The sequence below is a fragment of the Vipera ursinii genome (genome assembly GCF_947247035.1).
Source record: "Vipera ursinii genome assembly, chromosome: 1".
Taxonomy (NCBI): domain Eukaryota; kingdom Metazoa; phylum Chordata; class Lepidosauria; order Squamata; family Viperidae; genus Vipera; species Vipera ursinii.
The window spans coordinates 109,589,905-109,734,083 of record NC_139512.1 but is presented as its reverse complement, the minus strand read 5'-3'; the positions used below and the strand labels follow the sequence as shown (position 1 = coordinate 109,734,083).

The window sequence follows — 144,179 nt, the reverse complement described above, 5'->3', positions numbered from 1 at the left end:
GGGCATGTGTCGAGAAAAGAAAGTATAAATGCCTAGTTTGAAACTTGCTCAGCGCGCTCTTTGAACCCAATCCAACTTGGGAAGGGTCTAAGAGGCCGCGTTTGCAAACGCTTTCTTTCTTCATTTTCTTTATTATTTTCAATTTTCTTTTCAATAAATCTTTGTTTTTGTTAACCAGACTTGTCTTTGAGTTGTGAGTATCAGATTTTGGGCTTTTAAATCTCACGTTGAAGAACCATGAAAGCATTCCCAGTTTTCTTAATAGTCCCAGGTGTCCTTCCCCCAAGCAGAAAACCAATTCTATAGACATGCAAATCAGGAAAGTTGGAGCTGGAAGCTGAGGAAGGAAAGACCTAAAATCTACATAGTCCAGCCCCAGGAAGGCAGGATATGACCTTTGGACATGATAGGATTGACCCACAACCATCAATAATACCAGAAAGGCACACCCAGACTCAGGTCAGAATACGTGACACAGGAAATACAAAGCCTGAAACAGGAAATAACTCCAAACAAAGACTCCAGGGGGTATAAAAACGTACTCCCTACATGTGCTCAGTGCTTTTTCTGCTGGAACCATCTTTCTGTCTGGCTTTTCCTTGCAATAAATTGTAACCTTCTTCCTAAAGCAGTCGCCATGTTGTTTATCCCCGGCTTGGATGGAACCTTGATGAAGACTTTTCTTCCTACAGTAGTATATGGAGATCCGGTTTGGTCTAGTCTAGTGCTTAAGGTACCACGCTAGAAACCAGGAGAGTGTGAATTCTAATCCAGCCTTTAGCAAAAAAGCTGGCTGGATGATTTTGGGCCAGTCACTTTCCCTCAGTTCAGCCCAGGGTTGTTGTTGTGGGAAAAACAGAAGAAAGAACAAATATTAGGTTTATTTATTTTATTTATTTATTTAGTTATATTTATATACCGCCCTATTCCCTGAGGACTCAGGGCGGTTTACAGGGAATTAAAAATCCAAAATACAAAAATTAAGAACAAATTAAAAAGTATTAAATTAACCCTGTAGTCAGTTAAAAAACCCCAAATTAAAAACTCTTCCTCAGTCTGGGCCCGAGAGCTGAAAAAGCCAGGTCTTCAGGCCCCGGCGGAATGATCGGAGGTCGGGGGCAGTCCTCAGCTCCACTGGCAGCTGGTTCCAGAGGGCAGGCGCCCCCACTGAGAAGGCCCTATCCCTGGGTGTCACCCGCCGGCAATCTCTCACCGGCGGAACCCTGAGCAGACCCTCCCTGTGGGAGCGCACTGGGCGAAGGGCGCTTGATGCCGGCAGCAAGTGTTCCCTCAAATATCCCGGACCCAGGCCATGTAGGGCTTTATAGGTGATAACCAGCACCTTGAATTTCACCCGGAGGGCAACCGGAAGCCAATGCAGCTCGCGGAGTAGAGGTGTTACATGGGAGTATCGGGAGACCCCCATCACAACTCGCGCGGCCGCATTCTGCACCAGTTGAAGCCTCCGAGTGGTCTTCAAGGGCAGCCCCATGTAGAGAGCGTTACAGTAGTCCAAACGGGAGGTCACAAGCGCATGAGTGACTGTGCGTAGGGCGTCCCGGTCCAGATAGGGACGCAACTGGCGCACCAGGCGAACCTGTGCAAAAGCCCCCCTGGTCACGGCTCCTATGTGATCTTCAAAATTGAGCCGTGAATCCAGGAGGACGCCCAAGTTGCGAGCCCTATCAACGGGGGGTAACACCTCACCCCCCATCATTAGAGGTGGAATAACATGGTTAACCTGCTACCGGCTTCAACTCCCCTCCGCCCTGTGCGTTCCCACAGAGAGGGCCTCCTCAGGGTGCCTCCGGTCAGGGAATGCCGACTGGCGGCCCCCAGGGGGAGAGCCTTCTCTGTGGGTGGCCCGGCTTTGTGGAACCAACTGCCGGTGGAGCTCCGGACGGCATCGGACCTCCGAACTTTCCGTCGTGGTCTTAAGACCCATTTGTTTGAATTGGCCGGTCTGGCCTGATGGGGAGCTGGGTTTTAAATTGTCATTTTAGATTGTATTATTGTTTTTTAATTGGGCACTGATTTAATCTTTGTTTTAACTTTTGTATAGTATTGTATTTTTATTTATATGCCCTGTGAACCGCCCTGAGTCCCCAGGGAGAAGGGCGGTATATAAATTAAATAAAACATAAACATAAACATAAACCCGGGACGCCGATACGCACAGCCACTCGGTCTTGGCGGGATTGAGACGAAGCCTGTTTCTCCCCATCCAGACCTGAACCGCCTCCAGGCACCGGGACATCACGGAGAGGGCATCACTGGGTTGGTTCGGGGTGGAAAGAAAAAGTTGGGTATCATCAGCATACTGGTGATACCCCACCCCAAAACCACGAATGATCTCGCCCAGCGGCTTCATGTAGATGTTGAACAGGAGAGGTGAGAGAACCGACCCCTGAGGAACTCCACAAATGAGAGACCTCGGGGCAGATCTCTGCCCTCCTGTCAACACCGACTGCGAGCGGCCCCGGAGGTAGGAGGAGAACCACCGTAAAACGGTGCCTCCCACTCCCAACCCCCTGAGACGCCGCAGCAGGATACCATGGTCGATGGTATCAAAAGCCGCTGAGAGATCTAATAGGACCAGGACAGAGGAGCAACCCCTGTCCCTAGCCCTCCAGAGATCATTCACCAGCGCGACCAATGCCGTCTCCGTGCTGTATCCGGGCCTGAAGCCCGATTGGTACGGGTCCAGATAATCAGTCTCCTCCAGGAACAGAGGGAGCTGATGCGCCACCACACTCTCAACAACCTTCGCCAGAAAGCGAAGGTTGGAGACTGGACGATAGTTGTTTAAAACAGCCGGGTCCAAAGCAGGCTTCTTGAGAAGGGGCCTCACCACCGCCTCCTTCAAGGCGGCAGGGAAGACACCCTCCTTCAAAGAAGCAGTTATTACTGCATGGAACCAGCCTCGTGTTCCCTCCCGAGCCGCATAAGCTAGCCAGGAGGGGCACGGATCCAACAAACAGGTGGTGGTGCTCAGTCTCCCCATGATCCTGTCCACATCATCAGGGGAAACAGGATCGAACTCAGTCCAGATAACATGCTCAAGACCGCCTGATTCCTCCACGTCGGACTCTGCCCAGTCAGAGTCCAAGCCGGTCCGGATCAGAGCGATTTTGTCCGCCAGATGGTGACTAAACTCCTCGGCTCGTCCCTGCAAGGGATCCTCTCTCACCTCCTGGTTAAGGAGGGAGCGAGTCACCCTAAACAGGGCGGCCGGGCGATTATCTGCGGACGCGACAAGGGCGGCAAAGTAGTTAGACTTCGCCGTCCTTATCGCCGCAAGATAAGACCTTATAAAGGTTCTTAACTGCAATCGGTCGGATTCGGACCGGCTGGATCTCCAACCGCTCTCTAGACCTCGTCTCCGACGCTTCATCTCCCGGAGCTCCACAGAGAACCATGGGGCCCAACGGGATCTGCGCCGAGTCAGAGGTCGCATGGGTACAACGCAGTCGAGTGCCCTGGTGGCAGCCGTTTCCCAGGCCTCCACCAGAGCATCGACTGGGCTGTGGGTAAGGGTGATAGGTATCGGCCCAAGCGCCCTCTGGAACCGGTCCGGGTCCATTAGGCGCCTGGGGCGGAACCACCTGGTCGGTTCCGCCGCCCAGCGGCGGGGGATGGCATGACGGAAAACCAGCCTCAGGAGGTGATGATCTGACCATGACAGAGGGGTGATGGACGGAGAACCCCCTCCCAGATCATCCAACCACTGTCCAGACAGGAACACCAGGTCGAGAGTATGATCCCCCTCGTGAGTAGGGCCCTCAATAACCTGGGTCAGGCCCATGGCTGTCATGGAAGCCATGAACTCCCGAGCTGACTCCGACGACCCCCCCAGTGATGGCAGGTTGAAGTCACCCAGGACTATAAGCCTGGGGAACTCCACCGCCAACCCTGAGAGGGTGTCGAGCAGCTCAGGCAGGGCTGTTGCCACACAGCTGGGCGCCAGGTATGTGAGCAACAAGCCCAACTGAACCCGAGGACCACATCTCAAGAGAAGGGATTCACTCCCGGCCATCTGGACAATGGTGGCCTCCCGGGGGCACAAAGTCTCCCGAATAACCACTGCCACCCCACCACCCCTGCCCTGAGCCCGTGGCTGGTGCAGCACCCGGAAACCCGGCGGGCATAACTCGGTGAGAGGCACCCCTCCCTCCGAGCCCAGCCAAGTTTCCGTGATGCACGCTAGATCCGCACGTTCCTCCTCGATCAGATCACGGATGAGGGGAGCTTTGTTAACTACGGATCTAGCGTTAAAGTAGACCAACCTGAGCTCAGGGGCCTGATCACCCTCATCCCCGGGTAAGAGGGTGCTAACCGGAGGGTCGGAGCGCGCCACCGCTCGGAGATAGCGGGGGCGCGATCCCAGATGTTGATATGGCCCTCCGCACAAACACCTGCTGCCATACCCTATCGCCGTGGGAATTCGATGCCCCACCCCCACACTCCCAGCGCCAGCCGCCACCTCTCCCGACCCCGTCCCGTCGGGACCTCTAACAGGTCCAGACTGAGTGCCGGTTACAAATTTCCTCCCTACCCCCCCATCCCTCCCCCTCCCTAACCTCTTAAAATAACCTCCCTAACCTCTTAAAATAAGTTTGTTGCCTTTATTCACAAACATAATAAAGGAGTGGTGGTGGTAGAGAGAGACTGCAAAAGATCACTGGTTGCTGCTGTTTCATCTAGACCTTCGCTCCTTCCGCCGCGACCTGAAGACTTGGCTATTTGAACTTGCTGGCCTGGACTGAGGGACGGATTTTAGATCTTAAATTTTAAAAATTTTAAATTTTAGAATGTGTTTTATTGTTTAGGGCTATTGGTTTAATTTCATTTTAATTTTGTATATTATGTGTTGTTTATAGTGTTTAATTGCCCTGTACAACACCCCAAGTCCCTTGGGAGAGGGGCGGTATATAAATCCAAATAATAAATAAATAAATAAATAAAAGTTCTATTTTACAGGGTCCTTTGCCTGATCTACTCCCCCCTCCCCCAAATTTCCCTCTATACAATCTATCTCTCCAGAAGTGCTTTTCTCTGCAACTGTTAGGCCCCCAAACCAAGAAAGACACATGGTGATTGTTCCAAGCTGGGTTCTTTATTGTACTGCACCTATAAATAGAAGTCTGCCAAACCGAAGTACATCATTATCTGCATCAACCATATGCTCTGAGACCTATTAGGGAGGGGCTGGCTTCACCCTCTTTCTCTCACACAAAGTATTTCGGACTACTACATTCCAAAAACATCAACACAGCACTTCCCTCAAAAATGCTAGCCATGAGTTAAGCAGCTCAGTTTTGTGACCTTAATTCATTCATTAGACTCTAGACTAGTTCCTGTTGCTTCTTGAAAAAGACTAGACCTTAATCAGTTTCGCACTGAAGGCTTTTGTTGTTAGGCCCATGAAACTTGGTTGTAAATGCACACACTGGTTGGAAAACGATTTAAAAAAAATTCTGTCATAATAGCGAATGCCATTAACCGAGGTAGTCATAAACAAGGAGTGGCTGTAATGTACAAATATTTGAATGTACATTTCTATCTTATCTTTCCAACAAGTCATGACAAGTAGGCGTCTGACTTTTGCTGCTGATTTCCATTTTATATTTCAACTTACGGCTAGTTTTAAGACCTATTTTCTTTATTTTCAGAAAAAGGCTTTCTCTTTCTGAAAAAGATTGAGGCTGTTACCAATATGAACCCCAAACTGACCATAGTTAAACAATTTTTTGCAAGTCGCCTTCCTATTGGTCAAAGAGGTTTACTAGGCCTTCTCACTGATTATTTCTATAGCTGTACAGCAGCCTGTTTCTGGTTAATATTTATATTTTTGCTACAGGCCTGGCGAACTAGCAAGCTATTAGGCTGGATTTCCAGATAATTCATGGCCATATTATTTCAGTTTAGGATGACACACAATACAGACTCTTCTGTGGAAAAATTACCGAACTCATCCTGTGGTATGAGTTAAGAACTAATCTAAATCTAACGGAAAGGCAAGGCACAACTGCTGAAATTTGGGGGGAAAGCAGAAAATTCACGCTTTGTCCTCTGGATGGCTTTGAAATCATGTCATCTTTCAGGAAGCAATTTCCTCTTCCCTTGTTTTCTCCCGCCCATACTAAATATATTGCTGGAAGGATTAGATACTGCCTTCATTAGCATTGCCCTTCTCTGACTAGAAGAAATATTTTCATGAATCACAATGTTTTGTTATTTGTCATCTGCGATGGCTATTAAGGAGCAGCATGCACAATTCTTAAGAGGCACAGATTGTCTGGTGTCTCTAACAATGAAACCATATCTCAATAAATACATATTATTTGGTAGCCCTTTTTTATTTTTTATTCAAAATCTGCCTTCTCTTTGCTGCTGTATCAACCAATCACAAAACAGCCTTACAAATTTAAAAAAGTATTTTTAGACTGGATCAAATCAAACAAAAAACAAAATAAATAAAAATACTAAAATACATAATAAAAGCAGAATTACAGCTCCTTTCATTAAATTATGAAATAATCACTGTATTAATTAATGAAGCATCTATACAAGATAGGAAGAAATTAGCCAGGAGGAAATATTACATATTTATTAGGTCCACTTTAGTAAAAATAAGGACTGGGTGAAATCCAACATTTATACAAGCAGCAGACAAGTATGCTCCATAAATACTTTGCAACTCCTAGCAATGCCTTATATTGTATTGAATCACATTATCCTAGCATATTATTCTAACAGCTCCATTATATTCCCTTGATCCTCCTAGCTTCTTTAGGCTTACAAGGCATGGTACATTTTGCTGAGCTTCAGGGAGGCAGAAGAACTGCATAAGCTCCTGCATCCTCCAGACAATTCAGACAATTTCTCCTTCTTGCTACCATCTGGCAAGGAATACATTCCAATGCTCCATAAGTCCCCCCAATGCTTTTTGACAGAGACAGGAGGAGCTGGGATATGTTCTGGGCATTAAAGTCCAAAATTTAACTTTGGCCTTTATGCAGAACATGCCATTGTGATGTTCAACAACAATTTTTGCATTGTTTATTTTGCTTAAGCTAATATTACTAGTGATTATATCCATATACTGTATTCTGTACACTTTCATGAAAGAAATGCTCACTACAACATGGTTAAACCTTGCTAAGCAACCACAATTGGACTGACAACTCCATCACTAAGCACAGCCATTGCTAAATGGAAAATTACATGACCACGACAGGCTTACATTACTTCCCATTCGATCGTTAAGTGAGACATCACATGATTGTGACTTTTGATTTTACTTCCAGATTCTCCATTAAGTCTGTTTGCCACAAGCCAGTTATGAAGCAGGCAAATGGCAATCATATGACTGCAGGACATTGTAACAGTCGTAAATATGAGGATTGATCACAAAACTGTTTGTTTTAACTTCAAACAGTTGCTAAATGAAATAGCCGGTAAGCGAAGACTACCTGTATTTCACATACTGTTCGGAAGAATAAAATGTTTCATTGATTCTTATTTGGTGATGCAGTTCATGCTTGGCACCCAAAAAATTCCAAATTCAACTCCAGATAAAGCTAGGAGAACCCCTCTCCAAAACTGCAGAAATTGCCACCAGTTATAGTCACTCTTAAGCTAAATGCCCAAAGATTGATGCTGCAGAAAAGACACATTTTTTATATCTGCCTTGTAGCTGTTGCCTTTATACTCTCTCCTCTTTTTCCCTAAAGAACACACAAATAGGTTCACATAGTACAAGGAGTCCTTTGGTTGACATCCAATGTAAGGGCAAACCCTAGATATGAATGGGCTGCCTATTTGGCAAATAGTGTTCTTCTTCCAGCCAATGAAGTGAAGATGTGCATTAATGCAAGCTGTTTTCAGTGGTTCCTGAAAGCATTGCTCAAGCACTTTGTCAGCTTGTAGAAGAACAACATCTGCCATTTTGATAACAGGCAGTCCACTTGTAAGTATGAGTTTCAGCTTAAATACAAATTTGGATCAAAGACAATAGGGTACAGAACTCATTCTCAACCCGGGACCACACTGTATACTAAATAAGCAGTTTGGTTTCATAAAGCCAGCTCTGAAGTTTGAAAACCATGGCTTATGATTTAGCATGTCATGCCAGCCTAGCTAGTGTAGTGCAGATCAACCTGTGATCCACGGAAGCTGAGGGTGTCCACAATGTCATCACAGGGGGTCCGTGAGGGCTTGAAGAAATGGCTTAAATCTTGAGTTAAGTCTTGAGGGTCCATGGCCACAAGAGGTATTTAAAGGGAGTCCATGGTGAAGGAAAGATTGAGAATCACGGCTGAAGATTATTCAGTAAGCCATGGTTAAATCAAGCATAGATTAGCATGTAGTGGAGTGGAAATTCAACTCAAGAATGTGATACACTAAGACTGATGATACTTTCAAGATCTCTAAGGAACCAAGTGTAACATCCTGCTTCTGTCACATAGCATCTTTAAACACTGCGCCTTCAGCTGGTCAAGAGAAGTTGACCAGCTTCTTGGAGAGTAACAATCATTTTCAACTCAAGCAATTTGAGATTGCCTAGCAATACTATTTATGTAGAAACAGTAAGATTCAGCACGAATGCTAATTACATTCCAGTCTCTGCTTGAAATGTCTACCCTTAACTGATGCCCCCAAGACCTCTCATTATGATTGCCATTATGGGTTGGATCAGATGAGTGATATGATCCAGCTGGGAAACTCACTAAAAATTAAGTGCCATCTCTCTTTGAGCAGTGTTTAGGTCCTCCAAGCAAAGAGATGAAGGTCTTCCAGCTTCATGTGCTTTGACAGAATTTTCAAAACTAGGCACATAGGCTGTATCAATAATACATTCCTGTCATTGAATATTTTATTAATTTGACTTCTGCTGCTTGCTGTTCCCATTTCAAGGCTGCCGGGTTGTTTCTAATTAAAATTTTATGTCATGAGAGAAAACTGCTCACTTCAGGGGAGAGTTTGCTATTCTTCCTCTCAACAACTAAAGCAAAAGGGGGCACTTCTGGCCACTGAAAATGGCTCCTAAGGACTGGATGGAAAATGAAGAGGACAATTGGGGCAAGGCAGGTTTTTTACAAGATTCTGAACTTTCAGTTACTACCACCTACCGGTACCCAGTTTTCAGCCAACATAACATACAGACATAAAATTTGCTTTCCTTGCTGCTGATCATTGTTTTGCTTCTATAATCTCAGTTCTAGCTAGGTGTGCAAGATGGAAATCCTGATTTTGGGTGCATAGGGTGTGTTAAACAATGTCAGTACTTAAACTCTCTGGCTTTGACACCTTCCCCTTTTTGAATGTCCCCAGCCAGGAAGAAACCATCTGCCAAGCACAGCGCTGGTGTAGTTAGCAGAAGGTTTGGACAGATGGCTAGATTTAACCATCGGCCCAAACTTGTACCTGCAAGCCAACTGATTAGCAGGCTTCCCCAGGTGTGGAATTTTGAAAGAACACTAAATCTGTGAGGTTTAAGCCATGTCGATGATATCAGCAACTGGCAGGTATTCCCAAATATGGGGTTCTGAGGCAGGGGAGTATCTGGTAAAGCAGGAGAGGTCTAATCTGACTCAACCAAGAAATATTACTGACAAATACAGTGTCCTTCCTCTGGCAACAGATCCCCCTCATCCTGTTGCCTTCCATGCGTCCTCAAAACCTCTTCTGGAGAGTTTGGAAGTCCATCAAGTAATGCTAGAGGATCCAAAGGAAGGGGGAGTCTGAATCTATTGCTTTCCTTTCTCCTTGCCAAGGGGAAGCATTCTTAGCTCTTTCTGATGAGAATTAAACTAGATTCCCTAATGTGCAAGTACTCCATACTAAGAAAAATCAGTTTTTTAAACGGTTATCAAATGGCTCTTATTAAAGGCCATTCCTCCCCAGTTTGCTTTTTAGCTTCTAAAAATGCCTTTTGCAATTCAACGTTATCCCGAGGAACCCATTTATTGTGCAGCCATTTTCGAGTGTCTTTTCCAAGACCCGCATGCTTATATACTTACGTTTTAGGAAATGCCACTGGATGTGGTTCAAGAACACGAGCTCACTGCCATAGCTTTTTTTTTGCAGCAATCAAACCCTTAGTGCTACACAACACTGCTATTAGGATTTAATGAGCTCAGTATTTTTAATAGTAGCCCTTTAACTGTAATGCAAAAGAACAACGCTATTTTAGATAGTTGCTATCATAAGATGAAATTCTACATTATAGTTTAGGAAATCAGGTCCTGGGGATCAATTTTATAATTTTAATTTAAAAAGGGCAGATTATAGAAATGTCTAAAGAATCTATACTGTAAAAAAAGCAAACTAATAAAATCAGACATTTTCTCCAGACAATTAAAAATAATATGGGGAGAAGAGAGATAGGTTGTATTGCGTCTTCTCAGTGTTGGGGATTTCAATCCCATCTATCCCAATCAGCACAGATAATGACAGTGATAAGTACACTCTAAAACACATGTGGGAAACTAAGTTATCTATGCTCGAGAGCATGAATGGCTTCGATTCACTTTTATGAAATCACAAAAAGTGTCATGGAAGATATCACAAAATTTAATGAAAAAAGGAAGCTGGAATAAAAAGGAAAATGAAAGTACTTAGACAAGGGATTGTAGAAATGGAAGAAAAGGATTATTCATTCCAATAAACAGTGTAAAATCTAATCAGTAGACCAACAAATTGGATTAAGATTGAAGTGAAAAAAAGGCAGCATGAGAAATTAATATATCACTGTACGAAATAAATGAAAACTGAACGGAACAATTTGATTTATGAAGTACAAATACATAGTTTCGTGACAGAGGTCAGCAGAAATATTTTAAAAATGGGTTGTCTGAAACCCAATACAAAATTTCCAGAATTTGAAGAACTATCCGAGCTACTAAGTAATAATTTTGAACCACTTCTTACCACACCCAGCCAGGTGGCAGAATTTAGCCAACGCACTGATGATGTTACCAAATTTGGGTAATGAAACATCTGCAAGAAAACAATCAAGCTCAGGCAGGAACACCAAAGATTCCCTCATTTCAACCCTGTGCTACAAATATTGTCCTTTATTGGAATTTAGTCAATCTTGACTGGTCTCAAGAAGCCATATAGAATTGGACCTGCTTAATTAGTACACTTGGCTGGAATACGTTCAGAAATACCAGAACTATAAACTGCATTAGGAAATTCAACAAACATCTTAGAAGAAGGCAACAGCAAGTCTGCATTGATTACACCCCAAAATGTCTATTAAAACACTAAGAGGCAAGCCAGGTTTGAGAGAGTTTTTACTGTTTATCCTGTCTGCATTTGCTTATATATGCATATGCACACCCACACACAAACACATACCCACACAAAGAAGGAGTTCAGACAAGACACTATTCACCAATTAAATAAAAACTTGGCTTTAGTGAAGCCCTTACTCTAGTGTTAGAATTCCACAAGCAGTAATATTTGAGTAGGAATGGGGCTATAAAAATGAGGTGACTACTACTGGCATTGCTTCTTTACTGGTGATGTAAGTTAAACATACAAATGATGATTCATTACCAAATTCCCATCCCCCCCAGCTTAACAACACAGGATTTTAACCAACTTTGGAATCTCAGCAAATGCACAGGTGTGTAAAAAAGCCAAGTTACAAGAATTCTGCTACTCTAGGGCCAAAGGAATAGCAACAATATCCCCAGCAATTTAATTCTGTAGCTTATTCATGCACCATCAAGTTTATGTTTTAGCAGCTCACAGAACAAAATATGTTCCCCCTTAATTATGGCTTCATAGAAAACATCTGTATATGAGATATGGGAAGATCATTTGTAGTATTTAAGAAGAAAGTGATAACTTACCAAAATTGTTTATTTGTGATGAAGTAATTTCCTTATATGAAATTTCTTTTCCTTGATCTATTTTTTCTTTTCTGCACTTTATTTTTTATATTTTTCCCCTTTTATTAGGTTTTATCTTTATAATTGTAATGTTTAATAAAATGACCATAAAAATCTATGTACCTAGAGGAAAAAGTGATACTATGTTTCCCTGGAAAACAGAATCTAGGCAGTTCCTGGTAATAGAATGAAGCAATGTAAAATTGGGTTTGCTCATGCTGAGATGAAAGGCAAAATGGAAGACACCCTGGACTCAGTAGATCAGAGGTGGAAAAAACAAAGGCAATCTTCACTCAACATGATGGAGGTGGGCAAATTCTATTGTTCAAGAAATGGCCTGTTTCATTCTGAACACCAGGAATTATTGCTGGCTCAAAGATTAACTTTCCCCTTAAATAATGGAATTGGCAGAGTTTGAAGAAAGAAAGCAATATTTTAGAGCTCTCCCTAACAAAATATTTTACATAGTGCTAATGCTAAGCCACTTTTTTGTTTAACCATAGTTTACAGAATAAAACATAATTAACTGGTTTTACATAATAAAGCATCCAAGGTATTTTACAAACCATAATGTTTGCATTCATGTACCACATTAAGCAACAAGCAAATTATCATTTGGTTTACTATGATGTGTCAAACTAGTTGTTGCACAACAGATTTATTATACAGCACATTGTATAAGGAACTATGTTTCACTATTCTTTTGCTGCAGCATTTTAATGTAAATAGCGTCCTGGGAAAAGTTATTCAAATAAAGTTATGAGAGCATTCAATCACTACGACTGGCTATCTTGTTGCTCTCAGGTGTAACCTGACTTCTCCAAAAAGACAGCTAAGTTTAAATGCAGAATCACATACTGGCCAGGAATGTATTTTTCACTAAGCTGGTCCCTTGGAGAGGGGGAAGCTGGTAAATTCTAGACTGTGGATGAGAGAGGTAGAAAAGAAAAAAAACAACAACCTAGGTTTGGTTCTTGCAACAAAGGCCTCACTATGACAGGGCAGTTTACATCTACTAGGCCCCAGAATCCTTTTCAGCCAATCTGCTTGGAGGGTACTCTATATACTCATGTGGTTTTAGCAGCATTAGCCAATCTTGGTGGATCTGGATCAGAAGATTCTGGTTGTTTCTAGATGACTGAATGCTCTCTCCTGGTGGAATTTCCTGCCAACTAGTTTTAAGAAGCATTACATAAGGCTGTGCTTACATTTTTATGTAAAGAACATGTGCCCTTCTGGTGCTCTCGGCCCAAAATGCTATTTATAGACTCCTGGAATCATGCTGGTATACTTACAGACTCCAGAATACATTAGAAACCAGAATATTTCATTCATCTTTGCTTCATCCTCCAACTGCCTTCTCCAGAAAAATAAAGGGAAGGAAAACAAGAGCATCTTAGTGAAAAAGACATTTGAAATTGAACATCCTTCAATGCAGATTCTTTTCAGAGTGAAAGCATCTTCCTCTCTGCTTCTCAGATTGCATAATTTTGTTTTTCAGTTTTGCCTAAAGAGCTTACAGTTCAATCCTGAAAGCATTTGCTGTGGGCTTGACTCCTGTTACCAGAGTTTTCACATTTACAACACAAAGTTATTGATTACCTCAGTTCTTAACATGCTGATAATCACACAATAGATTAGTAAGCATTTACCACTGATATTACTATTGCCACATTGAGGTCCTGAAGGAAAAATACAACATAAATCTAACAAATAAGTATTGCTGCTCAGTACAGATATAAGCAAGAGGTTTGGAAACATCCCTCTTAAAATTATGAAATTTAAAAACTTTTATAGGAAGTCATTTAACTTTTTTGAGCATAGGTACGTGAGATTCAGGATAGGAATTAAAAGATATTTGACATTAAAGTATTGTGTCAATGTTGTCTATTATTATTATTATTATTATTATTATTATTATTATTATTATTATTATTATTATTATGTTTGTTTTAAATCAATGTTCAATATCCAGAGCTGCAATTATGGAATTTGTAGCTATATAAATCAATATAAGAAATATATCAAGGACTGACTTTGCTTAGTGTTCTAGAATCTAGATCAGTCAAAGCTGATTGGCAAATATAAAACTGGAGGCCCCACTAAATTGAGGATTATGATCCACTATAACTCACAAAAACACTATTTTCTATTAAAATGTACATAAATAGGTTGAAAAATATTTGAGTTAGTGTAAGGTACATTTTGTGCACCTGCTTTTTACAATCAGACTTTCTATAGGATAGACTTTCTATAGCCTGAAAATCATCAATTGCTTTTCGAGCTCTTCAGATACGTATCGGAATGTCCACAAACAAGCCGGCATGGCTTTTAACTAGATTCTTATTTAACCAAAGATACCAGATAAACTATTACTTGTTTAGAATAATCTGTATTTCCATCTGCACACTCCTTTCTTTTCTCAGTATTAACATTTTCAACATCACCTTCCTGAATGTCCCAGGATTGTGAATAAATAAACTGTGAGAAAATAAAATAAAAACATTTTAATAATGAATCATTACAGTCTGTTCCATTGACAACTTTGGAAGACAATTATGTTGGGAACTTAGCTAAACTGGACATTCCGGGTTAGCTGTGTCATTAATGGATGCTTAGGTGTTCTCTCCTCTCTCTCTCTCTCTCTCTGAATTTGTCTGAATATGGTCTAATTAACAAACGCCAATTGTATAATTTATGAATTATAATTTATGAATCTTCTCCCCAGTATATGTTGCCATTTTAGTAAGTTATGCTTTTTTTTTCTTCCATTCAATTGTGCCCAATTCTCAGAGACTACCCAGACAATTCCCTGAAGTTTTTCCTAGGGCTGAGAGAAATGACTGGCCAAGTTTACCCAGCTGGCTTTTTGCCCAACGGGAGAGTCGAACCCATGGCCTCCAGTTTCTAACCTGGTGCCTTAACCTCTACACCAATTAGCTTTCTAAATCATGCTGTTTCCACTTAAATTCCATTACATCTGTTGCAGTTCATGTGAGGCAAATTAGCCTATCCTCAACTGGCCTATATCAGATGTCAACCAGCCTATAGCTTTTCTGGATGTCATCCTTCAGCTACTTTTCTATTCTGATTCATTTATGTTTCCAGCAAAACTAGTTCAGAATAAAGCCCTTTTCCCTGGGTTAAAGAGCAGCTGAAAAATGAGGTCCAGGGAAAGGAAGATTTTTCCAAGTATTGGCTGAAACCGACCACAAGCCATTCCTCTTAAAATTCTGGTATAAAATAGAAGATGTGTGAAAATAAACCATTTTCCGGTGTGTAAAATTATATGGAAAAAGGAGCAATAACTAAAAATTACATGTCTGAGCAGACACATTTTATGGCAGATGACATTGAAAGGAAGAAAAATTAAACAGCAAACGTAAAGCTACATTTCTGCATACTTTTGAAGTGTTTAATGATTTAAAACTGCATTGTTGTTTTCATCAAAATTTGAGGATGGATTCCACACTGTAGCTTCAATAGCATCAGGCAAAATAGCATTTGCCCCAAAATGAAGGAACAACATTCATTCTAGGATGAAGATAAATTTAAGAAGGAGCAGGACTCCACAAATATCTCCCATACAAAAAAGGTAATTGAGATTAATGCTCCAAAGATTACAATCTCCTTACCTGTTTGAAGAATACATTTCTCTAATATGCTCATTACGGTGTACCATGAATAAAACCTCCTTTATGGAAGTTTTCAAGAACACAATGTCTGTCTGATTGGATGAGATGCTGTTTGTACGTGCATGTTTAAGGGAGGGGATGTTCAATTCCTTAGTTGTTTTATAATCTTTCTAGGCAGATTTAGATCTCATCACATAACCATTTCACTGGAAGAACATGAGCCATTCCAAATAAATCCAGACCTTTTCTAGTCTAAAGTTCCTTGGAAAAAAACAGCCTGCTTAAAATGATAACAAATGCATTTCATTCTGAGTCTTTCCAATACACTCGGTGGGAAAAAGCATTCTGAGTGCCAAGTCTATTTTTTTGCAGTAGCCATGGCTGTACAAGCTGTTAAAAGGTGGACATTCAACTCTTTAAGAGAAACCTTTCTCTTTATTGCATTCAGGTTGGAAGGGCAGTCATCAGGCTCCAAGACGTAGCTGCTTCTAGAGGGAAGGTGAGTTACAGAAGAAGACACAGTGATGTCCGAGAAGCAGGTTAGCCGCTGTCACACGCACAGTGGGGACATAGCAGCACAATGTGCGTTAGTCAGTGGCTCACCTGCTTCTGGAGAATTAACCAAACAGGCATCAGCTTCTAGGGTACCAATGACAGGCAATCATCCCATCTCACCCCACCTCACCCTCTATTTGAGCACCTGAAATAAAAACATGTATCAGCAGGATCACACTGTCCCTATTAACTGCTTGTCTGCATTATTTCAGATATTCAGACCTGATCCTAAATGATCTCAAGGCAGTTTCCTTTTCAGTCTCCTTGTCCTTTCCAAGTCGTATAACACAATCGCAAAACAGCAGAACTTTCTGCCACAGCCTTACGTTCTCCTATGCCTTCCAGATCTGCAATTCTCCCTCCCTATTGCTCAGATAATATAGCCATTGGATTTGAGTTGGGGAGCATGGAACTGTAGACTAACATAACAGGAGAGCAGAAGAGCGCTTTATATGTATCCTCAGCTCTGTAAAATGCAAACCCACTCTTTAAATATATATTTAAGGGACCTTCCTCTCCATCACCACTCATAGCCAAGGCAAAATTGCTTGGGAAAATACTGTATCTACATTACCCCAAGTGTTTCAGAGAGGCAAGAAATGCTATTGGGGGGGGGGCAACCCGTTGCTATAAGTCCCGTCTCCCTCTGGAGAACAATTCACCCACTTGTCAGAGTAGCAACAAAATTCCCATTGATTTTAGCAGAATGAATCGGATCTTTGGTCCTGCAGAGATTTCCTTCGGGTATACAGCACCATACTCCATCCACGGGATTTGTCCTACATTATAAGCCAACTCTTGTTTATCACTTTCAAACCCGCAGTTCAACAAGTCGTTTTGCAACATCCTCCAGGAGCAAAAAAAAAAAAAAGCTTCTGTTTCCTTCTCTAAGCGATCCTTACTTCAGAGGGGTTTTCAAGGCAGACCGGATAAACTTTTCCAGCGATTAAGGCCAACTTGCTGGTTCCTGGTCAAAAAGCATCACTCACGATTTGCACTTTTCAGGACGCCGCGGGCAACGCGCTAAAAATAAAAAAAAAGCAAATCACCCAACCGAAAAGTCCAAGAGGCGGCGAGCGCTCTTTTTTTTTTTTACCTTGCCCGGGTGAAGCCAGGTCTGTCAGTGACCTCGCTCGAACCCACCGACTCCGCGTCCTCGGCGAAATGTCCGGAGATGTCACTCGAGCCAAGTTCCGACGACCACCACCACCACCACCCCCGCGCGCGCGCCTTTTGGAGGAGTTGCCCGCACGCAACTCCCTCGTCCGAGCGACCCCGCTTCAGAAAGAACGGACTTTCCTCTAATTGCGCCCATTCGCCAGTCGAGACGCGGCCGGATATCCCGACGTTCGCTCTCCACGGAGTTCTCCGAAGTACCTGAACTTTGCAAAGCGCTTGCCGGGAGCTGACCGGTCCGGCTTCGGCGCTCTCCTTCCACAGCGCCAGCTTCCGGGACTCTAGCCCGCAGGGACCATTTTCCGTTTCCAGCTGGCGAGGAAGAAGGCGGTGGCGACCTCTTCTTCTCTCTGCGCTCCCTAAGCCAGTCAGCCCAGCCCGGCGCGGCGCGGCGCGGCTCAGACCAACCCATGCCTCGACCCACTGCAGCCGTGCAACCTGCTTTCCCTTTGGCTCCTCCACCCCGCCCTAACTTCATGCAAATCGAGCCGGTGACGTGACGCTCCCATCGCCCAATGGGAGCTGCGCCCGGCTACCCGGCAGTCGCGGCCCTCCGAGGGGCTGGCCAATCTACGGGATCCTCTCCGTGCCGGGGGGCCAGGCAACTCCCTCCGTCCCTTCCCCTACGAGTTACAGCGCGGGGTGCGGCGCGTTCGTTTCTGCACGTCCTTACTTTAGGGAGGAACCAACTGTACTTGCCCGAGCTTCAGACCCGCGCTCCCGCCTCCCTTTCCCCCGTTAATGGTTGCCGCTAGCCAACCTCCTTTTTCGTTGGGGACGGGTTTTCACGCCAGGGTGAGTCTCGGGACTCTGTGCGTTGCTTTTTGAGGCGCGTGCTTCGGCTCGCCGCCGCCTCTCCCCTTTCGGGGCGGGAGGATAGTCAATGGTACAGCCCGGCTTGGGCTTTGCCATGAGGACAGTGTCAGTGTGCACGTAGCAAGCGCAGAAGCGGCAGAAGGACGGGTCCCAAGCGACGCGCGGGGCCGACGGGGCGGGCGCGGGCGCGCCCCTGGATGTTCCCCGGACGGCCGCCGAGGCAGCTGCTGTTTGCAGCTGGCGCGCGCTGTCCTCAAAAGGCTCTTTGAGCTCCGGCGCCGAACCTTCCTTGGCCCCGTTCTAAGGAGGAAAGGGGGAGAAGGAAAAGGAATCCCGCCCCGCTCTTTTTTACCTCATTTGCTTTTTTTCTTTTTTTGTTAAGGCTGCGCGCGCGCGCGCGTGTGTGCGTGCAAAAAGCTCCAGGGACCTGGTTATCTTTAGTACTGGAACAGGACATTCAGGACGCTGCAAATCTTGCATGCTGCCTGGGATGGTGCGCTTCCTGGGCACCCCACCTGAGTCTCCTACTTTACACGTTGGCGAGCCTTGTAGCTTCCAGACAAATTCTTAGCTGGCCTTTGTAAACAAATAACACTTATATCATCAGAGAAGATCCAGTTAGGACTACTGAAAAAAAAAGCCCACCGAACAAATCCTTCTGGAACTCTTTTACTTCCCTTTGTTACAAAGATTTCCAAAAGGGTGTAAAAAGATGGATATAAATATACGTCAGAGCATGACTTTGGTGAGAAATCCATTATAATGGTGGTTTAATCTACCATAAGAAAGGCCGAGCGCCAAAGAATTGAGGCCTTTGAGCTATGGTGCTGGAGAAGACTCCTGTGGAGTCCCTTGGACTGCAAGGCGATCAAACCGGTCAGTCCTAGAGGAGATCAACCCTGACTGCTCTTTAGAAGGCCAGATCCTGAAGCTAAAACTCAAAATACTTTGGCCACCTAATGAGAAGGAAGGACTCACTGGAGAAGAGCCTAATGCTGGGAAAGATTGAGGGCAAGAGAAGAAGGGGACGACAGAGAATGAGGTGGCTGGATGGAGTCACTGAAGCAGTAGGCCTAGATGGACTCCAGAAGATGGTAGAGGACAGGAAGGCCTGGAGGAACATTGTCCATAGGGTCGCGATGGGTCGGACACGACTTCGCAGCTAACAACAACAAAAATCTACGAAACCATTCTTAAGTTTATTATATTCCGGGATTTATCCTGTGGCATACTGCACAGTTGTCTATGCAAATTAACTTAAGCATACTTGTGCACATTTATATAACTTCTAGACTATGTGTCTCTTGGTTCACCACATGAAATCAACGATCCTCACATATGAACAAAAATGACAATGGACCATGTGTTCTAGTGGTCCTTCAAATTATTTGTATAATTTGTCATTTTATAATGCAGTTTTCAGAATGGGAACACTGCACTACCATTGTGCTGCTTGCTCATGCAGAAATAACACACAGTATTTAAATAAACATACAAATAAATAAATGTAAAATCTTTAGGAGGAATAATGCATCCAGCACTTCTGTTTTGGCCCTGCTCTTAAGGAAGAGCTTGCTGCATTTTTTTTACTTCAACCCACCTAGGTTGGGTCTGCCACCTTGACAACTTTAAGACTTGTGGACTTCAGCTCCCAGAATTGCTCAGCCAGCTATTCTGGGAGTTGAAGTCCACAATTCTTAAAGTTGTTAAGGTGGCAGACCCCTGACCTAGGTGCTGCCTTCCTATGGGCCTATTGCATGCAGAAACCTTTATTGACTTGTCCCTTTCCTTCATTGCTGGATGATAACAAAAGGCATGCTGGGCCTGTCTGTCCTTGCAGTTCACATTAGCATAGGAATGTTCTGGCAACACCAGTATTCCTTACTGAACACAGGACATTGGTTTATCTCATTCAACAGCCTTACACAGATTCTTAATATTCAGGAAAATAACTGGTTCTTCCTGCTTTGTTCGACATTAAACATAGGGTTTAAACTTTATAGTGCTTCTGTGCACCTTTAGAGAGGTATGATCATGTAACCAGGCCATCCTTGGTCAGACTGGTGCATTTCCTGAAAGCAGTCTAGCTTAGTTTAGCAAAATCAGGTCTGCACCTTACCAGCAAATCAATACAGGAAGGGCTGAAGTATGCTAAAATTCCTAGTGAAGAAAGGCTCCAACTCACTAATCTTGCAAAAAAGGTCACTGTAAGTACTCAAGACACTATATAGTAGATTCAACAGGAAAATAGGCAGAAAATTGTGTCTTTCATATAAATACTACAATAAACCACAAGTACATGGGGATCTCTCTCTGACATACTTCATGAGCTGGGCTAAATCGGGTAGGCAACCATAGCTTATAAGATACATGAATGTTGCCAACTCCATATTGGCAGTCCCTATAATATTTCAAATAGCCTAAATCCAGGCCAAAATATCCATGGTACACCTCTGCTGGGCTAGCATCCATTTTGTTTTATTTTTTATGTATTTTATCCCACTTATAAAAAAATCAAGATAGCAAACATATCTAATACTCCTTCCTCCTCCTACTTTTCCCCACAACAAGAAACCTGTGAGGTGTGTTGGGCTTAGAATGATTGGCCCAAAATCACACAGCCAGCTTTCATGCCTATGGTGGGATTAGAACTCATGGCCTCCTAGTTTCTAGTCTGGTGCTTTAACCATTAGACCAGTCTAGTCTGTTTTACTTAAATATTTTATATTACATATTCAATATTACTACTATTCAGTTTTCCCACCTTCCCCCAAAATGGGAGGAAAATTTAGCTTTGCTTCCTCTGGGATATCATTGTTATGACCTGCATGGCCTTTAAAGACTTTTTAAATATGTATACATGTTGATTTCTCCCTCTCCTGACAAAGCTTGCCCTTGAAGGAGCCCGCATGCATGAACAAAAATTCAACTGCTTTTCTCTTTAATATCTGTGGATAAAATCCTATGAGAACAGGATTTGTTTGCAATTTGGTATTCTCTGAATTTCAATCAGATCCAATGTTGAGATCCCTTTTAAAACTCAATAGATTAAACTTTATTTGTCTTCATGTGACTCACTAAAACTTTACAGCCAGGCAATAAAACAGAGCACTTCATGATGGTGTTTACGTGGAAAATGTGTCTGTAGTTCTAATTACCCCAGTGTTTAGCTGTGCGTGACATACAGAGAAGAGGACACTGGAGTTTGGAGTAGATTCAAATCCATTCTGTGAAGACAAAGGGAGTGATCATCCAGGTCAAAGTCAGAGATTACAGATATCACAGTCAAGAAATTATCATGATTCCCACTATAAGAAATGTGACACTTGTTCTATAGAATAGATTATTTTAGTCCATAAAAAAACTTCACATTATTAAATAAATTAAGCAAGTTATTTAGAAAGTGTTTCCATCGTTGACTTTTTAGGAAACAAATATTTTGTGACTTTGGAGGATCCCTATGGAAAAATGATCCAAAGGTATATGAGCTTTTTCTTAGACAGCTGAACTACCTCTTTCCTACCTACGTTGTAAAGTTAGAGAATACTTAACTTCCTCACTTCCCCCCCCCCAAAAAAGTGGAAAAGACATTGACATGATGAAGATACATGGAGAAGCTGAGGTAGGATTTCCCCCCCCCTCCAATTTCACTTTTTGGGGTTGATTAAAAGTTTAAAAAAACCAAGTGTAACAACTTTTTAAGAGTTGCTAATTCTTAATCCATCTAATTATTCATTATCCATTAAACATCAGCAGAAAATAATTCTACAGTTGTTTAAAGGTTTTGGGAGATTCAGTGGACCCTAAAAAAGAGAGTTGGGGACCACAAGGGGCAATTATCCTGGAGCTTGAGCAATGCTTTCTCTTTTTAATAATAATGTTTTCCTGGCAATGTAGCTCTCAGCTTTCTATATTTTGGGGGAATTAAATACTATAATCCTTTATTCTAGAGAATGCATTTGTCCAAACCAGAAATGTACGTGCTATACTGATGTGCATGTCCATTTTTAGAGATTCACCAAGGCCTATGAGTAATATTTTATATTGCTGAGAATGACATTAGCTATTAACAGTTGTTGCCTTGCCTTTCATGTACCTTACTAGTACAATTTACTATAAATTATTTAAAGCATCGGGAAAACAGTAAGCTAAAAACTATATCTGCTAACTAGTACAATATTCTATCTAAAAAAAACAAAAACAAATCCTCAATATGACACCAAAGTTGCCTATTTTTTAAGATTGTAGATATGTCTGGGATTTTGAAAAGTTTTATTCAAATGAGTTGCTAAGGGAGGTGTGTGGTCAATCCCAAAATATTGAGCACAGCCTAGTCTGGGCTATCAGTCAGTCCTCTGACTTTTAGTTCATTTTCGGGGTTCCCTTCAAAGTATTTGTATTACCTTTGCATTTCTGCTAACTGTATGGAAGTGTTTGCCATTGTCTTATTGTGAATATTTCCAATTTAGTTTCAGCCCTGGGATATCTTGGTGGTCTCCTATCAAAGATTAATCATACCCAACTTTGCATGGTTAGTGAGGTAGCTGTTGCTATTATGTCGTGGGCTCTGATGAGCAGGAACGAGAACACACAGATGAGCACAGACAAACTCATACTTTATTTAAGCAGAAACTGTACTGAGAGATTGGAGTCACCCTGCTTCAATATATAGCCAGGCCCTATGGTATTAACCAATCGGATTGAAGCTATACTTGCCGCCCAAAGTTGACCGATGGCAGGACCCGAGACATCCTGTCTTGGTTGCTGGAGTGTGGTGATATTCCAAAAGCCCAGTACATAACAGTTGCTATCTGCAGTGACTCTGCCATTTTTAAGAAAAGGTGCAACAGAGAACATTTCAGCCAAGGTGCCCCTTCTATGGAATGGTCTCCCTGGGAGGTTTGCTTAGCATTTCTGGATCAAAAACAGGGAGGGATGATAACGTAGACTTCTCAAGCTCTAGGCTGATTCTGCAAATCACAGGGCCTTCTTTTCCTGCATTTTACAATGAACTGTTGTGTTTTGCAGCAAGAAAAACAATGATCTCCTTTTTTAAAAAATCTTGGAGTGCTTACAAATGACATCTGTGTAGCCATTTTTTCCATAGTGTTTTGTTTTCTCCTGAACACCCAATATGTCTGTTTCCTCACTCTTCTTGCTTCAGCTCACTCTTGAAGATGTCAGAAAGGGATAGCTGACATGCGCAAGTACACCATGCTTAGCTGTATTTAGTATCATTGGGGAAATGCACTCTCTTTTTGTAATGATTTTGACAGGGAAGCATTCTCAGAAGCACGATTTGTGCTGTCTGTAGAAAGGAAAGGTTGCTCTATACATGTTCAAATTTTCTTGTATTCTTTTTTTTCACCCATACCGTCTTAACTAGGTTTTCTGACAAACAACTCTGTCCAATGCTATTCAGATAATCTGATTTTGTACGTAGAAGGCCCTAGGTTCAGTTCCAGGTAGTGCTGAAAATCTTGATAAGATGATGGAATTATTATATTGCAGATTTATCAGATTATTTATTTTTTATTTATCAGATTATATTGCAGATTCTACTATGAAGCTGGAACCTATGTTTGAACCAGCTGAACTAATGAATTGCTGAGAATGTTTACACCGAATTAGATTCTAATCTGGACCACAGAAGTTACAATTGCTCTGGTTCCTATAAATCCATAGGATAAAAACTTTATCAGAATATTTCTTTCAATAAAAAGGGTAATTGCTGGGGCGTGTTGGCCTCTCCTTTGAAAAACAAACGTGAGGATGGCACACCTAATTTATTCACAGTGTTGCTTTAGGTACCAAAACATAATCCTTTTCTTTCTCTTTCTCTTTCCCTCTCCCAATTACTGTTTAATCTTATAGGCTGGGCAGCTATTACAAAGGACTGGGATGAAGCATTCCAATAACAATATCAGAGAAAATGTATCATAATACATTTTAATAATAACTTTATTATGCTCCAATCCTCCATATTGAAAGAGTTGTCTTTCTTTTAATTAAGCCATTTTCTTTCCCAGTCTTTTATTAATTCTTAAAAGATTGTGTTGTAGAAGTAAAATACAAATCTAATAAAGAAAAAAAGAGAAGTAAAGAGAAAAGAAAGAAAAAAGATAGTAAAGTGCAAAGGAAAAAAACCCCAAATAAGATCTCCAGCCTTTTCAACAGATATTAACAAACCCATCATCTCCCCTTCCTCATAACTATTCCAGAAATCCAATCTTTTCCCCCAAATCTGAGGACTTCTAAATACCCTGGACTGCAATATATCCTTTTCTAGGCAAGGTTTTTTTTAGACTTTTTCACTATTGCCTCATTCCCAGTGCTGGGAGAAAGTGACTGGCCTAAGGTTATCCAGCTGGCTTTATGTCTAAGGAGGACTAGAATCTCCCAATCACTTTCCCTCAGTCCTGGGAAGGAAGCAATGGCAAACTACATTGGAAAAACCTTGCCCAGAAAAGTGCAGGGATTTGTTCTATGAAATGGACATGACTGAATAGAAGAACGAACACACACACACACCTCAAGGCAAATAGCAGCTTGGATAAATAATTAGGAAACCGTGGTGTGAAGGACAAAGTCTCTTTCATATCTAGCATTGCAATTCCTGCCTGATTTAGAGGGAACAGCTAAAGCAGCTCTTATCTTTGAGGGTGGGTGAAGGAGAGACAGTTCTGAGGAATAGTGATTGCTTTATTTATTTTTTATCTGGGAGGGCACTAATATCAACTGATACACAGCAAATGGGAAGCTTATCCTTCCCTGCTTGCAGAAGTGCTTGATTCCCACTTCAGACACATTCATCAATTGGCAATCCTACATTTAGGATATCCTCAATCTTTCAGTTAAGCATCCTTTCCCTATAAGACCCAGAATAACCCTAAATTATTTATCAATTTTTCTGGCAATGGTAGGCCACCAGCTTGATACGGAGCAGGTTATTAATGGCTTGAAGACTGCCGTTTTGTTCAGAGTCAAATGTAGCATAATCCCATTTCTTGGGGAACTATTTGATCAGCTGAACAATCATTACCACAAAAGTCACACTGTACAATAAGTGGATACTGTATACTTGGATTTCTGAGCCATTCTTTCTAAAAGCTCAGAAAGATAAACCACTACAAAACAAGTGGTGAGTTTCGCTTCTCCTTTTCTCAGGGTGCTTTAAAAAGGAGAAATCCAGAGAGAGAAATATTGTGCCTTCTCACAAAAGAGGAACCTACGATTAGAACTGCAGTATAACTTCTAGCTGAAAATAAGCCTGTCTGATTGGAAGTAAATATATGTATAACTGTGCTGTAAAATGACTGGCAGGAAAGATGAGGAAGGGTTATAAAATTATGCAGGTTAGGATGAAAGGCAGCAAGCTTTTCCTCATAATTATAAAACCCTACCTTGGCTGGAAAGAAAGCATTTCCTCTTAACACGCAAGTAAATGAATGGGTTTCACTGCCAGCATGTGCGCGGAGGGCTGCCTGGTTTTATGGTCTGAGCCATAAAACCGGATCAAGCCAAATTGATGTACTGTACTCTTGGCAGCATCCGATAGCAGCTTGATTCATCTATACTCTTCTAGAACCGTGGTTTATTCAACAAAGTGCCACTAAGCGACGTAACCTTTCCCCCTTTGGACCGCGTTCTTTCCATCTCCAAACGCGTTTCTATCTCGCTGAGCTATTTTGGAGCTTTACACCCGGGTAGGTTCCTGTTTGCGTTAGCGACGTAATCCTTATAATCCCGAACGCCCTAGCGAGAGAATAACCCTGGCGTGCAGCCCTGTCCCCCGGTTCCGCGGGGTTTAACACGCACGGCTCGCTCTTGTCAGACTGCAGCGTGTTGGGTCACGGGAGGGGTAATGCAGAGACCTCTTGTGGTGGAATGCTTGCTCGTTTCTTCTTTTGGAGGAAAACGTTCAGACGTTCGCAGGACCGGACGAGAGGGAGCCCTTAAACTAAGAGAAGATCCAGTGGCATCTTACAAGGCAACTTTATTTGACTCAGTGCTACTAATTAGCTAGTAATGTTAATTAAGACTTAACTGTTGTGTTTTAGCTTTTAGCAGAACAAATAGTCCCTCACTTAACTGCTTCAAAGAATCCCAAGAAACTCCATACTCTTGTCTTGAGCTCAGCGCGTTTGGACTGAGTTGTCTTCCCTTTTCCAGTTAACCCATCTAGATACGCGCCTGTCTAAACCATCATGCAATTTGCTTGCTTTTGACTGAGTTTGCTGTGTGAACTCGACTATTAGTTTATTAATCGTGCTTTGTAAGAACTGGGTTCATACAAGCCGATATAAGAGCGTACGGTAGTGCATTTAAACCAGCTAATTGTATTTTATTTCATAAACCATGGTTAAATCATAGGCTATGCAAGATGATATATGAATCTTAATATTCATTTGAAAATCGGGACGTTTTAACTTTCTATCCAAATCATTAACAGGATTTTATTTTCTTGTAACTTATAAGAGGGGTTTTCGACCTTTCTATCTTTGCGGGGAAAATTGTGTTGCTCAAATTAAATGATCTGTAAGCATCACACTGATTTATTTCTTGAACATGTATGCACAAGAGCGGGCTGTCCGAAGGACCAGAACCTGTGTTCGCCTTTGCAGCTGGACCAAAATAAAACGCTCCGAACAACGTGCAAAGTCCACAGAAAAGAAATCGCGCTTCCTTTTAGACTGAACACAGCTATCCCTATCAGAAGGTAAAAAAAAAGCTGGATGCCTCCAGTTAAAAAGATCGCTGAAGACCTGCTTGACAGCAGCTGCCGATTACAGTAAAAAGTTAATAAACCAGAGAAGGTCGAGAATAAAGCAACTCGGTAAACGCCACGGCAGCGATCCTATGGGTGCGTGCTCTATAGCCAACTTCACGCTGAGATCGTATCCTGAACATCTGCGGCGGGACCAGATTGGAAAGCGCAGCTTTAACGCGAATCTATCTTCCTTCGGAATTGGTGCAGCCGGAACAATGATCCACGCCAGCGAAAACCTCGGGCGAGCGCTATGCTTTAAATAACAGGGGTCTTCAAACTTGGCCCTTTTATGACTTGTGGACTTCAACTCCCAGAATTCCTCAGCCAGCCATGCTGGCTGAGGAATTCTGGGAGTTGAAGTCCACAAGTCATAAAAGGGCCAAGTTTGAAGACCCCCCTGCTTTAAAACGCTCTTCTCCACCCCCGAAAGGAATGGAAGACTCCTATGCTGTCTCTCCCTCGCCTCTGGCGGATTAAGTAATGTTATCCGGAAGAGATTCCATCCTCTTCCGGGTCGGTGCTGCATTGGAGGCGTTCTTGGCCTTCCAGGAGGCCCAGATCCCCGTCGTTTCGGTTCCTTCCGGGATCTTGGTTTACAAACGGTACCAACGGTAACGGACGCCCCTGCCCGCTCTCCGTCCGCTTGGCGACATTATTCCGCGGGCTCGCCTCCTGGCAGGTGAGTGGAAGTTAGCCGTCCGGGTAGTGTTGAATTAGTGCCCCCCATCCCACCCCCGGATGCGATCCTCCCGCTGCCCAGGATGGAAAGCGGCCAGGCAGCTCGAAATTAAAAGAGGCCGGAAGGTCCCTTATGTACAGAGGCGCTTTCGATCGAGTCCTCTCTACAACCGGCGAGGATCCTGTGGCGTTGCAGTCTGCGGCTGCTGGCACAGGAAGAAGCTGCTGATCGGGGGGTATCTGCGGGGTCCTGCGAGAACATCCCTTTCCGTGTTGTTGCATTGCATTGGCTACCCGTGTTTCTGAGCCTGGTTGTAGCCTGGAGCTCGGGCGAAAGGCCCCTTTCTCTCCGCGGTTTCCTCTTGGGCAGGGGTAGGAAACCTCGGCTCTTTTATGACTCGTGGACTTCAACTCCCAGAATTCCTGAGCCAGCTATGCTGGCTCAGGAATTCTGGGAGTTGAAGTCCACGAGTCATAAAAGAGCCGAGGTTGCCTACCCCTGCTCTTGGGCCATGTTTTCGTCTTGCACTCCGTTGACGTGGCCGCGACGCTTGGGCTCTGCGTGGTTTTCGCTCGGCTACTCAGGCGGCGGGACTCTGTTTTAAAAAAAGACCGAGCTGAAACGAGGGAGCGAATTGCTTTGCTCTTTAAGTCGAGCTTCAAGCGTGCGCGCTTAACTGTTTATCTTCGTAAATCTCCAAGGCCGCTTACAAAGATGGTAGAGAAAAGAAGTAGCAGGCGGTTAGTAAAAAACGCCTTGGAGAATGCCAGATGTCTCCGTTTGGGACAGGGAAAGTATGTTACTGGGAAGGGCGGTGTGACTGGGAAGGCCTTGAAGCTGATCTATTCTTGGAAAAGCCTTTGGCAGGGACAATTGCTTGAGGGTTTCTGAGGGTGATTGGAAAGCCTAGGCCAGGGGTAGGCAACTGTGGCTCTTTTATGACTCGTGGACTTCAACTCCCAGAATTCCTGAGCCAGCCATGCTGGCTCAGGAATTCTGGGAGCTGAAGTCCACGAGTCATAAAAGAGCCAAGGTTGCCTACCCCTGGCCTAGGCAAAGCTCCTGGGGGAAAAAGATGTCCCTTGAATGGTCTCAAGCCATCCAGGGCTTTAAATGATTAGCACCAACACAGAGAACAGAGGAAATGTTTCTGTTCTATATACCAAACTGATTTAGTATAATTACATATGCATCTGGACTGAAATTCTTTGAAGATTTAAATAGGAAGATTTCTGTTTGTGTATGTCAGGACAAAACCAGAAATGACGTTAAGGCTTCCAGTGAAGCAGGAAGCAAGTATGTCAGAGGACGATGTTAAAATTCTATTTAATCAACAAGGATGCATCAATTTTAAAATATTGCATAGTCTAAATACAAAAACACATAGTATATAGTTATCTGAAAGTATATTGTGAGTAAATTCTTGTGTGTGTGTGTGTATACACTCATATAATCCCCATTATGTTCAATAGGACTGCCAGATAAGTGAGAACACAGAGATAAGCAACAAATATCCCCTGATTAATACAGGTTTAGGTGAATTGATTGCAGGATGCTGTTTCTTAGCATACACTTTATTAATTTTTAACTGTCTTGCACATACCATATACAAAAATTTTAATCACTTGAAGTTTCAGGTGATTAAAATCTTTCCAGCATTCTAATATTGTATTTGCATGCATATCTTTTCCAACAATGTTTCATTAAACTGATTCCTGCATAATGTAAGAATCTAATCTAATATGGACAAATGAATGTATGCTTTTCAAATCAGTAGTTAGAAACTACTATGTGTGTATGTATTATATATATGTGTGCGTGTGTATTTTTTTCAACAAAGTTGGTAAAGTCATGCAAAACCTGTTGTGTATTAAAACTGAGAAGAAAGGATCAATTTTAAATTTTTGTTCAACATATTTTTTAAAATTTGGCTATTATAACTTGGAGATGTAGCTGTAGAACTGAAACAGAAAATCTTATTGTTGGATTCATACGCCTCTTCGCTATATTTTGAACTAAAATCCATAAAATTGTTAACATGACTCTGATAATTCTGTTGTTAAAGACACTTATATAATCTTAGTCTGTTATGCATATCCATAGGATACAGGTTGGACTAGAAGAACTATGCCTGATGTATATAATTGGAATGCTTGAAGTCTGTTCTTTGTTGATTTTGAACTTTTTCAATAGAATATGTGTCTGGTCCATGGACCTCAAATGTGAGAAGGGACCCAGATCCTGGCTGTATGAAATACTTTCCTCAGTAGCTATGCATTTTAATTTTAGTTTTTATAGCTATAAATGTTGTTAAATAAATTAGAAATAAAGAAAAATATTGTGTATAACATTTGCTGGATTTATATTCTGCCTTTCATTTAAGGTAACAGGCATACCAATCATTCTTCATATTTTTCTTCACAAGTGTCCAGAGGCAGCAAATGAGCTTCTGAGGATGGACTAAAGCAGACATCTCAAACTCGCGACGTCATGTGACGTCGCGCAACGTATCGAGACGGTTTTGCCATTGCCGGCAATGGGGTGGGTGCGGGTTCCGGATGATGCGTCCAGCCCGCGGGCCAGCAGTTTGACACCCCTGGACTAAAGTAATGGACCCTAACCTTTGCGAATTGGCAGCCCGGCTGTGGCGTGGGAGAGGGGAACCGGACCGTGTAAGTGGTAGGCTGGTGCGTGCGTGTCCATGCTGGTCCACTACATGCTGGTTGAATTGCATGTGCGCGCACCAGCCCACCACTCATGCAGCCTGGTTTTGAATAGGCCACCGCCTGGTAATGGGCTGTGGCCCAGAGGTTGGGAACCTCTGGACTAGCGTATGGGTCTCCCTGGCTTCAGTTCAGCACCCTAACCATTGCCCTACCGTGTCATTTGATTTAGTCAAATTTTCTTGTGTAGTTTACATTGTATAGCCTTAACTTTTTTCTCTTCATAAATATGTATGTTGGAATATAGTACATTATAGTCATCTCCAAAGAGAAGTTACTATGTCCCTTTTTAAAAAGTTAGAGCATTAGGCCGGCTCTTCATAGGTAGAAAGGAAAATACATATTTTGTATATTCAGAGACATTCTTACCATGTTTAGAAAGTATTGCAGAAATATATTCTGATCAAATGTTTGTATATATTGAAATTAAAATTCATAGGGTCAAAGAAAATGTATTTAGGGGTTTTGGTATTTTCCATTTTACAAATAATTTCTTTCTGCTTGTAGGAAGCCAGTTCCAAATGCCCCGCAATGGATGAAGACAGCCAGGATGAACTCATAAACAAGAATGCTGCAGTAGGCAAAGTTAAAAGAACAAATGCGCTGCTCTTTAGCGATGCAGGTAAATGAAATTAGTCAGTCGGCATTCCAACTTTCTGGTCTTTAATAAGCTAGTATGTATAATAACATATCTCCTAGTGGTTTTGATAATTCCTTGGCTCCATAGTTGTAAACATTCAAACATAGACGTGGTTTTAACTCCTATTCAGTTTAATGTTTGAGTGGCATTAAGAAACTAGGAATTCCTATAGGAAAAAACCCCCTGAGATTCTGAGACTGTTTTTTTGCTTTTTTTTTGTTTTTACATTAGGATGAGGCGCCTGATACTCTTGCTTTAGTTTTCAAAGCCCTTTGTTAAGTGATCAATTCAGACCTATGGCGAGAGCAAGCTTTCTCTCTTCTGGTATCCTGCTAGGTGAGAGAAAGTTGTAGTTCTGCTCATGCTTAACTGGTTCCATCCACCCATATCTTTGAACTTGCTTGTGGACATCATTTAGTTTACCCACAAAGGAATGCAGCAATCAAAGAAAAAGGGTTCTTCTCCATTTCTTTATATCAGACTGACATTTTCTGGGACCGTGGAAAGTTTTTTATATGGGGTCTTGTAAATGTTTAAGAGTACAAGGAGTAATTTACACTATGAAATTCATACTGTAGGACTCCTGCCTGTTCCTTTACTCTAGACCAGGGGTGTCAAACTCGCAACGTGGCGTGGCGGGACGTATGGTGACTTTTTTTCCATTCCCGGCAATGGGGAGAGCACGGTTTTGGCATGGTGCATCTAGCCCGCTGGCCGCCAGTTTGACACCCCTGCTCTAGACCATAGCAGTTTTATGGATTAAGTATTTAATGTTTTGGCATGAATGCATTCTTTGTCAAGCTGGAGCCAGGGGAATTTAGCGTGGCTTCTTTGCATTGGCAAAGAGATGCATTTCTGCATTAATCTAATAATACCTTGGAAATTTATCAAAAGTGGTACGCGTTACACTTAGTTCAATTGTAACTTGTTTCAGCTCAAAATCTCCGAATGAATGCATGAATTCAGTACAGACCTTAATTTTGTAGCTTATGTGACTGCTTGGATCAGAAAAATGTCTCGGTTGAAGTTTCTGAGTCATTTAGGGTCGTTTTTAACTTTTAAAGAAAGGATTAAAAAAAACACCTTGTAGTGGTACGTGATGACTGCAAAGTTTATGTGGCAAGTGTTCAGATTGCTAATGATTAACATATCAAGCATGCTGGCTCCTTTCCCTTCCCAGAAAGTGAGTTGTCCCTTTGAGTCTCCATAAGCTGAATCTTTAAAACTGAGAAATTACATTTGATGGCTAGCCACTATGGATAGTAATGATCCCACTCCGTGGGGAAAAAAATATTCCCAGAAACAGAAATATAAGGTTCTGGGTAAGTAGAAACTGGTAGGTTAATTGACAAAATGGGACAGACCAATTCACTCAATCTTAAAAATGATAACCTGTTCTGCTCCCTTGTTCTATCTCAACAAGTCCAAGATTGGAATGTATAATCTAATATCATGTGAGTGGTGGGATGCTCACGATTGTGCGCAATTCCAGACCATAGCCAGAAATTATGATATACATCCAATAATTTTTAGCGCCCTCCTAACTTGGCATCCCACCTCCAAACCAGAAGAAATGATCTTACTTGTCCATCTTAAAAGTGGTATAATTACTGGAAGGGTCTTGATTCTCCCAGAAATGCTGAAACAAAACCCTAATTGGTGGGCTACTGTTTTGACCCTCTCTGTTCACTAACATTAACATCTTTCTGCAGATCGCCAGAGAATGGACACATTCTTTTACTTTTGTCTGTTCAATCATGACCAGTTCTCAGAGACTACCTGGATAAATCCCTGTAGTACTTGGCAAGGTTTTCACAAAGGATTTGCCATTGCCTCCTTCCTAGGGCTGAAAGTGACTGGCCCAAGGTCACCCAGCTGGCTTTGTGCCAAAGGCATGTTTAGAACTCACAGTCTTTCCCTTTCTAGCCTCGTGCCTTAACCATTACACCAAACTGTCTCTTGATAGATTAATTATAATAGCATACAAAAAGGACAACAAAACCAATCTAACCACCATCCTGTCAGCTTACTATGTATGATTAGCAAATTATATCCTAAGTATCTTTTTTATAAGCTTGCTGATTTACTGGTCAAAAAAAAGAATCTTAGCAGTTGCAGCAAGTCAGTTCTGGATAAAGTTTTTCTATTGCAGATCAATGTGTTTCTCTGCACCACATCTCTGCAAAGTGTATTAACCTTCCTGGAGGGGCTCTCTATGTTACTTTCATTGATCTGAAAGAGGCATTTTTTCCATTCCCTTGCGAACGGTTGTGGCACAAATAGCAGCCTCCTCCATTGACCAGTGTCTCCTGCAACCAATTATGATCTTCCATGAATGGACTACAGTGCAGGTCCAGTACTCAAAAGGAGAACAGACCAACCCTATTCCAACTTCTGAGGGAGTAAACAAGGATGTATCCTGGCCCCTCTATTATTTAATTTATGCATTATTGATTTTGTTCCAGCCCTTACTTAAAATCAAACTTGACCCCTCTTCTCTGACCAGTAAACCAATCTCCATTCTGCTGTATGCCTATGCTGCTGCAACCTTGTCTGTTTCCCAAGTAAGGCTGCTGCAACATAGCCTCATAGCACCCTGCTGCAATCTGAAATGCTAGCAATCAACCGTGTGAAAACTAAGGTCCTTGTATTCACCAAGCTATCTGAAAGATCAATAATGATCAACCTGAGTAGATCAAAGCTTTCAAATGTCTTGCCATCTGTTTCCGGTCATTTTCCCAGGAAGCTTCCCTCTTCAAGCTTTTTTTCCACGATCCCAATCAGCACTAATGCAATCCTTCGATACTCGGCCCACAAGGGTAACAACTATGTGCCTGAAGCAATTACCCTTTTTGAACTCAGAGTGCTAAGTGTTTTGTTATATGGCGCACAGTGTTGCATTTACAAGGGCCTTAGAAGAGCTGTACATTCTTAATTTCTGAGACCCTTACTTCAGATTCTCCATTTGGTTGCTAACACCCTTCTCCAAGTAGAATTCAGTCAAAGCTTGATTACAACTCTGCTTGTTGAAGGATTGGCATAAAAAAAATTGAGAAGGAGAATCAACTTGTTCAGATAGGTCTGTGAGACAGATACCAGTCTTCTTGGAAAAAACACGTAATGGATACCCCTGCTAATTGTCTGCATGCATGCCAGGCTTGGATGAAATCTGGAGGAAGCTCAAATGGAGAATTTTAACTTACAAAGCTTTAGAATAAAGATTTCTAATCTTTGCTACATTGAACCCATGCACATCCCATTCCTCAATACTTGCATCTTTTATTAGTCCCATCTCATCGGAGAGCCTTCACATTGTCATGTTTTGGATATTCTCAATATTGCAGGTGCAATGATTTTTCTTACAAAGAACATTCGTGTATCTGATCAAAAATAGAGACAGTAGTACACGTCCTTCTGAAATGTCTTATTTACTACTTTACATTCTAATTGATAATATATTTCCTCAATTTTCTCTACTCTGTTTTTCAAAAGAAAGCAGTGATGGAAATAGCGGAGACTCTGATGAGACAGGAAGTGAGGAGGAAGGTGATACTGAGGAAGATGGAGATGAAGAGAATGAAGAAAGTGAAGTTGAAGATCTAGAAGGTGATTATAACAAGTCTTTCATTAATATTAACTAAAGAAGGTTTACGTTCAATAAATGAGCTATTTTTAAAGCTACTTTAGGTGAGAGGTGTTGCTAACTTGCCTAATTTGCATCAAACCACTATAATAATTGAACTAAAGAGAAGCGCATTGCTCTTATAATTGTTTTGGTTGCTTGCTAGCCATTCATAGTATTTCAGGCTGCCATCCACGCATGGAATACACATGCACGCACACGCGCGCGCACAACACACAAAAAAATAGAGAGATGTCTTTGTCACATACAATGAGAGTTTGATATCTTGGCCCTCATCTTTGTTACTGGCAGTCAGGATTTGGGGGAAGATATAAATGCTATTCCAGATTCAATTATACTTGATTTGTGCATATCTTGCTAGTAAGTCTTGGTCACCCATGACAATGGAAATAGCTAACAAATCCGTATCCAGGATTACACAGATAGTTTTCAACTATTGGATAAGCTACTCTCTCACGTTCCCAGATAAAACAATTTTCCAGCGTTCCAGAACAGGTTTGGGATACGTGTATATGAGAGTATTGTCTTTTGTTTCTTTCCTAAGATACCGAAGAGGAAGAGGCCGAAGACGACATGGAAATGACTTCAGAGCAACCAGCATATTCTATTCAAACAAAGCCTCAATTTAATGGAGGAATTAATTCTTCTTCTGATGAGGATGCCGAAAACTGCCCAATATGTCTCAATACATTCAGAGATCAGGCAGTTGGAACACCTGAGAATTGTGCCCATTATTTCTGCTTGGATTGTATAGTTGAATGGTCTAAAGTAAGAAATCATTTAATTGATAAAATTATGCTAGAGAGCTGATCCTATTTTGTGAGCATTGTGACTGTTTCATAATGTATGCTTTTACAGGTCATATTTGATTGACAGCAAATAATTATTAAAGATCTAAACTTCCCCCAGAAAGCTAATATGTATATATGTGAACCTAGTTATTTTAATTATTGTTCTTTTTCAGTTCTTACAATGAATAATTGCCGTCTGCTCTTAAAATAGTTTAGTGTAGCAGTCCCCAACCCTTGCGGCTTGGCAGCTGAGCGGGGGGGGGGGGGAAAGGGGAACCAGGCTGTGCAAGTGGCGGGCTGGCACACATGTGCTCATGCGCAGCTCAACTTGCGCAAGCAGCGGGCTGGTGTGCATGGGCATATAGCTTGACTTGTGCAAGTTGAGCTACACATGCATGTGTTTGAGCTCTGCCTGCCGCTCACACAAGTCGATCTGTGTGTGGGTGCTGCCCCACCACTTGCGCAAATTGAGCTAAGCATGCATGTGCACCGGCCCACTACTCACGTGGCCTGTTTGCAAACAGGTCACAGCCTGGTAGTGGGCCAGGGGTTGGGTACCCCTGGTTTACTACTTAGAATTGAGAAATATAAAGCCAAGGCTTGTAGCAATGAAACAAATGTTGACAATGTGTATAAAATTATTTCAGTTCAGACTTATTAAGCTATGAAAATAGAGAGTATCAGGGTTTTAAGACAGGTCCTCAGCTACAATCAGTAAGAACTTAACCTGTTGAACAACTATGAATGTTTAATTTCTTTAAAAATGGAGATGCTTTTGAAACTAGTAAACTCTCTTTTCCTCCCTCCCCCCCCCCTTTTTTTTTTTGCAGAATGCCAACTCTTGTCCAGTGGATCGGATCATTTTTAAATCTATTTGTGTTCGTGTGCGTTTTGATGGAGAAATTTTGAAGAAAGTAGGTATTTCGTTTTCTTAAAAATAGCAAAAATCAGAGTATGTATGTATTGCAAAACATAATCAGTGCTTTTCATATCTGCTTTATGTGTAATCAACTCATAGTTCACTGTGCTTTTTCTGGATTTAATCTTTCTGAAAATAATACAGTTTTTGAATGCATGATTTTCTAGTTTTATGAACTATTTTTCCCCATTTGCATGTGCTATTCACATGAACATCTGCAAGGGTTTTTGTGAATAGAGGGTATTATGCATGCACATTTTGCACATGCTTTCTCATGCTTTCATTGCTCTTGCTTTCTCATGGGAGAAAATTGTTCTAGTGAAGAACATTGTGGCTTGTACTGCAGCAGAAATATCAATAAAGCATTATTAATCAGATGGGAAAGGAGATAATGCTAAATCACGCTGCATAAAAGGTAATAGTGAAAGAGATTTGCACTTAACTATGAATTTAACAGATGAATTGGTATGTACTGCTATATTATTGTAGTGATAGCAGTTTAGTGTTGTTTGCAACTAGCCACGAACCTATGCATTCTTGAGCATAGTTCCTGTTAAATAAAATGGCTTTGCCTCAGAGTAAAGTTTAATGGGGTTTTTTTTCTGAGGTGAAAATGTTCTTTTGAAATATACATGAAGTTCTTACAGTATTGATTTTGAAATTCTTTTGAAATATATATACAATAAATATCTTACTGCTCCTTGTTTAATTTACTTCCATTTACCCATTCATGAAATAGAAAACAAACAAGTAAGATTATGTAGGAAGAACACAGAAGTAAAATTTGGAAACTCTGACATTTAAACTGAAAATGTTTTAGGTTGAATTTTTTTAATGTTTCCCTTTGGGAACTCTTGAAGAAAAAATCCATATAAAATGGAATGAGAGTAACTTTATAATGTGGTGATACCACTCCTTAAATCTGACATCATGATGAAAGAACACAGAAAAAAGCTCATGCTTGGACAGAATTAAGCATAGATGAGTTGTGGCTACAGGAGGTGTACTTGGTTTGCTACAAACAATGCAAAATTTCTTTAAATGTTTTCTTTAGATTCCTGTTGAGAATACAAAATCTCAGGAAGATGGTCTGGAGGAAGATCCCACCTTTTGTGAAGTATGTGGTCGAAGTGACAGAGAAGATCGCTTGCTTCTTTGTGATGGATGTGATGCAGGGTAAAGAGTCCTTGCCTTTAAAAATCATTCTTGATTGTTACATTTGTCAAATGCTTCTTGAGATAGGATACCATTGAAGGGTGTTAGTTTGTTTTTAATATAGACAATATCGCATTTTTGCTGACATACCTGACCATAGGTCTCCTTTAGATTTTTCCAATCAATCCTAATTTGTATGTTTGAAGAGTGACAAGGATACTTTGCTATATCACAAAGTAACTGGAAACCTTGCAGCAGAAATGTAATTGCTTTCAGGTGAATCTGGTTATAAGCTTCACACTTGAATTGTGACTTCTGATCACCCAGCACTTTTGTGCTTAACTTGCATACAATTATACTTTTTCTATTAGATCTTTTGACAAAGATGGGTTGCTCATAGATGGACAGGGCGAGGCCACAGAGTAAGACAAGCTTTCTTGTCTTACTCTGCAGTTACAGGTTGTGAATATCTAAAGAGGTCCCCTTCTACAGAGAATTTCAAAATATATTTTATCTTTCTCCTTAGCACGCCCCTAGTTAACAGGCCTTATAAATGTGTTACAATTTAAATAAATGATAATTTTAATTGGAAGATACACTTTTACCGGTTTCTAGATTTTTTTTTTGGTATTTTGTTAGCTCTTGAATATTTTGTTAATTCCATATCAATGAATGTCTCGATGTGGTTAGAATAGGAAATTGTGCGTGCACATCACTCTCTGTGTGAAGGATTAGTCTGCATAATAGGCAAAAGGGCAGGGTGTTCTCTTCTACTTTTACAATCTTGTAAGAATCCCTTTTGTAATGTATGGCAGTGAAAGTTGGACCATAAGAAAGGCTGAGCGCCAAAGAATTGAGGCCTTTGCACTATGGTGCTGGAGAAGACTCCTGCGAGTCCCTTGACTGCAAGGTGATCAAACCGGTCAGTCCTAGAGGAGATCAACCCTGACTGCTCTTTAGAAGACCAGATCCTGAAGCTGAAACTCAAATACTTTGGCCACCTAATGAGAAGGAAGGACTCACTGGAGAAGAGCCTAATGCTGGGAAAGATTGAGGGCAATAGAAGAAGGGGACGACAGAGAATGAGGTGGCTGATGGAGTCACTGACGCAGTAGGCGTGAGCTTAAATGGACTCCAGCAGATGGTAGAGGACAGGAAGGCCTGGAGGAACGTTGTCCATAGGGTCGCGATGGGTCGGATATGACTTCGCAGCTAACAACAACAACAAAGAATCCCTTGTGTTACTCTTTCTTTAGTTACCACATGGAATGCCTTAATCCGCCTTTAAGCGAGGTACCTGTAGATGAATGGTTCTGTCCACCATGTGCACCTGCAAATGCTACACCTGCTGAGGCTGGCAAGTATTTCCTTTATAACATATTTTTAGTGTGAATGACAGAAAATAGGACTTTTTTTACCATTACAAAACACTGTAATTTAATTTAAACATTACTGTAATTTTACAGAGGCATAGTTGCATGAAGAATCACGTGAAAAGATTTATCCTATCTAGTACCATTACTGTGGCAGCAAAATTCAGTAATCTTATGTTGTTGCTTGGACAAGCACGTTTTGTGAATGTTTGACTGTATTGCAACATAAATTGTTAATCTAAATACCTATATAGCAACTCATTTGTGAACTATGTAACTCTTGGTCTCTTGAAAGGTGCTCAAGTGATGGTTGAAATGTAGCTGAAAACTGACACAGATCTTCTTTTAAGAAACAGATCAGGTGAGCGAAGAGGAGGTTGCTTCACTCATTGCTGATGTAATCCCTACCACCAGTCGACTGCGCCCCAGTGCCCGAACACGGGCTATTGCTAGAACACGCCAAAGTGAGCGTGTGCGGGCAACGGTGAACCGAAATAGGATAACAACTGCGCAGAGAATTCAGGTATTGTTTAATCTGAGGGACTTCAGACAGCTTTCCAGTTAATGACCAAGTGTACACAGCGTAGCACTCTGTCCATATTAAAGGAATGGGATGCATACTCGCAGTCATTTATGGTATGTAAATCAAAAGTGTGAAGATTTCTGGTAACTGTTCTTTGGTCTTAATGAATTAAGTACAAGTTTAATAAAAAAATAATACAGTGTTGGTGTTCAGTACTCATCTGGTTCTGTAGATTTATATAGCAAATCATTCCACTGATTTTTTCCACCTTTCTGTCCTTATATTCTAAAGTACTTTCAGAATGGGATAGATTTCATAAGAATCTTCAAGCTCCTAGGCCTGCTATAAATTTGCAGGACTAAGGTCACTTTACTTTGTGTCACAGCAGACATTCAATATATAAATATATTTCTAAATATATAATTTCATTTAAATGTGTGTAGGCAGATACAGATCCTCAACAAGAAGTTGTAATTGAGCTTGTTGTGCTGATCATTCTGCAGGTCACCACATAATTATGCCTGATTTTACGACCTTTTTTATGTTAAATGAATCTGTTGTCTGCAGCATTTTTTTTCTGTAAGCCAGGAGTGAACACCAGTTACCAGCAAAAAACACCATAAATTGTGGTCTCACGACTGCAGAATAATACAAACAGCTGTAAATGTGAATAGTTGTAAATTGAGAAGTATATCTCTCCCCTCCCCCCCCTCTCTAAATGCATGCAGTACTACATAAGTGCAGAGCTGCTTTACTTCTAAAATTAATGATGCAGTCAAACCCACAATATTTTAAAATGACCTATTGACAAAAATACATCAAAGGTAACTTTGGTTAAATTGTAGAAAGAGATTGTTTGTCTTGGGCTTATATCTTGTTCCTGCAGATAAATGCAGAAGGTCAAGATAGATAGTCTTCACACAAGCATAATCACTGTGTGGACATTACGTTCACTTGTGTTTCCTCATGGAATGATGGGATACATTGATTTATTTGCTTTACCAAGAATTTATGGTAGAGACAAATTTATGGCTTCCTGGACTGAAGGACTGAGTAATTGAGAGGGAAACAGCTGCTGGTACGAAAGAGATGACATAATTTGGGAGAAAAGTTAGAGGGGAAAGGCTTTCTCTCACATCTTTTCAAGTAAGATTTATGAGTTTAGCATTAGTTAGCTTCAACCAGTAATCATAAACATTTATCTTGATTTTAGCATGTACCAAGCTACCTTATGTCTTCCTTTCTTGATGAAACAATTGAGGCAGTTGCAGCGGGTCTGAGTACAGCTGTCTATCAGAGACCATTAACTCCTCGGACCACAACCAGAAAAAAACGAAAAGGAGGTAATTCAATCACAACGATGGACTTTAGTCACATTTTCTAGGGAAGCTTGTCATGGAGGAACGTGCCTGACTTGTCCATCCATCATGCCAGTACAGTTCTGATTGAACTCAGATCTCTTTGCCCTTAAACTCAAATGCCCTCCCGGTAGACTTCATTATTTATGTAATGTTTTCATTCTACAATGTGTTTCCCCGGTGTAAGTTCAAAAACTTCCATTTAATAATGCAGATGTGAACAAACAGGAGACAAAAAGGAACATTCTCATAAAACGTTCTTTTTTGGGGGGAAATAGCAAATGGCTTAAGGCTGGCAGAATAGGTAGAAAAATGTTCTTCCAAAATTTTACAGCTGAAAAATGCATGTGAGCAACAGACTTTCCGTTAAATTGATGACTGTAGCTCTCAGAAAAGAATAAAGCAGTTCCTGTATACAGAAGCTTTTGATAAGCATACATATATGGCCGTAGACCTCATGAAATCTGTGCATCCCTATATTAATGCATAGGATTGCCTTTGATGAGAAAAATCATTCAATTAGAGATTAATGTAGGTCGCAGATGTATAAGGAGCGTGGAACTTGCGCTGCTTGGCAGATATGTGAAATGTGGCATGAGCTAATATTTTGCATTATGCAGTCAGTAAAATTGGTCAATTCACTCAGATGATCAATATCTCAAACCCCCTAATAGTTTTGGGCAAATAGTTTTGGGAATGTTAAGAACAGGTCCTGGGTCAGCAGGGATGCTATAGAGATGTGGCTGTTTACAAAGCACGTGTCTTATTAGAACACTGTGTAACTGATGAGGGTAATAGTCCCTACCATTCCCTCTAGCTCCAACTTATATTTCTCTCCTCTCTGAGGAAATTGGCACATTTTTAAGCTAAAAAGCGCACAGCAGTCACCTCCCATTTTTCTTTTCTAAAAGAGACTGTGAAGCATTCCTGAAAATAAAACCAAATGCTGGAGTTGAGTTCTTTGTTTTGCATCATAATTTAACTGGTGGATAAAGAAGAGAGCCATGGGAGGCGGGGTGAGGTGGGGCTGGGGACCTTGACGTTTTCTCGTTCATGCAAATATCGCAGAAAATCTATCTTAAAATTGCCGACTAGGATGGTGCAAAGTAATAAGAGCGCCAACAAAGCACAATCTCTTTACTGTAATTTCCGTTTATCCTACATTAAAGCGTAAGGCTATTTAAATTTAAGTTGGCATCTAGTTGTTGTGTATTATTTTAAGCATGGAGGTACACCAGGCATCTCCTATTTGTGGTTACTTAATTCTAAAATCTTTGTATTTTGCTTAATGCAGGCAGGAGAAGAAAAGCCGCCAGTAAAAAATATCGAACAAAATCATCTGCTGGGAAAAAAGGCACTGGAACGTGGATTAAAAGACGCAAGCATCGGACAAAGAGGAGAAAGGGGAAAAAAACCCAGGTATTTTCCCATGCTCTTTTCAGGAGTGCAGAAATATAATCGGCTAATCAAGTGGCATGTTTTATTGGATTTTTTTTTCAATTCCATGATAATTTTTAGAGGATGTTGGTGGCTTCTATTGTGTATTTTCTGTTTTGCCTCTTAAAGTCAACTGGACATTTTTAGCTTAGTTCACTTGCTATCCTATCCAGATGAAGGCCGAGGTGACAGCTCGTTCTCGTATAGCAAAAACTCTTCATCTTGGCAAGCCTATCCACGGTACTTCATTCCCTTCCATTTGCAAGCCGATAGAACCATCGCTTGGGCTTATGAGAGCTGATATTGGAGCTGCCTCCCTCTCTGTCTTTGGGGATCCCTTTGAACTAGATCCGTACAACAGGTAAGCATAAGATAACCGGGAAGAAGAGAATGTTTAAAGAAACCAGAAACCATCTCTCTTTAAAGAACAATCAAGGTTGCCCAAATTCTAGCATGACATCTGAGTGTAGCAGTAGCAATAGCACTTAGACTTATATACCACTTCACAGTGCTTTACAGCCTTCCCTAAGCAGTTTACGGAGTCGGCATATTGCCCCCAACAATCTGGGTCCTCATTTTACCGACCTCGGGAGGGTAGAAGGCTGAGTCAACCTTGAGCCATTCAGAATCAAACTGCTGGAGTGAGCAGCGAGTTTCCCTGAAGTACAGGTAATCCCCCGGGTACAAATGTTCATTTAGCGAGTTTTCATAAAAATGCATTTATTCAGAAAGGGTACTTAAATTAGAAATTCAAAACTGTGACCAAAAAAGAGGCCTCTGTAACCATGTGACTTGGATTCAGTCACTGCTGCAGTGGCGGCCATTTTTAACTTTGTGACTTGTATGGGCCGTTACGAGCCGGCAGGGGTTTTTTTGTTTTTGATCCCTGGTCACATGGCCAAATAAGAACCGGCGATTTTTGTAGCCAAGGCCAGTTTTTTGTTTTGTTTTTCGGTGCTGGTGGAGGATCTGCTGCTGCCTGGACTGGAGTGATTGAATTGCTTCTGTAGTTTTTGTTGTTGTTGTTGTTACTCTCTAGTGCTTGCAAACTGTTTGTTCGAACTGCTCTGCTTTTTAAATACTGTACTTTGCAAACTATTGTGTTTGTAGCTACAGTACTTTGCAAAAATAAAGTTTGTTTGCATTTGCCTTGAAACTGCTTGTAGAAATGCTAGCCAGGATCTACACAAAGCATTCTATAACTTTGTGTTTTCTTGCTTTTATTTTGGAGATTAGTGTATATTACTGTAGTTTGTAGGTTTTACATTTAAATTGCTTCCAAAAGTTGTGGGTGCCTTATTACTGAAAGTTTTTAAGAAGAGACTGGATAGGCATTTATCAGAAATACTCTGTTGTGAGAGAGCAGTAGGTTAGATGACCTCAAGGTCCCTTCCATCTTTGTTACTGTTGCAAGCCGAGAGCTCTGCAAATCCCTCCCCCATCTCCCTCTGAGTTCCTGGCTGGAGACTCTTAAGCTAATTAGTGGCAAGTGGTTTTTTTAAAAAAAGCAACTGCACCCCTCCCCCCCTGGGCAGCTGAAGACGCTTGAGCTGACTTGCAGCAGGTTTTTTTTAAAAAAAAAATTGTGACTGCAATGACAGCAAGCCCTGCTTGGAGGCAATTTAGTTCCTGAGCTGGCTGCACCGGAAACAGCTGATGGGTGGCCGGTGGGAAAGCCTCTCAGTTCAGTTAACATGGTAATGATCAATTAACAAATTGGAGGAAATAGTAAGTCAGTTCTTTGTTCATTTAACAACCCATTTGATTCAATTAATGAATTTGATTTTAAAAAATTGTAAAATTGGGTCTGACTGTGGAACCAATAATAATAATAATAATAATAATAATAATAATAATAATAATAATAATAATAATAATAATAATAATAATAGGCACAGCTGAACTGTGATTGGACATTTTTCAGTGATTGTTTGAGTTTTTCTCTCTTTTAGCAATGAAGAGCTTCCTGTCGCTAATTCAGCCTCACCGGTGAGCACCAAAAGAAGAGTTCTTTCCCAGTCGGCACTTAGATCGCATCGCCCTGTTGCTAGGCCAGTGGCTGTTGGGCTCCCAGGGTAAGACTAGTCAGAGAAGATGCTTTCTTGTATAAAGTACTCGCTTGAGCTTTCTGACAAAGTTTTCTTCTGCCTGGGGATCTCTTACGGTTTCTCTGCATGCCATGTCGAAAAGCTGCCCTTCCCTCCAGTGTTAGTAATATAAACAGAACATGTACCTTGACAGTCTTGATGGTTAATGGTCTTTGGATAAGATATGGATGATTTCTTTCCATTTTTCTTCTGCTGAAAAAAACACACAGTATAAAGAAAGAATTGACACACCTAGCTAATATTACAAAAGGAACATTTACACTGAATTCTGCATCAAGGAGAAAGTAATGAAGAAGTAGTGCAATACTAATATCTCTCACAGTTGCATACATTGTGCTTCTTGATAGCAGCTTGTGTTCCAGGATAAAAGCCTGTTTGACATAAAGACTTTAGGATCCCGTTGTAAACTTTTCTCTTCATAAGATCTTCAGTTAAAAAACACATACTTCAAAGAATATTGGGAAAAGCCAGTGTGATGTAATGATTGAAGTGTTGAGTAAGAGAAAGGAAACCCAGGATCTAGTCCACCCTCAGTTACAGAAGCTCATTGGGTAACTTTGGGCCAGTCATTCTCCTTCAGTCTTAACTGATCACACAAATCGTGTTGTGTTGGGGGGAAAAATAGGAGAAAGCACTATACATGCCTGAATGAAAGATGGGACACAATGTGAATGAAAAATACGTGTAGTAAACTCAGAATATTTAATTAAAAGTATTTTTTAAAATACTGAAAATAAAAAATATTTAATTAAAAAGTGAATTTCCTGACAGAGTAGCCAAAGTTGATCTTTTTGACTTTATTTTGTACATGCATGCATGGCTTTAGAATTAGTTGAGAAATGCTGTTTCACAATTCTGTCTTTTTTAAAAAAAAAGCTTAACATGTCTGCACTAAAATTGAATTTAACAAAATGAAAATATTCAGTGTGTGCCTTGGTGATCATTGTCAATGTTAATGTATGGTTAATGTTTAGATACATATATACATATATACTAACTTCATACTAGTTGATTCTGTTTTTGTGGGAATATGAAAACATTTAATAGTTTTTTCAATATATGGAAGGTATGGTAGTTGAAATAAATGTAGTTTAAGAAATGGTATTCTTCTATAGAAAATCTTATACGTACACAAAACAATACAAAACAATTGATGGCCAGAGGGAGACAATTCTGTTTGCAGCTTGGGGAATGTGTCCTAAAAATGCAGGAGATATTTTTCTGTTGTACATAAAAAAGTACAGTGTGTACTTCTGGAGGACATTGTCATCACTTTGATGGAGAAAGCTGAGGAAGGCAAAGGCAAAGTCCTATTCCTTTTTTTGATACACAGTTCTGACTTTTTTTTGATGTGTGGGAGTGGGAAGGAGGTATGGGGATGGAAGAAATGTTACAAACCAGATTTATAGACCACAGAAAGTAGATTTCTGTTTTAGAGGAATCAACTCAGCCAGAAGGTAGCTTTGTGTGATGCGTGAATCTTGTTTATAAGCCATTGTTTTTGACTCCGTATACTGGGGAAACAAAGCATGGGTTGTTTAACAAACCATCTTCAAGCAACCCATTGCTAGTATATATGTCTCTTTCTCTCAGTTCTACTTTAAATTGAATTTAAACTGCATTCCACTATAAGTATTTTTGGTTCTTAATTTATAATAGAAAATGTAAAAGAAATGTTTTTGTTCTTGTGTAAGCATACTTCTCCTGCATGCAGGTAGTCCTCAACCTACAACCATAATTGACCCCAAAATTTCCATTGTGAAGCAAGGCACTTGTTAAGTGAGTTTTGCCCCACTCTGTGATCTTTCTTGCCACTGTTGTTAAATGAATCACTGCAGTTATTAGTTAGTGACATGGTTGTTAAGTCAGAAAGTCGCAAAAGCTGATCACATGACTGCAGAAACTGCAACTGTCATAAATACATGCCAGTTGCCAAGGGTCTGAATTTTGATCACATGACCCTGGGGATGCTTCAAAGGTTGTGTTAAAAACAGCCATAAGTCACTTTTTCCAGTGCTGTTGTAACTTTGTATGCTCACTAAATGAACGGTTGTACGTCTATGGCTACCTATATTTATTAACATTTCCCTTTTTTTTAATGTTTGCTTATTTAGGCCAGGGTTAGATACCAGCATGGTATAAGAAATGCAAAAGTTAAGCAATCTGTAATATAAAACAGTAGCACTGCCAGTCACGAGCTCCTGAGTTATCTAATAGATCTTTAGAGTAACTGCTTCTAAGTGATGAGTTTGTAGGATGCAACTTATTTGTTGTTGTTAGCTGCGAAGTCGTGTCCGACCCATCGCGACCCTATGGACAACGTTCCTCCAGGCCTTCCTGTCCTCTGCCATCTTCTGGAGTCCATTTAAGCTCACGCCTACTGCTTCAGTGACTCCATCCAGCCACTTCATTCTCTGTCGTCCCCTTCTTCTATTGCCCTCAATCTTTCCCAGCATTAGGCTCTTCTCCAGAGAGTCCTTCCTTCTCATTTGGTGGCCAAAGTATTTGAGTTTTAGCTTCAGGATCTGGCCTTCTAAAGAGCAGTCAGGGTTGATCTCCTCTAGGACTGACTGGTTTGATCGCCTTGCAGTCCAAGGAACTCGCAGGAGTCTTCTCCAGCACCATAGTGCAAAGGCTTCAATTCTTTGGCGCTCAGCCTTTCTTATGGTCCAACTTTCACTGCCATACATTGCAACTGGGAAGACCATAGCCTTGACTATACGCACTTTTGTTGACAGGGTGATGTCTCTGCTTTTTAGTGTGCTGTCTAGATTTGCCATGACTTTCCTCCCAAGGAGCAAGCGTCTTTTAATTTCTTGAACTTATTTATTTACTTATTTACTTCATTTTAAATAGTGACCATGTTCCTTTAACAGGCATATGAGAAGGAATGTTGGCTCTGGGGTGTTCTTTTGCAGTTGGAGACTAAGTCAGGGATTGGGGATTTGGCCAAACAGGACGATTACTTAGGGGTATGAAGGGAAAGGGCAAAAGGGGGGCTACTTTAAGTTTTGGAGGAATGAGTGAGACAGTTTTATATCACCGGCCAAAAAATGTTATTTATTTATTAGATCTGGTACCAACTATGTCTTTGGTTCTTCTTAGAAAAAGAGAAAACAGGTCCCTGCTTTAAAAGAGCTTACAACTGACTTACAGGGAGATAAAAGTCACGGGCTAATCAGAGGAAGTACCTGATCATTTTTTAAATGTGAAATGTATCAATATCGTCTTAAAGTTAATTTATGAATTGCTTAAACGTAGCTACAGTGGAGATTGATTGTGTCAAATCAATTGTAGAAAACTGGATTTTAAGGAAGAATGTGAGAATATAGCAGTAAGAGAAGTGGCATCGTAGATCTTGAAGGCTCAAAGCGAAGAATTCAGACTCTGGATCTTTTCTACCCTACATGAAATCTTTCACTTTTGGTTAGGAAGATAAAAGTGGGAGTTGTAAGTCATCCAGCAATGCCAGAATTTGTGGTTCCAAGCCATTCTTGGAAGTTTTTTTCAATGTAATTACGTTTGTGTCCAAAATCCAAGCCAGCATGGTTGCAGTTGAAGACGCCACATTGGCAAGGGCTGCTCTCTGCCAACCAGCTTTGAAGAGAGAGTTTGGATATTACGATGATATTTATGGGAACTCCGATAGAAGCAAACTAGATCTAATGAGAAGCAATCATGCTTACTATTCTTTCCTGTCCACAGTCAATATGGGAGTCAGTGAAGTCAGTTTTCCATATCAGGAATATTTAGAAGACATATTTGAGGAAGAGCTTTGTGATACGTGATATGTGGCTCTTTTTTCCTTCAACACTTCAGGAAAAGTAGTTAATTTACAGTTCTTCAGTGATGCTGAATATGCCATTTTTTCTTTTTAAAAAAATTACTTGGTATTATTTATTGTACCTGGTCTTCTTTTCAGTCTCCTCTTCCCCCCCACCCCATATTACTATCCTAAGAAACAAGTAGTAGAAGGTGAGAAAGAGAAAGAATCCTAAAGTTTTGACTAGTAAATTAGTCAAGAAATAGAAATAGTTCCCATGTTTAGGATTTGAAGAGGGTCATTTGGCTGGATTCCTGCTCCTCTCCCCAAGAATTATAAAATAAAAAGAAGTTTATGTCCTGTGGATCCATGCCTGTAAAATACTATTACTATTAATAAATGTGCTTTAAAGTTTAGGGAGCTTTCTGCTTCCTTTTTATTAGGAGCCATCCTGTAAGCCGAGTACACTGAGATGTCTCCTCTAGAGCCAGAGGGCCAAAGCTCACTGAGATTTAGAGGAGAATCTACTAAAGAGCAGGAATGCAGCCAAATGTTAACCTCCAAGGAAGGCAAGTTGAAGGTGAGTTTCTGCAGGTAAGGTGAAACCAAAATGGCACCAGTAGGAATGCCATAATGACATTCCAACATGGGAGCAATTCATTGGCTTTTGTTTTGTTTTTCAAAATATGTGTTGAACTTTAGCAGAACATATGTTTTTTTCCGGTTTACATATAAATTTGTAAGCTGTCCTTCAGAATTAAGTTCTTGGATGCAGGGTATTTTTTTTTTTAAAAAAATAGAAATACAGGTAGTGACCTCAGTTAGCGACCACAGTTGAAACTAGTAGCCCTTGCTAAGCACCATGGTGGCTAAGCAAAACATCACGTGACCATGATGGACTCATGAACTCACTTCCATTGGGGTTGTTAAGCAAATCGCATGCGGTTGTTAAGCAAGACAACACACAACAATGACTTGCAATCTTGCTTTCTCCATTCACTTTGCTTGTTGCCACCCCAGTTGCTAAGCACACACATGGTGATCACATGACTGCGGACACTACAGTGGTCATAAATGCGTACCTACAAAGCACTCAAATGCCAACCATGTGACCTCTGGAATGCTGTGATGGCCATAAATGCAAAGATTGGTCATAAAATTACATTTTCAGTGCTGTTGATAGCTTTGAGTGGTTGCTAAACGTGGTCAGTAAGCAAGACCTACCTGGATAGTTTTAGATGTCACTTGTTCAAAGTGATTGCCTATCTAGCATCAACTCGTGATGTATTTACACAGTTGTCTTTCATTATTCCTGCATTTTCAAGAAATAGTCATGGTGACAAAATGGCAAGATAATTTAAAGCAATGGATTGCATGTAGCAAAAGCCTCCCTTGGCTGGGAAAGATGCCTTCAATTACAAGGAAGCTTTCGATCTGGTGCAGTTTTGCTGTTTGCCGAATAGGAGTCAAGCTCTCAGGTTTCTCCATTCATCTTACTGAGATGATCCCACCAGGTTAACACAAATTTCCTATATTTTCCTAAAACTGCTCAGTCAAAATAGTACTCAAATAACCCTATCAAATAGCAGCTTTTAATTATATACTAAAAAAGACAAGCTACCATAGGCAGGGCAAATTAATTGGGCAGGGCTTACCATAATGTAGGTGGTACCGCAAAAAAAAAATCTTGTATGCTCTGAGTTCATTTTATTTCTAGCAAAGAATACAAAGCTGGGCCTCTGTGTATGATCTTAAGGCTCAGAAACATTTGTATAGGTAGAGGAGGATTTAATGTGCTCCATTGTAGATTTTTAGGATCACTTGTTAATCAAAATGGGGGGGGGTTATAAAATGGAAGATATATACCATATTTCATTTGCCAATTCCAAGCAAATACTCATTTTGAAAGAAAGAAAAAGCTTCAGCCATTCTAAGATTTGTTTCTCCTTTGTTTTTTCTTCCTTTCCACATATTGCTATTTAGCAATTTCTTTTCCACTTCTTTCTCTTCATGCGGAATTGTCTTAGATTGTATTATGCTACGTTATAATTTAAAAGCCCATTTTGCAATTTTTTTTTTTTTAAAAACCGAATTGTTATATCTGACACTTATACTAAATTCTTAAATTTGCAGCACAACTCATTTAATTCAATGAGATTAAAGAATTGTGGCTTTTCCTTTTTACGTTTGGTTGTTTCTAACCATTGTACTTATTTGGACATATAATTCACTAGCTAAAGCCCAAATGCATGGACCAAATGCATGCACCTCTCACTGAAAAAAAACCCCATTATAAGTGATAGTTTAGCTTCAGGAGGAAAGATAATACAGGTGGTCCTTGACCACAATTGAGCCAACATTTCTGTTGCTAAGCAAGACATTTGTTAAGTGAGTTTTGCCCATTTGACAACCTTTCTTGCCACAGTTGTTAAATGAATTGCTGCAGTTGTTAAGTTAGCCATACAGTTGTCAACTGAATCTGGCTTCCTCCATTGACTTTGCTTGTCGGAAGGTCACAAAAGGTGATCACACGACCCCAGGACACTGCAACCATCATAAATATGAGTCGATTGTCAAACATCTGAATTTTAATCTTGTGACCATGGGAATGCTACAACGGTCGTAAGTGTGGGGGGAAAAAACCAATCATAACTCACTTTTTTCAGTACAGTTGTAACTTCGAACAGTCACTAAACGAACTGTCGTAAGTTGACTACCTGTTCAAAATCTGGAGCAAGGAAGGCCCACTTTTGCATCTTCATATAACATGCTAATCTCAGACTCTTAATTAAAATGATGATGATGATGATGATGATGCCTTACTAGGAACTGCTTCCATCCTGCGACGATATCTGTAATACCATCAAACATCCACATCTGCCTATCCCAGGTCCTTGGTAAGGACTCGATAGGTAGACAAAAATGCCAAATCCAGTCTGAACACCTGGCTGACTGTGCGATGATCAATAATAATAATAATAAAAACAAAAGTTGGAAGCGACCTTGGAGGTCATCTAGTCCAACCCCCTGCACAGGCAGGAAACCCAGTAGCAATTTGAAGGTGGGTTGTTACAGAGCCTTTTCTGCATTTTCCACCAGCTGCACTGTCAGTTTGTCTTCAAGGTCAGCCCTACGTAACATTATTATTATTATTATTATTATTAATTTTATTTGTATACCGCCCTTCTCCCGAAGGACTCAGGGCGGTGAACAGGGCAATACATATTAAAAAAACAAGATACAAAAATTAAAAATGATTAGACAAAATGCCCACGAATAAGTTAAAACACATTAAAAAGTAGGTTAAAACAGATTAGTAAAACCCAACCCCATCCCATCAGGCCAGGCCAGCTTGTTCGAAAAGGTAGGTTTTGAGATCGCGCCGGAAGGAGCGGAGGTCAGGCGCCATCCGGAGCTCGACCGGAAGATGGTTCCATAAATCCGGCGCGCCCACAGAGAACGCCCTCCCCCTGGGGGCCACCAGTCGACATGCATTGCAGCAGGCTTAACAGTGAACCTAGTAGAAGATAAGAGTACTTTAACTAGGCCGTTATTGCCTAGAAAAGATTGCACTTCATGGGCCAATTGCGGAAATGCGTTCCAGAGAGCTGAGGCCAGTTGGGTTCTGATCAAAAGGGAAGAGAACTCCGGCCTGCTCTGGGCTTCCCTCTTCCGAATCAGGGCTACCCTGTTCAGAGTCTGAGGTCTCCCCCAGTCCCCAGAAACACGTGTTGCTCATCTTCAGCCCTTGCAGGGTTTTCGTTTTCTTGGCCTTCTGCCAGTCCGTAGCTAAACTTGCATGGAATTATGTGTTACAATATTGCATTTTTCCCAACTCTTTCCTTTCTGCGGTCTCTAGGAAGAAAAAACCCTGTACCTGACCTTTTATTTCCTTATCTTAATTGTTTTATTTCATTTTTTTGCGCTGCCTTTTTTTTTGAAAGAACGGGCAGCAGTAATTTAAAATAAGTGTTGCCTGTGTAAAACCATGTCATTGTGCTGAGTTCGTGGACTAAACTTCTGAACTTCTAAGAAAAGCTAATGTCCTAAGCTGATGCATTTGGCGTACTTCTGTGCAACGCAAAACTCTCTGATTTATAGGAGGGGTGTTCCTGCCTTGATACCTGAGGCAGAAGCTGAGCCAGCCCCCGTGCCCGACTTGTTGGGGAGCATCCTGACTGGACAGAGCCTCCTTATGATGAGTGGTTCTGATGTGGTTATTAACAGAGATGGATCCTTAACAGCAAAGAAAACAGGTCAGTCTAAAGATTTGAACAGCAATTGTTTTCATTTCAGTTTTATCTTACTTATTTTGATTCATACAGCCAGGCATTTCAAAAATGTGGTTCTAGGTGGGGTTAACAAAATGTACATAGCAGCCAAGGGCAAAACAAAACCATGCAATCAAAACAAGTAGAAAACTGACACTCTCTCTCTCTCACACACACACACACACATGCACACACACACACACACACACACACACAGAGAGAGAGAGAGAGAGAGAGAGAGAGAGTGCCCCCAGGCTTGAGCAGAGAACCAAACCTTCAAGGCTTTGTGGAACGCCAAAAACAGTCAGGGCCATTCTGCTCTCCAGAGGGATGATATTCCAGAGGGCATAGGCCATGAAAAGGCTTTTCTTCCTGGGTGCTGGAACTGATGGGACCTGAAGCATGTGCCCCTCCTGCTGGACCTGATATGGATGGGTGGAAATATCCAAGGGAGAGATGGTTCTGCAGATAGCCTTCCCTCAAGCCATGAAGGGTTTCAAAGATGACACCAACATCTTGAATTGCACCTGGAAGCATATTAGTAGCCAATGCAGCTCTTCGAGCAGAGGTGTCACCTGTCCCATTCTGTACCATGAGTGATTGAACAGAGTCTCCTGGTCCAGGAAAGGGTACAAGAGACATACGACCAAGAGCTCTTGAAGCAAGAGCTTTGAGTCTAGAAAGATCCCCAGATTGCACAGTGAGTTTTTTCTGAAGCAGCACAATCCTATTCAACTGAAATGTGCCCAGAACTGGGGCGAGGGGGGGGGGTTCAAATACCCTGAGCCATTTGGTCTCACTTGGACTGAGTATTGCCAATAGAAGGCATAGGTGGACTGAATCTAAATCTGTATGGGTGTTTGGGGTTTTTTTTGCTTAGAATCGGGGTTTTTTTTGCTTAGAATCTAAGTATTCTAATTTTAGTAAAATTTGGTCAAAAACTAAGATAATTGCTACCTTTACATCCTGCTAACATTAAAATCTTGGGTTGGAAGCACCTAGAGAATAGTGTTTATGCTTATTTGCTTCAAAAGTGGAACTCAATATTTATTTATTTATTTATTATTGGGACTTATATGCCGCCCTATCTCCCGAAGGACTCAGGGCGGCTAACAACAATAACATACAACAATACAGAAGTTAAAATAAAAATTAAATTAATGGCCCTTGTAGAATAAATTAAAATTAAAATAAATTAAAATTAGAGTTAAAAAATTAAAAACATAATTAAAATGCCTGTCAGTCCAGGTCAGCCAGGTGGAAAAGGAGTGTTTTGAGGCCGTGGCGAAAGGACCGGAGATCTGGGGCCATCCGAAGCTCAGGGGGGAGCTGGTTCCACAGGGCTGGCGCTCCCACAGAGAAGGCCCTCCCCCTGGGGGTCGCCAGCCGACATTGTCTAGCCGACGGTACCCCGAGGAGGCCTTCTCTGTGTGAGCGCACTGGGCAATGGGAAGTCGTTCCCGGCAGCAGATGGTCCTGCAAGTATCCCGGGCCTAAGCCATGTAGGGCTTTAAAGGTAAGTACCAGCACCTTAATACAGTATATCTAGATTTTGCAAAAGGAGACAACTTTTAAATCTGGAAGCAATACAAATAGATGTTTTGAATTACAGTGAAATTGTTTTGAAATAGCTTATATAATAAGACTACTTTTAGAAAAAGAGTATTGATTGGAGCATGAGCAGATAACGTATTGCTGTGTTAAAAGCCACTAAGGTTGAATGTAGCATTTCAATATGTGGTTATTAAGTTTGATTATATTATGTGGAATTGGTTAAAAAAAGCATTTGAGAAAACATTTTCCCATTAATCAAAAATAATGCAACATGTTCCTCTTTGTCATAGATCTCAAATTTTACAAGAAGAGAGATTATTTTTAATTTGAAATGGTCATATATTGTTTAATACTTAATGTACTGGTGACTTCTTTAAATAGTCCATAGTTTTTTTCCCCTTTTTTATTCTGTTTTTTTTAATTTTTGTTTGTAGTTCTTGGGCATTCTGTAGTTGGTCAGAGTTTTTATATTTTCATCTAACATAAAAATACTTGCAATAAAATAATTTTGTAAAAACATTTCAGTGGTAGTTTGTTTCATAAGCATAATAGCTGCTCAAAATGATTTTATTTCATTTTAACATTGTATAATGTTTTTTGTATTAGTATCAGCACATGACTGAAAATTCATTTTTCTCTAATTGTTTTCAGTCCCATTACTGCGTGGCAGTTCAAAAGCAGAGGAAGTTTTGGAGGACAATTCCCAATCAAGGACGCCAATTTTGGAGACCTTAATTACAAACTCTGGCCCTGATCCTTCCAACTCTAAAACTCCCATCTCAAAGTCTGGCTCGTCATCTCCATTGCCACCAAGCGTGACAAACAGAACAGCGACTCCTCTACATGGTACAATTGGAAGGGTGCCAATTCGATTTGATTACTCCATGACTCCAAGATCCGTTCAGACTCATAATTTAGCCAGTCTGAATAGAATTGGGAGCAAACCAGGTGACTCATCCAGATTTAACGGAGGCTCTAAACTAACGATGGCCCCTCTTTCTGCACCTCCTAAATTTAACAACAACTCCAGCTCCACTTCAAAAGCAATTTATGGAAAAGAGCCTTTGAAAACTTCTCCTAAAAGACCTGATATCTCTGAACTTCCAAGGATACCAAAGATTAAGAGGGAAACAAACAGTGGACATCTGGGACTACAATCTGCCAGTGACCAAAATAATAACATTCCCAGCTCTTGTATAACACAGTTGACTGGCAAAGGAAACCCAAGCCAGCCAATCAAAAGCAACAGAATGGAAACCAGCAAGTCGCAAGCTACTCGGCAACAAACACGTGGAACAGGAGTCTCTTCTGCAAATGCTGTGGCTCATGGCAGTTCCTCGCTTTCTTCAGCAAGAGGGAAAGTTGGAAGCTCCTCCTTTGAGAGCTTTAAAATCAACATCCCTGGAAATGTGGGTCATTCAAACAGACTGTCTAATCCCGGATTTTGCAATACCTTTCGACCAGTGGACAACAAAGTGCAACAGAAAGAGAATCCTTCACCCCTTTTTTCCCTGAAAAAAGCGAAACCCGTCAAAAGTGAAATATACGATCCTTTTGATCCCACGGGCTCTGATTCAAGTTCAACACACAGTAGCCCTGAAAGGTTACCCCTCACTAATATTACCAGAACAATATCCATAGCAAGTTCAAAAGTTCAGACCTTCCAAACCGTGCGCCGCATTACTCCCTACCCGCTGGAAAATATCTTTGAATCTGAGGTTGACTCCTTGGAGGCACCATCAGGTAACGCAGAGTCTCATGATGATATGGTCATAAAAGAGAGATTTGTGGAACAGGTTTCTGATGGAGAACAAGATAAAGTTGATGATAAGGAAGACTCAAGTACACCCTGTACCTCAGCTGTTAAGCAAGTTACTGATGCAGAGCAGATAAGTGACAATGATGAAGATAGCCCTGGGGTAGTTTTTGAACATGATCGGGATACAGTTAGGGTAAAACAGGAATTAGCTAGCCCCTCAGTAGGAAAACAGCAACAAAACATTAAAAGTGAACAATCAAGAAAGCGATCTTTTTCAAGATCCCCATCGAATTCCAGTTCTCAGAGTCAGAGAGAAGTTAAAATTAAAAAGATAGATATGACAGAAGGCAAACACACTAAATCAAGATCTAGATCAAGGACACATTCAAGGGACAGAAGTTCCAGATCAACTTCCCACTCAGTTGAAAAGAAATATAGCAAAAGCCTTGGAATTAAAGCAAAAACCCGTCGGTCATCTAGTGATGGTTCCAGTAGCCATGAGCGATCAAAAAAAAAGAAAGCAAAAAGTAAAACTAAAGACAAAAAACCACGTTTCTGGCCCAAAGAGCATAAGAGATCTCGGTCACAATCTGGTAGTCCTGGCAATTCTTCTTTTGAATTATATGGAACCAAGAAAAAGAAAAAGCACTCTAGGGCAAGAGATCAAGAATGTTCCCGTTCAAATAGTGCTGAGAGAGCTAAAAAAAAGAAACACAAAAGAGAGAGGAGTTATGATAGGTATGAGAAGGAGAGGACCTCAAGCTCAAGAGATACAAAAAGATCTAGATCTCGGGAGAAACATAAAAGGCGTTCAAGATCACCTCCTGAATTAAAGCTCCATGAATCAAAGGGATCTAAATCTAAGGAAAAGCCACTACAATCTCCATCATGCTCCAAAGAAAAGAAACACAAGCCAAAAAAGAAGTCTCTACAGCCGCTTCAAAAAAAAGAGCTCAGCTCTTTGAACGACCAGATTGGAAATTCTGAGCATTCTCTTTCTTGGGGGCAGGTGTTGGACAACACAGGGCAAGAAGTGACAGATATTCATTGTGATCTAATGCCTGAACAAGAGATTCCTTCAAAAGATAAAACCATTGCATTTGACAACTCTACTAGAGTGGATGATGACAAGTTAGGTAATGAAGTACTTCTTCCTCAACTGGATTGCACAGATTCTGAAGCGTTAGCTGATAATATAGATTCCTCCACTGAGAATGAATTGACCATAGACTATGACTTATCGCTATTTGATAACCAAAGCAGTGAGAGACAGGAGGAAATTGAAATTAAACAAGAAGACGATGATGTATGTCCTTTCTTAATAGATTCTCTTCCAGAAAAGGAGGCATGTACACCAAGCTGTGATGAGGCAAGTCTATCTCAAACTTTGCCTGAAAGCAAAATGCCAGTACTGTCAAAAGATGTAGAGCCTGTATTAGTTGAAAGTACAGTTGATATAAATAAGGCTGAACTGGAAGCAGTGGCTCAGAGTCCTGTGTTGAAATCTAAAGCATTGGTGAAGAGAGTTACGTGGAATCTTCAGGAAGAAGAAAGTGATATGGTGACCATAGATAAAACAGCAAGTAAGTAAGATCGATTTTTATACACACCCACACACATGTTAAATGTTTGTTAAGCATTCAGAATACACTTGCTTAGTCCCAGACACGGGACAAATCTTATTTCCTGTTTCAGCCTAGCCCAAGGCCATCTACAGGCAGTAGCCACAGTAGTGGCAGCTCATATTTGTGTAAATTTTTTGGCTTGCTAACCCTTTATTCTTTGTTAGCAAGCCCAAAAAATTTACATATGTCAATCAGAAGGTCGGCAGTTTGGCAGGTCGAATCCCGAGTGCCGCGTAGCAGAGTGAGCGCCTGTTACTCGTCCCAGCTTCTGCCAACCTAGCAGTTTGAAAGCACGTAAAAATGCAAGTAGAAAAATAGGGACCACTACGGTGGGAAGGTAACAGCGTTCCGTGCGCCTTTGGCGTCTAGTCATGCCGGCCACATGACCACGGAGACGTCCTCAGACAAGCGCTGGCTCTTCGGCTTTGAAATGGAGATGAGCACCGGCCCCTAGAGTTGGAAACGACTAGCACACATGTGCGGGGGAACCTTTACCTTACTATGTATGCATGTTCGTCTTTATTCAAACGTCACACCGCTGATGTGATTTCTGATATACATTTACAGTGTGTAAATGGGAACTGTGCAGATACAGATTGGGCGATTGGGGGAGTCACATGTGCCCCAGTTCCATGGATGCAGTGTTGTTGATTCCTGTCTCATATGATTCTCCTGAAAATGTTTTAGATATGTAGTCTTTATAAAGGAGAAGGTTGAGGATTATTGTGATAGACAGGTACAGATCAGGTATGTGCTAAGTTTAGGATATCTCTTTCCTGAGTAGTAATCTCTGTTGGTTCTACTTATCATATTTTTTGGGTATTGTACTATGATGATGGATTCATAATTTTTACTCAGTGTTTTTTCTCCCACCTTTGGCATCCTTCATTCTTTTGGTTTTATGAACTGGCAATTAAGCTCCTAGCCAGTATTGTAAACTAAAGCTTGACTGTAATTTGGAGGGCAATTGCGTATCATAACTTTCTAGTTCAGATGTAAGTGCCAAAGGAAATGTGAGGCATAGTGTTAACTGACTCATGTTCCCTACACATAATGAATATGCAGTATATGTTTTTAATCAGTAAGAATATTTGCCTCTGCCCTTATTCTGGAATCGCCCCAGGTGTGCTAAAATAAGATTTGCTTCAAATATATTCTTTAAACAGTTCTAATGTTGGTTAGATGAAAATGTGTTATCTGGCTGTGATAATTAGATATATATAGCTATGCTGAAATTATTTTCTTCTTTTGGGGGATTTTTAGGGACACCATTCTGTAAACAGCAGAAACCGAAAGAAGGGGTCTGGAAAGCAGAGGATTTGACCCAATCGTTAAATCAGGTGCAGTTAACTGAGCCTCCTCCAACCAATTATATGATTCCTGAGCCTATGTTTCCCGATCTAGATTCCTCTCAGGTTGGTTCCCACTCCAGAGGTTGAGCATGATGGAAGGCCATCCCACTCCCATCTGTGAACTTGTGTCCCGCTCGATTTCATTGCAGAGTGCTCTTCCTCCCCTACATGCAGTACTTTTCGTATTGCCCAGACTACTCACTAACCATTGTATTACAATGTGTTCTGTTTATGATCTCTTCCTTCCCCTAATTCAGAGGTCACCAACCTTTGTCGGTTGGAGGACTGGAGGAAAAGGGAGGGGAAAACATTTTACACATGTGCGTGCGAGCGCACAGGGCCACGAGCACACGTGCGCTGAAAACGGGGTGGGGCTAGCGCCCGCGTGATACTAGCCCTGCTCCATTTTTGCGCAGCGCCTTGTTTCTATGCCCCGCAACGCGGCGGTGGCCATTTTTGCACCTTGCAGCGTGGTGGCGGCCTGTTTTTGCGCCCCGTGGTGTAGCATTCTGCTCTTGCTCTCCACAGCCGTGGGGCTAACGCAAGTGAGGGGGTGTGCACGCACACGCGTGCACACTGGCCAGCCTGGCCTGCGGCCTGGTGGCCAGGAGGCCACGGCCCACTAATGGGCAGCAGCCCACAAGTTGGGGACCCCTGCTCTAATTCATTTGATGGTACTTCAGAACGTTTTAAGTTCTGTAAAAGCATTTTTTTTTGAACTTAAGGACCATTCATTGTTCATTAGTAACCAGGAGTGAGACTCTTTTGAATTGGCAGTAGGTCATGCAAATTTCTGGTGAAGACAGCCCTTCTTGAAGTGTTGGGAGGGGTTCTGCAGACCCAGTGTTTAAGCATAAATGGTGACTAACTACTGTTTCTCTTCTTCAGGTTTACAATCAGAACCTGGCGTTGACGGTACCACTCCCCTCAGCGCTCCCCCCTTATGCACCTGTCAGTCAGCCTACTGTTCAGTTCATCCTACAAGGGAATCTTCCTCTGCTCACCTGCATGGCAGAGCAGGGGTTAATTCCAGAACCAGAGGGCAATTTGACCACAGCTTCAGAACCAAGTATTCAGGCAGCTTCCATAGGAGATACAGAAGAAAAAGTCAAAGCATCTAAGTCTCCAGTGGATAAAACAAAAAATGAAGAGGTGGGTGGTTAGCTAGATGATGTCTTTAAGGTCAGTCGGTCCATTTTTAAGGATATAAAAACCTGAAAATTGAACTGCTGGTCTTGAATTTCTTTGTTGATGGTTTTACCTGTTACTTGGTTCCAGATGTGCATCGCTGACACGTGACTGTTGGGGAAATAATTGCTGATGGCATCCTCTATGAAAGTGCCACCTTCTTTAAGGCATCTAAGTTAGGTGTTATAACCCATTGGTTGTGGCCAGGAGCTGCATACATTAATGTTGCAGTTCATATTTTTTGTAAAATATTGCTGATCAGTTTCATTGGATGATCTCATGTTCTAGCTTCTGTCCATTCAGTATTTCATCTGCATCGTGTTCTTCCTCTTCCTAAGGAAAAAAAAATCCTGTATCTCATAGGCCTTTTTCAAAGTATACGATACAGAACCTATTCCCTCTTTTGTTATTAAAATGGAAGAATGATATTTGATATCTCAAAAGCATGTTTAGTTACATTTACATTTATCTCCACTTTAAACCGATGGGATGGCCAGAGCTGTAAGAGGGCATGTAATAATTATAAGATCTTTGCAGTCAAAGCATAAGAGTGTATGGCATGAGTAAGGTTTATTTTCTCTATCTGTCATCTAGCTGCCGTCCACCTATTATTTTATTTTTTACTGAATACTTTTCTTCCATTTATATCCCACCATTCCTCTAAAGCAGATATGCAGGGTCGTCCTTTTGATTTGATCCTCAGACCAAAATTGTGTAAAGTAGTTTTTCCTCACTGAGAGTCACCCCAGTGATTCTCAAACTCAGCTGGAGACTCGGGTCTTCCCAATCTAATGTTCTAAGTTCTTACCTTTCAAGGATGTTTTGTTTAGGTGGGGATGTGTGCAGTGTTCACCCTAGAGCCCTCGTTGGAACAGGAAATCGTGCCAGTGTGTTAGCTTTTATGTTTATGATTCTTCCTTTTTTTCTTTTAAATTTTTATGCCACCCATCTCCTCTACAGGGTGGTTCTGGAAGGCTTCTTACTGTTTAAATGTACTTTATCTGTCAAATGTTTCTGCAAACTTCACCACTGCAGCTGAGTCTTATGGGGCTGATTTTGGTGAACAGCCAAATATGTTAAAAAATATGTCATTTGCTATTGCAAAATTTTGAGATGGCTCTCGAGCTCTATATTTTAAGACGAATGCATGTAGTGCATCAATGGCTACTGGTATGATGGCAGTATGCAACTTAATACTAACTGTAGGAAAAGCTAGAGAAGACAGTCTTGTTGTGCTTGTATATCCAGGGCCATCTGGGGAAAACATTCCCAGACTACACAGGTTTGGGTTCTAATCCAACATGACTCTTTTTTAGTATAGATATTCCTCACTTATTGACTGCAATTAGGACTGGCAACTCAATAGCTAAGTGGTGCAGTTGTTGAATGAAACATCACTTGATTGCACTGACTTACAGTGTCACCTCTGGTCGGCATATCCCCATGGGTCATTAAGCGTGACATCACATGACCCTGACTTGCGACTTCTTGCAGTGGCTTCCCCATTGACTTAGCTTGTCGGAATCCGGCAGAGAAGATCACAGACGGTGATCACAGGATTGCGGTATGCTGCGGTCATTGTAAATCCATGCTGGTTGCCGCTGCCCAAATCACGATCACAGGATTGTGGCGACAGTGTAGCAACTGCAACTTCAAGGTCCTGTCATAAGTTTCCTTTTTCAGTGCTATCATAACTTTGAATGGTCACCAAATGAGTGGTCAGTAAGAGAGGACTACTTGTGCAACAAATCTAAATTAATGTTAAAGAAATTGGCTCTGAGCTTCTTCTATTCAGGCCACGTTTGGAATGCTTTCTCTCTTATGAAATCCAATCACTCATCTTTTCCAAAGAACTTAAAAGTCACAACAGTTAGTGCTATTAATCCTGAGGAAAACTATACATAATGCATAGTATCTTGTTGGTAGGTATAGGTATAGTAAAATGCAACCTCTGCTCCTCTCAACAAATGGGCAAGAGCTGGAATGATCTCAAATTTCCGACATCTGTTGCGTTGCATATTGATGATCAGTGAGTAAAATAAAACATTTTTTTTAAAAAAACAAATATATGTATGTGCCAAAAACTATGTAACAGAAGATGTTTTTGACTGGATGTTGTGAGATGCTCGTTGCACAGAGATCACTGAATTAGTCTTCTGCCTGTTCTTGCAGTACATGAAGAAGCTTCACATGCAAGAGAGGGCGGTGGAAGAAGTGAAGCTCGCAATTAAGCCCTTTTACCAGAAGAGGGAGATCACAAAGGAGGAATACAAGGATATTCTTCGGAAAGCTGTGCAAAAGGTTGGAATTGTGGAATTGTTAGGTTTTCTTCTTAGGAGGGTGGGCTGTGATAGTGTGTGTGAAAGAGAGAGAAGAAAGGTGAGTGAACAAGTATAAGTGTGGGTTGTCTGGGTGGCTGGTTTTAAGCTGCTGACACAGCAGTATCCCGCTAGTTACTCTTAAGTCAAGAAATACAGAAGGTGTTGTGCTTGCATGAACTCCTGGGATTGACCTACCCTTTTGATCTCTCTACAGATCTGCCATAGTAAAAGCGGTGAAATCAATCCCATGAAGGTGGCTAATCTTGTGAAGGCATATGTGGAGAAATACAAACATATCAGGAAACACAAAAAAGACCAGTGCTGAAGAAGAGCCTCGTGACTCAACCAAGAAACGAGAAGCAACCGTGGGAGAAGCAGAAAGCTTCTCTAGATGACAATGTTTCCCTTCCTTTTGAGGGAGGCAGAAATACACCATTGCATGTTGCAATCCCTTCTCACCCCCACCGTGGATGCAGAAGACCTTCCTGCAGCTGGACACATTTTCACATAGGAACCTGTCTTCTTGGAGTTGATTGCTGATGAGGAACCCCTGGCCCCTTAACCTCTGAGGAAACTGGGGAAAGAGAGAGAGAGAGAGAGAGAGAGAGAGTGTGTGTGTGTGTGTGTGTGTGTGTTGGGGATGGCTAGTTATTTCTCATGGTTTTACTTCAGCCTCCTTTTTATTTTTGATTTCTGTACCACTCACCAGAGTTTAAAACAGACACTTTTATATCCGGCATACAGCAGTGTGTGCTCCTCCCATTGTGTTCTTATTTATGAAAAATACAGATTCTTTGGTGATTCTCAAAAATTGGCTTCATACTTGAACCCGTGGTGTGTTTTGCCCGTCCTGTGAAAGAACTATTGGACTTGTTCGGTTAAATGGGACATGCAGATGTATGTTAACCTTTATAAATTGTTTTCTGAAAATCCTGCTATGGAGACGGTAATTATTTACATTCTGTTACAATGTCTCAAGGAGGAACCTCATTTGGGATCTCTGGGACAGCGTGGCAGTGAACTGAGTTGTGTGATGCATCCTGTGAATAATGTACTGAAGGCTGGTTCCGAGTCCATCTTGCATTCAAGCTGCCTTTGAGCAAGAGAGACAGAGAGGACCAGAGTTTGGAAAACAAACACAAGGAATGCAACCAGACCATGTATACAGTGGAAATCTTAACAATTTATAAAATTATTTTGAATTATTTCTTATTCATACTTGTTTATTTGTTGATTCTGGTCTTATTCCTGATTTCTAGTGTTAATCAAAGTCAAATGGGCAGAGTTTTCAAGAATTTCACTTTCTTTAAAATATTTAAGTAAGTATAGACAAGGAAAGGCAGAACACATATAAAAAGAAAAATTACAGTAGTAAAGTACAAATTAGTAAAATAGAATCTAAAATGTCACAGAGGTTACATTTTTGTATCATATCCTTAGTTACTTTTTATAAATTAGGAAATGCATGACCTTTTAAAGAAGTAAAAAAAATCACCATTAAGCTTTAAACTGGAAATTCCTGGTTAATACAGTACAAATAATCAACTAAAATGGTAAACTATAATAAATTAGATAAATATTAAAAATCTACTTGCCCGTGAAAATTGAAATATAAATTACATATGTAGAAAAAAAACTAAACGTTGGGGTATGGTGCAAATCCATATATCAAATTGCAAGACAGGAATGGTTTCTAGTTAGAATTGAATTCTGCATCAGATTTTGTTTTTAGACAGGAAGTTATTTTGGAGACTGAGGCATACTGCCACAAGTTGGTTAACGATTCTTCCAAGGAAGGAACCAAGCAACCTTAGGTGTAAGAAATATATCCCTGTGGCAGCTAACGTATTCAAAGCTAGTTTATTTATTTATTTATTTATTAGTTTTTATAAACCGCCCTTCTCCCGAGGGACTCGGGGCGGTGTACAGAGGAAGGAATGTATACAGATTGAACAATAAAATAATAAGAAACACTAATGAAAACCAACTGGGACCCCAATTAACGCTATCATGCCAGGCCGGACTGCTGGAACAGGAAAGTTTTTAAGTCGCGACGGAAGGTACGGAGGTCAGGGGCCATCCGGATTTCGGTTGGTAAGCCGTTCCAGAGGGCTGGCGCACCTACTGAGAATGCCCTCCCCCTGGGGGCCACCAGCCGACATTCCTTGAGCGGTGGCACCCTGAGGAGGCCCTCTCTGTGGGAGCGCACAGGACGGTGGGGTGCTGACATTGGCAGAAGGTGCTCCCGTAGGTAGTCCGGACCCATGCCATGTAGGGCTTTGTATGTCATTGTTAGCACCTTGAACTTCACACGGAAGGCAACCGGAAGCCAGTGCAGCGCACGGAGGAGAGGTGTGATATGGGAGTATCGGGAGGCTCCCAAGAGTGTCCGTGCCGCCGCACTTTGCACCAGTTGAAGCTTCCGAGTGGATCTCAAGGGCAGCCCCATGTAGAGAGCGTTACAATAGTCTAGGCGAGAGGTCACAAGGGCATGGGTGACTGTACGTAAGGAATCCAGGTCCAGATAAGGCCGTAGTTGGCGAACTAGTCGAACCCGGGAGAACGCCCCCTTGGTCACAGCTCCTATGTGGTCTTCCAGGGAGAGCTGCGAGTCTAGGAGGACACCCAGGTTGCGGGCCCTATCAACAGGTGGAAGTAACTTGTCCCCAATGTTAAGCAGTGGGACGTTCTGAATATCCTGGCTTGCCGGTACGTACAGCCATTCAGTCTTGTCCGGGTTCAGTTGAAGCCTGTTTCTCCCCATCCATTCCCGGACCGCTTTCAGGCAGCGGGACATCACGTCTAGGGCATCACTGATATTGTTTGGAGTTGAGATAAAAAGCTGGGTGTCATCAGCATACTGATGGTACCCTACTCCAAAACTGCGAATGATCTCACCCAGCGGTTTCATGTAGATGTTGAACAGGAGAGGCGAGAGGACCGACCCCTGAGGGACTCCGCAAGCGAGAGGCCTCGGGGTCGACCTCTGTCCCCCTGTCAGCACCGACTGCGAGCGACCCTGGAGAAAGGAGGAGAACCAACGCAGAACCGTGCCTCCCACTCCCAGTCCCCTGAGGCGTCGCAGCAAGATACCATGGTCGATGGTATCGAAAGCCGCCGAGAGGTCTAATAAGACTAGGACAGAGGAATGGCCCCTGTCCCGGGCTCTCCAGAGATCATTCATCAGAGCGACCAATGCCGTCTCCGTGCTGTAGCCCGGCCTGAAACCCGATTGGTACGGGTCTAGATAAACCGCTTCATCCAGGATCTGAGGAAGTTGGTGCGCCACCACGCTCTCAACAACCTTCGCAAGGAAGCGAAGATTGGAGACTGGACGAAAGTTATTCAAAGAGGATGGGTCCAAGGTGGGCTTCTTGAGGAGAGGTCTCACCACCGCCTCCTTCAAGGCGGTGGGGAAGTGACCCTCACTCAGAGAAGCAGAGATGACCGCTAGGAACCAGCCTCGTGTCCCCTCTCGAGCTGCATAGGCCAGCCAGGAAGGGCACGGGTCCAGTAAGCATGTGGAGGAGCTCAACCTTCTCATAATCCTGTCCACTTCCTTAGGAGTTACAGGATCAAATTCTTCCCAGATGACGTCGACAAGACTGACCATGTCTTGTTCTTCCATCTCAGCCCAGTTGGAGTCCAGGCCAGTTCGAATCCGAGCAATTTTATCCAGCAGATATTGACCAAATTCCTCGGCTCGACCCTGCAAGGGTTCCTCCCTCACCTCTTGATTTAGTAGGGAGCGAGTCACCCTGAACAAGGCAGCCGGGCGATTATCTGCGGACGCGATGAGGGTGGAAAAGTAGCTGGATTTTGCCACCCTTATCGCAGCGAGATAAGACCTGGTGAGGATTCTTAGTCGCAATCGGTCGGATTCGGATCGACTGGATCTCCAACGGCTCTCTAGGCCCCGTCTCCGACGCTTCATCTCCCGGAGCTCCTCGGTGAACCATGGGGCTCGCTGGGATCTGCGCCGGGTCAGAGGCCGCAAGGGTACAACTCGGTCCAGAGCCTCCGTGGCTGCCTTTTCCCAGGCTTCCACTAAGGCATCCGCCGAGCTGTGGGCAGGGGGTGCATGCGTGTCCCTAAGCGCTGCCTGGAACTTATCAGGGTCCATTAGGCGCCTAGGGCGGTACCATCTGACTGGCACCGTGCACCCACGTTGGGGGGTGGCAAGGGGGAAGTCTAGCCGCAGGAGGTGGTGATCGGTCCATGACAGGGGCGTAACAGTTGTGGCACCCCCACCGATATCATCACGCCACCGTCCAGACAAGAACACCAAGTCTGGGTTGTGGACTCTCTCATGAGTCGGCCCAGAAATTATTTGCAACAGGTCCATGGCCGCCATGGAAGCCATGAACTCCCGAGCCAGTTCGGACGATCCTCCCAGGGACGGTAGATTAAAGTCGCCCAAGACCATGAGTCTTGGGAATTCAACCACCAACCCTGAGAGGACATCGAGTAGCTCGGGTAGGGCCGCCGCTGCACGATTAGGTGGTAGGTACGCCAGCAGCAGGCCCAACTGCGCCCCTGGGCCGTATCTCAGTAGGAGAGACTCACACCCGACCATCTGAGGGACGGTGGTCTCTCGCGGGCTAAGGGATTCCCTGATGATAACTGCCACTCCCCCGCCCCTCCCATGAGCCCGAGGCTGGTGCAGTACCTGGAAACCTGGCGGGCAGAGGTCAACCAGAGGAACACCCCCCTCTGGGCCCAGCCAGGTTTCCGTGATGCAGGCCAGGTCCGCATGCTCACTCTCCACTAGGTCACGAATGAGGTGAGCTTTGTTAGCTACGGACCTTGCATTCAGGTAGACCAGCCTTAGCATGGGAGGGTGCGCACCTTTGCTCCCGGGTCCTCCGGGGGAGAACAGAGGGTCGGAGCGTCTCACCGCTTGTACAGAGCGGAGATGACACTCCCGGTAACGATACGGCCCTCTGTCTGTGCACCTTCTGCCATTCCCCACCATCCTAGGGATGGGACGTTTGTCAGTACGCCACTGGGTGTTATCGGCGACTGGTCCTCGTTGTACGCCGTCGCGAACGGCCGTGGGCCTGGCATGCGTTATGGTGGCTGGAAGGCGTGCCTTTCCCGCGCAACCATAGTCTTCTCCCTCCCCCCTCCCTAACCCCACAAAAAACTTAACTAAGAACTTAATCAGGGGCCTCTTGTTGGGCTTATGCTGGAGGCCCCTGACCCTGCCCGGCCATCTCTCAGAGGCCCAGTGGTTTGGCCCGTCATCAAGATTGGATGTGATGCAGGCGGGTCGCACCCAGGAGAGTGGGGAACCCCTGAGGGCGTGCAGTACTATGCTAGAGTATTGAACGAGCATAGTCACAGGTGGTTCCGGGAAGGCTGTCCCCTGGAAGGTGAATTTGCAGGAGGGTCGAGTCGGGTAGGTGCGTTTCTGGATCGTCGCCCTGCCACTGCCACTTGGCCGGGCGAACCCCCAGAAGCAGGCCACTCCTCATCCTCTCACGATGGGTTGTGTCTCTGCTTCCGGAGGTGGTCCAGAACGTACTCTGGGTGAAGCATACCCCATAGAGCTCTCACCTCTATGGGGTTGCAGGTGTAAGGCCCAGCCACTCTGCCACCGTGGCTAGCACCCAGCCCCGTTATGTCCTGTGGGGAGAGAATGAGCAAAGATGGTTGAGAGTGGGCAGAAGGCAGGATTGAGGGATCCATTAATTGGCATCAGCTCTGGTGGTTCAGCCGCCCAAACAGTTCCCTCCCTGATCCTCTGGGCGTTGTTCCCGGCCGCAGCTCCATGGCCCCTATTGGTTGGGGATCGACCGGAGCGTGGCCTCCCAGAGGTATGGGAGTCCCTGGTGTCATGCCCCTGCTGTTGCCGTCTCCGATCAAGGTGTCTCGAGGAGGTGGCTCGGGGTGTAGGCCGCAGATGCCTCGCCTCGTTGTAAAGCTGGTCTGCGGCGTCTCCTTGATCACTCGGAGACGCCGCCGCTATCCGGGAGCAGATTAGGCAGCCGAGGCAAAAACAGCAGCTCCGGCCCCGCTCAGGATTGTTGCAACGGCCGTAGCGGTACAGGGGGCGGGCTGGAGATGCCACGCCGTCAGTGCTACCGCCACTGTCAAGGCCCCTGGGTGGCGAACGACTAGGCCTGGAGAAGCAGTCCCGTCTTCGCTGCCGCCACTTCCACCACCCAGCTGATCCACGGCGCCTCCTCTGATCCTCGGAGACGACGCCGCTGCCCGCTGCTGCTGCTGTTGGTTTCGTTGCCGGCGCCTCCGCCGCACAGCTGATCTGCGGAGATGCCGCCCTAGCCCGGTGATCGGCATCAGAGGAGACTGCAGACCAGGGCTCGCTGGGCTCTCACCGCCGAAGATGCCACCGCCACCCGGGAGCCGGTCAGGGGCAGAGCAGAGCCTCCGGCCCCTCCTGGATGGCTGCGACGGCTGTCGTGGTCCAGGGCTGTCGTGGTCCAGGGGCGGGCCTCTCGCCGCCGACGCCGCCGAAGATGACGCCGCCTCCGCCACCCAGCTGGTCCAGCTGGTCCGCGGCGTCTCTGTCGATAGCCCGGAGACGCCGCCGTCCCCGGGAGCCGGTCAGGGGGCCGGGGCAGAGCAGAGCCTCCGGCCCCTCCTGGATGGCTGCGATGGCTGTCGTGGTCCAGGGGCGGGTCTCTCACCTCCGGCGCCGCCGAAGATGCCTCCGCCTCCGCCACCCAGCTGGTCCAGCTGGTCCGCGGCGTCTCCGCTGATAGCCCGGAGACGCCGCCGTCACCCGGGAGCCGGTCAGGGGGCCGGGGCAGAGCAGAGCCTCCGGCCCCTCCTGGATGGCCAGGGGCGGGCCTGGAGACGCCCCGCCGCCGCCGCCACCGCCGTTGCCAGGCTCCCTGGATCAACGACCAGCCTGGGGGCTTGAAAGTCGTCGCCGCAGCCGCTGCCATCCTTGCCGCCGGGGCCTCCGCCGCACAGCTGATCCGCGGAGGCGCCGCCCTTGCCCGGCAGTTTGACAAGCGGTAGAGGCAGGGCGGAGGTGCTGGCCCCGTTTATAACGGTTGCCAACGGCCCAGGCGGCGGGGCGGGGATGTCCCGGCACCTCTGCAGCTGTTTCGGGAGGCAGCGGGCGGCATAATTGCCCAGCTCATTTGCCCGAAATTCTCGCCCCACCCCAGGGGTCCATTGACATCCCTGGGGGGCTCCTGGGGGGACGCCTTACTGTTGGGGGCTACGGAGCTCTCCCCAGCGCGTCCGCCATCTTTGGAACCGGCCAACATAGTTAAGTTTATTTATTAGAAAGCAAAATGGAGAGATTGTTTACCACTCTTCCCTCTAGTCTTCCATTATGTTCCGTCTGCCTCAGCCGAACATCATGGGATTTATTTTTTTAAACAGCTAAGCACATTTTGAAAACGTATCATGGGCTGTCACAATTGACCATTTTATTATCTAGGGATGTTAGTCCTAGAATAATTCTTTGAATAATATGCTAGAGGCTGATTTTTGCATTTCCTTTAAAAAGATTAAAAATCCATAAGGCTGAAAATTAAGTGGATACCAAAAAAAAGAGGATTTGGCAGACATCACGTTACTGCCTGTAATATAGTTTTTTGTTTGTTTATTTAAATGATGACTTAAGCCACTTTTAGTCATTCTGGATGTTTATTTTCCCCTAGAATTTATTATTTGCCATCCCAAATTAACCACCCCTAAGTGACATCCTCTTGAGTAAAATGCTATGATGACATTTAGCATTCCCAAGGGTTAGTAATACATTCCAACTATTGACTTAGCTTTCAGGCCATTGCCACAGTCTTAAGAACTCTGCTGAAGTGGCAAAGAAATTGGACAAGAAGCTTTGCTGAGATTGCTGCTGTCAGATTCCCAGTTCTGGTGACATCTTAGTGTAACTTCTTTTTCTTTTTATAAGTTTATTGTTTTATCATAGAGAATAAAATACAGAAGAGAAAAACAAATAAGCAGAATATAACAAAACAAAAACATACAATCAACCCTAACCACAACAAAAAGGAAAAAAAAGCTACATAAAAGGAGGAAAAAATGGTAAATTAAATTTAACATTTAATATGTAGGATCCACCCGGGTTGAGTGCTGAAAGACAAGTAAAAAGCAATAAATTTTCCTCCCCTTTTACAAGTGTGTGTGTAAAAGACAAAAGAAAAAGCAGTCAACAGGTTGAGCTAAATGTTACATGAATCTTCAAATCCCTCTATTAACCATCTTTTATAATACTTAGCGTGAAGAAAGTCCACAAATGGTTTCCAGTCTTATTATAGCTGACTAGCCCATTATCACTAATCAAAGTGGTTAGTTTCGCCATCTCTGCTAATTCAGTCTACTTCAAAATCCATTCTTCAATCATCGACATCTTTTCTTTCCAGTGTTTGGTAAGTATAATCCACCCAGTGGTCACTATTTGAAGGAACAACACCCCCAAATTGTTTTTCAATTGATTTGTCCATCATACCTAAAAGAAAAGCTTCAGATTTCATTAATATTTGTATCTTAAATATTTTTGCATTGTCATTATCCAGCATGTTTTCACATATTTGCAAGACCATCACATATGATACGGTGAACCTGAATTTTGACTACATTTCCAGCACTTACTAGAAATCCCTTTATATATTTTATCTGGGGTCAAGTATCAATGATACATTTTATTAAAAAAATCAGACTATAATGTAAATTTTAGTCCCTTCGGCCATACATTCTCCCATTTATTTAGTGTTATATCCAAAAAGTTTTTCCTATTTTACCATACACTTTTAAACATATTCATCTTCTAGATCAGGGGTTCCTAACTGGGGCTGGAAGATGATATTGCAGGGGGTGCAAAAATTTGGGTTTTCAAAATTATAGTTTATATGCATAATTCATTGTCATTATTTCAAACTTTTGTAAGGAGTGCGAGAATATATCAGGAGCGTTCTAGGGGTGCAGGGTATAGAAAAAGTTGGGACCCACTGTTCTAGATCCATCTTAAGTAGCATTTTATATACTTTAGAAATCAGGTGGTCATCTCCGGAACATAAATTAACATCCAATTCAGATTTGGTTCCTGTGAAAACAAAACTTTTTTAAAATCAAGTTTAAATCTTTCAAAAATTCTACAGTAATTAAGCCAATCAAGCAAATCCTTCACTTACTAGTTTTTTTTGTCTTTATCTTAAATCTGTCTTTTTTCATATATCAATAAGTCTCAATGTGTCATCCATTTATATTCCGAAATCATCTCTGTTCTACATTGTGCTTCATGAGGTGATGGCCAAAGTGCCACTTCATCAGCTAATCTTTTATACTTCCACCATAGACATGTAATCGATTGCCTAATAACATGAATCTTAAAGCCAGGGTTAACTTTTACTTTGTCATACCACAGATGCCACCCAAGTATCAAATCCAAACCTTTGAGGTCTAACAGCCTTGAATTTTTTTAAAGTTATCCAATCTTTTAACCATACCAGACAACAAGCATCATAATATCTAAGATCCAGCTCACCCAGACCTCCTCTGTCTTTAGAATCTTGTAGCAACTTATATATAATTCTTCATTTTTTATTTTATCAAATAAATTTAGATATATCTTTCTTCCACTGTTTGAAGGTGGAATCTCTAATCAATATCATTGTAGTCCGAAACAAATAACATTCCAGGTAGTACATTCACTTCAATTACTGAGATTCTTCCCTTTAATGACAAACTTTTGCCATCTATTTAAATCAAATTTTATCTCCTTCCATATTTTACCGTAGTTATTTTTGTAAAGCTTAGAATTTTCCTCAGTAAGAGTCACCCCAAGTAATGTAAATTTTCTCAATATAATGTTTAATCAACATGTATTGTTTTTTTCCATCTTTTGGTTTTAAGTCACAGGGATATGCAATAAATACATCATTAAAACCAGCAAAATGATTTCTAAAATATTCAGAATAAAATGAGTGAAAAGATTCTAAAAACTAAGAGTAAGAAATGCTTAATGTTGCCCCTTCCACAATTTGGGAACAACATACAGATTACATTGGTTTCATGTGTGCCCTTCAACGGAACTTATAGAAGGGACAGCATCCTCACAAGCATTCTGCTGCCTTTAAGAGGTGAGTAAGTCATAGGGAAATAAATTAATGTTCAATGGAGGAATTACTTACAGTGTTAATAGTTAAATTATCTCATCTGGAGGACATTTCATTCCCTGAACAGTTTCCAATACTTTTAAGAATGCTTAAATTCATTTTTTTCTCCTGTGAAACTAAACAGCATTTATGTTTGGTCCATTTGGATTATCTAATGAGAAATTGGTCTAATTAATTTATAATCCACCCCAATGCAAAAGGACTTTGGGCAACCAACAGCAAGGCACAAAATTAAAAATGTACAATAAAGAGAATAGAAATCAAAAATCATTAATATAATTAACAATACCTGTGATAGTCATCCATAATCAGACAAGGGTTTAGGCATGTTGGAATAGTGTTTAGTTTTCAAAATGTAAGCAGCTTAGCAGCTGCCTGAAATACTACATGGGGGATGTTTAAAAAATTGGAATTACCACAGGAAGCAGTGGCATAGCATGGGTTGTCAGCACCCGGGGCAAGGCAAGTAATTTGCGCCCCCTAACTGCACCGCACGCCTGGCACCCCCCCTCCACAGTGGGCGGCGACCCGGCGGCTTGGATCGGATTCGCACAGCCAGCACTGCAGTGAGAGAGAGTGAGTGAGCCAGGCAGGGGCAGAGAGCTGCGAGTGCGAGCGCGCCCCCCCAGATGTTGCACCCGGTGCGGCCGGGCCCCCCTGCACCCCCCACACTATGCCACTGACAGGAAGCATCTTATGTACCTTTCCAAAAGGGGAGTCTCTTGGCAAACCATTTCTAGATGTTCTGAACAATCCAGATTAAACTCTGGGAAGGTATTGCTTGATATATTTCAAAGCTGATAATCAGCATTTTCAATTGTGCCTGAAGTCTATTAGTTTATAATCTAGAAATATATTTCCAGACTGATTGATGAAGTGCTTTCACATCATTTTTGACTTCTAGGAACCACACACTTTCTCCACGATCTGTTTCTAACCTGTCCTTTCATGTCTCCCAAGTCATCGCTGTTGTAACTGAATCCATCCACTTCACTACTGGTTGTCCTCTTTCCTTCCATTTTTTTCCAGCATTAGAGCCTTTTCCAGAGAGTTTGGTCCTCACATAATTTGACCAAAGTAGGATAATTTGGGTCTGGTCATTTGTGTGAGAATATTGGCTTGATTTGTTTAATGATCCATTGGTTTATCTTCTTTGGCTGCCCATGGTATTCACAGGAGTCTTCTCCAACACCCAAATTCAAAAATAACAATAGTCTATCCTGTTTCTTTAAAGTCCAACTTTCACCTCCATAAGGTGTCACAGAATTCCATGGCTTGTACAGTTCTGATCTTTGTAGAATTAGATACATCATGACATTTGAATATCTTTTTCTAAGGCCTTCAGGTTTGCTCTACCAAGTGCTAGTTTGCAGGGTGTTTCATAATTATTTGTCCTTTATTGTTGACCGGGTGAAGCTACTTGCCATTTTGATAGCTTCATTGTCAATTCTAAGGCTGATTGTTCTACCTGTTGTCATGAGTTTGGTCTCCCTTATATTGTAGTCCCATTTTTTCACTGTGCCCTTTGAAATTTAGTACTAGGACTTTCAGATCCTTTGCAGAGTAGTATTATCGGCATAGTGGAGATTATTAATGTTTCTTCTTTAAATTTTAAAACCATTCTAATCTTCTAAGCTAGCTTTCCTTAACATATATTCAGCATATAGGTTGAATAAATAGGCACACTGGGCATGTTGAAAGGAAGATAAGATATAAGATAAGATAAGATAAGATAAGATAAGATAAGATAAGATAAGATAAGATAAGATAAGATAAGATGATAAGATAAGATGATAAGATAAGATAAGATAACCTTTATTGTCATTTTTTACTGTGGGCACAATGGCACACATCAGAAATGAAATTCAGTTGCCCGCTCTCAAAGTGAAACACATACATGACACAATTAGCTGGTCTGGCCTGATGGGGGATTTGGGTTTTAAATTGTTGTTTTAGAATAGTATTATTGTTTTTAACTGGGCACTGATTTAATCTTTTTTTTAACTTTTGTATTGTATTGTATTGTTATTTATATATGCCCTGTGAACCGCCCTGAGTCCCTAGGGAGAAGGGCGGTATACAAATTAAATAAAACGTAAACGTAAACACCTAACCATGCTATGGGATGGGATTTGGTGGCAGGTCATCAGAATTTCTATAGTCATGTTGGAGGCTGGAGAATGCCGAAGGAAAAGAGCTGAATGTTACGAAGAATAGAAGAAGATGAAAGACAAGGTGGCAGAGGCCACTGGTGACAACAGATGGATCAGAAACAGTTCAATGATTCAGAATAAGTGTTTTGTATTAAATGTAAACATGAACGTTGCTTGGGTGGCAGGAAGAACTAGTCATTTAATTCTAGTGAATATATCGTTTGAGTCAGTGATGATTATCTAGAAACTCACATTCCAGGAACAGACATTTTGGTGCCCTAGGCAAAGACATATTCTGGCATGCCTGGCTGAGGAATTCTGGGAGTTGAAGTCCACAAGTCATAAAAGGGCCAAGTTTGAAGACCCCTGGTTTAGTTCATCTTCTGATTTTATTAAAAATTTGAAAAAGGCATCCTCTTCCCCCCCCAAAAAAAAGCTTTAAGAAACAACAGCATTACAACTGAGCATATGAAATGATGCCTTTTTTAAACCTTGTATGCACATCATTTTTCTGGAAGTGGTGGGAGCACTTTATCAGTCTGCTCTCAATGGGGAATCCAATTCTTCCTCTTTCATTTCCCTTGGGTTGCACAAAGAGAAAGGAGGGGCTACACAGTATTTAGAAATATGTGGTGGTGGTGGGGGGAAGGTGGAGCTCAAGCCTTTTCAAAATGAAAAGATTTCAGGAAATGAAAATAGTCAGCAGGATACAGCTGCTGCTTGCCATTAGAGAGCAAAGCCCAAAATATGTCTGAGCACAGACCTAGTAAGTATGAGTCTTTAATTCCTATTAGTTGCTATCTATAGTTGAGAAGATTAGTTTAGAGGTGGTCTAGTTGTCTGCAGCCTTATACTACCTGGATTCTCGCACTAGGGCAAACATGTGGGGCCAGGGTTACCCATTCCTTCTTTTACAACTGGGGTGTAGCAACATTTATGTAACTTATGTAATTTTTTTAAAAAAAAAATTGGATTCATGTAAGATGCTAAGCCCCAAGTCATGGTTTACATCACATGCTAAGGAGTAACTTTAATCAACTGTCCAACAATGGGACCCACTCATAATCATAACTTACTTCTCATCGACCTGCATTCTTAAAATCAGCATGCTAAATTTTGGTACAAGATTGTATGAATCACAGCAAAGCTGATCCTTTGACTCGCATTTTATGTGATTATGAGATGCCCGACTATCCATATACAAGTTATTCCATAATATACCATTTTGGATTGCACTCAAAACTGGGACATTACTTCCATGTCTGCAGTACAGAATAAATTATTTTTTGTATTGTTATACAGAAATAATCTGTTATTTCTGATTTTTTAAAAAAAATTAAGAAGGAATGTTTGTGTTTTGTTGAGAAAACGGCTTGAGATGAAGTTAGATGCTCTATTTTAAAAATGGGTAGTATCAGCCATTTTTAATTATTGTTATTACCCTTCCAATTTTGGGGACAGTCCTGAGTAATCTGAAATTATCTCTATTTGCAGCTTCCCCCCTCCCCATTCTGTTTGAAGCTATATATAATACATTTTTCCCAATATTGCATTGTCCCCTTTCTCTCATTCCTGCTCTTTCTCTTTTCCCCATCCCTTTCTCTGCCTGCTCCAATGTATGTAAAATTTGGCTTAAACAAGTATTTTAGAAATTTGAAAGTTTAACCACTTTTCCCCTCCTCCACTGCCACTAAATGGGCTTCCCTAATACAGACCTTTTCTAATAATAAGCATGTTTCAGTCTTTTTGCTAGCACTGGCACTGATGATGTTACCTAGTTTGGGTAATGAAACATCTGCAGGAAAACAACCAAGTTCAGAGAGCGCCAAGGACCTCTCTAGAAAGGGTACAGAGAAGAGCAAGAAAGATGATTGGGGACTGGAGGCTAAAACATATAGGGAACGGTTGCTGGAATTGGGTATGTGTAGTTTAACGAAGAGAAGGGTGAGGGGTGACATGATAGCAGTGTTCCAATATCTCAGGGGCTGCCACAAAGAAGAGGGAGTCAAGCTATTCTCCAAAGCACCTGAAAGCAGGACAAGAAGCAATGGATGGAAACTAGTCAAGGAGAGAAGCAACCTAGAACTAAGGAGAAACTTCCTGACAGTTAGAACAATTAACCAGTGGAACAACCTGCCTCCAGAAGTTATGAATGCTCCAACACTGGAGGTTTTTAAGAAGAGACTGGACAGCCATTTGCCTGAAACGGTATAAGGTTTCCTGCCTGAGCAGGGGGTTGGACTAGATGACCTCCAAGGTCCCTTCCATTATTATTATTATTATTATTATTATTATTATTATTATTATTATTATTATTATTATTATTATTATTATTATTATTATCTTTTTTCTCCCTTAATCACACCATCTTATATTCTTTATTCCCCAGGGCACGAAGTCGATAAAGTGACCCTTTCCAGATTAAGACTCCGAATTCTTCCACTTGAAGTGCTACAAAATAGTAGTATAGAGAGCCTGAATTTGGACCGGAACAAGCTGAAACATGTCAATGGGATTTCGAGTCTTTACAACCTGAAAAAATTGATTTTGTCTAAAAATGCTATAACAGATTTCCCAGTGGAAATCCGGAACTTGATCCACCTGGAGAAGCTTGAGCTCAATCAAAACCAAATCCGAACTATCCCAGAGGGGATCTTCTCTTCTCTCCCTAAATTAAAACATCTCCGACTTAACAACAACTCTTTAGGCAGTCTTCCGAAGGATCTAAGTTGCTGTCGGGACTTTCTCCAGTATCTGAACTTGTCCACAAACGTATTCCAAGCCATCCCTCAGGTAGTCTTGGAGTTGAAAAACTTGCAAGAATTCTATGTGCAAAATAACTTGTTGCACCACCTTCCCAAAGAAATGTTCACAGAACTGCCCCTGAAGATGTTCAAAGTAAATGGGAACTCACTGAGGGAACCCCCAGATGAAGTATGTGCAGGGGGTATCAAACAGATCATCACTTACTTCAATCAGCTACAGAACTGCCAAGCTGAGGAGGACAAGCGTGTCAAGACAATGTTTTTGGGGACATCCTTAGCTGGAAAGTCTACAATGTGCAAAAGCTTAAAGCAGGGACACGTTATTCAACTATCAGAGGAAGAGCGGACAGTTGGGATTGAGATAAGTGAGTTCCATCTCCAAGGCTTCACCTTTCTCTTTTGGGATTTTGCTGGCCAGCTGGAATACTATGTGACCCACCATATGTTCATTACTTCACAGGCCCTTGTCATCTTGGCCATTAACCTTCACCAGTAAGTGTTCTCTGGCTTCCATTGTGCACATGTATTTACTTATTTATGAATGAGATTTATATGTCACCCAATTATAAACTGTAATTCTGAACAGCTGGTGTAGGTTTTAGGGCACACAACAAAAAATAAACACTACATTTGAAAAACACAAAGATAGGATGCAATATAATCAAGGCTGAACTGCAATCATATTTATATTCCTGATCCCATCAAGCAGGCTCATCCAACATCCTGGCCCTAATGCCAAGAAGCGTGACAGTTCCCTTTAATTTAAGTGGAATAGATACTGTATATACAAACAAACAATCTAATTCGAAAGAGTCAGATTTAAAAGCTTAAACTTTGATGGTGGTATTATAGAGGCAACAATCACCCTTTTCCTCCTACTTCAGTGCTAGTTGATAAGTGTGGCATCTAAGGCTAAATATCATGCCAGCCCATCTGAACTCACTTCCATTAAACCATCACAGGATTGCACTACACAGTTTCTGAAGAAAATACACATTTTTCTACTAAAATTAATTATTGTAAGAGTTTCTGACCCAGAAGGAACTTTATCACAAAATTGCAGGAAGTATCCTTTTAATCAGTCCTGCCCAGAGTTTTGGATTTTCAACAATGGATATCTGAGTTGAATTCTAGGCAAGCCAAATGTAACAATCAAAAGACCGGATTCCCTGTTCTTTCCTTCTAAAGTTGAAATACAACTGAGCACACCAGTGGCGTAGCGTGGGTTGTCAGCACCCAGGGCAAGGCAAGTAATTTGCGCCCCCTAACCCGTGGATTTTAGCACTCGAGTCTCTTCCACTAGATTAGTTAAAGAAACCCTTACCCCCTAAGCACATGTATTGCCGCTGCACTGTCCCTTCCCCAGATAGTCCCTCGCTCTCTCTCCGCACCGCACCGCACCGCACACCTGACACACACACCCTCCACAGTGGGCGGCGACCCGGCGGCTCGGATAGGATTCGCACAGCCAGCACTGCAGTGAGAGAGAGTGAGTGAGCCAGGCAGGGGCAGAGAGCTGCGAGTGTGAGCGCCCCCCCAGATGTTGCACCCGGTGCGGCCGGCCCCCCCTGCACCCCCCACGCTACGCCATTGGAGCACACACAGAATGTATTCCTCATATGGAGTGACAAGAGACTTTATACGTTTCTGCACATCTTTTCTTAAATGCTTCATTTTTGTTGGCTTGTCTTTTGCCTCCAACGATGGATATATTGAATAATGTTACAATTCAGTTCATGTTACAGTATGCTGAGATCATATGTTTGATACATCAGCCCACCCTTTTTGATTTCAGAAGAAATGAACTGCTTGTAGTGTCACTGGTGGGCAGTGGTTTGGTTTGTATTTTTACTAAAGGAGCTCTGTATTATTTTGCAAGTGTTAGTATATAACTTTAATGAGGAAGTGGAGGAAGAAAAAGAAACTCCATTTGCCAATATGATAATTGGGACTATTGAAAATTTATTTATTTATTTTTGGGACTTATATGCCGCCCTATCTCCCGAAGGACTCAGGGCGGCTAACAACAATAAAAACAACAATACAAAAGTTAAAAGAAATTAAACAAACAGCCCCAAAATAAATTAACTAAACAATTAAAAATTAAAACATTTTAAAAACCCGTCGTCAATCCAGGTCAGCCTTATGAAAAAGGAAAGTTTTGAGGTCGCGGCGAAAGGACCGGAGATCCAGGGCCATCCGGAGCTCAAGGGGGAGTTGGTTCCACAGGGCTGGCACTCCCACAGAGAAGGCCCTCCCCCTGGAGGTCGCCAGCCGACACTGTCTAGCCGACAGCACCCTGAGGAGGCCCTCTCTGTGTGAGCGCACTGGGCAATGGGAAGTCGTCCCCGGCAGCAGACGGTCCTGCAAATATTCCGGGCCTAGGCCATGTAGGGATATTTGTATACTTGCAGTAATAATAATAATAATAATAATAATAATAATAATAATAATAATAATAATAATAATAATAATAATAACAATAAGTTGGAAGGGACCTTGGAGGTCATCTAGTCCAACCCCCTGCTCAGGCAGGATGCCCTATACCATTTTGGACAAATGGCTGTCCAGTCTCTTCTTAAAAACTTCCAGTGTTGGAGCATTCACAGCTTCTGGAGGCAGGTTGTTCCACTGGTTAATTGTTCTAACTGTCAGGAAGTTTCTCCTTAGTTCTAGGTTGCTTCTCTCCTTGATTAGTTTCTATCTGTTGCTTCTTGTTCTGCCTTTGGGCGCTTTGGAGAATAACTTGAGTCCCTCCTCTTTGTGGCAGCCCCTGAGATATTGGAACACTGCTATCATGTCCTCCCTTGTCCTTCTCTTCATTAAACTAGACATACCCAATTCCAGCAGCCGTTCCTTATATGTTTTAGTCTCCAGTCCCCTAATCATCTTTGTTGCTCTTCTCTGTACTCTTTCTAGAGTCTCAACATCTTTTTTACATAGTGGTGACCAAAAGTGGATGCAATATTCCAGGTGTGGCTTTACCAAAGCATTGTAAAGTGGTATTAATACTTCAATTGATCTTGATTCTATCCCTCTGTTAATGCAGCCTAGCACTGTGTTGGCTTTTTTGGCAGCTGCAGCACACTGCTGGCTCATATTTAAGTGATTGTCCACTAGGACTCTGAGATCCCTCTCACAGTTACTACTATTGAGCAAGGTACCCCCTATACTATACCTGTACATTTGGTTTTTCTTGCCTAAATGTAGAACCTTACTTTTTTCACCATTGAATTTCATTTTATTAGATAGCGCCCAGTGCTCAAGTCTGTCCAGATCCTCCTGTATCTTAAGCCTGTCTTCTGGAGTGTTGGCTATTCGTGCCAGCTTGGTGTCGTCTGCAAATTTGATGAGTTCCCCATTTATCCCTTCGTCCAAATTGTTGATGAAGATGTTGAAGAGCACTGGGCCCGGAACAGAGCCCTGGGGCACCCCACTACATACTTCTCTCCATGTAGATGTGGTTCCATTGAGGATCACACGCTGAGTACGGCCGGTCAGCCAGCTATGAATCCATCTGGTGGTGATTCTGTCTAACCCACATTTTTTTATCTTATGAAGTAGAAGGTTGTGATCTACTTTATCAAATGCCTTACTGAAGTCCAAGTAAATTATATCCACAGCATTCCTCTGATCCACTAATTTTGTCACTTGGTCAAAGAATGCAATAAGATTTGTCTGGCATGATTTGTTTTTGACAAACCCATGTTGGCTTTTAGTAATTTGTTTGCCTCTAGGTCAGGGGTGTCAAACTCAATTTCATTGAGGGCCGCATCAGCATTGCGGTTGCCCTCAGGGGGCCGGGTGGGTATGGCCAGGGTGGGCGAGGCCTACTGCGTGGGCTTGGCTAGAGTGCGTATGGCCTACTGGGTGGGCGTGGCCAGCTCTACATCATTCACATCAAGGGTGCCTATGGGGGCCTGGGCAGGAGTGGGGCAGATCTGGGGGTCTCTGGCAGAAGGAGGGTCTCTGGGCCAGGGCCAAGGCAGTGGGGGCCGTTCCCTCACTGTTTCCAGGATGGCTTCGCGGGCCACATGAAACCACTTCGCGGGCCGGATCTGGCCCCCGGGCCTTGTGTTTGACATGTCTGCTCTAGGTGCTCGCTGATTCATTGTTTGATTATCTTTTCCAGAATCTTCCCAGGTATTGAGGTCAGGCTGATAGGTCTGTAATTTCCTGGATCCATTTTTTTTCCTTTTTTGAAGATGGGAACTACATCAGCTCTTTTCCAATCTTCTGGTAGTTCCCTACTGCTCCAGGATCTCGTCTAGACTGGACAGGTGCTCACTTACCATTTTCTTGTCTATCTTAACTTGCGTTTCTATTCTGTTTTTTATGGCACTATTTTTGATAGGTTGGTCTGTTTTTTCCCTTTGTGTAAAGACAGATGCAAACAACGAGTTAAATAGTTCTGCTTTCTCCCTGTTGCTTGTCACCTTCTTGCCACTTTCACCCACTAATGGACCAATCATTTCCTTCACTTGTTTTTTACATGTTGAAAGAAGCTTTTTTTGTTATTGTTGACTTTGGTCTCAAGCCTTAGTTCATTTTGTGCCTTAGCTTTCCTCACTTCATCATTGCAGGCTTGGGCTATTTGTTGATATTCTGACTTAGTTATGTGCCCCTCTTTCCACTTTCTATACTTGTCCTTTTTATCTTTCAAATGGAATTAAATACAAATTTGTCAGAGAGTTCTTTGTGCAGCCACGCTGGTTTCTTTTGAGAGCTGTTATTTTTCCTCTTCGTTGGTATTGTGCTAGACTGGGCTTTTATTATCTCACTTTTCAAAATTTCCCAAGCTTCTTGAGTTGTTTTCCCCTTGAGGATTCTCACCCATGGAATCCTTCCCAAGCCCTCTCTAAGTTTATTGAAATTAGCTGTCTTAAAGTCCAAGACTCTAGTTTGACTGTGTTCTATTGCTTGTGCTTCCATAATGTTGAATTCCAATATTGCATGATCACTTCCTCCCAAGATTCCTGTGGCTGTTGGTGAGAATTAGATCCAAAATGGCTAATCCCCTCATTCCCTTCTCTACTTTTTGGGTGACAAAGTTGTCTGCTAGGTTTGTCAGGAATCTGTTTGATCTTCCACTTGGTGCAGAGTTTGTCTCCCAGTTGATGTCAGGGTAGTTAAAGTCCCCCATTACTATTGTGATGTGCTTCCTACATACCTTAGCTGACTAGCAAAAAGTTCATCTATTTCCTCTGTTTGGTTGGGTGGCCTATAGTATATACCTAAGGCAATGTCATTTCCCCTTTTATATTGACCCAAATGCATTCAAGTTTACAGTTGTCATTATTGTTGTGCTCTATTTCTGTAGAGATGTAGTTATTTCTTATATAGAGGTCAACTCCACCTCTTCTTTTATTTGGTCTGTTTCTTTTAAATAATTTAAATCCCTCTAGCTGTGTGTTCCATTTGTGGGTTTCATCCCACCATGTTTCCATAATGGCAACAATATCATATCTGCCCCCATTAACCTGAATTTCTAGTTCATCCTGTTTGCTGTTCATACTCTGTGCATTGGTGTATAGACATTTGAGTCCATTATGTCTGACCCTGTGTTTACTTTCTACATAACCTGTGTGGTGCCTGAGTTCCCCAATTGTCTTACCACCTATTTGGTTAGTGCATTTTGTGTGGCACTCGCTAATAGAAGCTTGATTTTGCTTGAAAGCAAGGTTGATATTCTTGTCCACACACACATCTATGTTACATGCATTGATAGCTCTATAATTTTTAGATTGGCGGGGACAGGGATGTTCTATATCAATTAACTCACTGTCCCCGCTGTTTAGTTTAAATATTCGTCCAGAAAATCTGTGAATTTATAGCCGAGTAACTCAGTCCCTTTCTTTGAAGGATGCAAAGCATCTCTTTTGGACATTTTTTCATTGGACCAGCTACAGACATCATGACTAATATATCCAAAGCCTTCCCCTTTACACCACTCCTTTAGCCACATATTGAATTGTGCTATACGCTGGCCTTTTCCATTTTGCTCCTTATACACTGGTAAAACCTCTGAAAAAGTAAGCTTACAGCCTATTCTGCTAAGTTCCTGCCCCAAGCTCTGGAAATCATTCTGCACAGAGAATACATCTTTTTGGGACAGACAGTTAGTGCCAAGATGTACAATAGCCTCCACATCACAGTCCTTGCTGGCATTCTTGATTATTTTAGCAATACGCTTCTTGTCCCTACTGGCAGTAGCACCTGGAAGACACCTGACCTCTTTCGAAACCTCTGTGTCCTTTCCTAAATTTACATACCTTATAATTGAATCACCAACCAGAAAGTGGCTTCTCTTTTTGGATGCCTTTCTGTTCTTGCATGACTGGTGTGTAATACCAGATTGGCACTTCCCCCTGTCAAAAACAAGTTTTTCATCTTGGACCACGATCCCCTGCTTATTTGAGTTATTATCACAGATACCTTTACCTGTCTCCTTAATGTCCCTGTTAAGGTCAGAAAGGGCACTGTATCTGTTGTGCAGGGACACAGCGAAAGCTTTGTGTTTATGGTTCACAGATCTTGTCGCGGAACAATTAACAGTCCGACCAGAGGTGGATGGACCGTGGTTCATTTGCATGGTCAATATCAAAGAAAAGAAATCCAAGGCATATTCTATAGTAAAACTTTTAATGAGAAAAACAAAAGACCTAGACTGACCACATTCTTTCATCAGGCAGAAGGAGAAAGTAAAACTGAAACTGTAAGAACCTTTTTTTAGGCGCACAAAACAGTTTAAAACCAAAACATTGGCTGGACATAGCTGGGGTCACTATGGTTACAAGATAAGGTGCAGAGCAGAAAGAGATGTACAATTAGGAATGAGCGAAGCTGGCAAAACTAAAAAAACACGCAGTGACATCCCCTTCTTTTGTCAGCGAAGCAGAAAATCAGATAAGGCACATCTTCTTGCGCAGATACTCGTGTTGGGCTGTAGGAAGTGGTTTGTTCAGCATATCAGTAATTTGGTCATGTGTAGGCACATACTGCAATTTGACAAAACCTTGTTTAACTGCTTGTCTTATATTTTGGTAACGGATGTCAATGTGGAACCTGGAACCTGTAAAGCGATTCTCAGATACATAGACCACAGATTCGTTGTCCTCCATCACAGTGATCGGTCGAATCGGAGGTGTCCAGATATCTGTGACTAAAGCATCAAACCACGTTAGAGAATTACATGCATCTGAAACACAAGCGTACTCAGCTTCTGTAGAAGAACAAGAAACAAAATTCTGTTTACGCACATGCCAGTAAACAGGACATCCATTCAAAAACATCATATAACCTGAAGTGCTTTTACGTGATTTCTTATCACTTGCCCAATCTGAATCTGCATAACAACATAACTCTGCATAGTCAGTATGTGTGGGTTCTAACAATAACTTCATGTCTTTGGTGTGTTTTAGATATCTCAATAATTTCTTAACACATGTCCAATGAAACTGTTTTGCCTTGCCTACGTGTCGTGATAGGAGATTAACACTAAGTGCAATGTCAGGTCTAGTCCAACTACTAATATATAGCAGCGACCCAATGACTGAGCGATAAAGTGTTTGATCCTCGAACTCAGGACTCGGTTCATGTGTCAAGTTGTGAAAATCAGTTTGCATGGGTATACTCACAGGTTTAGCATCCTTCATGTTGCAGTGATGCAATAGTTGTTCAATCTTATCTTCCTGTGTAAGACTGAACCCCTTCTGTGTTTTGGTAACTTGAACACCTAAATAAGTGTTAATATGTCCTAAAGACCTCAATGTGAAAAACTGTTGTAAAGCGTTAGCAAAACATTCACTCATCTGCTTATTTGGACCAATATAAACATTATAATCAACATAAACAAGAATTATCTCATACCTATTATCAGATCTTTTTGTAAACACGCATTCATCTGTTTCGGACTTAATAAAGCCCATTGAATTTAGTTTGTCAGAAAGACATAAATACCACATTAAACCAGACTGTTTCAGACCATAAAGACTTTTGTGTAGAAACCAAGTATCCCCTTCTTGCTGTCGGAAATCTGGAGGACCTTTGACATAAATTTCTTCATCAAGATCAGCGTGTAGATAAGCTGTTTCAACATCAAACTGGAAAACTTCTAGGCCAAGGATAGTTGCAGTGGCTAAGGCGATTTTCACACTCTCCGTCCGCACTGTGGGTGAATAAGTATTTGTATAGTCCTCAGGATAACGTTGAGTGAAACCCTGGGCTACAAGTCTGGCCTTGTACAACGACTCACCATTCGGCTTCTTTTTAATTCTGTAGACCCACCGAGTGCCAATAACTTTCTTGTTTGCTGGAGGGCTTGCAGGTGTAAACACCTGAAGTTTCTTTAGACTGTCCATTTCAGCCTGCATTGCCTCAAACCATTTATCTTGCTCTGATTCAGGAAGATGTTTGATTTGTGTGAACGTCTCAGGAGGAAGTGTAACATTACAAATCAAAGGTAAAGGTGCTTTCGTTACTTGCCACGAATACCGTTTTGGTGGAATTCCCTTTGTGGTCCTCTTGGAACGTCTCGGACCAACCGTCCATTCTTCTTTCATTTCGTCCTCGTCTTCATCATCGTCGCCAGCGGCAGCATCGGTAGCTTGCGGAACAGTGGGTTGAGAAAAACTCGTGGAAGGAACATTCACCTGTGCATCTTGACCATCAGGCTGAGTGGCATCAGCAGCATCATCTCTAGGAAAATAAACTCCAGGATCGTTAGAATGAATCCTGGACCAGTCAGCATCTTCCTCAAAAACAGCAGATTGTGAAATCACTACGACGTGATGAGAGTCAATGTATTTGCTCCATTTTGAATTATCATCAATGCCCATAAATCTCATCCTTTTTGCTGCAGGACCCCCTTTCTTTCTTTGGGCTAAAGGAATATTGACCATAGCATAGGAACCAAAAATATGGAGACGTGAGAGGTCAGGCTTGTGTCCATATAACATAAAATAAGGGGTCTGATTTATCACACTACTCCAAGTGCGGTTGATGATATGGTTAGCATATTTGATAGCTTCACCCCAGTATGGAAGACTGAGGTTAGCATCTTCAAGAAGGCAACGCATCATGGTTTGCAGAACTCCATTTCTGCGTTCTGCCACTCCATTCTGAGCCGGAGTGTAAGGAGCTGAGGTCTGGTGTAGTATCCCACTCTTACGCATCCAGTCCTGGAAATGCTGAGACATGAATTCAGCACCACGATCACTCTGAATTCTGGCAATGCTGACTTCGAATTGGGTATAGACAAGATTGGCAAAGTCTTTAAAGATCTGAAAGGTCTCAGATTTTTCTCTCATAGGAAATACATAACCATATCAAGAGTAATTATCAACAATTGTCAAGAAATATCTTTTACCACCAATTGTTGGTGCAAAAGGACGCACTATGTCGGTGTGTACCAAATCAAAAATGCGTGTTGACAGGCGTTTAGCGCGTTTTGGAATTGCTGCTGCTTTAGATTTGGCTTTCTTGCAGACAGCACAGTCCAAGAACACCTTACACCCCTTAAGATCCAAACCTCTTGCGAACTCTGGCATCTTCTTCAGAACACGGAAACTGACATGACCCAATCTTCTATGCCACTTATGGATACACCTGGAATGCAAAGGTTTACCTGTTAGTGAATTCTCAACATTAGCATTTTTATTAGGAACCTCAGGCTTGCTGTGAGCAACCTGTGTCTTATTTGTCCTTTTATTGGCTTTAGGAGCCTTTGGAGTAGCAACAGGATCTCTCTCTGGGACATCTCTCACTGGGCCTGTGCTCTCCCTTTTTGGAGCTTGTATACTTGCCTGCTCTTGCGGTTTAGACTTTGGTTTTAAGTAATAAACACCACCAATCAACATGGTTTCAGCAACAATATCTCCATCTTTAACTACATAACTTGCTTTTTCGAGATGGTGTACCTGGAATTGTGACACCCTAGACAAGTGACTTTGACTAAGCAAACTATTATTAGCTGATGGTACGTAGTAAACATTGGGAATGAATGCACTGAGCTCTTCAATGTAGACAGTTCCTTTTCCCATGACCTGAACAGGATGATTTGAAAAAGAGTACAGTTCACAAAGTTCAGGTTCAGGCTCGTGCATCTCTGTGTAAAGCTCTTTTCTGTAGGTAACATGTAACGCTGCTCCGCTGTCCAAAGTCCAAAGTAGGCGTCTGTCATACTCTGGTAGAGGCTGTGGATCGTTGGTTACAACCAATGTGGCAAGTGGAGCTTGAGGATCACGCCTGGGACCATGACCATGACCTTGTCATCCGCCTCTACCTCTGTCTCCTCTGGAATCTGTTCCTCTGGGCTGGTACATGGCGGGTGCTGGAAACCGTTGGGGACAATCCCGGGTGGCATGTACCACACGATTGCAGATGTAGCATCTTGGCATCCTTGGAACGTAGGCTCTTCCATGGAAAGAACGCCTCGCTAAAGCTTTTGATGCAGGTGGTTCCCTTAAATATGATGCGGCTTGCATAAGTGCCTCTTCTTTGGTTAAAAGTCTGCATACATGATCCACTGTGCGTTGAGCAATAGGCACTTGATTAATCTTAGAAATAGCATCTTTCCAGTCATAATTCAAAGAGTTAATGATAATGCTGATCATTTGAAAGTCATCAATAGGATAGCCTTTTTCACCCAGTTCTTTTCTTATTCCTTTCATTTTAGTTAAGTGTTCTCCAATATGTTCACCAGGTTTTAATCTAGAACCATGGAACTCAGACAAAAGCAAACATGTAGACTCAATGGACGTAGGCCGGTAACATGCCTCTAATTGAGCCCAAATTTGTTGGGCAGTTGCATCTTGTGAAAATGTGAGCTGCAATTCAGTGTCCATAGACATCAATAACATTGTGCATGCTCTATTATTCAAGTCCCATATGTCAGGAGGCCATGGCTGGGCAGGAGGATTAAACATCATCACATGGGTACCTTCTCTATGAAGCAAAAGTCCAACTTCACTGACCTGTAATTCTGTAATTCTGTCCTGACCGCTTCAGTTTTGAATCACCAGCCAGTGGCACAATAGAGGGTGCCTGTTGAGGAACATGCAATTGGGGTACTGGCTGTGCAGGTTGTTCAATTGGGACTTGGCCTGCAGGAGGCGCTGGTTGTGCAGGCTGTGCCATCCAGACATAACCAGCAGGGGGCACCAGTGGCACCTGTGCCAAGGCCTGTGGCAGTTGCATTGAAGCTGCTACAGGTACTGGTGCTGGGGGTGGCTGTACTTGAGGTGCAATGCCACCCTGGCCAGCAGAAGATGCTGGTGCATGAGATGCTACATTAAGTTGGCCTGCAGTTAGCACTGGCCTTTGTATTTGAGGAACCAGTGGAGGCTGCAGTTGGGATAAAGGCTGCTGTGCTCCATCTGAGACAGGAACTTTAATAGTAGCAGTATTAATAGGCATTCTAACTGAAGCTCCCAATGAATGAGGAGGTGTGGCAGCTTGGAGCGATGCCTGCTGAAGGGATATCTGTGAAACTGCATTCTGCATTCTTTGAAACAGAAAACAGTTAGGCTCCCATTCGTCTGACACAAGATTCCACTGTGGGCGTGCCTCTGTCTTTGAGGGAGAAGGCAAAATGGCGATCCCTTGTGGGTGTGGCTTTGCTTGTGAAGAGGGAGGCAAAATGGCCGATTCTGAAAACTGAATGCCAGCAGAGGCTCTCCCATGCTTTTCATACCATGCTGCACACAACCTTGCGTTTAGCAGATCCTTCTCTAAAATTTCAATTTGTTCATAATAACTTTGCAAAGTCTTCTCCTGAACAGTTTGCTCAGGGCTTGGAGAATAATGGCTCACCTCCTTCCCCAATGAAGCCTTAGGTCTAGCACCAAACCTCTCATAATCAGCCTGATCCCCATGAGCAGAGGTTACAACTGGGGCATCAGCTTGAGAGTCTGTAAAAACAGAAAACGGTGAAACTGACCTTGGCTCAGAGGCTGCTTCTCCAAGACGTGTAGCCAATGCCAACGGAGTCTGTAAACTTGAAGGAAGATCTCTCTGTGGAATGGCTGCCTCCTCCTTAGCAGAGAGATAACCGGTCTTCTTCTTTCTGCTTTTCCTGGGCATATTGTCAGCAATGAATCACAGCCTCCTCAGTGCTGGACTAACTGCCTAGCTAATTGCCTATCAATAAATCTTGAAAATAAAAATAAACCATCCTCGGGGACCAAATGTCGTGGAACAATTAACAGTCCGACCAGAGGTGGATGGACCGTGGTTCATTTGCATGGTCAATATCAAAGAAAAGAAATCCAAGGCATATTCTATAGTAAAACTTTTAATGAGAAAAACAAAAGACCTAGACTGACCACATTCTTTCATCAGGCAGAAGGAGAAAGTAAAACTGAAACTGTAAGAACCTTTTTTTAGGCGCACAAAACAGTTTAAAACCAAAACATTGGCTGGACATAGCTGGGGTCACTATGGTTACAAGATAAGGTGCAGAGCAGAAAGAGATGTACAATTAGGAATGAGCGAAGCTGGCAAAACTAAAAAAACACGCAGTGACAGATCTTACCCTGCCAGATCCCATGGTTGTCCACACTGCCCTTCTCCTGCAGGATCTTTGTGGTAAAGGGGGCTGATAGCATGGAGGCTCAATAGAGTAGAAGGGCTGAACTGGACACCTAATTTCTGCCTGAAGAGCACAGATTACAGACCCTAGATAAATAATCTGCCCTTGTAGACTAGTGATTTGTTTACAGATAGGACAGTTTCCAAATTTGAAAAGGGTACTCCGAAAGACAGCTGCAAAACAAGTGTTGCATTGAACTAAGCCAGACATTCTTAGATACAAGGAATCTCAGACGCACTTGCCCTGAATGTACCGCTGCTGTTTTTGATTTTTAGTTATATAATTCACATGCCGTTAGGCATGCAGGCCGCTACTTTTCTGGTGCAGCCTCCCCAAAACTTACAGAATGTAGTACTTTCCAGCAGCTCTGAGCAGTTGAAATACTGCTCAAAAACGATGCAGATCCAATCAGGGCCCCAAATGCAGTTCAAATACAGTGCAATCCAATCAGGGCCCTAGCTACTTTTCTGGTGCAGCCTCCCCAAAACCTACAGAATGTAGCATTTCCCAGCAGCTCTGAGCAGTTGAAATACTGCTCAAAAATGTTGCAGATCCAATCAGGGCCCCAAATGCAGTTCAAATACAATGCAATCCAATCAGGGCCCTAGCTAGTTTATCAACACGTTGGCGAGCAGCTGGCCGAGTGATTCATCACTTTTCTTTTTGTAGGTATCAGCTTACTAATGACTCCTTCAAGGATCTTGTTGGATTTTGGATAAGCAACCTCTTTATGCGAGTGCCAAATTCTGTAGTCCTTCCTGTGGGAACTCATGTGGATGCTTGTTCCAAGGAGGAGGTTGAAGAAAAGAAAAAGGATATCATGTGCAAGATACAGGCCATGCTGGAGGAGAGACAGGTCAACCTAGCTCACCTTATTACTAATCTGGAAGACAATGAAGAATCTGAGTTCTATGAGGACCAGTGCACTAGACTGAAAGAAATGGAAAATTGCACCCTTACAGTAAGGAATATTGTTATATATATTTCATATACAATGATCTTGACCCAGAAACTGCTGGCATGCAACTGTCCAAACAACTTGGAAAGCAATCTAAGTAGCGATGACATGCTTCCTTTTTTTCTGTCATGAATCTCTAGCCCAGGGGTGTCAAACTGCCGGCCTGCAGGCTGGATGCGTCATGCCGAAACCGCACCGAACCCAGCTCCGGCAATGGGGAAAAAGTCGCAATATGTCGCGACACGTCACGTGATGTTGCGAGTTTGACACCCCTGCTCCAGCCAATCAGATGATTCCTAGTTTTAGGACAGAAGGGATTGCAATTTTGTCATGCTATGCATAAACGTGTGTGGCCTCCCCTATTCCATTCTGTTTCCCACTGAACTTCCACAAAAGCAGAACACCAAGCAGGACATCGGCAGTTCCCCACTTTCCCACTTTGCTTGTTTGGCGTTCTCTTTATCTCTATGCATTTTCTGTTCTAGATTCTAGATCTTGTTCCTGTCAACTGCATGGATTACCAAGACATTAAAAAACTTGAAGAAGCCATCTTGGAGCATGTCAAGAATGAAGAACTCTTCCCCAATGTCATCCAAGTGCTCCCCCCTATCTATAAACGAGTTGAAGCAGCAATTGTGGACATGATGCAAAATAATGAAGAGATGACCGAACATGGCAAGTAAATGTTATTAGTGGCATTTTATAGATGTCCTCTTCCTTTTCTTTACTGTGTTGTTGTTAAGTGAGAGCAATGCCTTTTGGAACGTGTGCAAAGTGTATTTCACCACAGCCGTATGGCCGCAACTAGCTCAGAAGAATTATTTGGGGCATAGTTCCTAAACTGTTTGTGTGGGCCTAAATTAAAACTCTGAATTCAATTGGGTACCTAGAGCCATTGTGGCAACAGGTGGAAGCTGGCCTTCAGATGGATGCCTCCTCTTTGTGCAAGCTAAGTTTATTTGGGTGCTAGGCTTCCTGATTATTTAGGGCAAACATTTATTTAAAAACATAAAAATCCATAATAAATCAATGTTTTAACTGATTTATTAAATTAATTATAAGTCTGTTGGATAAAAAGTTAATTGACTGGGCTCAAAGATTTGGAAGATTAGAAAGAGAAAGATTGCTTTGAATGAAGTTCTCATGGGAAGATTCTTGTGTGTATGTGTGTGTGTGTATGTGTGTCACACTTACAACTATTGTAGCCCTGTTGTCACATGATCAAAATTCAGATGCTTGGCAACTGGCTGATATTTATGATGGTTGCAGTGTCCCAAGGTCATGTGATCCCCTTTGGTCACCTTCTGACAACCGATGTCAATGGGGAAGCCAGATTCACTTAACAAATGTTAAGTAACTTAATAACTGCAGTGATTTACTTAATAACTGTGGCAAAAAACCCTCATAAAATGGGACATAATTCACTTAAATGTCTCAGCAACAGAAACTTTGGGCTAAATTGTCATAAGTTGAGGACTGCCTGTAGTCTGGACTATAGAACACACTGTTGGTTGCCTGAGACTGTCTCTCTTGAATCAGCCCTCAACAAGTCCTCTTCTGATACTTTAGGGATGGTGAGTTTCAATCTTTTACACAGCAAGCTCTCCTGCCAGTATCATTTGGATAGAGAACTTCTGCAGGATATTTTGAGATACCTTCATCGCATTGGATTAATTGTGTGGTATGAAAAGATCGAGCAGCTGAAGGACACGGTGTTCTTACATCCAACTATTCTGATCACTCTCTTCAAAGTGAGTACCACCTTTATTCCACCCTAGAAGCCTCCTCCAGCACCATGGGGCCATTGTGTCAAAGCTGCTAACATCAGATGTTCTTGCTTTGACAACATGTGGAGAGGCAGCTTTGCTTCTTTAAAACTTGTGTGTTACTTTTAGAGCTAGAATTAGTTGATGCTGGGGGGAGTAGGAAGAATGTCTCTCAAGGCTGTTTTGAAATAAGAGAAGATAGGAATTTGGCAGGTTGTTTAACAGGAAGGAAAGCTTACAATTCAAACTAATTGGAAATTGTGATTTATGATGGTTAATTAGAGGGAGGAACTGTGCTTTCATACTGTGTGCTTAGGGGAGGGGAATCCAGATTTCGGCTTGACCATGTAAGTGCCAAAGCTATGCTTTTTTGATTAAAGACTCCTTAAGGTAAACAATGCCTCGACGTTCTTTGAAGAATTGCATCTCTTTTCGAACCATGACACATTGCTTCTCTGAAGTTAGCTAGAAGCCAAATTTCCACAGACCATAGTTTTTTTAAACAATTGTTCTATCATATGTATAACCTCCTCCCAATCATAACAGACACTTTGCGGGGTACTGCAAAGTCAAAACAAAACCAAACAACAAATTTAAGCCATCAAAATAATAGCATAAATAATCTTCCATAGACTCAACAGTAGCTGCCAAAACGTCCCCTTGTGTTTTCTCCCAAGTCCCATTTTAGCAAAGATTATTAATATGAATGAAAAGTGCTGGATTTGGGGAAAGGGGTGGGGTCATTCATGAACAGACTCTCAATTTTCTTCTGTATTGTCTCTGAATTAACCCAATAGTATATTGGTAAATGCTTCTATTCTATTTTCCTTTAATTTTTTAAAGGCAAAATAGAGCGAGAACTGCAGTGAAAAACCAAACTGCCCATAAGGTGACTTTCACATAGAAAAATGCTTCCATTTGGGTGGGGGGAGGGGGGCATCCTATTTGTTTCTGCTCTCTACTCTCCTCCCTTGGCCTTTCTGACAAGCTATCCAAAGGTTGAGAGACCCCCGTTAAAACAGAAGAAAATATAATGTGAAGCAGGAGAGGCAGACGGTAGTCAAGTTATATAAGTGCAATGTATTAAATCACATTACAGTCCTATCCAGTATCTTTATCTACACAAGATCAGTGCTTGGGGGGTTCATAATTTTGAAGTATGGATGGTCACTTGGCATTCTGATTGTATTCTTACCGATGGCTTGTAGTAATCAGCTAGTCAGAATAGAAGTGGGTATTCTGTCCAGAAGCACCAGTTAAATGGTGCAGCCATCCAGTTCAATGCAGGAATTCAAAATATGATTCCAGATTATGTTGCAAGATGAAATAGCTGGACATATGTATTAATTTAGCTACATACTACATACCACTTATCAAGAAGAACTTTTAAAAGATTCTTCATATGTTTCAGCTTAAATTGGTTGGATGCCACATTTCCTTTATTTTCCACTTCCAACAAGTAATAAAAGGCAGTGGACTATTTTAGGGCATGCTTCAGACTTGTGGGATAGGTTCATGTCCTGTTCAAATCCCAAGGGTCAGATACAAAAGTGTGGTCTGATCTCAGTTCATAAACTTGTTAAAGAAGAAGATAGGACAGAAGTAGAATGGTTTTATTGTTGGTACGATTAAACACTGAGGAATCAAAAAACAATCTACTGCAAGACACCAAGAGGTTTACTTGTATTGTTTGATTTATCATCGGTCAACTCCGCTAGCAAAATTGTGAGCCTATTTGGGCAAATATGCTTCTGTTTTTCTAGACTCTTGTGAGGTATGGCCTAAGGCAACAGCTGGAGAGCATTTCTGTGGACATCTTGATAGGAGAACATGCCACCATCCGAGACCGGGCCAACTGGGCATTGACATTTAAATCCAAAGCCATCTTATGCCAGAAAGCCATGAGAGCTTTGCTTAAGCAGCAGCTTTCTTTAGACAATATGGTGGACATCTTTGAGGAAATGGTGGGAAGCAGATTCCAGAAGGGGAAGCTCTTCAGCCTGCTAGAGCACTTTGAGATCTGCCTGGAGATCAAAAATGTAGAAGGACTTAATCCTAGAGCCAGAGCATTTGTACCTGGGCAGCCGTGGGAAACTCTGCAAAGCCTGGAGAAGGACACACACTACTTATTTCCTAACTATCTCAATCAAAGCCAGGAGGTTTCAGCAATGTGGGGAGAAGATCACAAGGAGGACTTGCATATTCGCTTGTACTTTTCTCCTGAGATCCCGGAGGGCTTCTTCCAAAGGTATTGAATAGTATTTGCTAAGTGTCATAGATAATGACAACCATCCTGTGGCCAATATCTACAACTGAGGGCCCCTTTGAACTGGGGCCAGTTGATTTGTACGAGCAGGGGTCAAATATAAGGATGAGGCCACCACTATTTACTGGACAATTTCTGACAATATGCCACCTGTGCCTTACAAAACTGTGAGGGTTTTGCTGGGTGCTGGTAGTTTGACTTATACTCTGTGGTCTTTAATTTGTCCTAATTCTCTGTTGGAGTCTTTTCCTGGAGACTGTCAAATAGAGAGCCACTCTAATCTGCAGGAAAGTAAATTTGTGATGATTTTGCAAATACAACAGCGGAACATGCAATTGCAACCAGGCTACTAAATTCTGCGTCCCAATTGCAGGCAAAAGAGTCTAAGAGCTGATTGCAACCTGTTTCTGAAAGATACAATAGCCTTCATCAACCAGTAAGCATCCTTCCTTCCCAGAACTTAAAGCTATCTAGAAAGCATTCCTACCTCTGGTTTTCTTCTCAACACTAAGGGTTAATGACTGGACCAGAATTCTTCAAGGAGCTTCCATGCTGAGTGTGACCTTGAATCTGATCTCTCAAACCCTGTGCCACCATTAATAACTGCATCCCACTGATTTTAAGCATTAGGGACTCTCTAGAATATGGGCAGTTTAGTCCCTTCTTGAACTGATTATTGTTGTAACTGCCTGGGCCCAACTTAGCAGTTCCAGTAATGTTGGGGAAAGAGAGAACATCTTAAAATAGGATCTGAAAGCACTGACTGTTTTTCCCCCCTCTTTCTTCCCAGACTCATGGTGAAAGCTTGTTCCTTCTTTTCAACTCACTGGGTTGCTAAAGCCATCTGCCTGCTCATATGTAGTGGCACACCTTTACTGATCAAAGCAAATAACCAAAAAGGTTACAGCTACATTGAATTCAGGTGTAGAAAGCCCGGGGAGAGGGCCAGTAAGTACATAGGCGTTTACTGCTTTTTGGTGTTATACCTTCAAATGTGATACAAATGATATAGAACAAAACACTATATCTAAGCCAGAATCTGTGTAATTAACGGAAAGAGCTCCTTTGGGTGTCAGTTGAAGAAAGTTGACAGGTTTGACTCTTGGAATGGCCTGGCATACGACCACGGTCAGCCCGATCTCTGGATGCCAGCTGGAAAAAAATCTGTATTTCATACAGGCAACTCCCACTGGTGCTGAGTATGGGAGAAGGACCCACTGGTAGTGGTAGATTAGAAACAGGCTTCAACTCTGTCCTAAATCAAACGGTGGAACTGAAGAACCAACTTTAGAGAACGGATTTATTGTTTTCTTTTAGTCATTCTTCTTAACAAGGACCAAGAAAAACGTGTGCACAGTGTCTATGGATATTCTCAATCATCCGGGTCATCGTTATCCCAAAAGTTTTAAAGGGCAACTGGACTTACTTGGTTTTTTCCCCCTTGAAAGCATTTCACTTCTCATTCAAGAAGCTTCTACAGTTCTTCAGAAACGTTTTCAAGAAAAAAAGCAAGAAAGCCCAGTGGCCTTTTGAAAAGCATTTTTGTGCACAAGTTGTTTTAATCAGCAAAATTGCATCTCCTTTAATGTATCCTTTAAAGTCCAGGACAGCTTTTTGCAGCTTGGGGCTCTAGAACAGCATCAAATTTCAGCTCCTGTCAAACTCACAGCCTTTGGCTGGACTAGATAGTGATTAGTTTGGAGTTGAAATGACTCATCTGGGATTCACCAGGTTGGAGAAGGCTGACTGCTCTGGATGTTTCTTAAGACCCCTCTCGCTGCTGCCTTTTACAGGATTCCAATTAGCCTGGGACTTTATTATAACAATCATCTCCATCAACCAAAAACTCCTGGAGGAATGGCCTGGGCTCCATCTTTGCATAAAGTCTCCTTGCCGGACGGTTGGATGTCCTGCTGAATTTGTCTGGCCAGATCTGGAGGACACGATGACTGTGTGCGTATTCATGCTGTGCACCAGCAAAACCAAGACTGTAAAATGTTTTTTTCACGGTTTGCGGTTTAAATTACTTCTTTCCCTCTATCCAGAAAATGGCCTTTATCCAGAAAATATACACGATAACATTTCTCTTCCCAAAGCAGATCCTCAGCTAAGATACTTTGCTGTGAATCTGCGTTTCCTAAGTTTAACTGAGGGATGGCTCTGTATCCTCTAAATTGACTTGAAAAAGAAAACAAAACCTCCAAAATATTTCAAATAAAGCGCTTATTTTCATTTAAGCCTTCCTTCTGATAGGGCAGGGGTAGGCAACCTCGGCTCTTTTATGACTTATGGACTTCAACTCCCAGAATTCCTGACTCAGGAATTCTGGGAGTTGAAGTCCATGAGTCATAAAAGAGCCGAGGTTGCCTACCCCTGTGATAGGGTTACTGAGGGTTTGACTTTTGCCACTTTTATAGTCCTCCCTCATCTGGTTCATCAGCCTCCCTGAATCTTCTGCCTTCTCAATGTTTTAGGTCTCCTCTCCCATGGTCCCAAGCCAGCACAGCCCAAACTAGATGGGAGATTAAGGAAATGCGGATGGTGCTAGATCAGAACAGGCTGTGCTGCAAGATGGCTGTCAGTTCTTTTCTTTAGCTCATAAATACCATAGGGCTTCATCTTTCTTTTCTTTGACCTTGTTAAACCTAAGCTAGAGGACATGATTTATAGTCAAGTTAATGGATTATTATTATTATTATTAATAATAATAATAATAATAATAATAATAATAATAATAATAATAATAATAATAATTTGGAAGGGACCTTGGAGGTCATCTAGTCCAACCCCCTGCTCAGGCAGGAAACCCTATACCATTTCAGACAAGTGGCTGGCCAGTCTCCTCTTAAAAACTTCCAGTGTTGGAGCATTCACCACTTCTGGAGGCAGTGATGAATGTTTTTATATTCTTCAAATTACTTATTTGGAGATGTTGTTATATTACTAATTTAAGGTCTCTAAAGCGACCTTCTTGAGAAGTCAGCCTGAAATCTGTGCCTATCCCATAGGAGCCTCAGGCTGCACTGGGGATTCAGACTTACCGTAAATCTTGCCTGTTCTGTCCATCACCATATCACAAACCTGGTGTGTACAATTAAGACTAACCCGCCGCTATTTCTGCGCAATTTCTACTTACCTAGGAGTAGCAGCTGTAGGGGGAGAATAGCGGACCATTAGTCAAAAGGGCAGTTTCTTTCCATTTTCATCTGCATCTTTTTTCCAAATCACAGCAGTAGAATTTTAAATATGCCTTTGTACTTTTAGAGCTTTTCAAACTTTGCTGTTGACTGCATTAGCAAAAATCATTTTTGGTAACCAAACCAAACCAAACCCCAAACAAACCCACCCACATTTTAAGAATTATTTATGCTTTTTTCTTTGAAAGTTCAAAATGAGGTATATCAAGGTCTCTCCCCATTAGTGGTCAATCAACCACTAAGTCATCTCTATATCAGATGAGAGAGGTTCCCTTCTGTTTTCCCAGAGAAAAATATGTAGTGGTAAATTGGTGTGAAATAGGTGTAACTGGTCTAAGTCAATCAGTAAATTCCATGCTTGTATAGCAATTTGAGCCTCTGATTTTGTCCTTAGTCTGACACCTTAGTAACAACCTATCACACTAGGGGCCAATCTGTTTAATGATGCTTCATTCAACTTCATTCCAGGTTCAAAGAAGACATTAAAACTTGTGGAATTTGTGCCCATCGATTTGAAACAGAGCTCCTGTTACCCAAAGGTGAGGTTGGAATATTTGCCATTAATGTCAATGTCTCTGTCTTAATTATTTAAATACTAATGTCAATGTTATTTCAATAAGGTAGAATGCTGCATGATGAAATTGTGAGTTCGCCTTAGGGTAAATGTCCAGAAAAATATAGGCTTAGTACATTATTGTCAAAAGGCTTTTAGATACAAAATTCCATGGTGCTGGCTTTGTTTAGATTATTTGTAGTATTTTATTGCAATTCAGTTATAATGACCATAGCCCTTCAGTTTTGGAGGGTTAAAGCAGAATAACCTTGAATTATTCCAATAGGGACGCAGTGTGGCTCAATGGGTTAAGATGCTGAGCTTGTCGATCAGGTCGGCAGTTTGGCGGATCGAATCCCGAGCGCTGCATAACAGTGAGCGCCTGTTACTCGTCCCAGCTTCTGCCAACCTAGCAGTTCGAAAGCACGTAAAAATGCAAGTAGAAAAATAGGGACCACTACGGTGGTTAGGTAACAGTGTTCTGTGCGCCTTTGGTGTCTAGTTATGCCGGCCACATGACCACAGAGACGTCCTCGGACAAGCGCTGGCTCTTCGGCTTTGAAACGGAGATGAGCACCGACCCCTAGAATTGGAAACGACTAGCACGCATGTGCGGGGGAACCTTTACCTTTACCTTTATTCCAATACTGGGAATTGCACTTCACACTAAAGCAACACTCTTGAGAGACTGAGCTAGTGATCTTGCCAAGGTGGGATTGTCTGAACTGGATAATGGAAGGGGAGTTTCTGCCTCTTAACCCTTGTGCATAGCCCATTGACTTGATACTTCTATTGAGATAACCATACACTTGGATGATAGGCAGGCAGCCTAGCACATGCGCCCGCCATAGCATGGCATAACATTACTGCAAAAGGGTAATATTACTAAGCATTTTACTTTTTTCACAGTTCCAAACGAACCAGGCAGAACTGTGGTTCCTGCACAGTATTATATCACCAGCTATGGGAATGCTACCTTTGGAACTAGCACGGTCCATGTGGAAAGACAGGTTTGTTAACGTGGCAGTCTAAAGCAGCCTTCTCTAAACTAGCTAGGAATTATGAATTATAGCCCAGCATTACTTGGAGGACATCAAGTAAGGGGAAACTGCTCAGACAAACAGAATCTTAGTTTGACTATGATGTCAAAAGCAGGTCACAACTGTAATGTACAGCACTTCTGGTATGAATTGGACCCTTTCATTCACTTATCTCATTTCTAGCATCTATACTGCTATGAAACAGACAGTAAGATTTCATTCACTTGTTTTATATGATGCAAAGAAATCTCACATACTCTTTGGCTGGGACATGTCTTCAAAACAGAACCTCTGTATTGTTGGCAGCCCATTGCTGAGGCAGGCTGAAGTTGGTTCAAGGAATTACAGCCTGGAAGTACATAGTTTTCTCTGGGAAAACAGAAGAGAACCTCTCATCTGATATGGAGGTGACTTAGTGGTTGATTGACCAGTCCATAAGGGTTTGGGAGAAATGATGTGTATGTACTAGAGGACATAGTAGCTGAACACTACTGAATCCTGTTCCTTGAACTCTGGCTCCAAGATCATGTATGCAAAATACCGGGATCTTAAATCACCATCCTGGTACAGATTCCACATGGCAATTGGTGGTGGCTTTACCCTGGTTGATGACATTCAGCCAGGGAAAGCTGCCAATTACTGTTCTTACAGCATAGTCCCCAACCCCCGGTCCATGGACCCGTACTTGGCCATGGCATTCCAGCAACCAGTCCATACAAACAAGCAAAGCCCCATCTGCAGGATGCAGGCAGTACATGAAATGACACCCCCTCTGGTTTGTGCAAAAACCTTTCTCCACAGAACCAGTCCTTGGTATCCAAAAGGTTGGGCACCTTTGTCTTACAGGGTCATGTGAAGTTGTTGTATAGGTCGCAGCAGGGCATGACCCCATTCCAGAGACACATTAAGAGCAAGGTGTGGGTACAATATGATTTTTGCCAACATGATTTTCTCCCATTACCTTGGATGGAAGGAATGTATGGTAAAATGGATGTATGGATGAGCTGTAAAAACTAAAATTCTGCAGGATTTGAGACTGGATCTCCAAAAGCTGCTTTAGAAGATGCAAGAGCGCAAACACAAATACCTCTTTGCCATACTTTAAAAAGTTGCAAAAGCTTTGTAAACAGTTCTTGTTAAGAAGTTCCACATTGGGGCTCCTATATCCTGGAAAGCAAGAGAGAACTTTATTCTGTAATTGTAACACTTGGGTTTGGATCTGTTTAATCCGTTAAACAAAATCTGTAATACATTTCCTGGTATGTTTTGTTTTGTTGTAGAGCATCTTGGATAAATGAAAACTGCCACATAGGATATATCACTGGCCAACAACATTTCTGTCAATGTTATTTAATGATCAGTTCAAATAAAAAAATGTACTTCTTAAATTTACATGGAATGTCAATTTATTTCCATAAAATATTATTGACTGAAGTTGTAGCTTAATGAGCTTACACAAGTTACATAAAGACTTGATTTCTCATTACAAGTTCTCATTAGACTTTTCACATTTTGTGAAATATTTCCATGAGAAACCAAAACAAAAATATTAAGACTTAATATTAAATTCTAGCATTACAATGTGCAGATAGTCCTAGACTTACAACCACAACTAAGCCCAAAATTTATGTTGTTAAGTGAGACATTTGTTAAGTGAGTTTTGCCCCATTTTACGACTTTTCTAGCTACAGTTGTTAAGTGAATCATTGCAGTTAAGTTTGTAACACGATTGTTAAATGAATCTGGCTTCCCTACTGATTTTGCTTGTCAAAAAGTTGCAAAAGGTTAGGGTGACCCCAGGACACTGCAACGACATAAACATGAACCAGTTCCCAAGCATCCAAATTCTGATCACATGACTGCAACAATCATGTGAAAAATCCCCTTTTTTCAGTTCGGTTGTAACTTTGAACAGTCACTAAACGAACTGTTGTAAGTTGAGGACTACCTGTGATTCAGTTCAGTACAAATAAGGTTTTCAGGCATTCATAGTCTAAAAAGATTCTTGAGATCCAAAAGCACAGTAAGTGGCTTCAATGTTTAGAAACTAACAGCAACATTTGAAAAAATGTATTATAAAACTCGCAGCCATTACAATATAACTGTCAAACCAATGAAGGATTCTGAGCGGCTTCAATAAAAGCCTGATCAATGTATCACAATGTAAGTATCTGTCTGAGTAAGTCAATGATCTTCTACAGATAATCAGTCAGAGTTAATGGAGCAAAGCTAGTTCAGGATTGCTGAAGATTAGCCCTTTGGGAGCCCTCCAACTATTGCAGATGTCCTCCCAGAAGCCTTAGACAATCAATTTTTATTATGGTCACACACTAGCAATACACATAAAAGTATTAAAAACAACCACCACAGTAATAAATAAAAATAAATGGCAGACAAAATAATACATTACCATTGGGCAAGTTAAGAGTCTGCCTAATTTTGCATTCAGCATAACAAAATTTGGCCACATTCCGAGAAACTACTTCATATACGGATCTGATAACTGTAGTTGTACATAGAAAAGATCCGTATTTCCTGTATATTTTATTAGGTGAGGTGTTATAAACCCAGCCCTAGACACCTTAGCCCAGGGGTCGGCAACCCGAAAAAGGAAAAGAGCCACTGGGAACCGGTTCCATCACACATAAAAAAAAGTGGGAGCCGCGTGCGTGCGTCCATGCACGCGCAAAAAACATTTTGCGCATGCGCGGACGCGCGAGGTTGCCTTTTTTTTATGTGTGATGGAACCGGTTCCTGGTTGCGCGACGGCAATGGCCCGTCTGCAAAGCTGCCGCTTTCGGCAGCCTGCAAACGTGCCGCGGCAGCTTTCACAAGAAGCGGGGCCGCTACCCATTCCGAGACGTGCGCACGCACCTCTCCGAACGACCGTAGGTGCGCGCGCACCTCCCCAAACCTCGGCAGGTCTCCGGACGGCGGCGGCTTGGGAGAGGTGTGCGCGCACTCTCCAAACCGCCGCCATCCCGTTTGCACAGCTGCCGTGTTCGTCAATGTTTGACGAACGCGGCAGGTCTCCGGACGGGACGGCGGCAGCTTGGAGAGGTGCGCGCGCACCTCCGCTCTTCGGAAAGGTGCACGCGCACCTCTCGGAACGGATGGTGCCACTCTCCATTTGGAGAGGTGCGCGCGCACCACTGCCCGTTCGAAGAGGTGCACGCGCACCGGGCGGCTGGGAGCCACATGCAGCTCCGGAGCCGCGGGTTGCTGACCCGTGCCTTAGCCAAATAAGGGATACTGGGAGCTAAATTTCAGCAACACCCAGGCCAAGGTTTCCTTACCCTGCTTTAAAATATCATCTAGCAAACATTAGAAAATGAATTTTCAATCTCTTACACCAGAGTTCCCCAACCTTTCTGGCTTTGTGGACTGGGGGGGGAGGGGGGAAGGAATGGCTCCACATGAGAGACCAGGAAGAGTGCATGCGCAGCTCCATTTGTGCAAGCGGCCTGCACACAGGCCTGCCACTTACACAAATGGAACGTGTGTGCATGCGCTCACCCGCTGCCTGCACCGCTTCCACAGCCTGGTTCTAAATGCTCACGGCCCAGTACTGGGCCACAGCCTGGGGGTTGCAAAAATATCACTTTAACAGGCCTCCATTTAAAATGGACTTCAGGTGCAACAGACAAAATTGGGGACTAGATTTCATCTTCCTGTAATGCAGAGGTAGGCAATTAATTATCCCAAGGGGGCCACATGAGAACCTGGGACTGTTGCGGAGGGCTGCTCCTGCCACTGCGGCCCCTGCCCTTTGCCCCCTCCCCCCAATCATTCAGCAACCAGAAAATGTACTCTATGCCCAGGGGTCAGCAACCTGAAACAGTGAAAGAGCCACTCGGAACCGGTTCCTTCACAAAAGGAAAAACTGGGAGCCACAAAAAATATGTGCGCATATGCGTACATGCGCAGAACAGGGTTTGACTGAAGAGTGGAGCCAAGGCGAGATATGCACCTGCCCTGCATATTTGAATTGATTGGTTGAACTTTTTTAGTCCCACTTTTTTTTTTTTTTGGACTGCACATGGCAGAGGACCGGGAGCCGCAGGAGACGGCTGAAAGAGCCGCATGTGGCTCCAGAGCCGCGGGTTGCAGACCTGTGTTATAGCCCTTCCTGGCCTGAAAGCACTGCTTAAGAAAACCCCAAACATTTAAGCTTCTCTTCCCTTAAACAAGGCAAGCTGTATCAAAGATGAATGCAATCTGATCTGCAGGTCTCCTACTTTAGTTAATAAAAAGCACAAGTCTTGCCTTTGAGACAGGCTACCCTAACTTAACTCTGAGCATACACCATCATCAGCTCTGTCCTGGTGCTCCAGCCTTGGATCTTGGGAAGAAGAGGAGGTAGAGTATTTACCGGTTTCTCCATATCCTACGACCTGCTTACACATGGACATGCTGCTGCTTCTGACGGATAGTTTAAATCCAGATAGTCCTTGACTTACCACCACAAATGAGCCCAGCATTTCTGTTGCTAAGCAAGGCAGTTCTTAAGTGAACTGCACCCCATTTTATGATCTTTTTTGCCACGCTTATTAAGCGAATCATGTGGTCCTCAAGAGAATCCAGCCTCCCCCATTGACTTTGCTTGTCAGAAGCTGTCTAGGATGATGATCACATGACTTTGGGACAGTGAAACTGTCATAAATATATATGCCAGATGCCAAGCATTTTAAGTGTGAAAACCGTTCATATGTCACTTTTTTTCAGTGCCATGGTAACTTCAAACGGTCACTATACAAATGGTTGTAAGTCGAGGACTACCCGTATTAGATTCCTACCTCCTCAATTATCCCATTTGTAGCCTGTCATGCTAGGCACAGAAAGGCAGGCATTGGGTTACCACCTGAGTAATGTAATCAGGTGGATTTGGCCCAGGGATGTCCAACCATCCATCTGACTGAGGAGCAGAGACTGTTTGCAAATGATTTTAATTCTCCTCTGCAGCCCTCCTACGTTCCTCTCCACCTGCCTGAGCAGATTTGGGTGAGCTGTTGAAGGAGAAGAGGAAAGAGATGGGTGCCGTACAACCAAAGGTGCAGCTCGGTATTCATTCACCTTCGCACCACTATAAAACAAAAAACTCCTCCTACTTTTTATGCACTGGAAATTCTTCCAGAACTGCATCTTATATATAAATACTACAAAAAAACCAATGCATTGTGGTTTCAGTTCTACGCACACTAAATAATACATAATATCTATTAAGTGCCACAGAATTCAATTCTAATACGTGTAAAGTAATTCAGAATGGCGCATTTAATTGTCCCACAGAGCGAATCACCTGGGGACAAGTGTCCCTCAGTGAAGCGCTTGGGAAAAGGGCAAGGAGAGGAGCCCTGGCAGACCATTGCCGGGGAGGAGCGCTGACAGAGGGCTAGTCAAAGATGTGGGGGGCGGGGCACCATGGAGAATTGGGCACAGCAATGTGGCTGCTGCCGATTGTCCTAGATCTCTATAAGAAGACAAAAACTATACTTGAGAGGTTTTTGATTCAGCAGAGATCTGCTAACATTCTTCAGTGATATATGCTCTTTCATAGACGACATATTATGAGGCTACATTACCTGAAACTTGTCTTACAGCTGGGCATAGGCAGCTTACTGGCTAGATATGGTCCACTAGTCCTATTGTCGTTCCTCCCCCTGCCCAAACTGCAACCAAAATTGGTCAGCATAATGCCCTTTCCTCCCCTCTTCTACGCTTTCTTCTTCTTTTGTTTAATATGAATTAGGCTAGAAAACAGGCTCCTGTAAGGGTATGTGGGAATGATTTTGAGGGACGAGGCAAAGAGATACAACCAAGGGAATGGTCAGAGTCCACTCAGGAATATTGCAGGGCAGGAAGCTCGGAAGAGAGCCCGTTTCTTGGGCTGTAAAGAAGATAGGGGAGAAATGTAATTTCAGAGTTGCAAAATTCTGTTAACGCAGCTTTGCAATAAATAAGCTCATTGCGTCATCTTTCCTATCTTGAAAGGCTGACACCAATCTTGCAAGTCCGAAATTAAATCTCTCGCCCATCTCCTTTACAGCTGAAGAAACTAGGGGAGGTTTCTTCTCAGCTCTCTTGCCCAGCCCACATCTGAATATTCCCTTTGTTATGTCTCTTTGCCCTGTCTCCCAAGGTCATTCCCACGTGCTATTACAGCGCCCAATATACCTGTATCTCTATTACTCCCTAAAATAAAGGAGCCGATATTGCTGCATGATCACAGCGTCTCTCACCCCCTACTGCTCTTCGGGGTCAAAGAGTGAGGACACAGTTAAATAACTGCCCCTATCATGCAGTAATGTGAAAAACAACTATTACATAATCTTGCACTTGTAGGACTAGTGCATTAACATAGAACTGTGAGACATAAAAAAGCAAAGACACAAAACGGTCACATGCTCTTTTTTAGATGGCTTTCTAATACTTCCTTCTCTGCCTCAGATGCCATAGTATTTGTGTTGGAACAGCCCCCACTCACCCTTTGGAGTTTATGCCTGATGACTAGAAGTGTGCAAGAACTTTCCAAATGCTTGGGAGGACAAGCATCATAACTTTTTAACATAAGTCATATCACTTTCTTTCAGGTTTCCAAACCAGACATCGCTATTTTAATGAGTCAGCTCCTTAAAGCAGCCAGCTCTTCTGAATCTCTTTAAAGCATGTATAGATCTCTTCAATGCTGGATTTCCAATGGCTAATGGAAATTACAGGTAATCTTCGAGGTATGACACATCATTTAGTGACCATTCGAAGTTACAACAGACCTCCTAAAAGCCACGTACGACAAGAATTTTAGAAAAGTTATCCAATCATTTGCACATACAGGGAGTGCAGAATTATTAGGCAAATGAGTATTTTGACCACATCATCCTCTTTATGCATGTTGTCTTACTCCAAGCTGTATAGGCTCGAAAGCCTACTACCAATTAAGCATATTAGGTGATGTGCATCTCTGTAATGAGAAGGGGTGTGGTCTAATGACATCAACACCCTGTATCAGGTGTGCATAATTATTAGGCAACTTCCTTTCCTTTGGCAAAATGGGTCAAAAGAAGGACTTGACAGGCTCAGAAAAGTCAAAAATAGTGAGATATCTTGCAGAGGGATGCAGCACTCTTAAAATTGCAAAGCTTCTGAAGCGTGATCATCGAACAATCAAGCGTTTCATTCAAAATAGTCAACAGGGTCGCAAGAAGCGTGTGGAGAAACCAAGGCGCAAAATAACTGCCCATGAACTGAGAAAAGTCAAGCGTGCAGCTGCCAAGATGCCACTTGCCACCAGTTTGGCCATATTTCAGAGCTGCAACATCACTGGAGTGCCCAAAAGCACAAGGTGTGCAATACTCAGAGACATGGCCAAGGTAAGAAAGGCTGAAAGACGACCACCACTGAACAAGACACACAAGCTGAAACGTCAAGACTGGGCCAAGAAATATCTCAAGACTGATTTTTCTAAGGTTTTATGGACTGATGAAATGAGAGTGAGTCTTGATGGGCCAGATGGATGGGCCCGTGGCTGGATTGGTAAAGGGCAGAGAGCTCCAGTCCGACTCAGACGCCAGCAAGGTGGAGGTGGAGTACTGGTTTGGGCTGGTATCATCAAAGATGAGCTTGTGGGGCCTTTTTGGGTTGAGGATGGAGTCAAGCTCAACTCCCAGTCCTACTGCCAGTTTCTGGAAGACACCTTCTTCAAGCAGTGGTACAGGAAGAAGTCTGCATCCTTCAAGAAAAACATGATTTTCATGCAGGACAATGCTCCATCACACGCGTCCAAGTACTCCACAGCGTGGCTGGCAAGAAAGGGTATAAAAGAAGGAAATCTAATGACATGGCCTCCTTGTTCACCTGATCTGAACCCCATTGAGAACCTGTGGTCCATCATCAAATGTGAGATTTACAAGGAGGGAAAACAGTACACCTCTCTGAACAGTGTCTGGGAGGCTGTGGTTGCTGCTGCACGCAATGTTGATGGTGAACAGATCAAAACACTGACAGAATCCATGGATGGCAGGCTTTTGAGTGTCCTTGCAAAGAAAGGTGGCTATATTGGTCACTGATTTGTTTTTGTTATGTTTTTGAATGTCAGAAATGTATATTTGTGAATGTTGAGATGTTATATTGGTTTCACTGGTAAAAATAAATAATTGAAATGGGTATATATTTGTTTTTTGTTAAGTTGCCTAATAATTATGCACAGTAATAGTCACCTGCACACACAGATATCCCCCTAAAATAGCTATAACTAAAAACAAACTAAAAACTACTTCCAAAAATATTCAGCTTTGATATTAATGAGTTTTTTGGGTTCATTGAGAACATGGTTGTTGTTCAATAATAAAATTAATCCTCAAAAATACAACTTGCCTAATAATTCTGCACTCCCTGTACGAATGACCGGATGGCTTCATAACTTTGCAGAGACGCTGCAGCACGCCCACCTATCTCTTCCTTCCCCCCATCTTTGCTCTGCCTGGTCCCCAAAGGCATGGGCCTGCTTTGCCCCCCTGTTCCACCCCTCACAATGCCTTACTTACTCTCCGGAGATCTGCAGAATTCAGTATTGTGGGCCGTTCTTACCGGGCCACCCTCCCTCTGCATTGCCCCTTTAACACTTAACCCTTCGTTGTCTGTTCTCCCTATTGCTGCAACAGGTTTTTGTTTTTTTCCCCTTGTAAACTTTTTCTTGAGGAAATGTGGAAACTGCAAAGCACAAACTGTGGCTCATTATCCTGTTTTGAGTTAAAGAGGCCATGCAGAAAGGCAGAAGGAGCGGGAAATGCTGCTTTGCCGAGGTCAGTTTGCAAATGGCTGCTCCATGTGGCCCAGTAAGAATGGCCCACAAGACTGAGTTCTGCAGATCTCTGGAAGGTAAGCAAGACATTGTGAGGGGTGGAGATGGCTGTGGGGACTCCAAGGAAAGGAAGCTACGGGGATATATCAGGGGGCAGGAGAGGCCCAAGGCAAACATTCCTGAGGCACCCCATGCATATTTAACGACCCCTGCATTCACCCCTACATTTGTTTAATGTCTTCATTGGGGTGATCCAGGATGAGGGCTCTTTCACTTAACGAGTTTCAATTAATGTCCTCCCACCTTACGACCGAAATGAGCAGGCTCCATTACTGTCATAAGTCAAGGATTACCTATATTGTAGCTTTGGAAGAAAGATAAATGGTCACTTGTCCTTGGGCCGCGTAAGCTCCTTCTTCTATGAAAGTGTTTATTTATTTACTTATATGCTGCTCCAATCAATACTGATTCTGAACAGCTTTTTTATTTTGTAAACAGGTTAAAATATAGAAAAAATATAATTATAATTAAATATAATACAAAGTTTAGTGCCAGAGATAAATAACTATTTCAATTAGCTCCCTTGGAATTACAAGAGAGAACAGCTTCTAATGTTCCTACTTCTAAGGAACATGATACACCTAAAACAATTTATTAATCAAGATGTTTGCCTTGAATGAAGTTTTTAAATATTTTTTTCAAATATTTAAAAACTGCAGCATCTGGGTCAGGGGTAGGCATCCTCGGCTCTTTTATGACTCATGGACTTCAACTCCCAGAATTCCTGAGCCAGCAGGAGTTGAAGTCCCTGAGTCATAAAAGAGCCGAGGTTGCCTACCCCTGGTCTGGGTGGACAATAAACTCAATTCCTACATAGGAACAGAAGTCCTCTGTAAGGACTGAAAATACAAAACCCTGCTTTTAAGCCCCTCCTACAGCATTTGGGAATAGTCTTGTTTGGAGAAACATGGAGAAAGGAAGCATCAGTTGAGTTTCAGGTTAGTATGTACATTTGATGTTTTTTCCTACAAAAAAGTAGGAGATAAAAGTGCATTCCAGAATCTAAATTCACCCCTGCAGTACCTGGAAATTCTTATCACATTAAAAATATGTTTTGCAAGAATTTCGTAACTTTGTGCCACATCCAATTATTACTGGCAGAGAAGAATCCTTCTTATAAAGCTGCATAGCAAGATGTACATTCCAATAAGTTCTTGGGAAGAATTCATCTCAGATGGCAGAGTATCTGTATCCCCAGGGTGTGATTATCTCAATAAATAATACTCTAATTAGGAGATTATCTACCCTTAATACCAGGCTGGGATGCAATCCAGAGATTATAGTACTTCTGTCTATGAAGCAAATGGGAGGGAACCAGCCTCATCCTTTGCAAAACCTACTAACTGGCATATAAAACAAAACACTCAATACGTCGTGTCAGTTTGCATGAATATAGTAGAAAACTGTTCTAGCATATCAAAGAGGCTGTTGGAGATTTGGAGGCTCACACTTTCGCTGTTCAGGGATGAGAAGCCTTCCCTCTGCAGGAATTCGTGCCATTGTTTACAAAAATTTGGAACCAGCTGTAAGATACACAGAAGACAATAAATATTGTTAGTGTATGCAAAGATACATTTCATTAAAAAAGATGTTTAGGGATGAGACTGACTCTCTAGTCTAGGAGAATTGCAAAAAGAAAATTGAAATGGTTTCACTGACAATGGTGCCCGGAGGCTTCAACTGGTGCAAAATGCGGCTGCACGGGTGCTTATGGGAGTATCTCGATACTCCCATGTTACACCACTCCTGCGCAAGCTGAATTGGCTTCTGGTTGCCCTCCGGGTGTGATTCAAAGTGCTGATAATCACCTTTAAAGCCCTACATGGCTTAGGCCCGGGGTACTTGCGAGACCACCTGCTGCCAATGTCAACCTCCCATCGTCCAGTCCGCTCCCACAGAGTCGGCCTCAGGGTGCCGTCGGCCAGGCAATGCCGGCTGGCGACCCCCAGGGGGAGAGCCTTCTCTGTGGGTGCACCGACTCTCTGGAACAAACTGCCCCCGGAGCTGCAGATGGCCCCTGACCTTCGGTCCTTCCGCCATGACCTAAAGACCTGGTTATTCCAACAAGCGGGCCTGGACTGATCATAGTTTTTAAATTTGGTTTTTTATTGGTTTAAATTGTTCTTATTTCTTATATTATTTAATCCTCTTTTAATTTTTGTATTTATATCTTTTAACTTTTTATTGTTGTGAGCCGCCCTGAGTCCTCAGGGAGAAGGGCGGCATATAAATTTAATAAACCTTAACCTTAACCTTGCTTAGAAAAGGAGAGTTCAGAAAAACAAAAACAAAAGAGAGGTCAGTTTTCCCAACTAGCTTCAGATTAACTTTAGATATTCTGGGACTAAGGAGAAAGCGTAGTGAGTCAAAGAATGCAAGAAAACAGCTTAGATGCTCAAGAATGAATGAACACATAAATACAGTTGAATAATCTCTCCTTCCACGACGGACAAATACAGAAATGAGCGATGCACAACTGAACAAAAAACGTTCATCAGCAAGAACAGGGAAGGTATCCTTACGTGGACTGTATCTCCCACTCACTCCAGCAGCAAAATCTAAATGTTCTTATCTAGTCCTATAAGGCAGCAGGAAATAAGAAAGAGACTGAGGACCACAGACATGCTCTGCACATGCCAATCTATTGATGAAGTTGCTCGAGGTGGCTTATTGCTATGAAGGGACAGCAATATCCACACAGTAGCAACGCCTTCCAGCAATGGGCTAAACAAGTTTGCATCCAACTAGTGATTGAGATCTTGCAGAGGGTGGAAACTTGTGAAAAGGGAATAAAGAGATTAAGAGACTAGCCTTATTTTCCTAAGCAGAATCAGGTGGCTTTTGGGACACCCAGGTTGTCATTGGTACTGCTGTACCAACAAAGAATACAATGGAGGGAAGATTTCAAGGGGCTATCTATTCACAAAGACTTTGCCCCTGTGGATCCAAGGAGGAATTTTTTTTTACCCATGTCCTCATAGGGTACCCTTTCTGTGATGCCCCAAGAGACACTCTAATTACCCTAACCATTTCCAAATACAAGGACCACACAAATCAATTTTATGTTTATTATCGTTTAAAGGATGCTAACCCTACACTCACCGATAGGGTGGTAAAATATTTTCACCATGTTCTACAACTGTGCAAAAATTCTAATTAGATATGCTATTTATTGCCCTATTATTATTTTTTCTCTTCCCCAATAACTAATTGCTGCATTAAACTATTTCTATTTTTATTGTACTCTTTTATTGTAAAGGCTAGTCAAAGACTGTAATAAAGATAAACCTGTGTGAAATATTTAGAGAGATATGAAACATTTAGAGAGAGCTTAATGAATATTTCCTTGTTAAATAAAGCTGCCTCTGATCATTATAAGCCCTTTTTTTTTCAAGAGAAGAATCTGGTGTGTACTGAATGGAAGGTTCAAAAGGATGGCACACCCGGATTTTTAGGGGGAAAAAAACAGGAATAGGAAGGAGACAGTGAGATTGGATGTATAAACCTGAAAATACAGACGACCTGATATTTTAATATGTTAGGTTATGGATTTATTTCTATTTGACATCTGAGGAACTGAAATCATAGGGCAAGATTCCCCTTCTTTACCTGGTATACCTTCTGCCCCTGGAGCAATCTTGCAAATCCAACTGGAAGGTAATTGTGCCATAATCTATAGTCTGTAAGGCTTGATGTTCAAATCCAGACATGCAGCTGTAGCAAGCTCAATCTGAATGAAGCTGGACTTTCTGGCTGAAGAAATCTGGGAGGGGATTGCATTTGAAATCTTGCACCCTCCATAGCAGCTTTTGGAGACACAGTCTCAAATGCTGCACAGTTTTAGTTCTTAGGGCTCATCCACAAAACCACTTGGCTACGCTTTCCTTCCATCCAGGAATCAGGAGGAAATCATGCTGAGGTGGCAACAGACTGAAGTCCATTACTGTGATCCCTTTGAAGACAGAAATCACCTTGGACAATCTTCAGTAAATTTCCTGACACCGATATCCTTACCTTCACCAAGATCAGTCTGGACTCCTTGGGTTTGGCAGCGGTAAACCGCTGTCCAAAGCACAGATAAATGGTATAATCAGGGGACGAGCGTCTCTGACCATCACGGAACTCGGTCAGTTCTATTAGAGAGAAAAGTCCAGGATTCATAGCTATTTAAGCCAACATATGAATTCATAAATAGAAGAACAGAGTAAATAAATACAATAAAATCTAAGCTTATTTTGTGCCAGTAAGAAGAAACATTATGGGGAATCTTCTGACCTCTCTCTCAAAATGCCACCATAAAATCTCTTGGTCCAATCGCCAGCATCACAGGTGCTCTTAGCCTCACTCCTCGAGCAATGGGTGCTCGTGCACACAGGAGTCTGTTCTTCCCACAAAACCATTCCCTTTCCCCCCCTCCCAGCTGCCAAGCCGGAAAGGTTGGGGAACTCTGCCTTAGAGGAATAATAATAATAATAATAATAATAATAATAATAATAATAATAATAATAATAATAATAATAATAATAATAATAATAGGAAGGGACCTTGGAGGTCATCTAGTCCAACCCCCTGCTCAGGCAGGAAACCCTATACCATTTCAGACAAATGGCTGTTAAAAACGTCCAGTGTTGGAGCATTCACCACTTATGGAGGCAGGTTGTTCTACTGGTTAATTGTTCTGTCAGGAAGTTTCTCCTTAGTTCTAGGTTGCTTCTGTCCTTGATTAGTTTCCATCCACTGCTTCTTGTCCTGCCTTTAGGTGCTTTGGAGAATAGCTTGATTCCCTCTTCATTGTGGCAACCTCCTGAGATATTGGAACACTGCTACCATGTCACCCCTCTTCAATAAATTAGACATACCCAATTCCAGAAACCATTCCTTATATATTTTAGCCTCCAGTCCCCTAATCATCTTTGTTGCTCTTCTTTGTACTCTTTCTAGAGTCTCAACATCTTTTTTACATCGTGGTGATCAAAACTAGATGCAGTATTCCAAGTGTGGCCTTATCAAGGCATTGTAAAGTGGTATTAACACTTCATGTGATCTTGATTTTATCCCTCTGTTAATGCAGCCTAGCAATGTATTGGCTGTTTTGGCAGCTGCAGCACACTGCTGGCTCATAGTTAAGTGATTGTCCACCAGGACTCCAAGATCCCTCTCACAGTTACTACTATTGAGCAAGGTACCACCTATCGTATACCTGTGCATTTGGTTTTTCTTGCCTAAATGTAGAACCTTACTTTTTTCACCATTGACTTTCATTTTTTAGATAGCACCCAGTGTTCAGGTCTGTCCAGATCCTCCTCTATCTTAAGCCTACCTTCTGGAGTGTTGGCTATTCCTGCCAGCTTGGTGTCTGCAAATTTGATGAGTTCCCCATGTATCCCCTCGTCCAAATCATTGATGAAGATGTTGAAAAGCACTGGGCCTAGAAAAGAGCCCAGGGGCCCCCACTACACACTTCCCTCCATGTAGATGCAGTTCCATTGAGGATCACACACTGGGTACGGCCGGTCAGCCAGCTACGAATCCATCTGGTGGTGATTCTGTCTTACCCACATTTTTCTATCTTATCAAGTAATAGATTGTGATCTACTTTATCAAATGCCTTACTGAAGTCCAAGTAAATTTATATCCACAGGATTCGTCAGGTCCATTAATTTTGTCACTTGGTCAAAGAATCCAATATGGCTAATCCCCTAGTTCCCTTCTCTACTTTTTGGGTGACAAAGTTGTCTGCTAGGTTTGTCAGGAATCTGTATGGTCTTCCACTTGGTGCAGAGTTTGTCTCCCAGTTGATGTCAGGGTAATTAAAAGTCCCCCATTACTATTGTGATGTGCTTCCTACATACCTTAGTTAGCTGTCTAGCAAAAAGTTCATTTACTTCCTCTATTTGGTTGCGTGGCCTATAGTATACACCTATGGCAATGTCATTTTCCCCCACTTTTATATTGACCCAAAGGCATTCAAGACAGTTTTCATCATTGTTGTGCTCGTAGAGATGTAGTTATTTCTTATAGAGAGAGAGCAACTCCACCTCCTCTTTTATTTGATCTCTTTCTTTTGAATAATTTAAATCTCTCTAGCTGTGTGTACCATTTGTGGGTTTCATCCCACCAAGTTTCCATATCATATCTGCCCTCATTTACCTGAATTTCTAATTTACCGTTTATTGTTCATACTCTGTGCATTGGTGTATAGACATTTGAATCCTTTATGACTGGCCCTGTGTTTACTTTCTACATAACCTGTGTGGTGCTTGAGTTCCCATACTTTCTTACCACCTGTTTGATTAGTGCACATTGTGTGGCACTCACTATTAAAAGCTTAATTTTGCTTGACAGCAAGATTGATATTCTTGTCCACACACACATCTGTGTTACATGCACTGATAAACCTATAATTTTTAGATTGCTGGGGACAGGGATGTTCTGTATCAATTAACTCAGAATTAAGTCTTATAAGACAACTGTTTTTAAGGACATAAAACAGTGATAGCAAAGCTGTAACAATATTAAACAGAAGATGGCTGGGAAAGATTTTACAATTAGTCCTCAATTTACTGATAGTGACTTATATTTCTGTCACTAAGCAATGCATTTATTGAGTCGCACCTGATTTTGCATTCTGTTTTGTTGCAATCACTAGGCAAATCTAGCTTCCCCCTTTGACTTGGAAGCCCCCAGGGAAGGTCACCAATAGCCAATCATGTGGCCCCAGGATGCTGCAATAGTTGTAAATATAGATCAGTTGCCAAGCGCTCAAATTTTGATCATGTGATTGTGGGGAGGCCGCAACAGCCATAAATCCAAGGACCAGTTAAAAGATCATTTTTTCAGTGTCACTGAAACTTCAAACAGTCATTAAACAAATGGTTGTAAGATGAGGACTGCCTGTAATTACTTCAATACAGATGTCACACAGCCCCTGATCTGAACACTCAAGACTGCACACAGCTCTTTGCCTCATTTCTAGATCCTCACCTTGAATGAACTGTTCGTAGTTGAAGATTTCAGTTTCAACATTCCTTGGCAGTAAGTTACGAGGAGGGTCCTGAGACGGATTGTCCAGCTCCTTGGAGAATGCATGGAAGACCTGACAGGTGCCAAGTCGTTTGGCCCAGATCCTCCAGTTTTTCTGATATAATAATAAATTTGCAGTGTTTAATGCCATCAAGATATGTTGAACTCGCTTCTGATCCGTCAGCACTTCTGGATTTGGAAACTTTATGACTTGTGCATTGTGTGGTAGGTGGAAGTTCTTCTGGTTGTAGGTGAAGACGCAGCTGTTTACGTCTGCTTTGCACTGCAGCTTGTTATGGTAGTAGATAGAGACTTCTATGGTAAATGGAGCAGTTTCTGCAAGAGACGAGAATACGCAGTGTGGTGAAAGCAGACTCAGTATCTTTTTGCCTGCCAAGTCTTGCATTTTAAACAAGCATTAGCAGAAAACAAAGAAGACAGTAAAAGGAGTTTACTGTCTGGGAAGTAACTGGGAAGGAACCTACTTCCTACTTTCTGATTAAAAGGTATAATTTTTTTGGCTAGCTGTTACTGCTCAGGTATTTTTATTAGTTGCCTTCATGAGCTCACAGAAAATTATTTCACTGACCTAGAGGGTCCTGAGAAGGTACATTATTGACGGCTGGCTCATCTGTCGGGAAGGCAGCTGAAGATACAAATACACTCTCTTCCATTGGAGCTTCCTGGTTTGCTATAAGTGGACAGCTATTCCTCATTTCATTATTCCTCATTCCATTATCCTGAGGCTCCTCATTCAGATAAATGTTAGCGACAAAACAGCTAGTATTGCAGACAGATTCTTCTAAGATGGAAGGGAAAGAACAATTAGTCTCAAATCAAAAGTCACGAGTATTATATTTTACCCACTGAGCCACCTTTACGTGGGTCTACTTCTTGTTCCATGAACACAAAACCTTTATTTTACTGGGGGAATGCCAAAGGGAGGCATGTCAAGATCAGAGAGAGTTTGGGGGAAAGGAAGGTAAGCAATGGAGGCACTGGGTGGAAGTTAAAAGTCCTCAATGGCAACATGGGTTAGATACCTCTAGCAGCTGATGCAAGGACTGTGTATTGTTCATTTTTATCCAGAACAATGTTGGCTGATAAACCTAAGATGGACTGTGCAAGTGACTCTAATTAGAATTTGGGCGAGACTAGAAGACTGTTTGAAGTACACTGGTACAATAAAGAGATCCACAGTGGTCAATAGGTAATAGGATCCAGTGGCTAGGGTAGAGGAAATACACAAGTTAGAAACACATATATGTTAGGAATATAGGATATTGTATTTGCTTACTTAGAATGGTTTTGGAAACAAATGCAGATATAGAGGGAAAAGTATTGTTTGGTAATTTTATATCTGACTGTATTAAGCTATCAAGTCAAAAGGTGGGGAAAATGCCTGCTAAGAATAGAAAGAAGTTGTGAAGCTGGTGAAAAGTGAGACTTGTAAATCCTTATAAGGCTTGGTTTAGCCCAGGGGTAGACAACGTTGGCTCTTCTATGACTCATGGACTTCAATTCCCAGAATTCCTGAGCATAGCTGGCTCAGGAATTCTGGGAGTTGACGTCCATGAGTCATAAAAGAGCCAAGATTGCCTACCCCTGGTTTAGCCAAACCACTTATTTCTGTCTTAATGAACAAAATAAGAGAAAAATCAGGAAAATTGTATGATTTTGCTCTAGTTTAGCCCTATCACTTCTTGAACTTATTTCTTATGTGCCTCTGCCCTTTGTTTGTTTGTATTTGTCCTAGAAGGATAAGTTTCCTCTCCAAGTATGAAGTGTTTAATTGGGAGTCAGGAGACAACGAAGTAAGCTCTCACTGTCTGCTGGACAAGCAATTAGCCTAGATTTTTTTTTATTCCTCTCCTACCTTTCATAAGCTTGCAAAGTCTGGGCAAATGGAATTAGAAAGAGGGAAGTATCTTTTGATAGTGTCAATAGGAACCTAAGCCACTACAGTGATTCAATTTAAGGAAAGTTTTGGCCTCCATTTGGGCTGAATTCATCTAGGTATGCTGCAGAATACTTTACTCACCCAATTGATTAAATTGATGAGTACCAGGAAAGTTTTGTTGAGCATGTGACGCTGGAAAAGCAACGGTTGACTGGGAAATCTCATTTGTTGGGTTTGCAGGTAGCCACTGGGGTCCTTCCTGGTAATAGTTAATTGCCACAGGTTCAACCACTACTCCATTCCCTGTAGGTAAGCAGTCATTTTGGGTGACCTGAGAGGCTTCAGAGGAACTTCTTTGCTCATATAAAACAGCATTCCCTGGTGTATTTAGAAAAAAACAAAACAAGGTAACCAGCAGAAAGAATCTACAGCCTTTATTACAGATAGGAAAAACAGACAATAAAAAGAGCTTTGTAGATAGCCCATCTTAATATATGTTCTCCAGCCACTGGTCTTCTCCACAAGACTCTGTTTCTTTTGGATAAAACCTAGCATAAAGGCTACTGCTAAGTTTGTAAAGCCGCCCTGAGTCTTCGGAGAAGGGCGGGATATAAATGGAATTAAAATAAATAAAAAAATAAAATAAAATAAATTACATGCTTAATTTAATGGAGCCAAAGAGACAGCCCAAAACTCAAAGAGTTTAAGCGATTGGCCCAAGAAACATTTCAGTGAGTGATCAAACAGGAATTATTAAAGAACATGGGAGTGTTTACTGCACAGGAAAAATAGTGCTCGATATGATACAAGTCTTCAATATCTGAAGATTAATATCTGGAAGAGGCAGGACTTATTTTCTGTTGCTCCAGAACTAACGTTAGAAGAAACATGGTTCAAGCTAGACATCAGGAGGAATTTCCTAACTGAACTGTCAGCCATTAGAATATGTTGCTACACGACTGGATGAATTCTCCTGCATTACAGGTCTTCATCCAGAGGTTGGATGAAGGCTGGACTTCCGGGAAGATGGCCAACTGGATGACATGCCCAGGGAGAGATCTCTGAAGGATTTCTCCCAGGGGAGTAGCTCTTCAACCTTTTAACTGAAGGGACTTGGCACTCCTTCAGTTTCTAAGACCCACCCAGTCAGGGGGGGTCGAAGAATCTTCCCTCGGAACCCTCCAAAACAGCTGTAAGCTGGCAGATGGCTTCTGGAGTTCATCCAAAGCAATCTGCATGTCAAAAGCTGGGGGGGGGGCTGCAATCTGTTTGGGGTTGAAGAAGCCCATGCTTGAAATCCACATTTCAAATGGTCAGCAAGTTGTGCCTTTCCCTTCTTAATCACCTTCAAAGACTATTATTCTTTTCAAGCCAAGTTAAAAAGAAGCTCTTTTTAGTTACAGCCTTGTGCCTTTTTGAAGACTCATGCATTGTTTGCAGCTTAGTCGGCTGTTTTGTAACTTCCTGTGTGGCCGAGAGATGTTGGCTGTGTGCCCATTAATAATAATTATTATTATTAGTCTTTTGTGTTGTAACGACTTGGGTGATGGGCTGTGTGATGACATCCTGAGCTCTAGTGTAGTGATATCCTGAGTTCTGGGCTGCAACATCCTGGGTGGTTGGCTGTGTTGTGACATCCCGAGCTTTAGCATTGTAACCTCCTGAGTTCTGTGATGTAATGTCCTGAGCAGAAGGCTGTGGTGTAACATTCTGGGCTCTGGTTTGGCTCTGAGTTTGCGGTATGGCTTTGTGTTCATGGCGTGTGTCAGTTTGCTTTGTGTGGGGGTCGGGAGGGGGTGCAGCAGCTGGAGATGCCGCCGTGGTTTGGCTTCTGGATGGTGGTTGCATTTCGTCTATGGGATGGGTTTGGGTTTGAGTCTGGTGAGGATGATTGGTGGTGGCGTCCTGTGTTGTTGTGGGTCCGGTGTTGGTTTTTGTGGTTGGGACTCGTTTGTTGACTAGGGCTAGTTTGCAGACGTCTGGTAGGTGGGACGTATCATCACGTTTATTCATGTTGTGGGGGTGTTTCTCTATTTCGATGGCTTCCATAATTATTCTCTTATTGTAGTGTTCAGTTTTGGAGATTAATTTCGTTCCTTCAAAGTCAATTTCATGTCCTGTTGCTTTAAGGTGCTGCCCAGAACTCAGGATATCACTACACTAGAGCTCAGGATGTCATTACACAGCCCATCACCCAAGTTGTTACAACACAAAAGACTAATGGGCACACAGCCAACACCTCAGCCACACAGGATGTTACCAAACAGCTGACTAAGCTGCAAACAATAACTCCATCATCCTGTTGTGATTCAGGGTCAGCCTGTGGGTTTGGCAGTTGGGTCGGACGATTCAGAGGAGGAGGAGGAGGGGTTTGGAGAGCCTGAAGAGGATAGTTCTGAGGCTTCGCAGAGCTCTCAGCCAGGCCCTTCCCATCTGGTTACTACGCAGACCCAGCTGTGTGAGCCTGACAGCATGGATGAAGATGACCCACAGCTGGCCCTGTTCAAGGACGCCCGACGCAGGAGGCAGTCAATCAGGAGTAAACAGAGGAAGGCAATGGGGCACCTCGGAAGGAGGCAGAGAGAAGCCACGCCTTGAACTGTTTAAAAGGGGAATATGTGGGAGGGCTGGTTTGCTGAAGGCAACCGTTTGAATAGCTTCTGTTTTAGTGGTTCGTGTTTTGTTTTGCTCAGTTTGCTCTGTTTTGGATCTGTTTTGTGTAAATAAATTTGGCAGGCTTACTTCCAGCCTTTTGCCTTTTGTAAAGGGGTTGTCCCTGCCTTTTCTGCAGGGCCGGTAGTAGGCTGGAACAGAACACATCCAATCAGGATGTAACAACACAGCCAACCAACCCGCTTACAACAACAAAGCCAGCACTACACACAAACCCACCAATATTTATAGAGAGATGGCAGCTCCGATCACACTTTGTTCGCACAAACACGAAGCCGTAGACACCAGCCTGAAGATGACAAGTGAGACCTCATCGAAACGTCGCCAAGACACTCTCAATCTTACACGGGAAAAGACCCAAATAAGCCAAGACCTACATATATATACATCTACACATATATACATCTCTACACACACACACACATGACCTACATATATGTGTGTGTGTGTGTGTGTGTAGATGTGTAAAGGTAAAGGTTCCCCCGCACATGCGTGCTACTTGTTTCCAACTCTAGGGGCCGGTGCTCATCTCCATTTCAAAGCTGAAGAGCCAGCGCTTGTCCAAGGATGTCTCCGTGGTCATGTGGCTGGCATGACTAGATCCCAAAGGTGCATGGAACGCTGTTACCTTCCCACTGTAGTGGTCCCTATTTTTCTACTTGCATTTTTACGTGCTTTCGAACTGCTAGGTTGGCAGAAGCTGGGACGAGTAACAGGTGCTCACTCTGTTACGCAGCACTCGGGATTTGACCCGCCAAACTGCCGACCTTCTGATCGACAACCTCAGCATCCTAACCCACTGAGCCACCACGTCCATATATATATATATATATATATATATATATATATATATATATATATATATATATATGTATATGTATATGTATATGTATATGTATATGTATATGTATATGTATATGTATATATATATATATATGTGTGTGTGTGTGTGTGTGTGTGTGTGTATGTGTACACACACACACACACACACACACAATCTTCCTTACTGTTTAAGGCAAAGAAAAATATCTAAAATGGCATATGTATATGTTTGTGTGTGTGATTTTTAAAGTATGAAAAATGTTTTTGAAAATGTATTTGAGAGTACTAGTGCTAAGAGAAACTTAAAGAAAATGATGTACTAGTTTAAAGAAAACTTTTATATGTTTATAAAAGGATGAAAAAAAAAGATATTATTCTATAAGGGTAGTTTGGAAGATGGGAGCTAAATTCAATATTGAAGTTCAAAGCCTGTATGTTAAGAAGTTAAAGAAGAAGGAAAAAAGTATTAGAAAGTTTTGATTTTAGAAAAGTATTTAATGAAAGTTTAGCACTTTTCTTTTTTTTAAAAAAAGGGAGGGGAAGTACTTTTCCCAGTAAGGTCAAAGAATTTGAAAGTATATAGTTAACTTTGTTAATAAAAATGGTGATAGTTTATAAAGATTGTTAGGTGCATATAGAAATACATACTACTTCCACAGCAAGGGAGGTAAAGCAGGAATGGCTAAATTGATCATTCTATTTAAAGAGGAGAATATACTTGAGTATGATTTTCATTTGGATACCACTTCTGGATTTTGTGCTTGTGACAAAAAAATAGTAATTTTGACTTTGGTTTTGTCGATTAGATAGAGCTGGTGTTATAGAAATGGCTAGTTATATAATAATGTGTAAAAACAAAAAGTTGAGGCTAGAGTGCTTTTATTTTGTACTGTGCTAAAGAGTTGGAAGTCAACACCTTTTTTTTTCTTTCCCCTTGTACTTCACACCTTCTCTCCCCCTTTCCTTTTCCCTCACTTAATCCCTTATTTCTATTTTTCTTTGTATTTTATATATTATATAAACTTATTTTTTTTTAAAAAGGTCTTCATCCAGAGGCTGGACAAGACCCCTGTCAGAGATACTCTACTGCATCCTGTACTAAGTAGGAAGATGGACTAGATAATTTTGTGATTCATTGTTTAAAGTCTATGTTCAGACTTACCTATAGGATTACTGGAATCTGTAGTTACTGTTGGGACCTGTGAGACCTGCTGCATTTCAGTCAGATTCAGTTGAGACTCCTGAATAATCCACTGGAGCACATCATCATTGGTCTGGCAAAAACTGCCTGCTGCATTCTCATTTGGCACTGCAGAACCTACATATACATTAATATCCACCGTTAACAACTTTTTTCCAATGGCACGTATGCAATAAAACTTACTTAGCCTACTGACTTTATCAACATTAAATGTAATGCAGTGTAAGTTCTTGGGGAATCTCTGCAAGCTACACCATTGGATTGTAATGGTTGTTAACTGTCTGCACATGTGCGTTAACAAAGGAAAAGCCAATGGCAACTATCATGACCAATCATGCATTTGGGTAGAGGAAGCCCAGTGTCAGATCACATCATCCCATTCTGTCCTTGATTAGCTCTAGACCAGGGGTGTCAAACTCAATTTCATTGAGGGCCGCATCAGCATTGCGGTTGCCCTCAAGGGGCTGGGTGGGTATGGCCAAGGTGGGTGTGGCCTACTGGGTGGGTGTGGCTAGAGTGCGTATGGCCTACTGGGTGGGCATGGCCAGCTCTACATTGTTTGCATCAAGGGTGCCTATGGGGGCCTGGGCAGGAATTGGACAGATCTGAGGGTCTCTGGCAGAAGGAGGGTCTCTGGGCCAGGGCCAAGGCAGTGGGGGCCGTTCCCTCACTGTTTCCAGGATGGCTTCGCGGGCCACATGAAACCACTTCGCAGGCCGCATCCGGCCCCCAGGCCTTGTGTTTGACATGTCTGCTCTAGACACTGGGTAGGAGACCCACTGGGGAGATATGTAACTGGATATCATCAGCATAATATTTGCTTGTGTTTCAGGTAGATATTTTGAAAAATGTAAGGGAGATACATGAACCCTGTGGAACCCCATGGACAAACATCCAGGAACTCAACTGCTCATCCCCATCACAGCTGACTAAACCTGAAAATAGGTAGGAAGTAACACTGGTGCAGAATGCTCTCAATTCCCACACATTGCAGGGGGTCCAAAATAATACCATAATTCATGGTAATGAACACTTCTAAGAAATTAAATAGGACTAGGAGGGATGCACTCGGGCATCCAGGTCCAAATAAAAATAATCTACCAAAGTGATCAGAGCAGCTTCAGCCCTACAACCCCAGGTCTGAAATTTGACCCAAAAGGGATTTTATCTAAATTTGCTCTGTCCAAGATTACTCTGCAGCTGCATTTATTCTCTTTCTCAAAAACGTTTGCTAACAAATGATCCAATGGAGCTGGACCAATATAGTCTCTTCAGGAGTTATCAATAAACTACATTGATCAGCTCTTATTGTGGCCAAACACTGCTCAGTATAACAATAGATTAAGCCTAAGACGTATACTACAAATTAAAAGGTTTCCCTGCTTTCCTTTACATATCAATAATTCAATTATGCAGCAATAGGCATTATTAGATATAATTGGCAGCCCAAATTCCTAATTTAGAAAACCAGGTATAAATTTTAATAATTAAAAAACAGGATGTTTCACCATTTAAAAGGCATAAGGTTGCCTGCAACTGTGGTTCCAGTTGAACTGTGGCAGTGAAAATGGGCACATTTATACTTGTTATTATTAAACATGTTTCATCGCAGTTTAGTCAAGATGATCAAAGCCTCTATCCCAGCCAACTCTTGTAGAAATAAATGAGCACCCACAACTTTACCTGGCATTCCACTTCCCAGTGTCAAAGTTTGAAAAGCAGCATCAATTTCCAGCTGTGAACCAGACGAAAGGTTTTGCTGCACATACTGAGAAATACCATGTGAAAATGTTCATTATATGCCGATCAACCTGTCTTGACAGTACACTTAAAGCTTATCCCATGACACTGCCACATTTTTCAGTAATCAATTCACTCTCCACTTAAAGTGCCACAAAAGCTACCTCAGGTCTTCCAAAGTTACCTCCATATCATGCAGGAGGGGTCCAAGAATTATTGCTATCAAAACCACAGACCTAAATGTGTGTAATTCATATCTCCCATTTCAAATCTATATGAATCAGATTGTTCACTTCTACTAGGCAGGAAACTGCTGTGTATTTTTTTCATGTAGACGGCCTCAAATTTCACCCTTATCATGTCCAGTAAGGGTGAGCAAAGATTCCAGTCTTTGGTGCCAATCCATGTCAATAATACTTGATCCAAAGGATTACTGGGTTAGCATAAGGCAATTTCTAGATTACCGGGGGTTTCTAAACATTCTTTCTACCTAGGCTCTGAACATCTCCAGATTAATTATTTAATTAAAATGGATTGCCAGCCATTCTAGCAGACTCTTAGCACATTAAAACCGCTAAAAACATTAATATCAGCCCGACAGCCCAGATTAAAATAATCTAATAAACACCCAAATCAACAAAATGATTATATTATGTGTCTTTAATAGCACATTCTAATACCAAAATATAATATATGCTCCACAGAAAAGAATTCAGTGGACAAACATTTAAACCAAGCTTCTGGGCAACATAGGTTTTATATTCTTAGTACAATCTTGATTAAAACAAGAATAACTTTTGGTTTCACATCTAAAAATTATCAGAGTTTAAGCACCAGTAGATGGAAGTTAACTGGAAAATTCTTGGATGTAAAGTTTCTTAAAAACCATAGAATCAAGGGTGCTTCCAACCCACATGCCTAAAAAGGTACCTGGGTGTTCACAGTCAGGTAAGGTCTTCTAATAACAAGACACTAATATAATTTGCTAGTGTTTTACAATGAAGATAAAATTCTTCAGACACTTAAAACCACTTTTTAAGCTATAAAAGAATGGCAGCAAGAGAAGGCAAAGGAACAGCATTTCACAAGGCCTTGGATGGTTCTGGGAGAAGAAGTTGCACGTGCTTTATTTCCCTTGAAATATACCTCACGCATATGATAAAACAGACAAACATCTCTCTGACTTTGAACGATCTTAAAAAGTTAGGCAAGATTGAGCTTGGTGTTGATAAATACTAGCTCTAGGTTAAACAGAAAGATAGATCAGGAAATGGTTTGACTTCAAGCCTTCACCTGTATCCTGTATTTTTTTTGTTGCTTTCCATTTTAAATAAGTTTCACAAATTGTCTAAGATGCTGTTTCTCTAGAGATGGGTTTCTCTGGTCCTGTAAATATCCCCATAATCTCTGTATCTGTATGCTTTTCAGTTTTGTCAGCACAGATTATTTGTTATGAATTCATGAGATTCAAGGTACTAGTAATGGTGTTCAAAGCCCTACATGGCAGGGGTCCGGAGTACCTTAGGGAACACCTGCTGCCGGCATCAACTTCCCTCCGCCCTGTGCGTTCCCACAGAGAGGGCCTCCTCAGGGTGCCACCGGTCAGAGAATGTTGACTGGTGGCCCCCAGGGGGAGGTCCTTCTCTGTGGGCTCCCCGGAGCTATGGAATCAGCTACCGGTTGAGCTCCGGACGGCGCCCGATCTTCGCTCCTTTCGCCGCGAGCTAAAAACATACTTCTTTGAACAAGCTGGCCTGGCCTGATGAGGGGACTGGGGGGGGGTTGTTATTGTCATTTTACTGGGTTTTTTTTATGATGTATTTTTAATATATGGGCATGTATTTAATCATTTTTTTTAACTTTTGTAATCCTGTACTTTTATTCTTGCCCTGTTCACCGCCCTGAGTCCTTCGGGAGAAGGGCGGTATAGAAATATTATTAAATTAAATTAAATTAAATTCAGTGATTTTTCCACACAATTTACTATCAATGTTGACTAATCCCAAAACTTCACGTTTTCAGTGGCTTGACTGCCTTCTCAAATCCAGTCATCACAACGAGGGCTACAGATCTGTACCTGGCATAGCTGTGCAGATTGGTGCAGAGGTGGACATTCTTCACTATATGGAGTGAAATGCAATGCTTGAGCTTCACGGTCACTCCCATTATCTTAAACAGAGGATAACAGCAAAAAATATTGTTATTGAGATATTGTGAATTTTCTGTTTCACTTATTAAGAATTAAATTCAAATATTTGCTCGTTAAGCATAAGCTATACTGAGTCACGAGTAATGCCACCTGGCATTCCATGTACTAGGAATATAGTGGGCTTCTATCGCCAACTGTTATTCAGTTAGGGTGATTAGTTAATGTTTTTTGAGTCAAGAAAACATCTTGTATAATTCTAATTTCTCTCCGGCAGCTGGATTCACATCAGCAGAAATACTTTACCAATATGCTGATTGTTAGCCCCACTCAGTAGTGCTTTAGCTTAGTTTTTAAAAGCTGATACTCAAATTGCACAATTTTGTGCGTACTTGAAAAGACCATACTCCCCCTCAGGAGGATCATCTCCAAGCTCACTTATTTCACAATCCTGTCAGGAGCTCCCATCACTGGGACAAGAGGAATATTTGTGTAATAAAGACAAGCTATGAAGTTGGTTCACTCTCTTGGTTCATTCCAATCCCAAACATACCATCTTAATTCACATTACTACTACTACTACTACTATTACTACTACTACTACTACTACAAAAGGGACGCGGTGGCTCAGTGGGTTAGGATGCTGAGCTTGTCGATCGGAAGGTCGGCAGTTTGGCGGGTCGAATCCCGAGTGCCGCGTAACAGAGTGAGCGCCTGTTACTCGTCCCAGCTTCTGCCAACCTAGCAGTTCGAAAGCATGTAAAAAATTCAAGTAGAAAAATAGGGACCACTACGGTGGGAAGGTAACAGCGTTCCGTGCGCCTTTGGCGTCTAGTCATGCCGGCCACATGACCATGGAGATGTCCTCGGACAAGCGCTGGCTCTTCGGCCTTGAAACGGAGATGAGCACCGGCCCCTAGAGTCGGAAACGACTAGCATGCATGTGCGGGGGAACCTTTACCTTACTACTACTACTACTACTACTACTACTACTACTACTACTAATAATAATGTTGGAAGGGACCTTGGAGGTCAATAAGTATACTTCTTAAACTGAAGTATACTTATTGCACATTGCCTAATAATTGGCAATCTTTTTTCAAAAATCCAGTCCTGCACCACTGCAAATTTTCATATATGAAAGGGTTCTAGAAAATCGAAGTACTTTAAGATGCAGTTGTTGGTCTATGATATATACCAGGGGTCTTCAAACTTGGTCCTTTTAGGATTTGTGGACTTCAACTCCCAGAATTCTTCAGCCAGCGTGCCTGGCTGAGGAATTCTGGGAGTTGAAGTCCACAAGTCATAAAAGGGCCAAGTTTGAAGAGCCCTGATATATACAGTCATTGTTATAGCATTCCCTAAGATAATGCTTGGCAAAGTTAGCTTGGAATAATATGAATATCCATCATTTATTTTTAAATGCTATCCTTTCAAACCTTCAGACTCGTAACTTTTCTCATTATTTCTTATACACAGGAAATTGCATCCCTCTGGGCTAATAATATAATACAAGAAGTCTTACTTGTACCAGAAGAGAGGTTAGCTCTTGATTCAGTTTTTGGTTTCAGGGGGATGATTCTGTATTTGTGAAAGTCAGGTTTATCTGACACCAGTTCTTCAAATCTCTTTGTACTGTTCATGGCACAGCGGAAGTTGATTTTCCATTTACTAGGAGCTGATTTATCTTCATTGTATTTTTTGCTATACACAGCCCATGCCTTTCCACATGAAAACAGACAAAAAATAGAGAGATGAAAACATAAACATTCAATGAAAAGTCTGGTCTCACCTTGTCCAATTCCTGATCCAGCTAATCAGGAATAGGACAATCAGAAATTAATTAAAAAGACAAATATCCCAAAACTTGATAAAAGGTAAAAGTGTCTCCAACAGGCAACTAGAGATGTTATTTCACTGTGTACTTTGCATAGCCTTCTAATGTCCCCAATTTCTGAGTTCTCAAAAATGCAAGTATCCAACATCTGGAGAATGCCAGATTGGAGAAGACTATTCTTGTGCAACTAACCTTTTAAAAGAAGTAACTGGGAGATGGTAAACCAGATGAGAAGCACACTGTGGCGAGATGTGATAAGAACTTGCATATTTTGTATTTGTTACTGTCTCAAAGGGATCATGTACACTGACTATCAATGAATATAGCCAACTGACCACTTTTAATTTACAAACAGGGAACTTGTTTCTTAAGTTTTTATGACTTTCATGCTTAGGGAGGGTCCCAGTATCATCCCACAAGATTCTCCATATAGCGATGCTCTGAAATAGACAAATAAGTCGTCCATAAACAGGGAGGCGGGGTTGCAACCATTTTGTTTCTTTTTATAATGCTTGAGTAATTCCTAAGTTTACAAAATGTATGTATGTCAAAAGTTTAAAAAATGCATTAGAATTGTTTTAGTTGTAAAGATGAACTTTCTTAAGAAACGTTTAAGATTTTAAAATGAATATAAAAGAGTTTTCCCTCTAAGCTTAAAGAATTTGAAAAGTATGGTGATTTTGTTAATACAGATGATTATAGTTTAAAAAGATTAATAAGTTAAGTAGAAATATATATCATTTCTTACAAAAGGGAAAATGGATTTGGTTAAGATGGTTAAGTCACCTGACTATTTTATTTTCTTAATTTTTATTGGGATATTGCTTCTGATTTTTATGCTTGAGATAGAAAAAAACTAAAATTTAGAATTGGGTTTGAATATTTAATAATTGTGTAGTTATAGAACTGGCTTGTAATAATTACAGGTAGTGTAAAAAGTTGGAAGTCATAAATGTATTAATATTTTACTGTGTCAAAAATAATTGGAAATCAGAATCTTCTCTCCCTTTTTACCCTGTACTTCCTCCTTCTTAATCTCTCTTTGCATTGTATTAAACTTTAATAAAACTTTCTTTAAATAAAAGTAGCCACGTACACTGAGAGAGATATCTGCTATTCAGAATGGGAGCAAGTTTCCACATGTGCCAATAAGAGCTTTGCACCCATTGTAAATAACAGGTCCTTGCTTGTGGGCAGTTTCTGAACACAACTACAGTGAGAATGAAGATTAAAATACTACTTTACTCAGAGATGCTTTTCATTGAACTATCAGACATTGCTACTCCAACCCTTTCTCCTTTATCCAGCAATGGGCTGTAGCTGCCAAAAAAGCCAACACAGTTCTAAGCTGCATTAATAGAGGGGTCAAGATGACATGAAGTGTTAATACCACTTTATAATGCCTTGGTTGAGACCACACTTGGAATATTGCATCCAATTTTGGTCACCATGATATAAAAAACATATATCAGAGTGCAGAGAAGAACAACAAAGATGTTTAAGAGACCGGAGGATAAAACATACAAAGAACAGTTGCAGGAATTAGGTATATTTAGTTTAATGAAAAGAAGGACTAGGGTGCTATGACAGCAGTGTTCCAACATCTAAGGAGCTGCCACAAAGCAGTGGGGCTCAACCTATTCTCCAAAATATCTGAAGACAGGATAAGAAGCAATGGATGGAAAGTAATCAAGCAGAGAAGCAACCTAGAACAGGGGTCCCCAACCTGTGGGCCGCAGCCCGGTAGTGGGCCATGGCCTGCTGGCCACCGGGCCGTGGGACAGGCTGGCCAGTCCATGCACGTGTGTACGTGTACCCCCTCACTTGTGCTAGCGCTGTGGCTGCGGGAAGCAAAACTAGGACGCCGCGTCATGGGGTGCAAAACTAGGCTGCTGCCGCCTACATGCATCTAGAGGTTTTTAAAGTAATCTGTCACCTAAATGGAACCACGAGTTGCTATTCATACTAGGAATATTTCAGTAAAATGGATTCTTCATTTATATAGCAAAGCTTTCAGAAAAAAATACTATGTTGGTTTCTTTCAGCATCAGTGAGTAATCCCAATCTGCAAAAGCTTACGTTATGATCTATTTAAAATATTAGAAGCTTGAAATGGTTACAAAAGAGAGTACACAGTTTGGCATGGCAAACATATACAGGTAATCATTTTGAGCAGAAGACGTTCATACCCTGAAAATCTCATAATCATCTGCCACACGACACCTCTTTGAATAATGTTTCCAAGGGATATAAAACTCTGTGTGGTTCTTGTCTGTCCACTCCAAACCCGTGTAGCTTCCACTGTTGATCTGTTCAATCAACCAGTCAAAAAACCCAACTTTTTTAGGATTCCTGAGTGAGGAAATAGAAGAACTTTACTGCTTGAAAACTATAGCCCAGAATTGCCACAAGAAAAATGACTGTAAGTCGACATGCAGAGTGGTCTCCAAAATCTCTCATTGCAGACTTCAGGCAAAACAATAAAATCTCCAATTAAGAAAAGGAAGTGTAGCTGTCATAACAGGGTTTTCAAATAAAGCCAGAATCAAATCTTTCTTCCCTGAACTTTACAAAACTGCACTTTTTTCATGGTATATAGCCTGACTGGATCATTCTGTTCATTTTAGGTGAATCTGACATTCATAATATATAGTATAGCAATCTTGTCTAACTTGATACTTTTTCTCCCTCAAACTAAGCTTAACATCTGATGATGCAACAGGCAACATTCATTCTTCTTTTGAGAACAGTACAGATATGGTTTGTCACTACTTTGGAATGTTTTTCAACTTCCTTATCTAGTCTCGAATGTCTTGGTGTTTTTTCATCCATATAGAGTACAAACAGGCCTACTTTTGTTAAACTTTTTCAGAATCAGCTAAATTCTGCTACTTTCACTTGATCCTTAATCAAAGATTGAAAAATGTCAACAGACAAACATGGCAGGCTATAGCTGTCACATGTTGTGCTTATTTTGAAGTTGTACTTGAATTTGTTTATCTTGTGGATGTTAATTTACTTATCCTGGAACATTTAACTACTGCTTGACTGCAGTAAGGGAGTGAGTTTGCAGACAAAAGAAGAACAAATACATAATTTGACATAGGAGAGTTATGCAATTCTGGGAGGGATGTTCGCTGAGCAACTGCCAGCAATTAGGAAGAAACTGTGTTCTTTCTGACCTAGTCTGGCTGGTACTCTACTATCCTAAGGAGAGATATATTTAAGGGAGTATTGACAGTATTGTATACTATTGTGTACAATCACTTTCTCCCCTTCAAAGCCAAATAGCTATAGAGCCATAGTGCCCAGCAGTGAAGTCAGATTTAGATAGGTGAAAAATAATTGTTTTCTATTATCAGTAACTCCTCCAGAAATAACATGGGCAGTAACTTAGTCTTCCTAATCATTATCCTAATCATTAATAAATAACTTATACTACACTAATTACATCAGTGCAGAATTATACCAGTTGTAAATCCCCCACGCTTTACAATGTAATGCTCATTATTTAGTCCTCTTTTTGATCTAAAACCCAACATTTTCAGCTGCTACATAGAAGCACAAGCTGCTGCATGGAGATTGTGGAGCCACAAACTGCTTGCTACTATGCAATCTTCCCCAATCTAGTGTCATTACTAGACTACAACACCCACCGACCACCTGTCAGGAAAGCAATACCATTAGCGTCAGTGAGAGCTCTAGTCCAAGAAACGTGGAAAATACTAGGTTGGCCAAGGTTGCAATAGTGTGCATATGAGGACTCTCAGATTTACCTAAAGTAGAATAGACACAATCAACTGTATCTGTAGGGGAGGGCAAAATATTAAATATGCATCCCTGCACAAATGATGTGACTTGCAACCAACTCAGTAGTGTAAATGCAAAACGTTAGGGCAGGGGTCCCCAACCCCCAGTCCGTGGACTGGCACCAAGCGACGCCATGCCAGAAACTGGTCCGTGCAAACAAGCCAAGCCCCGTCTGCGGGATGCAGGCAGCAAACAAAAACACGCACCCTCTGGTCCATGGAAAAACCTCTCTCCACGGAACCGGTCCCTGGTGCCCAAAAGGTTGGGGACCTCTGCATTAGGGTGTAGTAGATAGTATGTTGAAATATTAAGCTGGCTCACAAGTTTATGGTATATTGTGTTCACTTTCTGTCAGCATCCTAACATCAGCATGGAGTTGTAAAAACCATTATTTGTTCTTTGTTATTTATAGGCTTTGATGTGCAAAGTTGGAATTCTAAACACATTTACAGGGAAGAAAGTGCTATTGAATTTACTTCCAAAAGCTTTAATAAAGAAGTCCTCATCTTTTCTTGTTTTGCTGCTTTTTCCCCCCTTCCTCTCAATGTAATTTAGGTCAAAATCTCTTATTTACAGAAAAGAGAAGTGCTTGGCTTTGTTGACAGATTTATCATACTATTCACTAGCTGAAAAGCACTGTGTATACACAATCCCACTTTTCCTTTGCACACACATACGTTTTTATTATTGTTATTGTTTTAGAATTCTACCCCAGGAGCACTCACCCCTTATTTGCAGATGTTGCCATTGTGTAGCTGTCAGGTGAAATATGAAAGAATTCTCTCTTTTACATGGAGTAACTTAGGGATTAATGGAAGACCCTGTCCAGGGAGAACCTGTTCCAAAACAACAACCAGATGATGTAACCTTGTTAATTACTGATTTTTGAATTTTTATTACATATCTTCATAGCCAAGTAGGCTTCAGATTCATCTTCCATATCACTTTCTAAACTTTTATAATACTCTGGGCAATTTTAGAAATACATAAGTCAATCATTTCTGACCAGAATAAAAATCTTCACACCAGAGCAAAATCAATGTTTGTCACAGTATCATGGCAGCCCGTTCAAAATAAACCAACAAAAACTAACACCAACTGTTTAATTAGCAATGATTAAGTAATATGAAATACCAAGAAGAGATAGCAAACTTTAGCTCTAAAGGCAGGATGCTAAAAAACCTGGGCTTTCCCCAGAGGAAGACTGACTGTGGGTCTACATCCCACGTCTAACCTCATGCAGGGAAAGCATTTGAAGCCTTCGCTCCATTGGTGCACATGTAGGTGGAAAAAACTGTCCTGAGACAGCCCCCGATATTGCTCTATAATAATCCTCCTGCAGTGGTTTTGTGTTTTTATTGAGCCTTGATGCACCTTTAATTGGGCTTTGGCTTTTAATGAATTTCTGCTTTCATTTTGTTCATTGCCCAGAATGGAGATATAGCATCTATATACATTTGATAGCGTAAATAAAACTTGGCATACATCACATTGCAATAGTTAGCTCAGTGAACTTATCACTAAGGCAGATTGAATTCATTCAAGAATCACATTCCTTCTAGAAAGTGCTCAGTCACAATTTCAACAAGGCTGCAAGTACACCCATAGCTTGGACTATATGAAGAAAAGCCACTATGCACCTACTCTAGATGGAATAGGGCAGGGGTGTCAAACTGCCGGCCCATGGGCCAGATGGCAAAACCGTGCCCATCCCATTGCCGGCAATGGGAAAAAAAAGTCATGATACGTTGCAATACGTTGTGAGTTTGACACAACTCGCTGTCCTTGTCAGTAGTGGTGATGCTTCCTATGCCAGCCTTTTCCACCATACTGAGTCCCAATTTCCAGATCTCTGAACCAGCCTGTATCACGAAGCATAGTTTTCAAATGATAGGTACTAAGTTGAGGAGTTTCATAACAGGGACTTGTGTTTAGACTGAGAGTCAAATGAGGAAGTCTTCTACTACTACTACACTGGGGTAGATTGGGTTTTGCATCAGATCAACCCTATTGATCAGATCTACGAAGTCCTCATCTAACATACTCCATCCCTTAAACCTCAAATGATTGTCATCCCTGAACCCAAATATTCTCACCCCACACAATGTATATGAATACATGCTTCAAGTGCTTTTCAAAAGTTGAGATATCTTGCTGGACCCTAAGGGCTCAGTAGCCAAAATACCCCTTTAAAGGCATCAACCAGGCTGACCACCAAAATAATTGCTACTGCATGTTCTCTTCCAGATTTTTGAGGGGATAGCAGGTAATGAGGATTCAGACATCTGATTTTCTGTGGGACTCTTGCTTGAAATTTACTTTGATGTCACATTGCTATATCGTGAAGATGTTTTTTAAAAAAATCCTCATCTTTTACACTGTGAAATGTTAATTATAATTTCAAGCTAATTTTAGGTTTTGACTATATTGTGTGTTTATTTCCTCAAACTGAAAGTTGATCTTAAAGGAATTGCAGAAGGGAAAAAATATAAATATTTACTGAACAAAACCTGCCTCAAATAGATGAAAATTCCTGTTTGGTATGGTAGAAGCCCATAGTGACAAGATGTTTTTAGTCTCTATATAACAGACTCGTAAGAACCATTAATAAAAAGGTTTTGCAATTCTTCATCATTACCCACATCTACTATACCAGGGGTGTCAAACTGCCGGCCCACGGGCCTGATGCATCATGACGAAACTGCGCCCACCCCATTGCCGGCAATGGGAAAAAAGTCACAATACATCACATGACATTGCAAATTTGACACCCCTGTACTATTTTTTTTATTTTTTTATTTTAATTCCATTTATATCCTGCCCTTCTCTGAAGACTCAGGGTGGCTTACAAGCTTAGCAGTAGCCTTCATTCTATGTATATGCCTGCTTATTAGGGCTTTCACACACCCCCAAGCGGCATTATTACAAAGTCAGCTTAATTGCCCCCAACAATCTGGGTCCTCATTTTACCTACCTCGGAAGGATGGAAGGCTGAGTCAACCTTGAGCCTGGTGGGATGCCAACCTGCACTAATTGCAGGCAGCTGGTGTTACTTAAGGAGGCATTAGCCCACTGCTCCACCAAGGCTTCATATACCATTTACTGTATTCTACAACAAATCTTTTGCACCAAATTTCAGCTGGTTATATTGTGCACTTGAGGATAACAACAGCAGGTCTTTTGCTCTAAAACAACTGTGTAGCTTGGTGCTTGAAGTCAGGAGACTGTCTAGTCCAGTCCTGGGCATACGTAACTAGCTGGGTGACTCTGGACCAGTCACATTCTCTCTCAGCCCAACCCACCACACAATCATTGTTATAGGGAAAGTACCTATAATACATAGTTGTTGTTAGCTGCGAAGTCGTGTCCAACCCATCGCGACCCTATGGACAACGTTCCTCCAGGCCTTCCTGTCCTCTACCATCTTCTGGAGTCCATTTAAGCTCACGCCTACTGCTTCAGTGACTCCATCCAGCCACCTCATTCTCTGTCGTCCCCTTGATCTCCTCTAGGACTGACCGGTTTGATCGCCTTGCAGTCCAAGGGACTCGCAGGAGTCTTCTCCAGCACCATAGTTCAAAGGCCTCAATTCTTTGGCGCTCAGCCTTTCTTATGGTCCAACTTTCACTGCCATACATTGCAACTGGGAAGACCATAGCCTTGACTATACGCACTTTTGTTGGCAGGGTGATGTCTCTGCTTTTTAGTGTGTTGTCTAGATTTGCCATGGCTTTCCTCCCCAGGAGCAAGCGTCTTTTAATTTCTTGGCTACAGTCTCCATCTGCAGTGATCTTGGAGCCCAGGAAAAAAAAATCTGTCACTACCTCCATTTCTTCCCCTACATCATTTGCATGATGTCATATTTCATCATCCCCCTCCTTCAACATCTGGAACTATATGTGATTCAAAGATTGATAATGAAAGCAGAAAATTTTACCTTGTACTACTAAATAACCTGTGCCCTGCTGGGTTAGTGTTTCAAAAGTATTTCCTTACCTAAATAGAGAAACAGAATGATTACTGGCAGGCAAAAGAGCAGGAATAACTTTCTCATTGATTTTCCTTGTAAGAAGCTGGCAGGGAGCACTGAAAATGATGATCACAATGAAGTGGCCACAATTATCCAATTTCAATCCCACAGTAGTCATAGGTTCTGGATTTTTGATGCATTCTGTAAATTAACCCATCTGAAGTATGTTGATTCAAAAACTTGCCATATGATGGACATTTCAGTGGATCATAAAGCAACAATTGAAACAACCAATTGAAGGTTACAATCAGACACAACTGTTTTAGTAGCATAGAGATAGCTTTCCATCACCACAAATGCTGGTGAAAATAATCTTTAACTTAGCAGCAAATAAGACTCCAAAAAGTATTTTGATTGCAAACTCACTTAATGCCACATTCATATGCACATTACTTACAGAATATTATGCAGGTCTCCTACCAGCAAGAACTTTTATTGCATACAATCTGCAGAACTATATAAAGCAATACACTGTAGCATTCTCCCCCAACTCACGGTTACTTTTTATCACCACTTGCATCTAAATTCTTCCCAGGTACTGATGCAACTGCAACAGGGGAAATCCTGCGCGAATCTACCTAGTTGCCTTTGCTTCCTGGAGCAACCGACAAGCAGATCACACCTAGTTCTTCCTGGCTGCAGATAAACCAAATCTCTACACCTCTTACCTGGGGTGGGGGCGTTGTGAGTCAGGTATACAAAGATGTTGCTCCTATGATGCACTGTTTTCGGCTGTTTGCAAATGCATTTTCAGGGAGCTTTTTTTCTTTTTAATAATTTAATCCGATAGTTTAAATGTAGTTTCATTTATTAAAAAATGTAATAATTGGACGCCGTACCGGAAAAGCAGCTCGTAGCCGCAAAACCTCTTGCTCCAGCTAGACACCGAAAAAGTGAAAATACCCACCTAGAATAAGAAAGTGGCTTCCCCCCCCTCCCCTTCATCTGGGTGGAAGCAACTTCGGCTCAGCTAACTCAATCTCTTCTACGAGGTAAAAGCAGTCCAGAAAAAGAACAAATCGTTACCTTTTTTTTCCCTTCCAACCAGCGGAGAGCTCCTACGGCGCGACAGAGAAGAACGCGCAAACCACAACAAACCCTGGCCCTCGGCGTGCTGTTTATATTACAAATCGGAAGGAAATTTCATTGGCCAATGAAAGCCAATCAGAGAGAACCACCTTTCGAATTGGCACCCTCCTGGCGGGGAAGGGGGCGGGGCATGTGCCTTTCGCTCTTGTCAATCGCTGCCAAGAGGCCTAGCGCGATCACGAGGAGGTGGTCCGGCTGCGTTCGGCCCTGTTCTGTTCCTGTAAACCACGTGATCTCCATGAAAGTTTAAGTTTCATTTCTATCGGCGCGGTCTCGCCCAATCGAGGGCAATCCTGCTAAATGGCCCCGGCTTTCCAAGAAGCTAAGCTTTCATTCGGCAGCTGGCAAAGGAGTACATTTTTTTCCAGGAAGCGAAACTTCAATTAGAATTGTTTGTTTTTTTTAAACGAAGAGTGAACCGCGCATAAGAAGAGAAAGTTTGAGGCTTTCCAGGTGCTTGGCCTTCCCCAAACGAGTGTCCTGCAACTGTATTAGAAATACAGGTAGTCCTCGACTTAACAGCAGTTCGTTTAATGACAGTTCAAAGTTATAACGGCACTGGAAAAAGTGACATCGCCATTTTTCACACAATCATGGTCACATAATCAAAATTCAGATGCTTGACAACTGGTTCATCCTTATGATGCTTGCAGTGTCCTGGGATCACATGATCACCTTTTGAGACCTTCTGACAATCAAAGTCAGTGGGGAAGCTAGATTCACTTAACAACCTTGTTCCTAACTTAACAACCGCAGTGATTCACTTAACAGCCCATGGTAAGAAAGGTCACTAAATGGGGCAAAACTCACTTTAACAAATGTCTCACTTAACAGCAGACATTTTGGGCTCAATTGTCGTAGGTCGAGGACTACCTGTACAACTTCTATTGTATTGAGCTAGGATGTCTAGGAGAGTGATAGAAACCATGGGACAATCGAGATCTTAATAGAACTGGAATGCATGTGGATTTAAAACTGAAAGGATTTCAAATTTAGTCGAGTTCATTACTGAATAGGGCAAGCTCTGACGAGTGAGAGAGATTTGTTAATTTGAAAAATGTATAGACTGTAAATAAAATAATAATAAAAATGAATCAAATCCATTTCAGCACAGAATTCTTCTTTAGAATAATTTACTCCATAATGCTAACTTTCTGTAATCAGATGAAGGCATCTCTGCAGAACAATATCTTGGAGGGAGGGGTCACCAAAAAAGTTTAACATGGCAATTGATTCCATGCAATCAAAACCCCATCCCACTCGTGTTAATATCACACAGGTTGCATGGTTGCAACCTCCATCTTGCATTTTTTTAAATATCCTGACCCACAGATGCTAATTTCTCAGCACTTCCTGTTTTAAATGCTCCTGTTCTGTGCTGGTGCTGATGTAACTCTAAACTGGGTTAAGGAAATTCTGTCAAGACTGAGACACTTTATCAACAGCTTGCAAGGATTCGGTATATGTAGATGTCAATAGAATAAAATACAGCTGGAAGGGACCGTGGAGATCTTCTAATCCAGACCCCTGTTCAAGCAGGAGAACCTATACCATTTCAGATAAGTCACTGTCTAGCCCTGGGGTAAGCAACCTTGGCTCTTTTATGACTCGTGAACTTCAACTCCCAGAATTCCTCAGCCAGCTGGCTCAGGAATTCTGGGAGTTGAAGTCTACGAGTCATAAAAGAGACAAGGTTGCCTACCCCTGGTCTAGCCTCTTAAATACCTCCAGTGATGTAGTGGCCATAATTAAGGAGAAACTTCCTAACAGTGAGGACAATTAACCAGTGGAATAGATTGCCTTCAGAAATCATGGGCGCTCCATCACTGGAGCTTTTGATGTTAGACTGATTGATCTGTAGTTTCCTGGGTCTGGTTTTTCCCCCCTTTCTTTTAGATGGAAACCACATCAGCCCTTTTCCAATCCTCAGGTACTTCCCTGGTGCTCCAGGATTTTTGAAAGATATGGTACAATGGTTCTGATATAACATCTGTGTGAGTTCAAGTGTGTATTGCACACATACTTGTAAAACATATACAAATAAAAAGTTATGTTGAATTAATATCAAGATGCACATACTGTACATGGTAGCAAAATAACCAGCTTAAAAGTATTTCTCAATGATTGTTGTGCGTCTTTCTAATACCTTTTGAGCCTGTGTTTTGTTATAGTTCTCTTAACAGCGCAGTTGTTGCAACTCTTGCCAAGTAAATAAAAGCTTGCTACTTTGAAAGCCAAAAGGACTTTTTTAACTGCTACTTTTTTTTCTTTCCATAGGTGCCTTCTTTTTCTTGTGCTTTTATATACAGGGAGTGCAGAATTATTAGGCAAGTTGTATTTTTGAGGATTAATTTTATTATTGAACAACAACCATGTTCTCAATGAACCCAAAAAACTCATTAATATCAAAGCTGAATATTTTTGGAAGTAGTTTTTAGTTTGTTTGTAGTTATAGCTATTTTAGGGGGATATCTGTGTGTGCAGGTGACTATTACTGTGCATAATTATTAGGCAACTTAACAAAAAACAAATATATACCCATTTCAATTATTTATTTTTACCAGTGAAACCAATATAACATCTCAACATTCACAAATATACATTTCTGACATTCAAAAACATAACAAAAACAAATCAGTGACCAATATAGCCACCTTTCTTTGCAAGGACACTCAAAAGCCTGCCATCCATGGATTCTGTCAGTGTTTTGATCTGTTCACCATCAACATTGCGTGCAGCAGCAACCACAGCCTCCCAGACACTGTTCAGAGAGGTGTACTGTTTTCGCTCCTTGTAAATCTCACATTTGATGATGGACCACAGGTTCTCAATGGGGTTCAGATCAGGTGAACAAGGAGGCCATGTCATTAGATTTCCTTCTTTTATACCCTTTCTTGCCAGCCACGCTGTGGAGTACTTGGACACGTGTGATGGAGCATTGTCCTGCATGAAAATCATGTTTTTCTTGAAGGATGCAGACTTCTTCCTGTACCACTGCTTGAAGAAGGTGTCTTCCAGAAACTGGCAGTAGGACTGGGAGTTGAGCTTGACTCCATCCTCAACCCGAAAAGGCCCTACAAGCTCATCTTTGATGATTCCAGCCCAAACCAGTACTCCACCTCCACCTTGCTGGCGTCTGAGTCGGACTGGAGCTCTCTGCCCTTTACCAATCCAGCCACGGGCCCATCCATCTGGCCCATCAAGACTCACTCTCATTTCATCAGTCCATAAAACCTTAGAAAAATCAGTCTTGAGATATTTCTTGGCCCAGTCTTGACGTTTCAGCTTGTGTGTCTTGTTCAGTGGTGGTCGTCTTTCAGCCTTTCTTACCTTGGCCATGTCTCTGAGTATTGCACACCTTGTGCTTTTGGGCACTCCAGTGATGTTGCAGCTCTGAAATATGGCCAAACTGGTGGCAAGTGGCATCTTGGCAGCTGCACGCTTGACTTTTCTCAGTTCATGGGCAGTTATTTTGCGCCTTGGTTTCTCCACACGCTTCTTGCGACCCTGTTGACTATTTTGAATGAAACGCTTGATTGTTCGATGATCACGCTTCAGAAGCTTTGCAATTTTAAGAGTGCTGCATCCCTCTGCAAGATATCTCACTATTTTTGACTTTTCTGAGCCTGTCAAGTCCTTCTTTTGACCCATTTTGCCAAAGGAAAGGAAGTTGCCTAATAATTATGCACACCTGATACAGGGTGTTGATGTCATTAGACCACACCCCTTCTCATTACAGAGATGCACATCACCTAATATGCTTAATTGGTAGTAGGCTTTCGAGCCTATACAGCTTGGAGTAAGACAACATGCATAAAGAGGATGATGTGGTCAAAATACTCATTTGCCGAATAATTCTGCACTCCCTGTATATATATGTGGCAGTATTTGTGCAGTACACCGTTTTACAGTAAAATCAGGTGACTGGAAAAACTACACAGAGAGAAAGAACATTTTTGCCACATTCTGAATTGGCAACCTTCTATTTGCAAGACAAGAATTACACTAATTGTGCTATTACAACACGCATAGTTTTTAAAAAGGGTATTTGAGGGTATGGATACAGTTGAAGGGCTATTAAGGAGAACAGAGGCATTCTTGAAAATGAAGACACCTCTGTTCTGTCCCTGCATGTCTGTAGTGATACCATAATTCTCACTGAAGCCAGAATTAAAGCATGCAATTTGCTAACAGCAGATGCAGTGATTGCTGTTAATTTGGATACTTTTAAACCAAAAATTAGACAAAATAATCGAGGATCTTGCTATAGCAACCACTAGATTTAAGAGCTAGATGGTTTTTGAAAAGGCACCGCTAGCAATTGTTGTTCTCAAATTCAGCTGGTCAGCCATTATGGGCTCTTCCACACTTGCCCCTAACTACGGCACAGAGATATCCACCAGAACTGTGTGTCAAAATCAGCAAGATGGACCTTTTTCACACTGTGCACTCAACCCCTTTTATACATGTGCATACACATACAAAGGCACATTGTTTAAACTATGATACTGCTCTGCCACTTTGCCAGTTTTGATCCTCTTGTAGATGCCTTTGTTGTGGCATGAAGTTTCTCTGGGAACCAAATCTTGGTTTGTCCTCATGGCACTGTCTCCATCAGTTGATGTATATAAAGAAGTGATCCTTAGCTGGGATGAGTAATGATTTCTGAAAGGTTTTGTTATGTATAACCTCTGTGAAGTGAAGTGAGGTAGGCTAGAGACACACAGCAACATCTGGACAAGGTTGCCCCTTTGCCACAGAGTTTGTGTGACTTCAGTGGAGCCAGAGCAAATGACATTTTAAAACCACACTGGGAGAAGCCAAGCCAGCACAAATTTTGCACAGAGAAAATGGACAGCAGGCCTGTTATGTATGCAGGAACCTGCATAGCAACAGCCACCAGGGGGCGTTGGCCTGGACGGTTTCGGTGGGAAACCCAGTTTCGGCGGGCAACCTAGGGCCAACCCCATTGGCTGTCCGCTTACCTGGCCAGGTATTTAAGGAGGCCAGGTAGCCCTCATTCCCCCAGTTCACTACCCCCTTCAATAAAGAGCCGAACTCACACACCGGCTGGCATCTCTTCCTTGCATCGGACCCACTACACAATAGTGGCGACGAGGGTGGGATGCTGCTGACCAAGAGCTGAAGTCACTGGGGAAATGTTCCGCGAGCTGAAGGAAAAGGCATTTTCCTTCCTTCTCCCCCAGGACTGCCAGCCGACCGGGTCAGCCGACCGGACCACACCGGTCACCGCATCCACAACCAAGACACACACCGCACCAAGACCGCAATCCGCACCGTCCAAGCCTGCCAGGAAACCTGGTCTGGCAACCAGGTGACCAGCGTCTACCGGCAGGGTGCCACAGAGGAGGACGACCAGAGCATCGACCTCCTCCAGCGGAGGTTGACCCCTGACCAGCGAGCCAGACGCCCAGACAAGCCCATGTCTCCCAGCAATGCCGCCAACCCTCAGAGGTGTGCAGGGTGTGGTGGGAACCACGTGCGAAGCCTCTGTAAGTTCCGGTCCGCGACGTGTCGGGCCTGCAAGAAAACAGGCCACATAGCCGCGGTCTGCCGTAGTCGCCGCCCCCGAGAGGAGATCCACGAGCTGCAGCTGGAGGAACCGCCATACGAAGGTATTGGGGCCCCGACCAAAACGCGAATTGGCTATGTTGAGAGCCAGCTGGCCATTAACCACACGGGTAGCCGCCGGCTGCTCAAACCCAAAATTAGATTAACAATCCGCTTGCAAGGCGTCCCTTGCAGCATGAAGCTTGACTCCGGATCAGTGGTCTCAATCATTTCAGACGAGACCCTTAACTTCATAACCAGCCGGAGCAAGCAGCGGATTAAATTATGGCCTACAAAATTAACGCTGACCGATTTTCAGAATTCGCCGGTCAAGGTAAAGGGGGAGGCCACCGTTTCGGTGGGGTTTAAGGGTCGTGCAGGGCACCTGGACATTGTAGTGGTAGAGGGCCGCAGAGCCAGTCTGGTCAGGCTAGACTGGTTTGAGGCCCTGGGAATCACAGTCTCTGGGATCCATCGGATCCAGGGGGACTCCGTCGAGGCCATCTGCCGGGAGTTCGCAGACGTTTTTGACGGGTCATTGGGCAAGTACACAGGGCCCCCCATAGAGTTCAAGCTGAACTCGAACATTTCCCCCATTAGGGTCCGGCCGCGGCGAGTCCCCTTTGCGCTCAAACATAAAATCAAGCGTGAATTAGATAAGCTGGTGGCACAGGGAATCTTAGAGCCCGTCGATGGGGGGGAGTGGGAAACCCCTATCGTAACCCCCCTTAAATCCAACTGGGAAATAAGGATCTGCGCCGACTATAAGTGTTCGGTGAACCGCGCCCTGAACCCGCACGCTTACCCGGTCCTCATGGTCAGCCACATTCTCGCTTCCCTCCAAGGCGGCGCCATCTTTGCAAGGCTCGATCTTGCGCAGGCGTACTACCAACTCACGGTTACTAGGGCAACAGCAGACATTCAAACCATAGTAACACACAGGGGGGCGTTCCGGGTGAACAGGCTGCAGTTTGGAGTCAGTATTGCTCCTGGCATCTTCCAAGAAGTCATGAAGAGGGCATCCCAGGAGTCTGCCCTTACTTTGATGACATCCTGATTGCAGGAGCATCAGCTGAGGAACTTGCAGGTAGGCTCAGGGAGGTGCTGTCCAGACTGCGCACAGCTGGTCTCAAACTCAAAAGGGAGAAATGCAGCATAGGTGTTCCTTTCACAGAATTCTTGGGGTTTAGAATAGATGCCAGGGGAATCCACCCCACAGAATCCAAGGTGAGGGCCATCAAACTAGCACCCACACCCAAGAACAAGGCAGAGCTTCAGGCATTCCTGGGTCTGTTGAATTTCTATCATACATTCCTCCCACACAAGGCAGCCATCGCAGAACCATTCCACAGGCTACTAGACAAGCAGGCAACATGGCCATGGACTGCCACCCACGACTGGAGTTTCAGGGCCTTGAAAGCATTGCTGTCAGATAAATCCACAGTAACCCATTTCATCGAGTCCAAGCCCATTTGCATCGCATGCGATGCATCCCCTTATGGTGCGGGCGCAGTTCTCAGTCACCTTGAGCCCAACGGGGCACAAATCCCCATAGCCTACTATTCCAGGACGCTGCCTGGAGCAGAAAGAAACTACACCCAAATTGACAAAGAAGCCCTGGCAATTGTGGCAGGAATCAAGAAGTTCCACGATTACTTATATGGCAGGGAGTTCACTGTCTACACAGACCACAAACCACTCCTGGGCCTGTTCACAACGGACAGGCAGACCCCCCAAATTCTGTCCCCCAGAATGCTCCGGTGGTCCATCTTCCTTGCAGCCTACAATTGCAAGCTGGTGCACAAGCCAGGGAAGGAGATGGGCCACGCAGACGGTCTAAGTAGGCTTCCTTAGACACCCTGGATCCAGACCCAGCCCCAGCCACACAGATCCTAGCCCTGCAGGAACTACCGGAGTGTCCCGTTCATGCCAAGGACATTGCCAGCCACACAGCCACAGACAACATCATGGGCCAGGTGCACTCATGGGTTTGCACGGGGTGGCAGGGCAAATCCCCGGGGCCGGAGTTCCA

General features: G+C 42.2%; 3 protein-coding genes across 6 annotated transcripts; 2 read left to right on the top strand and 1 right to left on the bottom strand.

Moving 5' to 3' along the window:
• Nucleotides 1–27,424: 27,424 nt before the first annotated feature.
• Nucleotides 27,425–63,245, top strand: PHRF1 (PHD and ring finger domains 1). Of its 2 annotated transcripts, none has more exons than XM_083371643.1 (18): nucleotides 27,425–27,537; nucleotides 30,768–30,882; nucleotides 34,393–34,506; nucleotides 35,088–35,311; nucleotides 36,165–36,248; nucleotides 37,308–37,429; nucleotides 38,665–38,765; nucleotides 39,138–39,304; nucleotides 40,518–40,647; nucleotides 41,957–42,081; nucleotides 42,273–42,460; nucleotides 44,052–44,174; nucleotides 52,072–52,226; nucleotides 54,447–57,137; nucleotides 58,443–58,519; nucleotides 59,420–59,683; nucleotides 61,892–62,020; nucleotides 62,255–63,245. In XM_083371643.1, the coding sequence occupies exons 2-18, from the start codon at nucleotides 30,792–30,794 to the stop codon at nucleotides 62,363–62,365; spliced, it is 4,896 nt and encodes a 1,631-aa protein (XP_083227769.1). In that variant the 5' UTR covers nucleotides 27,425–27,537; nucleotides 30,768–30,791; the 3' UTR covers nucleotides 62,366–63,245. The 2 variants fall into 2 exon arrangements, with proteins under 2 accessions (XP_083227769.1, XP_083227768.1); XM_083371642.1 differs by having other exon boundaries at nucleotides 39,132–39,304.
• An 11,754-nt stretch (nucleotides 63,246–74,999) lies between these two features.
• LOC310633058 (malignant fibrous histiocytoma-amplified sequence 1 homolog) lies at nucleotides 75,000–102,526 on the top strand. Its single transcript, XM_083350656.1, has 11 exons — nucleotides 75,000–75,080; nucleotides 76,704–77,571; nucleotides 90,338–90,629; nucleotides 91,112–91,301; nucleotides 92,196–92,377; nucleotides 94,156–94,640; nucleotides 95,449–95,606; nucleotides 96,452–96,611; nucleotides 98,324–98,394; nucleotides 99,318–99,418; nucleotides 100,729–102,526. The coding sequence occupies exons 1-11, from the start codon at nucleotides 75,062–75,064 to the stop codon at nucleotides 100,744–100,746; spliced, it is 2,544 nt and encodes an 847-aa protein (XP_083206782.1). The 5' UTR covers nucleotides 75,000–75,061; the 3' UTR covers nucleotides 100,747–102,526.
• IRF7 (interferon regulatory factor 7) lies at nucleotides 99,437–135,455 on the bottom strand. Of its 3 annotated transcripts, XM_083350653.1 has the most exons (13): nucleotides 135,395–135,455; nucleotides 132,183–132,293; nucleotides 129,837–129,999; nucleotides 127,336–127,531; nucleotides 125,742–125,833; nucleotides 123,608–123,692; nucleotides 121,886–122,041; nucleotides 117,370–117,606; nucleotides 115,918–116,130; nucleotides 115,290–115,664; nucleotides 112,320–112,438; nucleotides 109,754–109,828; nucleotides 99,437–100,615 (listed from the first exon to the last, which is right to left on the bottom strand). In XM_083350653.1, exons 2-13 carry the CDS (start codon nucleotides 132,203–132,205, stop codon nucleotides 100,550–100,552), a joined length of 1,800 nt encoding a protein of 599 aa, XP_083206779.1. In that variant the 5' UTR covers nucleotides 132,206–132,293; nucleotides 135,395–135,455; the 3' UTR covers nucleotides 99,437–100,549. The 3 variants fall into 3 exon arrangements, with proteins under 3 accessions (XP_083206779.1, XP_083206778.1, XP_083206780.1); XM_083350652.1 differs by lacking the exon at nucleotides 99,437–100,615 and having other exon boundaries at nucleotides 108,045–109,828; XM_083350654.1 differs by lacking the exon at nucleotides 99,437–100,615 and having other exon boundaries at nucleotides 108,045–109,828; nucleotides 123,608–123,659.
• Between the last annotated feature and the right edge of the window lie 8,724 nt (nucleotides 135,456–144,179).

Coding starts and splice junctions, on each gene's coding strand:
- PHRF1 (XM_083371642.1), top strand. CDS start 30,792: ATGGATGAAGACAGCCAGGATGAACTCATAAACAAGAATGCTGCAGTA. Junction 42,461..44,051: donor GAACTAGATCCGTACAACAG/GTAAGCATAAGA, acceptor TCTCTCTTTTAG/CAATGAAGAGCTTCCTGTCG. Junction 52,227..54,446: donor CTTAACAGCAAAGAAAACAG/GTCAGTCTAAAG, acceptor AATTGTTTTCAG/TCCCATTACTGCGTGGCAGT.
- LOC310633058 (XM_083350656.1), top strand. Junction 94,641..95,448: donor CCGGAGGGCTTCTTCCAAAG/GTATTGAATAGT, acceptor CTTTCTTCCCAG/ACTCATGGTGAAAGCTTGTT. Junction 95,607..96,451: donor AAAGCCCGGGGAGAGGGCCA/GTAAGTACATAG, acceptor TGCCTTTTACAG/GATTCCAATTAGCCTGGGAC.
- IRF7 (XM_083350652.1), bottom strand. CDS start 132,205: ATGGCAACATCTGCAAATAAGGG. Junction 130,000..132,182: donor GCAACATCTGCAAATAAGGG/GTGAGTGCTCCT, acceptor TTCCTCACTCAG/GAATCCTAAAAAAGTTGGGT. Junction 116,131..117,369: donor TCATCAATTTAATCAATTGG/GTGAGTAAAGTA, acceptor CTTCCATCTTAG/AAGAATCTGTCTGCAATACT.